Source organism: Pleurodeles waltl, chromosome 9, assembly GCF_031143425.1.
Source record: "Pleurodeles waltl isolate 20211129_DDA chromosome 9, aPleWal1.hap1.20221129, whole genome shotgun sequence".
Lineage (NCBI taxonomy): Eukaryota > Metazoa > Chordata > Amphibia > Caudata > Salamandridae > Pleurodeles > Pleurodeles waltl.
In genome coordinates, this window is record NC_090448.1 from 1,107,235,348 (window position 1) to 1,107,379,526 (window position 144,179).

Below are 144,179 nucleotides of genomic sequence, written 5' to 3' on the forward strand. Positions count from 1 at the left end.
TCCGACACTTTACCACTGGGGGAATCCCCGCCCCGCCTCCGGCCGCTCCTCCGTCTCTAACCGGTGGCCGCCGCGCCCCCAAGGGGCGAGGCCGCCCCTTCGGCGCCGCCTTAATCCGCCCTCTCGAAGCAAGGGCCAGCCTCCCGCTCCGCCCCCTATACACCCTACCCACCTGCGTGCGCTCGCGCGGAGGCGAGCACGCCACCACCGCGGCCGCCACGCCGCTCGCTGCTTTCCGGACCGGCCGCTCCCTGGGCGCAACGGGGGCCGCCAGGAGATCGAGGCGCCCCGCCTCCTTAAGCAATGCAAGGGCTTGTCTCACCCGTCGATCCATGACGACTTCGGAACTCCACCTCCCGATAATGTGAGTAACCCTCCTTCCAACCTACTCTAAAAGCTTGAGCCGCGCAAAATTAAATATGCAATATCCTCTCGAATCCTTAGACTCCTGACACCTCCCACTTCTAACTACGCTACCACCACGCTCCCTGCCACAAAACCGCACAGCAGCGAAAAAGTTCGACCACTGGCCGAGCCCTGTCACTACAAAATGGTGGCGACCTAAAATGTCGCCCCCCTTTTATAATGTAGCCCTGTGCTGTCCCTACAAGACTAAGTATAGCCCAAACAGCGCCCAAAATTGGCGCGCGTGGGCTATACTACTCTCGCAAATTTCCCGGGGGGGGGGAGATAGGCGATTCCGGCTCTCCCCCCCAAAACCCCCTTATCTACCACAATGAACAAGTAAAAAAAGCCTTTTATTTTATGCCATAAAGTCACTACGAGCCCATTTTATTGCACAATATAGACCATCAACTGCATAACTTGCCAGTTTTAGTAACTTATTGAATAGAACCTGGATAGAAAAGACATAGGTGCCGCCAAAACTACTAAATTCTCTCAAACCCCAGGAACTATTTTGAGGACATAAGCAAAACACAGAATGTGAAGGAGACACGCTTGGATTTCGAGGTGTATTTACCTCACCGAATTTGCTACTATAAAATATATTTTTTCAAAATGACCGACAGAGACCGTTTGAAAGAACGAACTCTTCATATATGTGGGTCGAGAACTGTACTACGGCACAGACGGAGGAAAACACTGTTTATTTGTGTACATTTCGAGCAATAGCGGTGCGACGGCAAAGGTATACACGCTGGCAGAGGCAAAAGCAGAAACTGTCAGTGTTGTGCTGTCAATGGAAGAGGTCACCAATGACGGTAGTACATTGTGCCGCCAGGGGGCGATGTGGTGCCTCTTCCCATTATGGAGTGTGGAAAAGAAATGTTGTTGTCTCGCTGCACTGTGACTGAAAGGGTAAGGAACGGAGCACGTGTTTGTAGTTCCTCGTGGAGGTGGTTGTGCCCGGCTTTGCAAAGAGCTTTAGTTCATCATACACTTTTGCCGAGCTATATCAGGGGCAGTATAAAGAAACTCTTCTTAGTATGGCACCCAGCCAAATTGTATATATGTTTTACTGAGTTTAATGGGGGCATTAAAACTGTCTTACAGAAGTGTTGTGCTCTAAAGTGCATCTAACACTCAGGCTAGGAAGTGTGCCCACTACTGCACAGGTTAGCACCAATCAGGCAAGGGCATTGAAGTGGCTCTCTGGGAATGTGTGTGTGTGTGTGTGGGGGGGGGGGGGGCTGTATGGTGCACAGGTGGGGATTTCTGGGCTTAAAGAGCCTGCTCTCAGAATCACATTCAGTTCTCCTAAACACTAAGGGGGCAGGTGGATGGAATTATTCCATATTCCTGCACACAGAACTGTAGCAAGCCATATTTGGTCTGTTCAGACCCAGCTACCACAGCAATGTGATTCTCCCCCTATTGATTGCTAAATTACTAATGACTAAAATAGTAACTGGCTTAAGCTCTGTTGATGTCATTTTCATTTATTTATTCTTTTATGTTTACTTTCTAAGGACTCATAAGAATCTGCTGTTCTTCATGTGATGGAAAAGTTTTTAACTGTTTAATAATCTTATTTGATTGGATGTCTCTTCCTCCACACCATCAAAGTAGATTGCCAGGACTCATGTCAATATGTCCTCTGATGCCAGTCTCACCTTTGGGTGCCGCACTAAAAATGAGAGGAAAGCTCACTCTGTGCTGGAAAAATGTTGGACATTTATCACACTACCTGACTAACATGATCTGATAAAAGACAAGCCTTTTTCTTCTGAAAAACTACCAATGTGCAACGTCACCAGCCGCTCACTTACCCCGACTCCTCTTCTCCTGGTCTGGACATTTACTGATTTAGCCTCCTCCACATGGCATACTCCATTGCCCGTGCTGCCCCTACTGCTGCCTCCTTACTGTACAGCCATCGCCCTTCTGCCTCTAGCCCTGACCAGCCAACCAATTTTCTCCCTGCGGCATGCCTTTAGTTTACATGCTACTCATACTCCCCTATTCACCACTGCGCCTCTCGTGCACTCACTTGGCCCTCACGTCAGACCCTCACCCGATGTATCACATCTCTCATTGCAAAGCTCGTATACTCTCCACCCCTGTACAGCACTTTGTTGTTCCCCAGCTGGGATCACCCTTACAAATCCATACACATATATGCAAGGACTGTTCCTGTGACAAATTAAGCCCCTTTTCCCTCCAATAAATTGGGACTTCCCCATAAAAGACAAATATTTCTGTATTCATATTGTATACTGTGAAATCATCTTTCATTCACTATCAATTGCAACCACCCTTTTCTCCACCAGAAATTCCTCAAAGGAAGCACTGGAAGTCTAGCCACATCCAGCCAACCAATGATGCAACTGTTCACTAGAAACCCAAAATGTTGATGTGAGCGGATAAATAATCCATGCTACAATATTTTCGGTTGGCTCTCTTAACATTACATTAGCAAGGGCGAACAACACAGCTGTGGCCTCCATTGTTGCTCCTAAGAGGCTGACCGGAATCGTGACTTGCACAGTGCTGGAGGCGGGCAAACCACTGAAGGCTTGAACCATATGTCTGGCTCATCTCGGGGTCCTTTTAGATCCTCAGGTCAATAATGAGATGAGCCTTCATGTGGCTTCTGTCGCCTGTCCTCTTATATCAATTACAACCACCGTTTTCCCCCAAACTCAATTAACCCCACCACTCGTCCAACAAGGTGTGTTGCCAGCCCTGTTCTATTTGTTTGCAGGTGGGCTGATAATGTTAATCCTACAAAGATGATTCTTTGAGCACCCTCATGAAATGCCACCTCTAACCCAGTGGGTACTGGCAAATGCAAAAGCCTTCATGATGTGGAGGTGGGCTCTTGGTGAAGGTTTTCTGGAAGCTCAGCTCTATAACTCACATGTGTCATGTGAACCCAGTGGGCTCTTCCAGAGCTTTACTTTCTGTTAATGCATGCATTTCTCTTCACTGAAGGTATTAGAACTCTCCTGAAACCTCACGAAATCGGTCTCTTTGTTAAGTCAGAGGAAATGGGTGATATCTACATGAAAACAGATTGTGCTGCCATCCCTTAACACAACTTGTATTTTTTTCTTGTATCAGGCACTGGTACTATCAATGTATGATGTAGCTTCTCAAACAATGAAAGAAAAATATGAACATTTGAAGTAAAATGAGCGAGAGAAAGAGATACCCATCTACTGGCTGAATTGTGCAAAGTGAAACTGAGATGATTCCTGGCTCCCATTGTTCACTAAAGTGCGAGGTTCCACACATTCACTTATTTCACTGTTTTTACTTGTATCGTCACTTTCGAGAGCACTTTTGTATATATCAGTTCATGATGTGGTCTACACAAACATCTCTCTTGTAGACATTTTAATAGATTAGATAGTGCTGCGCCAATAACCCATGTAGGGTACACATGCCAGGTGACTTGACTCTGGTTCATCCACGACATCGCCATTAGGATGGTGGGGGAAGGGCAAGAATCTTTAATGTTTAGAAACTATCACTCCTAATAAATGGCTCTTAGTGCAGTGATGCAAAGTAATGTACTAAAATGAAATGCTTACCGGTGTTAAAAAAAATACACTTTTTTTTCTTCACGTTTTGAATATTTGTTATATGGTTACATGATGATTGTTTGACGATTTAGTTGTTGATAGTTCGGCTCGAGTTATGTCTCTGAAAGGCACACCAGACCCTTGGCTGAGCTCTGGCTGAGCTCTCCCTATTAATTTGCTTGCTCGCCCATCTCCCTCCACAGGGTGCACTATACAAATAAGCTTTGAATATTACATTACCTCGCCCTATTAAGAGAGGTTCAGCCTTTATCGGCGGCTAGGATGACAGTCTAAGGCAACACTTCCAGGATTTGAAACGGTAAGGCTGGCATCCCCACAACTCATCTGCCAGGTGCTGTGAGCCGGCCAGGCTGGGACCAAGTGTCCTAACAGCTGAGTTGAGCAGCAGCTGGGGAGGTCGGGACATGTTTTCCATCACGCCTTTTAATGTGGACATAGGGCGGGCGCGCAGAACACGTTGAATGACAGCTGCTATGTCTGTCAAACGAGGGTCGCGCCATGTTTGTCCTCAGCCGAATGAAACCCAAGCCTGGGTGATGGTCAACTCGTTGATGTACCATCAGCAGCCACTGGGTCAGCTGAAACCGGGACCGAGTTGCAAGAAGGGGAGAAAAGTAACAGCCTGGGGTGTGCAGACTGTGAAAACCAAAACCATGGACATGCCACAAGTATCAGGGTAGGTCAATAAATGTGCTCTGGTTGAGGGGCACATGGTGGCCCAATAGACAATGCTCACAAACGTAGAAACATAGGCAATAAGGGTAATTGAATGGAAGTTTTACCCACTTTATTTGTGGTAATTAAATGGCTTGCTGATAAAGTCTGCTAACCTTGCATTAAAACCAATGAAAACTTGCCCCCCTCTGTTTTCTGCCACCCTTCTCTGAAAACCGGTTCGTGTGCTAAACATATTGATATCTTCCAGGACAGATGGTGTAATACTGACTGTCCCGCAAAATCTGTGACTCCAGTTCAACCTAAAAGTAAGCCTTATAAGTAGCCCCGCTCCTTAAATAAGCGTTATTTTAAAAACTACAACTTGTTTACTAACTCGCTCTTTCTCGTAACAACACGTGTTAGTCTGAGATGGGACGGGATCAAACAAAAAGACAAATCGCATCGCGCGTTACTTCGAGGCATTGAGTTACCGCAACCGTGAAAACAAACCTCTGGTTTGCACAGGGGGCATGGAATGCCCATTAAAGCCCGAGCCATTCATCCCAGCCGCTCACCGGGGACATGTGGTTTCCCTCTCAGACACCAGTGTTATTTTGCGTGTGCAGGCGGGAGATCTGGGAGCACATGCCCATTCCACACTGACGTGTGTTGTGCCATCTGCGGCCGGGCTGACACGGGTCCGGGATAACTAATTAAATATTTAGGGTGTCAAGGCAACTTCATTGGCGATTATTTAGGGTTCAGCGAGTAGGATAATTATAAACAATATAATTTATAGCCGACCCCACTGTCTACATTGCCTCCGGCGCTCTTACTAACAGGTGTTGTTATTGCCCAACTGAGTCACTTTACATACCTAGAAGGATGAAAGTCTGAGCAACCCTGGTCCTGCTATCTTTGGAACCTGTGACCTGCAGATCTCAAGCTAACTAAATCCAGTTAACCCCCTTACCGCGTAGACACATCGGCACATGATAAACAAGGCTCCCAGTTTGCTGTTTTAGCTATTTTTTACTGATAAATACAGACAGAACTATTTGGCGCAGACCTTTTATCTCAAACACCTCCAAAGGTAAATCATTTAGGAATGTAGAGTGGCTTTGATCAATCCCCCTAGTCACCTTGGCCGTACCATGTACACTGTTTAGATGTTTTGTTTTGTGTAATGTCAAGCATGTAGCCTTGCTACAGGTTTAATAACCTTTCTATTAGTTTAAATGTCTAATTTGATACTGTTCAGCGTCTGTTTGATGCAGGTGGGCAGCAGATGCCTTTATCCATGGGCTCACAAATACTGATTGGGGGAGTAAGGGACCTATGTCAGTTGTGATGTCAGGTACTGCAGAGAGCAACCTGAACCCTTGTGCCACAGCCTTTCAGCTTCCTTTGCTAAAGAGACACCTTTGCCTTTATATTAAATCCCAGTTTTGAGTATCTTGTCACTCTGTGCTCGAAGTTTGCTAGGGAGTGTGAGAGAGCATGATCCTGACCCCAGGGGTGACAACAGGCAGGAGAGCAGCTCACCCACAGCTGAGTGACTGGCATGGAATGATGCTGCTGTACTATTTATACTCGGAGGGTACGCATGATGAATGATGGTAATATTAAGAAATAAGACTGCCATTCATATTGGGTCAGTAAACATATGGCAGAGCCAATCAAACACTATTACCCAAATATTTGGGTCAGTCTGACTTCCCTTCTATTAATCACATCTACAGCACTAGCTCATACAGGGGAATCTTGCCCAGGTGGATCTATGTGGCCCAGGGTTTATTTATGCCCAATGTGATGTATTTCTATGTCAGAGGTCTCTGCACACTCTTATGAAGTCGAATTATTACATGTCTGTAGCTGGACACAGGATGAGGACATGATAAATGCTTTATCAGTGACCTGCCACTGGCCAAGATATTTGTTGACATGTTGCCTTTCACTGTCCACACTCCCATTCAAAACCAGAGAGGGCAAATCCAAAGAAGCACCCTGTTCCACTGTTTGAATTCAGACACACAGCAGCTGGCTTACATTGGGTGGGGGAGAGGAGTGAGCACCACAGGTGGACACACAGGGGAGGCAGCTAGCTCTATGGCAACGCAAACTGCGTCTGAGACCTATGGAGGTATAAAAGGTGCATTGAATGGATTAAGGGTAGCACATAACACTGATATGCCTCGTCTTGTGGGACATTAGTGGATTTGGAATGGAAGAGGCTTGTTGCCCACAGCCCACAGTATCCTGTGAGTCAGCTGATGGGAGTGGCCATGTCACCTTTGCTTGGGACATGCATTAGACCTTAAATCAATTGAAGGTGGGAGATGGCTTAAAATACGTTCAATGCGAATTGTCCAGCACTGCAGGGTAAAAGTAGCTAGCTACTTCACCTGTGTCTGCACCTTCCCATTAGCTTTCAGCTACAAAAGAGAACTGCCCTCTCAGACCAGCTGACGTATGAAAGCCCTGACTTTGTTCACAGAGTGCCTCAAGGATTTGGAACAATGCACTGTTTCCACAAGAATGGGGGATTAAACCAAGCCTGCCCCAGGACATCCAGACATGAAAATCTTTGTATTCCTTACTGCTTACTAAACAACTTGTTGGGCAAACAGGACTTAATCCGCACTAAAAGCTAAACAGCACTTTTACTTGAAAGCATGCCTCTCTTACTGGATGCCCGGAGCAGGGTCTGGGGAGATATTTTTTCACCTGAACACAGCTGAAATAAAATTCATTTTCTGAGGATGCTCACACCTCGTCTTGAAGTCTTCATTGCATGGGATGCACACGGTTCATCACCCAATCTTTTACACACATCCTGTAGATGTTTTGGTCATTGATTGACTCTGCCCTACAGTTTACTTTGTTATTGGAGTCACAGTGGGCTTCGTTCTCACCTTCAAGAGTTTCTTTTAGAGCTAATGACTAGTTTGGTTCTGCCAAAGCAAAATGTAACCATGGTAAATAAACAGCAAGTGTGAAGAACAGCGCCATAGCAGAACATCAGAGGAATGTAAGATCACAGTCTATCTACTAAGACGTCCAGAACCTCACAGGGGGCTCATTGACTCTTCCTTGAATTTAAATGTTAAACCTGAAGATGCTGTCCAGAGTTTAAGCAGTAACAGCAATTTTATATAGAATTGATTGTGCCAAGTGTTTGTCTAGGCAACTTTAAATATCTGGTTTCTTACCTGTTGCATTTAAAAACCGTTTTGTGACAACTGAACTGCATCAACCATTTCTCATGCGCCCTAAGGCCATTACACTGGTTCCCAGTATATGAAAGGCATCATTTTAAATCTCTATATTTTCTGCAAATTGGCAGCGCAGGGTCCAATATTTAGCCCACAAAGGTACAATCTCTATTTGTGTACCCAGACACTGAGATCATCAGAAGGTTGAACTTTAGTTGTCTCAAAAATCAGGAACATAATATCTGGTGGTCGAGCCTTCTTGTTCCATGCTACTCAACTCTGGTAGTCGCCGAGGTCATACATTAGAATGACAGATGACCACCTTCAATTTCAATTTGCTTTGAAATGTATCTTTTTCTGAGACTTGTTTTAGTGCCACAGTACTGGTGTTATTTTTTAGGGTCGAGACTGCGAGTGCATGTGAGACACTGTTGTGTTCAGTAAATTGCTTGGAGCATGCCTGTTGCTCACAATCTGTTGGTTTGTGTGGCACTCTTCTTTACAGCCTCGTCATTCGTCAAGGCATGTCTGGCAACATTTCCAATCCTCTGTATGGAGCAGAGATCAAGCACTAATTGATTTCTACTTAATTAGTGCCCGTCCATGGCCCCGACGTGATGGAGGTACTATTTTGTTCTAACTTCCAGTGCCCCTCAAGCAGAAGACTTGTGAGTGTCAAAAACGTTTTATTTTCCAAAGCTAATTTTATTTTATTTTTTTAAGTAATTTATTCTCAGTTTACACTTGTTTTTTTTTTTTTGCTCGTGGGTGCTGTTGTCAAAAGATGATGATTAGCTTTTTTGAAATATATAAGACCCATTGCATTGCAAATGCTTGTTTTTTTAATCTTGTCATCTCATAGTGCCAAGAGGTCAGTTGAGTGGTGTAACGAAACTCGAGGGAGGCCCCCTGCCATATACATGGAAGGGGCCCCCACATTCCAGACCCAGTCAGGAGCTCTCAGGCCTGGGCCCCTTCACCCGTGCTTAGTACCAAAGAGGACACACTACATTTGACTTCTCAGTGCTATTGCATAGAACCATTATAGACTTCCTATCCCCCGTATACCTTATGGCGGGGGGTCTTCAAACTAGTGGGCGGGCCCCCCTAGGAGGGCCTCAAGTGATCCCAGGATGGGCGCCAGAGTCTGGCCAAAAGAAGCCTTATGCTGATAAAAGGCTTTGTATGTAGCAGAAAAAACATTTCTTGCATTTTTAAAAAGGCAACAGAACTTAACTGCAGTGTTTAAATAGGTCTAGGCATATTTAAACAGTGCCAACTTAATAGAACAATTGTGAAAAGGTCTGAGGGGGGCCCGATTATTATTTATTTCCACAGAGGGGGCGCAGCATTGAAATGTTTGAAAAACCACTGCCTTATGGCAATTGTATTGAGGTGAGATTGGTGAGAGAAGCCTTAGAGAACTGAATGGATGGACTTAGAGACTGAAAGAGGAGAACGCCTGCTGTTTTTGGGTGGTTTGAGGTTTAAGCAGCCACGGTAATAAACTTACATTCAGTAAACCATATAACACAGCAGTAATTAAAAAAATAAGCAAGAACAGTATTTTAATCGAACATCCTGATTTTTTCGGTAAGGGGAAAATAAAAAGACTCTGAGCATTTTCTCGTTCATAATGGTAGACACTGCGCGCTACAAAGGTCGGAAATCTATAATGATGCAAGATGATGATGTTGGGATGCACCACTGCCTGCTTGCGCTGTACTTAGTATGATTATTGTAAAAAACAAGAATGGTCTTCTGAGCGGAGAAAACACCTCACCTTAAGGGGTACTTTGTATTCACTGACATTGGTCTGGCAGCAATTGTTTCTCTCTCTCTATAGCTCTTCTATTATGGCCCTTGGCATTCATGGGACTCCATTAGGAAACTACACCAGGAGCATGTTCAGTGCCCATCAAACCCATTGTTCAATTCATCTCTCAAAACACACCTCATTAGATCTAAAGGTTTTCAGCTCTTTCTTGCTTACCAATGAAACCAATATGCTCCTGGTGAAGTTGTTCTTTCTGTATAATGCCACAGCACAAGGCGACTTGTTGCTTGCATAACCATTTAATTGTTACCAGCACCTCTTCTTCTATCCTTCTACTTGGAAGAACCTTTATTTACTTGGACATTTCTACTTTTATTGGTCTGACCTGATGTCCACCATTTTGCAGGTCATTCTGTTTTAGTTAACCTAAACACCTGGAGCCTCTGGCATAAATGTCTCCTTTTTGGATTGTAGACAATCGTATCCTGCTTCCAATGTGGCTTCTAGGACATAACTCCTCTTTCTCCACTCATCTTCTTCCTCCAACAATAGTGGTCTGTTTTGTGATTTAAAATAAGTCTACTTTTCCTTTTTGATTAAGTTAGATCATTGTGTTGTTGATTGCTTTACAGTATGATGTGGGATCACTTTTCATCACAGTCATATGCTCTCTGATAAAGTCTTGAATTTATTTACTCGTACTACTACTATAATATTCAGTTTTCACCCTGTTTTCACCTCAGAGTATTTCACAACCACTCATCCTGAAGAAGAACAAAAATACCATAGGACATTTATATAGTAATTTCCTATAGGCCACTAGTCTAAGTGGATGGTCACTTGGGACATTTCTAGTGTTGGTAATTCTAGTGTTTGTCGCTTGGAATGATAGGCCTGACACAGATGGTACGCCTGATCCTTGGGTGTGATACAGGGTATGATTTTGTTTGTTGCTTGGACCGCTGGGCATGACCCAGATGGTATGCTTGTCCCATGGGTGTGATACAGGGATTGAGGCCCCCTCTTGACCCTCTTGGACCGCTGGGCTTGGACCGCTGGGGGTGAATCAGATGGTATACATGGGCTCTGCATGTGCACCTCAATCTTTTTTTTTAGTCTAAAAGGGTTTTCTCAATGCTACCGGTTTTTTAGCACTGTTGGTATCTGAAAGAAGTGAGAGGTGTTTGCTTGGACCACTGGGCATGACACAGATGGTACGCATGAGGGTGCGATTCGGACGTTAGGGAAAAATATTTGGATATGGGAGATTAGGTGTTGCTTGTGTTTGGCCAAAAAGGGCCTGTGGTTGTCGATTTTTTCCTTTCTCTCCCCATAAACTATTATTATCTTTGTCCCTGAGTGGATATCGACAGACTATCAGGCTCACTTAGTCCCATGTACCATGCAGAGCTTCCCCTGATCACAGGATAGCATGCGCTAGGAGTAGGCTAAGGTATTTTTTATTTTGATAAATACATTTTTATTGATTTTGCAAAGAAATAAAACAATGATACATACATTTAACTAGACGCCAACGGGCACCTAACGGTGGTCAAGCCCATTGTCCCAGACAACACATTGGAAGTGCAAGTTATATGTCGCCTTGTTGGAGTACCTTGTGAATGTCTCACTCCCGTTAGGGGGGCAGGGGGGGTTCACGCCGGCCCTCCCTGATGTAGTGCCGATCGATAATGTAGGGAGGGTACATGATGCGGCCTCCCACTTCCCCCATACCTTGTTATATTTTTTCGGGCATCCTCTAGCCTCATAAACAAGTTTTTCACGTTGTGCACACCAATCCACCCCTCGTCTCCATTTAGTCAGTGCCGGTGCACCTTTGGCTTTCCAGTCAGCCATTATATCCCTTTTGGCCACTAGGCATGCCCCCCTGAGGAAGGTTCGATCCGCTGTTCTCATTCCGATATCTCCCATGATCCCCAGCAGGAGAGGCAGTGGCACCATCCCTATATCTTCCTGTAAGACACCGGAGATCTCCTGCGTGACCGCCCTTCAGTAGGTTGCTATAGCCGGGCATGCCCATACCATGTGGAAGAAATCAGTTTCCGGATTCATACATCGGGGGCAATCGGCTGTGGATCGAAGACCCGCTCTATGTAATTTGGTGGGTGTAAGGTAAGCTGTGTGGAGGTAGTAGGTCTGTATTAATCGGAGGCGAGTCGCCATCGTTAAGGTTCGCGGGGCCATCAGAGCCTCGTTCCAGTCCACCTCTTCCATAGGGCCCACCCATCCCTCCCACCTCTGGCGAAGCCCCTCCAGGGAACAGGCAGTGTTGGCAACCAAGGTGTGGTATATCTGTGAAACACCTCCCTTGCCCAGGTTCCCCATCAGTGCCTTCGCCTCCATAGGGCTATATTCAGGTACGTTATCCCCTGCCTGGACGTGTATTAGTAGGGCGTGGCGAAGCTGGAGATATTTATGGAATTGTGTCTTGTTTAGTGAGAAGAGTTTCTGGAGGTCTTCAAAGGATCGTATGTGTGACCCGTCCCAAACGTCGCCCAGTGTGGAAGTCCCTATGTTGTCCCATTTCTGAAATCCCTCCAGGCCCACCACCTCCATTAAGTGTTTCACGTGCCATAGCGGGGTCTCCTGGGTGAGGCGCCCCCACCACCTCGACACCTTCTGGGCCGCCCGCCATCCCAGCAGTATCACCTTAGTCACATCTGGGACATCCCGGGAGATCGGGCCTCAGTACAGGGCATCAAAGATCCGTGGGTAGCTCAGTGTCTGGAGTTCCAGTCGGAACGCCGGTTCTGTCCACCCCCCCCCTATCTAGTCATTAATCACGAGCAGGTGCATCGCAAGGTGATAGTAATTGATGTTGGACATTCCCAGCCCCCCATTGTAGACATCTCTCTGGCAGGTTTTGTGCGCCAGTTGGGGACGGGTGACATTCCATATGAATTGGCGCATTAACGAGTCCATCTCTCTGTACCATCTCATGGGGATAGGATGCGGGAAATTCTGTAATAGGTAGAGGAGTCTGGGGAGGATCATCATCTTATAGCGTGCAATTCTTCCAAGCAGGTCAAGGGGGAGGGTCCTCCAACGCTGGAGGTCATTTTTGATTCTTCTAGTTAATGGCGTGATGTTGAGTTCCCACGTTAATTCAGGGAGCAGTGAAACATGTATTCCCAAGTATTTAAAACTGTTTCTCCGCACTGGGATGTTTTGTTGCCAGTCCACACAATCCCTGGAGTGGTGGATGAGGACCAATAAAGACTTACTGGGATTTAGAGTCAGTCCGAGGCCTCCGAGAAGAGGCCCAGAATTTGAAGAATGCGAGGGCCACTCTTGGCCGGATTAGAAATGTACAATAGGACATCATCCGCATATAGTGCCACACAGTCCTCTGGGCAAGCAGGCCAAGACCAACCCTCAATCAGAGGGTCCTCTCGCAGCAGCTTCGCCACGGGCTCTATTGTTAGTGCAAAGAGCAGAGGGGATATTGGGCACCCTTGTCGGGTGCCACGGCCAATGGGGAATGGGTTGGGGGCCACCCCGTTCACTTGGACCTGGGCCGTCAGATTAGAGTAGAGTAGCCTCACCAGGCCCTGGAATTTGGGTACGAGGCCGTTTCTTTGTAGAACGGGATCAAGGTAGGACCAATCCACCGTATCGAAGGCTTTCTCAAAATCGAGCAGAAGCAAAGCCAAGGGGGTGTGAGACAGGATCTTGTAGTGCGCCAAGGCTAGATGTAACCGCCTAATGCAGTGCCTAGTGCTACGGGTAGGCATGAAGCCGCACTGGTCGGGGTGTACCAATATGGGCATTACTTCCCTTAGTCTGAAGGTGAGGATTGAGGACAGCACTTTGATCTCAGTATTCAGAAGTGAGATGGGCCGATATGCCGAGCAATGTTGCGACGGGGGTTGGGTCTTGGGGATCACTACAATTGTAGCTTGGTCGATCCCAGGGGGGAAGCGGCCCTTACGCTCAGCCTCCTCGTACATACTAAGCAGGTGAGGACCCAGAATATCATTGCATTTACTGTATAGTTCTGCCGGGAATCCATCGGCCCTGGGGTCTTGCCCGATGCCAGGCTGGCAATCGCGTTGGCAATTTCCACGAGGCTAATGGCCTCGTCCAACCTATTCCTAGCCGCTTGGGAAACTCTGGGAAGGGTTATATCATTTAGAAGGGGGGATTCCCTTTCAATAGTGGGTCGGGGGTGCTCTGCGTATAGGTGTGCGTAGTAGGAGGCAAAGCTTTGTGCAATTTCGATGGGTGTTTTAGAAAGAGAACCAGAGTCCTTCATGATTTCAGGTATGATTCTATTAGCTAGAGGGCGGGTGGCCAGCCAATGTAGAAGCTTCCCGTTCTTGTCCTCCCAACCATACACTCGGGCGGCTGAGGCACTCCATATATGTTTCGTTGATTCCAGCACTAAGTGCTTAATTTCGTCTCTAACAATAGTGAGCTGCCTCAGATTCGAAGCCGAGGCTGAGGTCGTTTGCTGGTGTTCCAGGTTTAATGCCCTGGCCTCCAACTCAGACACTCGTGAGTTTTGAGCACGTTTACGCGAGCGAAGGAGATATTTGGCATGTCCTCTTAGAGTGACTTTACAAGCGGCCCATATTGTACCCGGAGATTGGACAGATCCCAGGTTCAGTTCGAAATACTGAGCAAGATGGTCCCTAATCTCTATAGTGTAGTCGTTGTCTTGTAGGTACCATGCGTTCAGGCGCCACACCGGGCGCCCGGCGGGGTCTGCCCCACCCAGCCGGACTCGCACCGGTGCGTGATCCGAGACCCCCCGAGGCAATATCTCTGCCCCCGTGACACTGGTGATATCTAGAGCGGGCATAAATACAAGGTCGATTCTAGAGTGTGTCAGATGGGCGGCCGATGTGTGCGTGTATTGACGTTTCCTAGGATGCCAAGTTCTCCATACCTCACATAGGCCAAGGCTCTCAGCCCAGCCACTAAGACTCGAAGCCCGGTTGGACCTACTAACAAGTAACATCGCCGGATACATCCAGTCTGGGGTCGAGAACGGCGTTGAAGTCCTCTCCCATTAGGGTGGTTCCCTGGGGGAGTCCCACTACTACCTGGCGGAGTGAGAGTAAGAAGGTATCAAGTCCCACTAGGGGGGCATATGCACATACAAGGTTTAGCGGTGATCCATGGAGTAACCCCGTGACTACTACAAATCTGCCCTGTGGGTCGGACTGCGTGGCTGTAATCACCATAGGTAGTGAGCGATGGAGTAGAATGGCCACCCCTCTAGAGAAGCCTGCATGATAAACCCTGTCATATCCTCCTCGCGCGAGCATAGGGCATTTAGATCCAAGGAGGTGGGTTTCTTGTAGTAGGGCCACTGAGGGGGAATATCTGCAGAGAGTATTGAATACTGCGGGTCTCTTGATCTTGTCTAACAGGCCATTTACATTCCAGGAGATGATTTGTGTCAGTGAGGACCAGGCGTGGGTTGCGTGGGTATTGTAAATTGTCGAGTGTCTGCCAGCGGACATAGGGACAACCGTTTGGAACGTAGCAATGAATTATTAAAGCAACAAAGAAAACTTGTCAACACGTTGCTATCTAACCCCAACTCAAACTTTTCACTCTCCAACCACCCCCCTCCCCATACTCCCACCCAGGAAGCATCTGTCGCCCAAATACCCAACCAGAACAGAACAGCCAGAAGGACTGTCGTTGGAGTGGAGTGGTGGACCCCTCCCTTCAGTCGGATCATTTGCAATCAACGGTAAGAAGTCAGGCCATACATGGCAAACATTAAAGAGGCACTGAGCCACCGGTGGGGCCCCCCCAAGGGCCCGCAGGAGCGAATCGGGCAACCCCGGCCACCCCTCGCACACCCCGAAGGGAGCCCTGTGTCTCATGTCAGCCGAGCACAGGGGACTGATTCAGGCAGCCGCCGTCCGTGGCTCGCGGCGGGTCCCGCACCTCCGGGGACTCGACGGGGCCCCCTCCACCTGGGAACCAGGGTCTCCAGCCGTCTCTCCGTCCGTAAGAATGTCTGGGTCTTTTCGCCTCCCCTTTCGAGATCTGGTACGCCTCCGGCTCCTCCGTTGACCCCCCAAAGGGAGGGGCCCATCACGGGAGGGCTCTCCCGCCTGTCTCAGGGGTGCCCTTCGGGCTCCGACACCCCCTTCGGTCAGCCAGTCCCACGCCTCTTCCGGGAATTCAAAGAAATGTGCCTTTCCGGCCATAAGGACTTTGAGCCGTGCAGGAAAGAGGAGCATGTATGAGAGTTGCATTGCTCTAAGTTTTTGTTTGACATGCTCATATGACCGGCGACGGGTCTGGACTTCACGGGTGTAGTCTGGGAATATTAAGATCTTATGATTCTCCCATTGAAGATCTTCAGAGCGTCTAGCTTCCTTAAGGATATTGTCTCGATCTTTGAAATTGAGAAAGCGTGCGATCATCGGGCGCTTTGGACCGCCCGGCGGGGGGCGCGGAGCAAGGGCCCTGTGGGCACGTTCAATTGCGAACCAGGGTGAAAGAGTCTGGTCTGGCATCCAGGCCCTGATCCAACACTCCAAAAATTCAGAAGCTTTGTCTTCCTCCGGTAATCCGATAAAGCGCAGTTTGTTGCCTCTTGATCGATTTTCTGCATCTTCTGCACGGCGGTGTAACTCGCTGGTTCGAGTCTGCAGCTGGGCCACTTTGGTTCTAAGATCGGCTAATTCGTCCTCAGTCTGGAAGACCCGGCCTTCCACCTCGGTGATTCGGCTCACTGCGTTTCTGAGGTCTTGCCTAATAAGGCCCATGTCCTCTCGCACTTTCCCAATTCTGGTCTCCACGGCTCACTGCGATGATTGGATTGCTTGGAGGATGGCACTCACTCCATCTAGCGCTGGGCCCCCACTAGCCGCGTCTCCGTCCCCTCTTTGGCCCGCTGGCGTCGTGAACTGATCGATCTTTTGCTGGGAGGTCGGAGGTTGTTTGTTTGCTCTGTCCTTCCCCATCTCGTCCCAGGGAGTTGGGATCGGCTTATAGTGTCTCTTGTGGTAAATCTGTCTAAGTTCCAGTACCTGAAGTGCTCTAGCTCTACCGGGGACCCAAGGGGGGCATCCCAGAGGAGGATCCACAGTGGGGTTCCAACAGTATAGGTGGGTTTACACTGTCTCAATTCCTTATTTGGAGCCCGACAGCCGCGAGTCCGCTCCTCCCCGGCCGCGCCGCGCCGCCAAGCGGAGAGAGGAGGCCCCAGAAGATAACCCGGCTCTGCGTAGGGCTCAGTCTGGCACCACTATTTCAGGATCGCCAGGAGGCCCCAACGTCTCTTTCCCCCGGGATCCGGCGCACCTCCGACAGGTCCACACTCACCCCATCAGGCCACCGATCTCTTCAGCTGAAGTTGGCTGGTGTGCACTGTCCGCGCCGCAGCTTCATGATGTGATGGGAGCCTGGGGAAGTCCCTCTCTGCCAGTCTGGTTTATAGTTGGTCCCTTGCCTGGAGCCCAGTCGCGGCGGCAATCAGTGGTTGGTCTCTCCGGCCACGGAACCCGGGGGCGGCCCGGGCCACCAGGCCCTCTTTTTCACTTTTGTCCTTTTGGTTTCTTTTAATTTGGTTTTCCTTTAGTTCCTCCTTTTCTCTCCTCTCCCCACTTCTCTGGGGGGGGCCCTTCTTTCCCTTTAGGTGTGCTGCTCCGCTCCTCACTTACTGCGCCGCGGCCCACGCTGGAGACACAGCGCAGATCACGGCAGTCTGGGTTGCCCTCTCGGGGGCTCCCACGCCTCCAGTGCCCGGCGTGTTTCTGGCGGGCCGCCCGCCCCGATCAGAGCGCCGGGATCCAGCGGCTGCAGGCGCTCGTGCTCTGCACGGCCGCCTCGCTGCTCGAGTCAATCTGAGGAGTTCTCTCCTCAGCGCGGCCCGCCTCTCCCTCTCGGCTCGGTCGCCACGACCCTCCGCATCTGGTGCCGCCGAGCAGGAGCGCGGAGGCGGCCCGGGCCGCCAGGAGTCCCTCCTCACCGGTCGATGTTGCGCCGCCTCCCCAGTCCACGGGGGTCCGCGCTCCGGGGCGCAGCGCCGGCTCCTCCCGAGCCGCTCACGGTGTCCCCGCTCCAAGGCAGCCGCACCAAAGGGCCAGCGGCTCAGTTCCAGCCCCGTCGGGGTGCTCTAATCTCGGCCGCCATGTTGGTTTTTGGGCTGATCGGGTCGCGACGAGCGCCCGAGGCTTAATCCTCGCCACCACTCATTTCAACAGGATCCTCAGCGATCCGGGAGCCTGTGGGGGCAGTTAGGGCGACGCCACCAAGTTAGATGACAGCAGTTTCTTTGGGTGGATGACAGAGGGGTCCAGAGCACTCTCAGAGTGCGACCGCCATCTTGACGCCCGAAGCCAGGCTAAGGTATTTTTAGACAAAGTCATCATTTTTACTCTGTCAGTTTTTTCTTTGTCATAGTTGAAAATTGATGTATTTTGTTATTGAGGTGCTGGTAAATTAATGTAACTCCATTTTGCCTTCAGTATTGAATTTTGTCGATGTCTCAATGTGCTATATGAAGATGTTGCTATTTCTCACGATTGCTATCTAATGCCAAAGTGAAGTTTGCAGTTTGATGCCAAATTTCATGACATTTGAATTAACAATTGCACTTTCTTCTAGCTTGTGACCCCTCATATGCATTGCTATTTGTGTTTGTGAAATGTTTGTATTGATGCATCTGCAAATAACTCTGAACTTACAGTAAAGTAGTTAGAACTAGCAATCCCAGTGTATATATTTTCCCAAGGCCAGAATAGAACTTAACATACCATAAAACCAGAAAAGCTAGAGGTATATCTGTCCTCTAAAACTGCCCAACGTATTATGGAGTTGCCACTAAAACATATGCAAACCAAGTTCCCCCCACAAGCCCAAAAACTCAACAACACACACACTAAGGCACATGCATTTTCCTGGCCGAAGGAGGCAACCTTTGACACTAACATAATTGAACACATGAGGGTGCAGATACCGATCAAATACGTAGGGCAAAAGAAGGACATGAGAGAAGCACTATTAGAATTATGGCCATCTTCAAGGAGGCCCAGACCGATAATCCTAACCCACAGTCAGCACCTCCTCTACCACTTGCAGAAATGGAGGCGCTCTCCCTGATGCCTGCTATTCTTGCATTAGGTTATACCAATCCACTGATCGAGGGAGCCGGAGGGTCCCCCTACCGAACAATGAACAGGCATGACAGACTAACAGGCCAGCAGGGCCAGGCAATCCAAGCGCCACCCACGTCCAGCAATGGAGCTCACTGAAGTTCAACCCCCCCCATCCTTTTGCATTCAGCCCATCGAGCTCCTGCAGCACAGAGAACATGCACCCCCACTGGTTTCCGGTGAACACACTCGAGTGACAGGGAAGTTCATTGCAGCTCTGGACAAGGATACAACTAGTGGGAGTGGGGGAACGGGTCTCAGTCCTCCGAGACCCAATGACGAGTGTGGGCATTCTAGGCTCAAACGAATAACAAATAGTAGGCTGATCCCGAGGGAGATAGAAGCAAGAGACAAAGGAGAAATCTTTGCACACATATTCTACGATTTTCTAGCAGACTGGACAAAGGCTGGGAACCAATTTGACTGGTCCTGGCCTGGGGGAGGGTCATTTGAGCCTGAGGACATGGCTATGGCAAAGTATTGCATCAGATACAGGAAGGGAAATTCCGACTGGAATTTTCCCTACATGCAGCAGTGCCTCGAAAGGTAGGAAAGAAGGTAAGTCAAGGAAATAAGGAAAGAGAAGGAGAACAAGAGGTGGTTGGGACAGAACCAGCATGTTACTGCGAAATCCCTGAGCTGGGTGCAGATGGTCTTGGTCAGAACAGCTGTGGCTACAATGGCGGAGAAGTCGGCGGCACCAATGAGGTTACCGCCACAGAGGTTCGTAAAGGATAGAGCACGTAGTAGCAGGATTCGAGGAAATAGTATAGGGGACTCCCAATGCCAGGTCCGGATCACAATACTCTCTCTGCAACCCAGAACCAGATAGGTCGCTTTGGCTGAGAGCGTGCAAATGGCACCAGTTCTGAAGGGAGCTCCAGCACGAAACCCCAGAGGGTTTCAACCTAGCTACAACTAGGGAATACAGGGAGGTTGGTAGCAGCCAGACCTTAGAGAGTGTTACTATTGCCATAGAATGGGCCACACTGCCGAAGGATGCCAGCTAAAGGCATATCACAAACAGAGGTCGATAAGCCAGGGCCAGTCGATGCAAAATCTCCATCCACAAAACCAAGCCCAGAGAAACACAAATGCACTTTATAGGGAAGTCAGCCCACCGTCACACCATCCCAACAGGAGTCAGGTAGATGGACAAATGTGGCAAAAGCAACCACAGACAGGGAACCCAGCCAAACAAGACCGGGACCACAATCACGGCACGGAGGGGTAACAGTTTAGGGAAGTAATGACTTCACACAAACGTAGAACCCAAATGTGCAGTAAGTTAAAACCCCTAAAGCGAGGCATCCATTTCACGCACACCTCAAACTTCACTGTACCAAAACTCATAAGAAGGACCAACGAGACAACATGAAGGATTCAAGCCTTTACTTGCATTCGGGAAACTCAGGGCTGCTGCACGTGTTTTGTCGATCTGGTGTCCTCTCTGGAGTCCGCCATTCAGGGCGCCTGCGTGAGCCTAGGCCCAAACTGCTGCTGATCCCCCAGGGCGGAGTTAGCTGGCCACATCCCAGGGGGAGGGCAGTCTGACAAGGGGTGGCAGTGAGGCTCCCCGACCAGTGCTTAAAAGCAGGCACCCAGGTTCCTGCACACACAAGTTAATTGGGAAGGGTTCCAATCATTAAGTCAAAAGGTCCCCATTCTCAGACTCTCAGCCCAGGACCACAATTCCTTTATGGCTTGTGGTCCCTGTAGTGCCCCCAGAAAGTTGGTGGCCTCCAGCCAAATCGTGACCCCCTTTTATTTCCAACACAAAACTGTCCCCCAAAGTTGGGAGCCAGGTTTCCCGTATGATTGGGATAGTGAAAACCCCATAACATCCACAGCACACTCACGAAATCTGACAGATTGTAAAGCACTGCATGGCGCTGAGCCAGTAGAGGGAGTGTTCACCTGAACAACCAGCAGTTCCAGTCCATTACCATCAACTGGGAATATTTCAACGAGTTCTTGGCCGTGCACTGCACTCTCCATGCAGCAATATTTTGCCACCTCCTTTCTGAGAGAAGTGGGAGGGGTTGCCAGGTAAAAGGGAATCTGAAAAGATCCATCACAGCTCAGAACAAGAACAGAGCTCAGAAATATGCTCACCCCGTATCAGGCCTAGCAATCAGCCAACACACAAGACCTTACATACACCGTCTGGAGGGGGCGATAATCCCAATCTTGGACACTGCAATGTTAGAGGCACATAGGCATCGCTGAGCAACTCTCCGACCCCCTCCGGTTCATGACAATTGAGATAACAGATCATGTGAAGATCTAGGGAAGCGCCCAAAGACCAATAAAAGGAAGCCCAAGGCTATCCCAAAAGAAGTCTTAGTGAAGACACCTGGCCCACTAGGGAGGGTCACGTTGCATGCCACATGCTAGGACTAGAGGGGTACACATGTGACCCCAGGGCATGTTACAAACCCCAAACAACGTTCAGTTGTGACACGCCTTATACATTGCCCCGCACATGCTTAAGCCGCCCACGCCGATGACACCCCCAGGCACACGCTAGGAGGGATAGGAATGGAGGGCTGCCAATGCCCACAGAGCACTAGTTAATAACTGAAATCACCCACATGCTCATGACATCACCCCCTAAAAAATGCTTCTGATGGATACAACTACCTGTGGATTCCTCACCTTATGAATTCTCCCAATGCGTCAGCATTCAACAGAAATTTTCTTCCTAGCTCTCCACATCGATGAGGACATCACAATTGCATGGCTCTGCACGCGACTCCGTCTGACGTCATTGTGGCAATAAGAAGTCTTCACCAGCGTGCTGACATCAGTTACCTTTTTTCCATGCCTTCGACGCGAACGTTTTTTCCTGGCTCTCGAACAGTTACTGCTTCAAAGGAGTTGTTGTCGAGTTACAATGTCTCCGCCCAAAAATTGGGCTTTAAGCCTTGTCATGAGTGCGGGTCTCATGTTCGTTACAGATCCTCATGAAGACTGCTTTTGTGGTGCCTAAGCTTGGACCACGACGTGGAGGGGTCCTGCCAGTGGATGAACCCAAAGGCCATGAAGGAGAGAGAGACTAAGGTCTTCTTTTCAAAAGCTAAGAAGGAGCATAAGGGTCATTGAAGATCTAAGGCGAGGGACTCTTCTTCACATAAGTCCTCCAGGTCGCATAAGAAGCGGCGGCGCACGACGTGGGAGGTCAGTCTAACTGTCACTTCTCAGCCTCAGAGTCCACAGGCTTCTTTGACATTGATAGAGGTCTTTGAGTCCCCGGCGAGTCCTCCGGTTCACTTTTCTCCTGTATCATCTCATGATCAGGAGTCGGGGTACAAACTTTGGATTCGGTTCAAGCGCCTCAGGACAAGCAGAGGTTTCCTGCCTTCCCGACTCCGGGAGCGGATCCAGCAGCGTTCATTAATGCTATATTTAGCATTTTCAACAGAGCTATGGCCCCTGTTGGTGCACCGGCTTGTCCCACGGGTCCATTAGCTTTCACGCTGGGTTCGCCAGCGCCGTACAAACAGGCCCCGTTTGTACCCTTATATCCAGGTGAAGGTGCTGGTTCGCCACCGATGACATTGTCACCCCAGATGATGTTGCCGACGGCAGCGTTGGAGTTGATGCCGGAGCCAGATGGGTCACGATCAGGACGCAGTGCCTCTCCACCCTCTCCTCTGCAAGAGAGTCCATCTGCTTTGAAACCAGCGTCATCGACGTCAGCTAATTCTCTGTCGACGCCGCGGTTGGAGGCCAGACTGAGGTCAAGAAGGAGGGCCTTGAGGCTCTTGTAGGTGCAGGAGTATCAACAACAGCTGTTGGAGGAAGGGGAGATTCTTGAGCCAATGGTTGAATTTCAGGGCCTGGACTCTGCAAGTGGCCTAGAAACATCTCCAGAGTGGGATATTTCATCCCCTGGCAAGCTCACAGAGGAAGCAGCATCTTACCACAACATGATAAGAAAGGCTGCTGAGTTCTTTGACCTTCTTTTACCAGCATCGGAGGTGAAGACGAACATTCTGACTGAGGTGTTGCATCCTTCCTCTATGTCTTCGGACCCCCTACTCCCTTTTAATGATGCCCTTACTGAGCCCATTCTAGACATTTGGAGGGAGCCTGTCATGACCCAGCGGTTTCCAGGACTGTGGCTAGGAGGTACAGAGTTGCTCCAGGGGATCCACAGTTTTGGTCTCAGCATCCAACACCTGAGAGCTTGGTAGTGCAAGCTTCTTGTTCTGCCCAGTCTGCACCTGGTTCGTTCTCTGCTACTCCATCAGATAGAGAGTATAAGCAAATGGAGTAAACAGCAAAGAAGGATTTCTCCTCGTGTAGTATGGCCTTGAAGTCTGTCAATGCTACCTGTGTGCTGGGGAGGTATATTCATCCCCTGATGGACACGGCAAGAGCTGTTGTGCAAGCTTGCCTCAGGATGTGCAGAGGCAGATTGATAAACTCCTGTTGGACACTCAAACGGCAGCCAAACAGGTTATTCAGTCTGGTTTGGATACAGCAGATTCAGTTGCCAGGGCAATGGGCACTTCAGTGGTGAACAGGAGGCATGCGTGGCTTAGGTCTTCTGGCTTTTACACGGATGTTCAGAGAACTTTGTTGGACCTTCCGTTTGATGGCGAGAAGTTGTTTGGATCCAAGGCCGACTCAGCTTTGGAGCGTTTTAAAGACAGCAGAGCTACTGGGACTTCAGGCTTCAGTGTCCACGCCCTTTAGATCTTTTTGGAGGTTCAGGGGTTTTGGCCGCGGGTCCTCTTTTCGTGGGAGGCCACAGTCCAGCATGTAGCAGCCTGCCAACCCTCTCTATAGGTCTTATAGAGGGTGGGGGAGGGTTAGAATGCGAGGAGCCACTCAGCAGCCTCCCGTCTCTTCTTCTTCCTCTGGGGGAACCCATCAAGGAAAGCAGCCCTAGTTTTCTCTCATTTTGCATCATACTTCTCCCGTAGGGGGAAGGCTATTTCATTTTCTCCACGAGTGGGAGTTAATCACATCAGACTCGTGGGTACTGTGTATTGTGGTGAAAGGTTATGCCCTTCCTTTTCGAGAGTTTCCCTTCCCATCCCTCCCTGTCATTCATTTTAGACGGAAGATTATCTCCTGTTGCTTCAGCAGGAGGTGAAAGTCCTTTTGTTAAAGGGTGCAGTAGAGTTGGTTCCAGAGCAGGATAAGGGTTGGGGATACTATTCGAGGTATTTCCTGATTCCCAAGAAGGATGGTCGATTGAGGCCAATCCTGGACCTGAGGATTTTGAATTGGTTCCTCAAACAGGAGAAATTCAAAACGCTGACCCTAGCACAGGTGCTTATGGCATTGAACAAGGAAGACTGGATGGTGTCTGTCAATGCTTATTTTCATATCCCCATTCTGAAGTCACACAGGAAGTATCTCTGGTTTGTGGTAGGGTCGAAACACTACCAGTTTGCGGTCCTTTCTTTTGGTTTTACTTCCGCACCTCAAGTCTTCACGAAGGTGATGGCGGTGGTTGCAGTGGACCTCAGAAGAAAGGGAGTATCTGTATTCCCTTACCTGGATTATTGTCTGATCAAAGCCGGGTCCCCAGAGCTTGTGCTGCATCACTTGCAAATGACAACACAGTTGTTGTTCAACCTGGGCTTTACGGTAAATGTGCCCAAGTCTCACCTGGATCCCTCTCAGCGCCTTCTGTTCATAGGGGCAGTACTGAATACAACATTGAATCGGGCCTACCCTCCACCTCAGAGGATTAAGGACATTTAGTTGTTGATTCCAATGTTTCAAAAGGAAGCAACTGTTCCTGTCCTCAAGGTCCTACGTCTGCTCGGCCTGTTTGCTTCTTGCATTCTGTTGGTAACTCATGCACTTTGGCACATGAGGGCTCTCCAGTGGTGCCTCCGCAAGCAGTGGTTTCAACACAAACGGGATCTGGAGGAGTCGATAACAATCTCCAGAGATGCTGCAGTGGATCTACGATGGTGGGCTGTGGATGGCAACCTTTCCCAAGGAAGGCTGGTTTGTCTCCCACCTCCGGTGACCACGGACATAACAGATGCTTCAACTCGAGGGTGGGGAGTTCATCTGGGGGACTTGGAGATCAAGGGTCATTGGTCTCCAGCGGAACAGATCTTTCACATCAATCTGTTAGAATTACAGGCAATACGTCTGGCTCTCAAAGCCTTCCTCCTGTCCCTTCGCAGTCATTCAGTTCAAGTCTTGATGGACAACACTACCGCGATGTGGTACGTCAACAAGCAGGGAGGTATAGGGTTGTACCTTCTCTGCAGAGAGGCTCTGCGGCTCTGGTCCTGGGGACAGGACCATCAGATTTGCATAGTAGCAAACCATCTGGGTGGAGTTCTCAACGTACGTGCGGACAGTCTCAGTTGGCATTTCCATGCCGATCACGAGTGGCATCTCCGTCCAGACCTGGTTCTTCACATCTTGTGGGTGTGGGGATTTCCACAGATAGACCTGTTTGCCACTCAGGAGAACGCACACTGCCCGTCGTTCTGCAGCCTTCAGTATCCGGTGCAGGGGGTGTTGGGGGACGCGTTTCAGATGTCTTGGTGTGACCAGTTGCTTTACCCGTTTCCCCCATACCCTTGATTCCTCTGGTTCTGAGGAAGATTCGCCAAGATCGGGCTCAAGTCATTTTAATAGCCCCAGATTGGCCAAGAAGGGTGTGGTACACAGACCTTCTTAAACCCTCACTGTGCCCTCCGCTCCGTCTCCCTCACAGGGCAGACCTCCTCTCACAGTCGCAGGGGCAGGTGCTACACCCCCACCTCCAGAGCCTGCACCTGCATGCCTGGAGATTGACTGGGGCAAACTGAGTTTGTTTTCTCTCCCTCCAGAAGTGGTGGATGTTATCTTATCGGCCAGGCAACACTCCACCAAGACTGTGTATGCTAATGGATGGGCAGAATATGTTGCTTGGTATGAAGAGAGGCCCCTTAAAGGCCCATTTGTCTGATGTTTTACTTTTTGTCCCTGGCACAGAAGGGATGTGCAGTTGTGACTGTGAAGGGTTATTTATCAGCACTGTCGGCCTTTCTGTGCCTTCCTGATCAGCCTTCCTTATTTAAGTTCCCTATAGTTATTCGTTTCCTGAAAGGTTTGACTAACAAGATTCCTCCGTTTGTCATGCCTCAGTCGGATTTGAATTTGGTTCTGACTTTCTTAATGGGTTCACCGTTTGAGCCTATGCATTCTTGCCCATTGAGGTTTTTATTTTTTTTAATAGTTTTCTTAACTGCTAGCACGTCGGCTAGGCATGTGAGTGAGCTTCAGGCTCTTCGTGTGAAACCTCCTTTTACAAGATTTTATGCTGACAAGGTGGGGCTGAGAACCAGGGCGGCTTTCCTTCCTAAAGTAGTCACTCCCTTTCATATGGGCCAGTCTATAACACTCTCATCTTTTACCCTCCTCCTCATTCATCAAAGGAGGAGGAAAGACTTCATCGCTTGGATCCAAAAAGGGCTCTGAGTTTCTACATTGAGAGGACAAGAGACTTTCGAGTTGATGATCACTTCTTCGTTGGATATGTGGGCAAGATGAGGGGCAAGGCTGTCCACAAGCGAACCCTTTCCAGGTGGGTCATTCTTTGCATAAAGATTTGTTATTCACTGGCAAAGAAGATTCCGCCTGAGGGCATTAGGGCCCATTCCACCAGGGCTAAGTCTGCCACTTTGGCTTTGGCTAGAGGTGTCCCAGTTGCTGAAATTTGTAAGGCCACAACTTGGCTTCCCTCCACACTTTCACAAAGCATTATTGATTAGACTCGGAAGTTAGGAGGGATGGTCATTTTGCGCGTTCTGTTTTGTAGGATTACTTGGTTTGACTGGTCAGACACCCACCTCCGAGTGTGGGACTGCTCTGGGATTCTATTCATAAGGTGAGGAATCCACAGGTAGTTGTTTCCATCAGAAGTTACTTAACTTTGGTAATGCTTTTTCCTGTGGATACAGTAGCTACCTGTGGATTCCTCACAGTCCCACCTGCCTCCCCGTTGACTGTCTGGTCATACCAAGACTTCTTTTATTTTTATAAATGTATATATGTTTTTGGTATTTTTATATGAACAAATATTGTTGTTTATATTTGTATTTAGATTGGTATATACTGTTCTTGTGAGGTCGGTATTCACCTGTTCGCCTCGAAGGCACGTAAAAAATGGTGAAACTGACGTCAGCACGCCGTCGAGGACTTCTTATTGCCACAATGACGTCAGACGGGGTCGCGTGCGGAGCCGTGCAATTGTGACGTCCTCGTCGACGTGGAGAGCCAGGACGCTCTTGGGCACACAGCACTTCTCTCTGAGGAGGAACACGTTTTTGGAGGCCGTGCCTGGGGTGTGGAGCCGACAGCGAGCCACAAGGATTAGGAGACCCGGACGTGCTGGTTTGGTATTGCTGCACGTAACTGGAATCCCCGGAATTGAATTACGTACCGAGGTGAGTGGGCGCACGGAGGCTGGGCTCCGTTTTTGGGAGTTAGCTTAATTTCTGTGCGCGCTCTTACCTGTGAGGCCATACCTTTGTTTAGTTGCTTGCTGGCTGGGGCGCGCATGCCGTGAAGTGCTTGTTGGCCAGATATTGGTTCCTGGGGGGTTCCACCAACTGTTGATGTTTTTCTTTATTAAAAGAGCAGCGAAGGGCTGCAAATTTTTTAAAGTGTGCAGATCTGCATAGAATGGGAAAAATATAATATCAAGGAGCGGTAGTGCAGTGGCAAGGTCTAGTACCTTTGGTGCAGCAGCCTACCCCTGTACTGGGGTTTGAATCCAGCCAATGCCCTTAACCCCTTAGCTGCTGGGCCTTTTCCCCCCCAGTGCTGAGCCCTTTTTTGGCTATTTGGGGTAGTTCGCGCTTAGGGCTTCATAACTTTTTGTCCACATAAGCTAACCACGCCAAATTTGCGTCCTTTTTTTCCAACATCCTAGGGATTCTAATGGTACCCAGAGTTTGTGGTTTCCCCTGGAGGAGACCAAGAAAATAGCCAAAATACAGTGAAAATTTTGTTTTTTCCAAAAAAATGGGAAAAAAAGGCTGCCGAAAAAGGCTTGTGGTTTTTTCCCTGAAAATGCCATCAACAAAGGGTTTCTGGTGCTGAAATCACTATCTTCCCACCTTTCAGGAACGGGCAGACTTGAATCAGAAAACCACATTTTTCAACACAAATTTGGCATTTTACTGGGACATACCCCATTTTTACTATGTTTGGTGCTTTCAGCCTCCTTCCAGTTAGTGACAGGAATGGGTGTGAAACCAATGCTGGATCCCGGAATGCTAAACATTTCTGAAAACTAGACAAAATTCTGAATTCAGCAAGGGGTCATTTGTGTAGATCCTACAAGGTTTTCCTACAGAAAATAACAGCTGAAATAAATAAATATTGAAATTGAGCTGAAAACAACAGCCATTTTTCTTTATGTTTTACTCTGTAACTTTTTCCTGCGATGTCAGATTTCTGAAAGCAATATACCGTTTTGTCTGCTGGACTCTTCTGGTTGCGGGGCTATAAAGGGCTTGTAGGTTCATCAAGAACCCTAGGTACCCAGAGCCAATAAATGAGCTGCACCCTGCAGTTGGTTTTCATTCTATCCTGGGTATACAGCAATTCATTTGCTGAAATATGAAGAGTGAAAAAGAGGTATCAAGAAAACCTTTGCATTTCCAAAATGGGATCAAGATAAGGGGCCAGATGTAGCAACCCTTTTGCGAGTCGCAAACGGCGAAAATCGCCGTTTGCGACTCGCAAACGTGGGTTTGCAATGCACAAATGCATATTGCGAGTCGTTACCGACTCGCAATATGCATTTGCGACTCGCAAATAGGAAGGGGTGTTCCCTTCCTATTTGCGAGTCGGAGTGGTATGCAACTCCATTTGCGACCGCATATGCGGTCGCAAATGGAGTCGCAGTTACCATCCACTTGAAGTGGATGGTAACCCACTCGCAAACGGGAAGGGGTCCCCATGGGACCCCTTCCCTTTTGTGACTGGACCTCATATTAATTTTTCAGGGCAGGGAGTGGTCCAATGGACCACTCCCTGCCCTGAAAAATCCGAAACTAAAGGTTTCGGATTGTTTTGAAATGCAGCTCGTTTTCCTGTGAGGAAAACGGGCTGCACTTCAAAAAAAAAAAAATGCTTTATTTAAAAGGCAGGTCGCTAACATGGAGGCCTGCTGACGTCAGCAGGCCTCCATGTTAGCGAGTGCCTATACTCGCAATGGGGCCGCAATTTGCGACCCACCTCATGAATATTCATGAGGTGGGTCATTGCGACCCCATTGCGAGTTGCAGTCGGTGTCTCAGCCACCGTACTGCATAGCAATTTGCGATTTGCAAATTGCGAGTCGCAGGGACTCACAATTTGCAAGTCGCAAATTGCTTTTTTTGTACATCTGGCCCAAGGTTTTGAGGAGCAGTGGTTATTTGCACATCGCTGAATTCCGAGGTGCCCATACTAGCATGTGAATTGCAGGACATTTCTCAAATAGATGTCTTTTTTACACACTCTCTTATATTTGAAAGATAAGGGGCAATAACACTTGTTTTGCTATTCTATGTTCCCCCAAGTCTCCCGATAAAAATGATACCTCACTTGTGTGGGTAGGCCTAGTGCCCGCGACAGGAAATGCCCCAAAACACAACATGGACACATCCAAATTTTTGGAAGAAAACAGAGGTGTTTTTTGCGAAGTGCCTACCTGTAGATTTTGGCCTCTAGCTCAGCCGGCACCTAGGGAAACCTACCAAACCTGTGCATTTCTGAAAACTAGAGACCTAGGGGAATCCAAGGAGGGGTGACTTGCGGGGCTCGGACCAGGTTCTGTTACCCAGAATCCTTTGCAAACCTCAAAAAGTGGCTAAAAAAACAAGGTTTCCTCACATTTCGGTGACAGAAAGTTCTGGAATCTGAGAGGAGCCACAAATTTCCTTCCACCCAGCGTTCCCCCAAGTCTCCCGATAAAAATGATACCTCACTTGTGTGGGTAGGCCTAGTGCCTGCGACAGGAAACGCCCCAAAGCGCAACGTGGACACATCCAAATTTTTGGAAGAAAACAGAGGTGTTTTTTGCGAAGTGCCTACCTGTAGATTTTGGCCTCTAGCTCAGCCGGCACCTAGGGAAACCTACCAAACCTGTGCCTTTCTGAAAACTAGAGACCTAGGGGAATCCAAGGAGGGGTGACTTGCGGGGCTCGGACCAGGTTCTGTTACCCAGAATCCTTTGCAAACCTCAAAAAGTGGCTAAAAAAACAGGTTTTCCTCATATTTCGGTGACAGAAAGTGCTGGAATCTGAGAGGAGCCACAAATTTCCTTCCACCCAGCGTTCCCCCAAGTCTCCCGATAAAAATGATACCTCACTTGTGTGGGTAGGCCTAGCGCCTGCGACAGGAAACGCCCCAAAGCGCAACGTGGACACATCCAAATTTTTGGAAGAAAACAGAGGTGTTTTTTGCGAAGTGCCTACCTGTAGATTTTGGCCTCTAGCTCACCCGGCACCTAGGGAAACCTACCAAACCTGTGCATTTCTGAAAACTAGAGACCTAGGGGAATCCAAGGAGGGGTGACTTGCGGGGCTCGGGCCAGGTTCTGTTACCCAGAATCCTTTGCAAACCTCAAAAAGTGGCTAAAAAAACAAGTTTTCCTCACATTTCGGTGACAGAAAGTTCTGGAATCTGAGAGGAGCCACAAATTTCCTTCCACCCAGCGTTCCCCCAAGTCTCCCGATCAAAATGATACCTCACTTGTGTGGGTAGGCCTAGCGCCTGAGACAGGAAACGCCCCAAAGCGCAACGTGGACACATCCAAATTTTTGGAAGAAAACAGAGGTGTTTTTTGCGAAGTGCCTACCTGTAGATTTTGGCCTCTAGCTCAGCCGGCACCTAGGGAAACCTACCAAACCTGTGCATTTCTGAAAACTAGAGACCTAGGGGAATCCAAGGAGGGGTGACTTGCGGGGCTCGGACCAGGTTCTGTTACCCAGAATCCTTTGCAAACCTCAAAAAGTGGCTAAAAAAACACATGTTCCTCACATTTCTGTGGCAGAAAGTTCTGGAATCTGAGAGGAGCCACAAATTTCCTTCCACCCAGCGTTCCCCCACGTCTCCTGATAAAAATGATACCTCACTTGTGTGGGTAGGCCTAGCGCCCGCGACAGGAAATGCCCCAAAACACAACGTGGACACATCACATTTTTTCATAGAAAACAGTGCCTACCTGTGGATTTTGGCCTCTAGCTCAGCCGGCACCTGGGGAAACCTAGCAAACCAGCACATTTTTGAAAACTAGAAACCCAGGGGAATCCATGATGAGGTGACTTGTGGGGCTAGGACCAGGTTCTGTTACCCAGAATCCTTTGCAAACCTCAAAATGTGGCTAAAATAACACGTTTTCCTTTCATTTCGGTGACAGAAAGTTCTGGAATCTGAGAGGAGCCACAAATTTCCTTCCACCCAGCGTTCCCCCAAGTCTCCCGATAAATATGATACCTCACTTGTGTGGTTAGGCCTGGTGCCTGCGACAGGAATAGATCACACAACGGTCAATGTTGGTCCTTACGTGAGGCAGCTGTTGACCCTGGGGTGATCCATTCCTGACACAGGCACTAGGTGTACGCACTCAAGTGGGGTAGTGTTTTTATCAGGACAGGTGAGGAGTCACTGGGTGGTAGGAATGTTGTGGATCCCAGCATATTCCTGTAGTTTGTGTGACAGAAATGCGAGAAAAATTGAGTTTTTTTCAACATTTCAGCTTTGCAGGGTATTCTGGGTAAGAAAACTTTGGGGAATCCACACAAGTCACACCTCTGTGGACTCCCCCGAATGTCTAGTTTCCAGAAATGTTTGGGTTTAGTGTGTTTCTCTATATGGCTGCCGAATCCAGGACCAAAAACACAGGTGCCTGCCTTACAAAACCAGTTTGTTTTGCCATAGACAATTTTGATGTCTCCACAATATGATTTGGGTGGTGGAATTTGGGGCTGAACTAAATTGGGGAGCTCCCAAGAGAGCACTCTCTCTCTGCTTGCCGCCGCATTCACCTGCTCTCTGGGTTGGCCTAACCCACTATTACCCAGTTGCACAAACAGCTTGCGAAGGGACAGCAGGACTGTCCTCATCACCTCCCTCATAATGTACTGGTAGAGGAGTTATCGAATGGGACTCCTCTGACTGAAAAATCACTCCCAGAGTCTGCGCCATTGTCCTATCCCTCAGATGCTGTCTCAGTATCTGATGTCTCAGTCTGATCCTATGTCAGAGCGGTCCTCTATAACCCGAGTGCAGGCAGCAGTCATCCATCAAGATGCCATCTCTGCTATTGGCTAAACTGTTGCTCTAAAACACTAGCCTACGTAGACAGTCACAAAATCGATGGTGTGTGTGAGATACGTGCAACAGTAGAGGCCACCTTACCTGCGCTTCTTCCCTCAATCAGCACGTACTTTCAAGACACTCAAAAAACACCTTGTCACATACCATTCATCACAGTCTTTAGCACCTCCTGCGCCCAGTCCAACAATCATTATTGGTGCTCCCACTCCCTCCTCCTCGGATTCCCTCATTACCACCCAGCAAAAGTGCCCTTCATCTCTCCATAGACTTTACTAATGTACTCAGCTATTTACATAAAATACAGATTTGCTCTTTGCAGTAGGCATATAAACCATCTGCGCTTCTTTATGGCACTAAAACTGCCACTAGACAAGTCGGAGCCTTTTCCCCCCAGGGAAACCACACACATATTGACAAAAGTGATATATATATGACAGCCAACCACCTGAAACTCAACTCAAGCAAAACCGAAATAATCCTCTTTGGCCCACACAAAAACACCTGGGACCCCTCATGGTGGCCCACCACGCTAGGCCCTGCACCCACCCCCGCCAACCATGCACGCAACCTCAGCATCATCCTAGACTCCTCCCTCTCGATGACCCAACAAATCAACGCTCTTACCTCCTCATGCTTCAACACACTCCGTATACTGAAAAACATTCAAATGGATCCCCACAGAGACCAGAAAAACTGTCACTCACGCACTCATCAGCAGCAGGCTTGATTACGGAAACGCCCTCTACGCCGGCACCACTCTAAAACTCAAGCGCAAACTACACGCATCCAGAACTCAGCAGCACGACTCATCCTCAACCTCCGCCGACACGAACCCATCTCTCCACACCTCAAATCCCTCCACTGGCTCCCCATTGACAAAAGGATCACCTTTAAGATCCTCATCCTCGCACACAAATCACTCCACAACACAGGCCCTGCCTACCTCAACGAGAGTCACCTTCCACACCCCCACACGAAACGTCCGCTCAGCTGACCTCTCTCTCTCCTCTGTCCCCTGCATCAAACACACCACCACCGGGGGCAGATCCTTCTCCTACCTTGCACCCAAAACCTGGAATGCCCTCACAACCCACCTTCGCAAGACCCAAAACCTACTTCTTTTCAGGAAGGGCCTCAAAACCTGGCTTTTTGAACAGTGAACCTCCCAGCCCCTTTCCCTCCCCCCGTCACCCCCCCCAGCGCCTTGAGACCCTCACGGGTGAGTAGCGCGCTTTATAAATCTCTTTGATTGATATAGATCTACCTCTATATATATATATCTATCTACATAGATATATCTATAGATATATCCATGTACCTAGATATATCTATCTACATAGATATATATAGATCTACATCTATTTTTTTGTAGTTGTTGTATGGTTTCCTTGGGGGCCAAAATGGCCCCCAGGGAAACCCTTCAACATCTAAAAAAAAAAATTGCCCACGGGCGACCCCCTGTCATTTTATTTTATTTGTATTTTTTTTTTTATTTTTTTTTTTTTAAATCCCCTGGGGGGGGCGCGATCGCGCCCCCCCCCCCCCCCCCCAGGGGGCACCTACCTTTTTTTTTTTTAGAAAAATTATGCCGGGGGGGGCGGCCCGTTTTCCGGGGGGGCCGCCCCCCCAAAGTGAAATCCCTGGTGTCTAGTGGTGTTTCCTGGCCCCCAATCGCAGCTGTGCTGCGATCCGGGGCCAGGAAACACTTTCAGAAGGCCTCGTAAGAAAGGGGAGACTCTCCCCTTTCTTACAAGGCCTTTTCAAAGTGTTTCCTGGCCCCCCGATCGCAGCACAGCTGCGATCGGGGGCCAGGAAACACTTTCAGGAAGGCCTTGTAAGAAAGGGGAGACTCTCCCCTTTCTTACGAGGCCTTCCCGAACGTGGGAAAGGCCGTTTTCCCCATCAAAGCAGGAAGCGGCCGCAAGGCTGCTTCCTGCTTTGATGGGGAAAACCCCTTTGAAACGTCAGCGCGCCTCGCGGCGCACTGACGTCACAATGGGGCGGGTGGGGGGCGGGGGGAGAGACGGAAGCTTCCGTGTCTCCCGGGGGGAGATGTCGGCCACTGGTTGTGACCCGCACCAGGGAGGGTGTGTGGGCGTCGGCCAGTGGCCGACGCCCGCACCTAAGAGGTTAAAAAGCATTCGTACCTTATTTGAACAGTGTATTTATTTTCATTAACCCCTTTTTTCTCTTGCACATCTTGTGACTGGCTTACACTATTCTTCTGCTATGGTGTTGTTTTAACACAAATTTATTTTCAGGTTACTGTCCTTGTTTAACAGTGTGTTTAGTTACATCTTGTGAATATTGTTATTGTTTTAGTACCTTGGCCTTTCACTTTTGATATGGTGTTGTTTTAACACAAATTTATTTTCAGGTGAATTTCCTTGTTTAACGGTGTGTTAGTTCCATCTTGTGACTAGTTAAAAATGGCACGAGGCCTTTGTTATTATTTGAGTGTGGGTGTGAAATTACTTGTGTTTGCGGTTTATCACCAGCCTCCTGCATTATCACTTCTAATAGGGTTAGGCTGGGCAAGAGGAAGGGAAGTGATCCAGAGTTGGTGCAACTTTTGAAATTGGTCTTCGCAAAATTGGGTGATGGTGACTCAGATGGGGGGGATGCCCCTTCAGAGGGAGAGGACAGTGGGGAGGGCCCTTCCTGACTTCGGCAAACACACGTGGCCCCGTGCGAAGCATTTCCTCCAGTCAAGTGGAGGAATAAGAAGCAGGTCACGGCAGTCCAGCAACCCATGCCGTCTCATCTGGTGGGTACAGTTACAAACCCCCCTATAGTGGGTCCAGTCCCAGTTGGGGGCCCTGTTCCTGCTACTACTTTACCCTCCGAGAACATTCCTGCGCCTCGCTCAGGGGTGGTGTCGGCTACACCAGAACCTGCGTTAGGGGTAGAATCTATGCTGGCCGACATAGGGTGATCTCTAGCAGTCCTGGCAGCACCCCCGAAGGGGATAACTGTCCAATCATCCCCCAAGCCTCAGCTGTTGGCACCAGCGGCGGGCACTGCCACAGAGCAGGGGCAGGTCGCTCTAGCCCCCCCAGGAGCATCACAGGACCCAACTACCCAAGTTTTGTTGGCCATCTCGCAGATGTTAAACAATATTAATGCAACAACCATCCCCCCTCCCCCTACGACTCCTTTGGGCTAACGATTCATTGCAGAATTCGGTTCAAGAGCTTAAGCGCCAGGTAGAGGCACTGGCGTTGGCGCGTAATGTTCCTTCTTTACAGATGACGACCGCAAGCCCATGTGTCACCTCGGCACCGGGCTCTCTGTCTCAGACTACTCCGGTGGAAAAAGAGCAGATAAGGTTACCGAACAGGGCACCATTGCCGCGAAAACACTTACATCTGCCTAGGGGACGGGAATGGACACATTGCTAACTAGACCGGGGAAGTTAGCTGCACATGTGGCTCCTGACATTAGAGAAAAAATACGGAAAGGTGAATTTGTGGATATTTTCAGCCTGATCAGTGCTAAGAGAAGAGATGTAGAAACAAAAGATAAAGATGCAAAAGCTTCATCATCTAGTGATAAAAAGCCAAAGATTGAAGAAAGCATTACGAATTGGTTGTTTGGTTTTAATGTGTTTATGTCGGTCATGCTAGAGAAGAAACCCGAAACAGGTAATGCTATGATCTGCTATGCAAACAAAATACTAAAAGCACACCATATGTATGGAGGGAACGCTTGGCTGGAGTACGACAGGGATTTCAGGTGGGCAAAGGTGGAGGACCCAGCAATTGGTTGGGACCAGACCGAAGTAAATGTTTGGTTAGAATGTGTGAATAACAAGTTACCTAGTAAACAGCCCTTTCGAGCTCAGTATACAAGAAACAAAAAAGGCTCATGTTGGGCGTTCAACAGAAGGATATGTTCCCGCCCCCCAGGGACGTGCAAATTCAGGCACACCTGTTCATTTTGTGGGCATCCCTCCCACCCCGAATTCAAATGCCTTAAGAAGTCAAGGGATAAAGTTAAAGAAGGGAGTAAGCCCAATGTCTAGTTTTTCCTTGCCTTCTCCCATAAAGTTAGATGCACTATTTCCTTGGTTAAAGGTTTACCCAGTCAAAGTTTCAGCTGAACTGCTGATTAAAGGTATTTCTCAGGGCTTCAGAATTCCCGCCACCTGCGTCCCCCCTTTGGATCATTGCAAGAATCTTATGTCTGCCGTAAGGAACCCTGTTGTAGTGGCAAAAAAGATTGGAAAGGAATGCGCGCTAGGCAGATTGGCAGGTCCTTTCCCTTTCCCCCTTCAAAAGATTTTGTTTGTTCCCCCTTAGGGGTAGTACCCAAGAAAGATCCAGGTCAGTTCAGGTTTGATTCCTAACTTGTCGGCTCCTTGGGGTTCTTCAGTGAATGAGGCCATTGACCCGGTTCTATGTTCAGTCTGCTATGCTACTGTTGACCAGGCTCTGGAGAAGCTAAGGGTTTGGGGGCGCGGTGTGCTGTTAGCAAAAACTGATATTGAAGCAGCTTTCAGGCTACTGCCAGTCCACCCAGAGGATTATCACCTCCTGCGATTCCAATTTAATGGAGATTACTTCTATGATAAGTGTATGCCTATGGGCTGCAGTGTGTCCTGCAGTTATTTTGAACAGTTTAACTCAGCGTTACAGTGGATCTTCACTAGGCGCACCGGCCATTTAAATGTGATCCATTACTTGGATGATTTTCTAGTTTTGGGCCCCCCCCCCCGTCTGAAAAATGCCTCTGGGCTCTGCAGGCCCTAACAGCCATGTTCAAGAACTTCGGGGTCCCAATAGCACCAGAAAAAACTGAAGGCCCTGCCACTTGCATTACTTTTTTTGGGCATTGAGATTGACTCTGTGGCTGGGGAGTGTCGCCTTCCACTAGATAAACTTCAGGCATTTAAGGGGTCCATCAGAACTGTCCTGTCCCTTGATTAAGTCACACTTCACCAACTTCAGGTCCTGGTGGGACAATTGAATTTCACCCTGAGGATCATCCCTATGGCCCGCCCTTTATCCAGATCCATAGCTAGGGCCATGGCAGGTTTGACCGAGAAACACCACCACACCAGGCTGTCTGCAGAAGTTAGGGAAGATTTGAAGGTCTATGATACATTCTTACAGGACTTTAAGGGGGCTGTGATTTGGCCCCATCCCCCGGTAGCTAGCTCCTCCCTAGGCCTATTCACTGACGCAGCAGGCAGCGTGGGGTTCAGCGCCATTCTTGGTTCCTCTTGGTGCAGGGCGGATTGGCCAATCGAATGGGTTAACTTGGGAATCACCAAAAATATTGTCTTTTTAGAACTGTTTCCCATCATTGTCACGGTTTCTGTCTGGGATGGCATATTAAAGGACAGGTCTGTGGTCTTTTGGTCCGACAACATGGCTGTTGTAGAGTCAATCAATAGACAGAAAGCTAGTTGTAGATGGTTACTTAGACTTCTTAAGCATTTGGTGTTACAGTGCTTGAAACTCAACATTACCTTTCGGGCAAAACATGTTCGGGGCGGTGAATAACAATGCAGCTGATGCCTTGTCTCGATCATTGATGCAGGATTTTCAGAGGTTCCACCCACAGGCGTCGGAGAAGATGACAGAGTTTCCAACATCACTGTGGAAGATTGGTGTCCCGCACTCTCAGCCCTAGTAGTGACATCGTTAGCTACACGCACAAGGGTGGCATACGAAAGGGCCTTCTTGAATTACAAACTGTTCTTGAAATCCCTGAATACATTAGATTGGTTTTCTGCTGAAGCAATCTGTGCCTTTTTACAACATTTAAAGAGTAATGGTAAACCAGTGTCTTGCGCCAAAGCTAACCTGTCAGCCATTCGTTTTTTCGCCAAACTCAGGAAGCAAGACTCTCAGCCAAACTCATTTGTCATTAAGCAGGCGCTAGTAGGTTGGTCTAGAACGGACGGTCCCAGGTCAGACACCAGGCGGCCCATAACCCCCCACTTACTAGAAAAATTACTGGGCGCAGTCACCGCAGTTACATCTTCACCTTTTGAGGCTACCTTATTTACAGCGGCCTTTTCTGTGGCCTTTTATGGGGCTTTCCGCATTGGGGAACTGATAGGTGCCAGTGGGCTGATGTTATAATCGATAAAAAATTCTACAACTATACAGCTGCGTAGGTCCAAAACGGATCAGTTAGGTAAGGGTGCGCATATTTGGCTTCGGGCAGCGCATGGGTCACTTATATGTCCTATGGGCAATCTAGCTGCTTACTTGACAGTACGCCCTCTGCACAAATCCACTGCGCTATTCATACATGCAAATGGGGACTGCCTATTGCGCTACCATTTCGCCGAGGTATTGAAGGTTACACTACTGGCAGCAGGGGTCGAACCTGTGGGTTACTCCCCTCATTCATTTAGGATTGGTGCAGCTACTTTGGCTGCAGGGGCAGGTTTGCCCATGTCAGAGGTAAAAGCCATTGGAAGATGGGCGTCCAACTGTTACAAACGTTACATTAGACCAGAATTGGCATAATCAGTGGTTATCTTCGTTATGTCTGAAAATTCAATATCGTTTCGAACACAATTTTATGACAAGACCGGAGGCTCCTATTATGCAGTAGTCTTTTCTTTATTTTAATAGCAGCTCCAGTCAAGATTCACTACAACTCCCATAAGGCAAACCACAAGTAGCCAATGGGAGAACAACAGTAGTCCATAACAGTGCACCAATCACCGCCGTATCCCTGGAATAATACCCATCTTGACTGAAAACAGCCCTCTTTTCTTGCTGCTCCTCAGTCAAGATAAGTATTATTTCGTTTTTCTCCTCAATTAAAAAATTGGCGCGTCGTTTGTATGTGTTTGGCATTAAAGTTATTTGGCTTTCGTTTGTAAGGGGATTGTTAGTTCGGCTTGTCAGCCGCAGGTGTTATCTATTCATTTTTCGGCTTGCGCGCGGCCGGTAACGGTCTCTGTGACCGTTTGAGATTCTTCAACACGCGTTGGCATATTTCAGCCAACGCGCGTTGAAGAAACAGATCGCTTACCTCGGCGCTGCTCCTGTGGCTCTGTAGACGCTTGTCGGAGCAGGCTCATCGGCTTTTGGGTCAATTTCACTTCCCGGCTCGGTCTCTCTTCAGATAACTCCGCCCGTGGGCGGGGCCGGATACCTCCTTTCCTCTCTGTGGGAGAGGTTTAACCTTTGCCTGGCTTGGTTAAAAGAGGATTGTGTTTCACTTATTACCATGGATGGTTCTCAGCCGCAGTTAACTCATGAGGAGGAGGAAGATGTTTTAAAGGAACACTTAAATGATTTTATTCAGTCTTCTGTGGATCAGGCTATGACTACCTCTTGGCAAAAACTTTCAAAAAATTTGGAAAATTCGGTGGTTAATATTGTGTCCAAGACCATGCTGGCCCATTCTGCGGGGGAAAGCAGAAAGCGTCCAATCTCCTCAAAAAATAAAAAAGAGACGCTAACTGGAAGTGACAGTGTTTCACACATGGCGGAGGACGTGGTTCCTCATGGGCCTCCTAATAAGGAGGGGTTAATAGCTAAGTCTATGAGAAAATGCATGGTTAAAACCAAACACATATCATCTCCTATTAGAATAACAAAGATTTTGGACACAGATGATGAAGTAAACGCTCCGGAGTCGGGTGAGGGTAGTTCGGATGAGGATGTTGGAGAGTTGCTCTTCCCTCCTCCTCTCAAAAAGCCCAAATATGTTTCGGAGTCCTCAGCCATTCTGGATTCTGAAGGGGTACCTATGTTTGATACGGGGGATATTCAACATCCGAATTCCACAGAGTGGCTCCCCTCAGAACATGTGGCGAATTATGTCACTGCCAGACTTCGTACTCCCTTGGATAAACAGGTCCGGGCGAAGTTAAAATCGGAGTGTCCCCGCCCGGCTCTGTCTTCTAAGATAACGGCGACTCCAGCGATTGATTCTTCGCTCCTGACTTTCTTTACCAGATACAGCAAAGATCCCCGTAAAGGGGTGGATAAAGCCTGGTCCACATGTCAGGATAAGCTTTTGGACATTGTGGGTCCCTTGACACGCATATTTGATATAGCGGAATCAGCTCGGCTGGAACAAGTCGCCATTGACCCTGAAGAACTCTCCTTATGGGCGCAGCGGGGTGTTTGTTTGTTAGGAAAGGCTAATTCCTCCATTACCCACGAACGGAGGAAAGGACTCTTGCTCAAGTTGGACCCAAAGTTGGTTAACTTAGCCGGTTCGGATCCGGGGGTGAAAGCAGAAGGATTGCTGTTTGGTGATTCCTTCATTAAAGAGTTAAGCAAGTATGTGACCACTTTTTCCTCGTTGGATAAGGCGCAGCAATCTTTGAAAAAGATGTTCGCTTCTCGGGTTTTCACCAGGGCCGGCAGAGGTAGGAACCGCTTTGCCGGCCGAACTTACGCCAACCAAGGTTCCTGCGGTTCCTACCAGAACACCTATCAAGATTACAGGCCTCAATTCTATCCCCAAAGAAGCAGGGGCTTCAGGGCAAAAGGAGGCCGTAACTCCAGAGGTGCGATTCAACTCGGTAAGTCAGACTTCCTTTACTCCTGTGGTGGGGGGCCGCATTGCGCAATGTCTGTCAAAATGGGAGGATCTTACAAAGGATCCTTGGGTTTTAAACACAGTGCGAGGTTATGTTATAGAACTCTTGTCAGAACCTTTTCAAGAGGTTTTTCCTCCCCCTCCTCAGTTTTCAGATCAAATGACAGATTTAATCTCGTTGGAGATTCAATCTCTGCTGCAAAAACAAGCTATTGTTCCTTGTTCTCTAGATCCTTCAGGTTTCCTCAGTTCCGTTTTTCTAGTTCAGAAAAAGAACAAGAAAATGCATCCAGTCATCAATCTGAAACAGTTCAACCAGTTTGTTCTTTATCGGCATTTCAAGATGGAGACTATTCTTCATCTCAGAGATACTCTTCTTCGGGGCGATTGGTTGGTAAGATTGGATCTTCGGGATGCTTATCTGTCAGTTCCCATTCATCCCGTCTCGCAGAAGTTTCTCCAATTCCACTGGGCAGGTCAGTACTTTCATTTCACCTCTCTTCCTTTCGGCCTTTCCTCCGCCCCGTGGTGCTTCACAAAATTAATGAGGCCAGTGGCGGCTTTTCTCAGAGTTCGAGGCTTTCGCCTGGTGATTTACTTGGACGACATTTTGATCATGAGTCAGACTCGCGCCTTGCTTTTGTCACAAGTGCGTCTAGCTTGCGTTCTGTTGGAAGATCTAGGTTTTATCGTAAATTACGAGAAATCTTCTTTAGATCCAGTTCAACAAATCGAGTTCCTAGGCTTTTTGGTAGATTCCGTATCAGCTACTCTCCTTCTACCGTCATCAAAGATCAAATCCATAAAGTCCGAAATTCTCCTAATTCTTCGCAGTTCTTATATATCCCTCAGATCTTTAGCAAGAATCGTGGGTCGGCTTTCGTCCTCAATTCAAGCAATTTTTCCGGGTCCTCTGCATTATCGGGCATTACAAAGACTAAAGATTCGGCATATCCAAAAAGGCCTAGCTTATTCAGATGTTATAGCTCTAGATCAGGAGTCTCGGGCAGAACTCCAGTGGTGGATAGACCATTTAGATGCCTGGAACGGCAGAACTATCTTTGCATCAGCCCCAGATCTTGTATTAGAGTCAGATGCAAGTCTGACGGGTTGGGGAGCCCGGTGTTGTGCAATCTCGACTGGAGGTTCATGGTCTCTAGAGGAGTCAAAATTGCACATAAACTGTTTAGAGATGCTTGCAGGCTCCTTTGCAATCAGGAGCCTCGCAAGAGACAGGATTTCTTGTTCAGTTCTGTTCAGAATGGACAACATTTCGGCGGTGCGTTACATCAATCGGTTAGGAGGCACAAAATCCAGGCCTTTAGTGGAATTAGCGAAAGGGTTTTGGGAGTTCTGTCTTCAAAACAAAATCTCGGTTCAAGCCGAATATTTCCCGGGCAATCTCAATTTGGTAGTGGACTGGTACTCCCGTTTCTTTCGGGACTCCAGCGACTGGATGCTCAACTTACAGGTGTTCAACGCCCTACTACACAAGTGGGGACCCTTCCAGATAGATCTCTTTGCTTCACGGTTAAACACTCAACTTCCACGATTTTTCAGTTGGCTTCCAGATCCTCTAGCTCTAGCCTTCGATGCGTTTACTCAGGATTGGTCGTCTTCCCTCAATTACGCCTTTCCTCCTTTTATCTTGATTCCCAGAATTCTGGCACAAGTCAGACGTCAACAAGCTTCTCTAGTCCTCATAGTTCCTTATTGGCACTCCCAGGTGTGGTTCCCTTCCCTCCTGGAACTGTCAATCGAATCCCCGATTCTGATACCCTCCTTTCCAGATCTCCTGACCAATCATCAAGGTCTCCGTCACAGTTTAATTCTTCAAGAGTCCCTGATCTTATCGGCATGGAAAATTTTGGGGAATCCCGATCTAGCGTTTCAATTTCGGCAGAAGCTGCAGCCTTCATTGACAGGGCTACAGCTCCTGGAACAAAGAAGGCTTATAGATCAGCTTGGTCTCTCTGGTGTTGCTGGTGTTTGGGAAGACAAGTTGATCCCATTACAGCGGATGTGTCTTTTTCTGGCGTCGGAAGCCAGTAAAGGTAAGTCCTTTCGTACTATTAATTTATATAGATCTGCGATTTCTTCGACTCATGATTACTTCCAAGGGAAGCCTATTGGCGAACACCCGCTGGTTTGTCGTCTATTAAAGGGAGTAAAATTTTCTAATCCGCCAAAACCTAAGTACAGTTGTTTATGGGATGTCAATACAGTTTTAACATTGTTTGACTCTTGGCCCGACAATCCTTTGTTATCTTTGAAGCAGTTATCGGCTAAGTTAGCTATGCTTTTATGTTTGGTATCTTTTAAACGGTTATCCGATGTTAGAGCTCTCGATGTTACTGCTCGCTATTTTACTCCCTCCGGAGTTCTGTTTAATGTAGTGAGACGTACCAAAACTAACCTTTCTTCAGTTTTTTATCCCTTTTTTCCTGATCATCCCAAGCTCTGTGTGGGTCAATGTTTAAAAGTGTATGAACAACGGACAGCCGATTTGAGAAAGTCCTCTTCTACTCAGTTATTGATCTCTTTTAGGAAACCTTACAATCCTGTATCCTCTCCTACTTTGGCCCGTTGGGTCCGCTGGATTATGACTTTAGCTGGTATTGATACCTCTGCTTTTGGTGCGCATTCAGCTAGAGGAGCCATGGCATCTAAAGCTTTTTGGGCTGGTTCTCGTTTAGAGGATATTCTCAGATCGGCTGACTGGTCTAATGATAATGTATTCAAAGTGTTTTATTGCAAACCGATTCAGCATGCTTCATTTAATGTGATTGATTCGCTTTAAAATTGCATAATAGGAGCCTCCGGTCTTGTCATAAAGTGTAGATTTTCCTAGTAATTTATGAAGGAAAGTCTTAATTTTATTAAAGACACGGAGGCGAGTATTATCCCACCGCTTCAAATTCTAACTATGTGTTTTTATTACCCTCCCTTTTAGCTTCTACTTCAACACAGCAAACCTCTGCATAGAGATCGTTTAGGTGCGGTGGCTTCCCTGAGGTTTCCTTTCAAGGATTGTCAAGCGACGAGTCGACAAGACCTGCCGGTTTTCCTTCAGAGACTTATATTTTATCTACAAGAAGTTTTCTCGCTCTGTTTGGCGTTTTGTGTTTGTTGGGTTATTATACCATTGTTTACTTCTTATTGAGTTTCGCACAAGAAAAGAGGGCTGTTTTCAGTCAAGATGGGTATTATTCCAGGGATACGGCGGTGATTGGTGCACTGTTATGGACTACTGTTGTTCTCCCATTGGCTACTTGTGGTTTGCCTTATGGGAGTTGTAGTGAATCTTGAATGGAGCTGCTATTAAAATAAAGAAAAGACTACTGCATAATACTCGCCTCCGTGTCTTTAATAAAATTAAGACTTTCCTTCATAAATTACTAGGAAAATCTACATTTTCCTTTATTACAGTAGATGGCTCCTAGTGTGGTTTGGGTCTTGGGGCATTCATTAGTTCGTTGGGCGGCCTACCGGTTGCAACAGCTCCGTAAACCGAATCCGGCGGTAAGCTTAGACGTGGCCTTCCGGTGGTGCGGGGTTGGCGGCAAAGGAATCAAACAGCTGCAACAACTTGTAGCTCTGGCCCGAGGATGTGCGGGGCTCCAGTCCCCAGATCTCATCATCATTCATCTTGGTGGCAACGATCTTGTGCACATGGGGCGGAAGCCACTCAGGGAGACCATTTTTCTAGAAATTACGAAGCTAGCTAAACAATTCCCAAATGCAGCAATTGCTTGGTCTCACATGGTGCCACGCCGAAACTGGGGCCCAGGAATAAAGCCACGAACAATCAATGTGTCAGTTAGGAGACTCAACGCGGAGATGGCGAAGCTCTGCCCTGGTCCAGGCCGACTGTGGAATATCACTCATAAACTGCTAAAAGGTCCTGAAATGTTTCACAGGGACATGGTTCACTTGTCTGATGCTAGTACTGACCAATTTATGGCTGATATGTGGTTCTTGTCTCGGAGTTTGTTTTCTGGTGGGGAGGGCGAAGGACCTTTGGGGCTCTGGTCGCCCTCGTGGAGGGAGACGAGGTACTAAAGTATCCTGAAGCAACAGAGGGGTCCCCAAGGGTGGGGCCCTGGCACAACAAAAGAGATAGGATCCTGAAGTCCTGGACCAACCCGTGGATGTACACACCAGATTGGGGGTAGGGAGCCCAGATCACTGGGGTGGTCACAGGGCTCATGCCCTGGGCCGCCCCGTTACACCCCTTGGCTGATTGGTGTTTGGAGAGGAGGCGGAACCCTGAGCATGTGGGCAAGGAACAGAGGAAGCAGGGGTACCGCCCCCCCCTAGGGATACAGGTGACATCCAGTCCCTGTGTGGTCCAAATGAGGTTCAGGACAGGAACGGATCCTGTCAAAATGGTTTATGGTTACAGATGTAAATAGTACGAATAAGCAGAGGTCACAATTTTCCACCAGATCGGCTTGTGGCACACATTGACATTGTACAATGTCGGACTCAGTGGTGACCCTTGAGGAACTCTTGAAGAGAGAGCATGCCGCACAGAAAAGACATTGATAGAGTTTACCTGTAGTGAGCAGTATTTTAAGAAAGATGTCATCCAGGAATACGCTGTCCATTGAAGACCAAGATTGGCCAGTCTTTTAAATAGAGTGACTTGATAAAAAGTGTTGAAAGTTGCACTGAGATCTAGTAAAATCAGAGAAGCCATTTCGTCCTCGTCTAGGAGACGTCTACGAAGTTCCGTGACCCGTAGGAGGGCGGATTTGGTACGGTGCCCCTTCCTGATGCCGGATTAAGAAGACTGAAACAACTCTAGTGACTCAATAAAACTGGAGAGTTGCTTATTAACATGTTTCTCTAAACTTTTTGCCACAATGGGAAGCATAGAGTAGGTCTGTAATTCGACCAGCTGGCAGAATCTGAATTAGGTTTCTTTAGGAGTGGCAGAACCATGGCATGTTTCCATGCCTGTGGGTCCTAGCCATCCCTAAAATGTGGTAAAGTACGAATGTTTTGCAGCCTCATTTCAGTCGCAAAACATTCATACATACTACTGCGATTCGGTATTAGGAAGGGATGCCCTAAACACACCCCTTCTTATTACCGAATCCCCAACCCAAATTGCGATTCGTTCACAGGTTACCGAATCGCAATTTGGGCTTGATACATACAAAAATTCCTTTCTGAGTTGGCAAAAGGCCTGAGTCTGTGAATCGGGCCGTTTGTGAAACGAAAAATACTTCGTACATGTGGCCCAAAGTCACTAGAACTTTGCATTCTGCATCTTGTAGGCCCGTACCTGTAAAGAAAGTGGAAACGTACCAGTATTTGCCCTGAGAGTGCCTAGGCATGTAGCCCCATACTTTTGAAAAACACAGGACTACAAATCCCAGCGGTGGTGTCATTTATCTTGTCCTGCCCAGAAGGCCTGGAACGAATAAAGAGGTAGATCTCCGGGAACCTCTTCTGGAATCCTCCAGGGCACTAAATGATGTGTGAGTTAAAGACTGTCTGGTCTCAGTTTATGGGTGAACCACAGGCATTAAATAGTGCCAGGCGAACATGAGGATTGATTGAGCCAAGAAGTAAATATTGACCAGGAAACGCTGGGCCCGTTCCAGTGTGCCCTGACGCTCTCTTTGCAGTTTTTCAACAAAAAAAACGAGGAAATGCCAAAATACCTTGGTAGGGAGTCATTACCTCCAGACTGCTGCTAATTAGCCCCGTGAGTTGACAGTTTATGGGCCTGCCGGGCGCAATCAGAGCCATGAAAACAAAGAACGCCCCCTCGCTAATTTGTTTAACACAGAGGAGCCTGAGCTAATCAGCTCCGAAGGATGCCCACGGGGCAAAGCAAATGGCCTCTCCCGCGAAGACAGGCCGTTCCCTCCCAGCTAACTCTTCTCCTCGACTGGGAGGGTTGCACGAGTTTCGCTTCGTTTTATTTACTTTTCATCAATGTCTGCAGATTTCATAAATAGAGCGACTGCTCTCAAGGGCATCCAGGCGCTAGGGAAACGGATAAAGACAAAGGAATATGATTAACAAAAGATTACTAAGAGAGTGGTGATGTTTTGATACTTTCCCTGAATGGTAGGTAAGTAAGCGAATTACAGACGACAAAGAATTCCAGGTTCTGGTTACCACATAGCAAAAGGGGTTTGTTGATCTCGGAAGAAGCAGGCAGATCGAAAGGAACAGGAAGGCCTATATGAAGTAAATGTGCACTTGATAAATTCAGGACTCTCACTGGTGGCAAATGCATGGACCTCTAAAAAAAAATGCGTCGGCAAAGCCCATAGGTCTCCCCTTTATCATGTGAATGCCGGGCTTTGCCATTGTCTGTACAAAGAAAATAGAAGAAAAAAAAAACATTTCAATATTCAGGCCAGGAGGGAAAGCAAACACATATATTATGGTATCTCGAAACTGAAACCGTGCGTTGAATTCAGTGTATTCAATCTTTATAAATTGCATGGTTTACTCTTCAAATGGTTTTCATTCAGAAAGCTCTGAACAGAATTAAAAAAGTATAAGTGTCATAATGTAAATAGAAACACTAGCCTAATGCCTAATATTATTACCTACAGGATTTAGCATTTTGGTCCCCAGTAGTAGCCCAGGGAGACGATTTTGGAGAAATGTCATGCTAAGAACACCTTCTACCTTAGATCCCCAGATGAGTGAGTGCAGCAGATAGCCCTTCCTCAAACGCCTTATAAGCCTTTGTGTGCCAGAGCTTGTGTTTTCATGGAGTACAGGAGCCAGAAGATAACCTTTAATTTTGCACTTCAGCCATACCCCAGCAAAAATATCCATGTTGTTGCTCTTTTACAGTCAGGCTTAAAGAGATGGTGAGCAAAAGAGTGGAGGTATTTAAAGGGGGAGCAACGCACAACATAGAGTGTTAGAAAACATGTACTTTCATGGAGTTCCGAATGAAAAAAAAAAAACTTCACTAAATGTCAGCAGTGAAAGGCTATGTCAGCACATTAACTATAAGCTTCATTACGAGGGTTGCAGTGGTGGTCGGACCGCTGCCAATGTGGCGGTCCCGCATCCACATTACTCCTGTGGATGAAAACTGGTGGCGCAACGCCACAGTCGGGCCACCAGCACCGCTAGTTTTCCTCCACAGGAGGGACTGGCGGTGCTGGTGGACCTAATCCATCAGGGCAGCGCTGCCATGGGGATTAGGAGTCCCTACTACGCTGACGATTACATGGCGGTAGCCCTGTCATGTAAAGGCTGCATAAAAACAATCTTTGCCGCAACGCAGGCACCCTTGCACTGTGGTGCAAGGGGGCCTGCATTGGCGCATGGCACCCCATTGTGCACCAGCGCAGGGGAAAAGGACAGGAATGTGCCATATCTTGCAGATGCAGGGCATTCCAGCCCCTTTGGTTTGACGCAGGGCAGCGCAGCAAGAAGGCTTATGCCGCTGCTCTGCGCGAAAACATAGTAAATAAGCCTCTAGGAGCCTTGGTGTGTCTTCAGGGAAGGAAAGACAGAGACAGAAGTTTTAATGTCTTCAGGAAATGGGAAAGACTGACAAGGGGGTCTTAATGTGCCTCCACGGAAAGAGCGAGGGTGTTATGAGAGTGTTAGGAATTTGCTCTATTGTTTTCCTGCATTTATTTGTTTGGAGTTCCTCTTAATTGCCAATTTAACTTGTGAAGGGTGCGTCTTCCATTCGGTATCTTGTCTGTACAGCTACTCCATGGCAGGAGTGGGTGTTAATGTCACCACTTCACATTTTGAATGGGTGGAGGTAAGCAACAGGAAAATGGAAATAAAGAAAGGACTTAAGGAATTCAACATTAGTGTCCTGCAGTCTGGATTACAAGATCATTTGTTATCAAAAACATTGTGTTACAACTTATCACATCATATTATTTCACAATATGTTGCATCACAGTCATCATAGTCTGAGCATTTAATACATCAGTCTTGAATTGCGAAGGTTTGTGTTATCCACAGCCATTGCACTTGTGCAGCAGAAGAGGAGATAATGGTAGGTGGATGTTTAGTTTCACTGTGATGTCCATAAGGGTGTGTGCACTATACGATGGACCCAGGACTACTCTTTGCATGGCACTGGCCAGGTACCAAGAACTCTTTTATATTTGGCTCTGGGAATCACCAGGAGGTTGGCTTGTTCAGAGCATAGTGAGTGTTCTGCTTGGTAGCATTTGTTTTCTTGGTTTTTGTGCTGGCGCACCGCCTTCCCCGCTGTTGTAAGTGAGGCATTGTGTTCTGAAGGCACTCCTGGTCAGTACAAGGCACCACTGAAGGCACCTGATTTTAAATGCTGCTGATGTGTTTTTTTGAAGCGTAAAAGGGAGATATGCTGGTTCATTTTTAACTGTTTTGTGTCTTTTTGTATGGTGTACAGGTAGGCCAGTGTGTGGGGTGTTGCCATAGTCCAGGCATAGTTTCACTGTTGCTCCTGTTGGATGTTTCTTTACTGGAATAAAGCATGAGATTTTTTTAGGTGTTCCATTATGCAGTATATAGATTTGAATACCCTCTATTTGAGTGTAGAGACTATGTTGAGTATCCCACAGTTGGCCTAAGTATCAGACTTTGGTTTTGATGGGGACAGTCACTCCCCCTCAAAGAATCTTGTGGTGGGCAAACTGAACTGAGAGAAGGTGTGTGGGTCCAAAGCCCACTATCTGGGTTTTGATGCTTTTGATGCTGCTCAGACAGTTGTGGCTCAATATTTCAGTAGCTTTGAGCCCTTCTGTCACTATGCTGAATAGGTAATTTTGTCTCTCTAACAACAGATATAATTGTATGTCTGGTTATATGTTGCTATATCGATGTTGACAATATCAACCAGCAAAATATTGTACCCACTACATCACCTACCACTAAATTATCCTTGTAGGTATACATGTTTTATTCAGAACTCACCCCCTGCTTAACATGCGATGTGGAGGTTGTCGTGTAGTAGATGCAATATTCTTTCATTTAATATATTGCATGTGATTGTTAGGTCCTAGAATGTCCCTGATTGGTTTGACATATATGTTAATGGGGGGAAGAAGAGTGGGGGAGGGGGGAGATGGACCTTGAGAGATTCCACTTATGACCAGGTTAGAATCTTTAACTTCTGAACCATTTCAAGGCAAGGTCAAAACTTTGCAATTGGTTGCATAAGTTAATATTTATGTGGTGATCCTCAATGTCAAATGGAACAGAAAGGTATATCTTTGAGTGTGAACATGCTGAGAGAACCGTGTCACCCCAGGCGAATGCCAGCACAATCTACCTCCCGTGTTTTGAGTGGAAACTATAAAGATTAGTTTTACAGATTTTTATTGATTTTGTGTTGGTTTGTAGATTGCTGTCTTTACTTCGTATCGCAAATTGTAATTACACGGTAGTCCTGCAATGGGGCGGTAGTTTTCTATCATTGCTTTTTTTCATGATAATGGATGATCAGTGAACCGCTCCAGTTTGTATTAGGCTGTTGATGAAGACCGATGCCACACATATTGTGGCTTGTATGACTGCAAAAGAAAGGGGTGCCTTAGCCAATTGTCTTAGAGAAGATAAAACCATTGAAGGGTCCCGTTCCTTAGGACGCTGGTTTTGTTGAGGCCAAAGTGGTGTTATTTTCTGTATTTGTGCATTGTTGGATGCCCTAGGTATTGCACAGTATTTGTATTTAAGGCATGTTTTAAAGTTGCAGTATGACTCTTTAAACTTCTTTGAGAAGTTTGCTCGGGCTATTTCATGCTTGTAGAACTTTTCAACAGAAGTATTATTTTTTAAGTGAGGTGGATTGTCTTGATGTGTGGTTCATGAGTGCTGCTAAGCAAGATCTGTTTGAGATTTGCAAAAAGCTGATTTGGGGGTCCAACATTCTCCTTCCAGTTTGTAAAGGATTTCTGTATACCTGTATATGTTTCTGCATCCCTGTATATGTTTCTGCATACCTGTATATGCTCTGTTGTTGGAGGGTCAGACTTTGTCCTTCTGGAAGGGGGACCATCAATCTACGGCATTGGTGACGGCTGCTGCCTCCATTAGGAGAGCAGGTGGAGTGCTGAGTTCAATTATAACTTAAGTTTTTAAACCACCTAAGGTCGATTTCTTACTGGATCAGATGTGGGTGGGTTTGTTTTTCGTTGTTTTCTGTTAACTGAGTTTGGGATGGCATGACCTTAGTATCATCTTAATCGAGCTGTTAGACCAGTAAGTCAATGTTCGTATTAGGTTACTCAGCTGTAAACCACATTGTGGGCCATTGTGAAGAGAGTGGCATTTATTGTGAGTTTGGATTTTGGAGAAGGCTTTCAGCTTGAGGCTGTCACATATATCCATACATTTTAGAGCATGGTCTTGAATAAGTTTCTAACCAGAAATTGAGGTTACTTGAAAGAAGGAAGTGGTAGGTAGAAGTTATCTAACAGAAGTTGGTGATCGTTTGAAGGAGGCTTTTTTCTCAGCGAGGAGGACATTAGCAAGTTAGAAGTTTGTCTGTGCTATTGGATGGCACCTACATGAGGACACCGATGATTCAGTATATGATGTTGTCTTGAATTGACAACCGAGATATGCTGAAGATGTTTTTGTGTATTTTGGCTACTCCTTAACCTACCCTATTAAGAACTGTAAAACTTAAGGGTTACTGCCAGGCTCCTGATCCCCTAAAGACAGATTACCTTTTATTGACCTAGTTACATCTTCTCCTAGAAATGTCACGTGGTAAGGAGGAGGAAAGTCTTTCTGGTGATTGAGTTTTGTAAGTGTGGTGGCTGCATTTGTTTCAGCCAGAAATCTACCAATCAATTATAGAGTGCTGCCAATTTTTCTGACATGCGCACCAGTAAGAACAAATGTCTTGCATCACATTTGTAAGGTTTAAGTCAGAGTACCTAAACAAAGGACTATGTCAGGTATAAGAGGTGAAGGGAGAAAAGGGGCAGGTAGTGGAAGGCAAGCATCCCAATTTCCATATAGATACTTGGGTCTCCAAATAGTGGCATCTAGTGCTATGGGGAGCTTTAAGGTTCAGCGTGGTCACCCTGATATGGGTAAACAACCCGTGTGAAAGCCACTGCAGACCATGCCAGATGGAGATTGCATGGTCAAATAAGTAAATGCCTCTCAGCTTTTGACCATCTGCGTTCTGCACTAATTAAAGGATGCATGGATAAATATGCTTATACTGTGTGGGTGCACAATCTGAGTCACATAATCATTTCTTTTCAAAGAACCCAGCAATCTCTCTAATCACTCTATTTTTGCTTTTGACCTAATACAGCAGTCCAGTGTCTTTTGGCTGGTTTGAGCTAGACAAATACCACAGACATACATTTAGAAAGAGTATGGCACAGAAAATATGCATGCTAGCAGATGCAAAACAGTCTACAAAATAGGGATCTCGGGATACGTTGCAATGGAACTTGTAATTCGGCTAACGGGATATCCGTCACTTTTGTGATGGAGTGTCCCATCCGCCAAGATCGTAATTAGGCCCATAGTGTCTTGGAGGTAAAGTTTCTCAATATAAAGAACAAGAGGTGTCAAAGTGAAATGAGGCTTGCCAGACAAGCTTTCCTATCACACCTTTGAGTTTGAGAAAATGAGTACCATTGAGAGGGTTGTTATGAAATGTATGTGAAATTGAAGAGAGTTCAGTTTGTAATGTATTTTACAAAAATGATTTACACTGAATCAGACCTGCATTTCACTATGCGCAATATCCTAGTTTCCCCAGCCATCCTTAAAGACACCACATACGCCAAGCCTCCAACCACAACTGAAAAGGAAGGTGCTGTATCTTTAAAAGTCAACGTCAAACAGAGGAAACTGGTGAACCTTCCTGCTTCCGCTACTTCCTCTTCAGTGTAATGAACTGTAAAGTGCATGGAGATGATAAACAGTCCGGCAGAAAATAGCGGAAACTGTCCCAAGTCCATGAACAATAGGCTATTTTGGGTGGGCCTTCTGATATGGGATTTCTTTGTCTTCGAATGCAGGAAAACTTTTCATAGGTAGTTCTGTAGAGAATTTCTAATTCATAGACTCAGACACAAAGAAAGATGGCCTCAAATGTCCTTAGAGGCCCAATTATCAAGGGTTTTGTGTCGCTTTTGTGCCACCTTGCATGTCCTTGCTTGGCTTGGTAAATCTGGAGTAATGCAAGGTAGCGCAAGTCGCTGCCATGCATTACTGTGCCCCAGGGAGGCATTCCATGGGTGGAGTTTTGGCGCTCCCACGCATCCACCAATGATTTCTAAAGCGTTCCCCGATTTGCCAATACTGATAGACCTGGGAATGCATCAGAATGCTACGCTGTCCCAAGGGAGGCATAAAATAAACATCTTTATTTGCCCCTATTTTTATTTCTATGTAGAAACAATAAAAAGCAATAGAGGATTGTTTTGTGCAGCAATATGTCCCTTCCTGCACAAAAACAATCCTGCCTGTAACACAGGCACCCTTGCCTGCATTGGCGCTAGACACCAGTTTGTGCTCCAATGCTGGCAGTGAGCAGGAATGTGCATTATCCTGATAGATATGGTGCATTCCTGTCCTCTCCCTTTCATGCAGCCCAGCGCAGCAGGGTGCCTTGCTGTGTTGCATTCCATGAAATAATTATAAATATAGAAGTTAATGTCTTACGGCGAGCTATGTTTTTATCACCTGTACGTTTTTTGTGCCTCCTATGTGAGTCTTTGTGCATGCATGTGGACCTTTGATAGAATTAGTGTACATTGTGAACCACCTCCAAGTTCAGGTCTTTCCAACTTCTAGACTTTCTGTGAGGGTGATTTACAAACATTTTGTTCTGAGTTAACGTCACAAAATTGATGCTAACAAACACAAAATGTTTTTTCCTAATTTACATTATAGTACAAAATTTGTACCCTAAAAGTAATGCAAAGCAGCACGAAGCACTGGTTTACGTTACTTAGGACCAAGGAGGCGGTATGTGGGAGTTTCCAGGCAACCACCCATGACTTTTGATGCAAAACTCTATCTACAAACAATAGTGGACATGGTTTTCCACCAAACTTTTACACCATTTGAAAGCAGGTGTTAAAAGGCAAGATTGTTTCATTTTTCCAACTTTGCATGCGTGCTGCACTGTGCAGCACACATACAATGTGGGAAAAGTTTTAAAGTGTGTCTAACCATAGTATTTTGAACTGGAAGGGTACTCTTCCAGTACATAACCTATGCTGGACTCACCCACACACCCTTGTACTATGGCGCAAAGATGTGTGTGTGGCACACAGCAGCTAAAATCAGTGCTGGCGCTCCGGAGAGGGGAGGAGAGAGCCATATCTGTGTGGATATGGTGCTCCCCTGCTCCCTCTCTGTCATGCAACGCAGCGCAGCATTTTTGGCTGCTGTGCTGCGTTCTATGCGTTTTCTGTAAATCTGGGCCTCGGAATATGAATCCTAAGCCATCAGGCATTTTGGCACTGAAAAGACACTGTTTGAAACTTGTGATTACTCCACACCTCGCTGTAAATGTGGAGAATCCATGTGCTGAGCCCCTCATCTTGATGTAAATGTTAATTCCATGCCTCCAGGATCCTCACGCTACTAGTATGTAAGAGCTGTAGGTAAATGTTTTATCACTGCCAATCTTAACCTCAGAACTGTAAGACAGTTGTTTTCAGATAGGTTCTGTAAGAAAGCAGCATGACCTTCTAGTGCTGTAAAAACCCATGAATGGATGATCTGTCATTTGGAAATGTATTTAATTGGATAGATCTTATAAGATTTTCTTGGCCGTTAGGCAATCAGCAGGATCAGTTTATATGCATATCTGTGGCAGAAAGAAATGCAAGAAAGCTAGGGACATATAATATGATTAGACAGATTTACATGATTCGTGGTATTTGTTCCTCTCTACATTTTGTTAATTGCAAGCATAGTCGTTTTTTCCCCGGATAGATCATCACTGTGACTCATTCCAACTTGGTTCAGTATCCACATGTGAAATCACTCCTCAAGCTGGTATATTATGGTGCTCCTATGTTTGTCTGTCATTGGAAAGGTATTTGCTATGTGAAAGGTGTGTGTATTTTTATGTATGTCTGTGGTCTGCTGAATACAGAGATATGTTGTTGCCTTGCCTGCATGATGTTGTGCTGCCTGAATGATTCCGCCCCTACGTATGTATGGTCTCGGAGACGCATTGTCGCTGTGTCAGCTGTTCACCGCACTCTGGGGAGCTTATCCTGCTAACAATTCATAGAACAAGTTGGTAGTCCCTGTGAGGCCATGGGGTCTCATTGTTGGGTCCTTTTCTATTGCATAGACACCTTCTCCAGCTAAAAAATAATTTTCCTGCTTCTTTCCTAAAAGCTTTAAAGTGCTTGCTTATATATTAATTTTTCAATTCCCTTGATGCGTCCTCTCAGGATGTTCTTCTTTTTTCTTTTCTCCTCATGTGTAGATATGGTTTCATCTATGGAGGTGCACATTACAAATGGAAACAAGATGGAAACAAGGAAATGACTTTCAACCCTATTTCGGCACCTCCCTGTCCTAATGTTCGCCCCTTCTGACCCTACTTTATCCTCCCAGCTTTCCTCTCCCACAGGCTGGGCTTTCCGGATCCACTGTTCGTGTCTTTCTAGCTCTACCCCCACGTCTGTACCTTCCAGTCCGTGTCTTCCCCCATGTGTGCCATCCCCTCACTGGGCCTGAGTCTGTCTGCCTCGATGACTGTGTCCTACTATCAGTATCTATCTTTGTGGATAATCGTTTTTCATATCCCACTTGTCTCCATAGTCTCAACATCAGAATTCCCAAGAGTCAGAGCTCATGTATTCCTGCCACTGTATTTTTGTTACTTTGTCCAAGTGTTTTCATTATTTTTATTTTTTTATTTTACTAAGGGTACACATATAATATACATAGTTATAGGGACTTTTAGACAGCTTTTTCCAATCATTGGTCCGTTGTTGAGTCATTCACATTTTAATTTCAGACACAGCAGCACACAGCGTGCGGCAGCAGGTCAGCCCACTTCAGCCATTGGCTAGCTTCCCTGTGAGTGTTAGCATGCATCTTTTTCTCAAAGTGCACATCCACACAAAGTAGTTCCCTCCAGTGGCAAGGATTTCTACGTCAAAGTGTACTTTGTGAGACAAAAAAATCTTCTTGCTTTTAGCCAATGTTTATTTTTAGGTCTCGGCTCTAGACAGCGCACATGCGCCGTCTCGAACCGAGACATGCTGTTTCTACTTCGCAGGCTTCAGCCTGCCCATCGGCTTCCCCTTTGCTGGCTCTCTCGTCACGCCATTATGCGTTCTCCCCATTTGTCCATGAATTGCATACATCATGGGTCTTCTAGGGCTTAGCCCTCTCCGAGAGCACTGACAAACTACTCCTAAACCTGCACAGCAGCCATTTTTTGGCATTGTTCCGGGACTATCTTTTCATTTCCTGAAGAGCGTTTTCACGAGTGCTCCTGTTTTTGCCCACACCGTTATCAGTGGCAAACAATATACCCCTTTAAGAGTGGTTTTCACGGGCGCTCCTGTTTTTACTCGTGCTATTCTGAGTATATATCTGATTATGGAGGGCGTTCACTTGCTGTGGCTAAACATATAGAGGGCGCTGAAGAATGTCTTGCCTGCGCCGGCCAACACTGAGGGTGCAGGCTACTCGCATTCCTGCAGACAGGCATGTTCATTTTTGTAGATAGAGCGAGATTCATTTACTTGCCCAGAAACACTGGTTGTTGAGCCTACACCAAGACTCAAACCTGGGTCCCCAGTATCATAATCAAAGTTGGCAGCTATGGTCGTTGTGCCACAAGGCTCGCTCGTCTTTATGAGCTTAAGCTTCCAACAGGACCTAGAGCCCTTTGTTGCAATTTGGGGTCAACTAGTCGAGGTGCCCTCAAGGTACTACTTTTATTGTCTTTATGGAAGCACTACCCTGATCTGCTTCCCTCAATCAAAGTTTCCCATAGGTTTCTTAGTCAGAAAACTCTACCTCTCAGCGTTAGAGCCTTCTGCATTTAGAAAAAGAATGACTGCTAAATCCCTCTCAGTCTGTAGTACATAGTGATAGGGTCCTCAGTGGTTGTAGGCAAGTTTGCTTTGGATGAGCAGTGGCCCGGTGACGGAGAGCACTTACTCCCGCAGTGCAACTATCTTTGGTGCTCAAATACAGTTGTGGTTTAGTTGCCGAGCCACTCTGCCCCAACTATCCTCCGCCCTCAGCACTGGATCAGCAAAGGATATGGGCCATCGGTTTCTCACACTCCCCCCTGCCCTCCTGTTCACCACCATCACCCGATTGGCAAAGGTAATAGGTCGCCCACTGCCGAGACCTATTAGCTTTGCTAATGTTTGTTTATATTTGCAAGGGCCTGTTAGCTCCACTGAAATAAGTTTTACAAAAGTCATGACAACAAAAACAAGTATTGACAAAGTCAGAATACTGGCAGCTAATGCCAGACATACCAGTTGTGATCATTCTTTGATGAATTTCTTTAGGTTAAAATATACCTCCTAATTTCACATCTTGAAGTATTGCAGTCAAATTTGCAGTCATGTTATGAGACTTAAATTGACAAATACACAATATGCCCCTTTACCCTATCAAATCTAAAACTAGCTCTAAAAATATGCCTGCGTTTATATGTGATCCAGGATCCATTCACAATACTCTAACACGAACTGTGGAGGGATTCTATGTTTCTGGAGCTCTGGTGTGCTTTAAACCAATGTCTTACCTACCTTTTCTGAAATAAGGTGTTGCAGTAGAGAAGGTATCATGCCAAAGCAATTCATGGTCAATGGGATGCGGTGGGCTTCCAATGCGGGTTGCGTTAATCAATGTGCGGCAGCTTCCATTTGCCCTCAGTGCTCACAGTCAACATGGATCACAAGGCCCTGTGACAGCGAATGCTCCAAACCCCGGAAAGCACCAAGGTTGTAGCTATCAGTGGGACTACATATGCAGTGGCATAGGGCCCAGAGGTTTGAGTGGCCCACTACACATGAATCAGGGCAAACTGTACTACCCACCCATGGGTGTGGTGCTCTGTACTGGAGAGTTAAGGTTGTGTGTGAGAAGACTGCAAGATGTTCTGTGTGTATATCTTGAGTTTTCTGAAAAATAGCTGTGTTGTGGCAGTCTGTTGTTGTGTGTCAGATGGCAATTGTGAGTGGACTACCTGCATGATGGTCAGTGGGGAATGATCTTAGTGTGGTGCAGGGACGATGACAAAATGTGATGCTGGAGAGTGCAGTAATAGTGTGTGGGAGGCAGGGAAACAAGGCAGAATGAGAGGGGTAATTTGGGATTGAGAAATAAGTGTGGTGGAACGCTTATGGTGTGTGACTTTGACAAATGGAGTTTGTATTTTGGAATGGATGTGTAGGTGTGGGGCAGTTATGTTCTATGTCTGTTGGTGGGCAATGTGGCATTCCAATTATGAGATGATAGAAAGATGGGAAAGAGGTGTCCATTGTGCTGAGAGTGGGATATGGAGACTACTGGTAGTGGTGGCCTTAGTGTTCTGTGACCTTGGATTCAATTTGAAAAGCATCACTTTTTTACTGTGGTTTAAAATATTTTTTAAGAGTTCTTTGTGTCTTGATTTATAAATAAATTGCCTGCCCAGTTTGGGCTGCACAATTCCTGCAGCTCTTCCCGGAACTAAGTAGAATTTTCCCTGATGCTTAGGAATTGTTTCTTACCGCTCATTATGTAACGGGGGGTCCAAAGAACGGGGACCATAGCTCTAGTCTCAGCCACCAGCTAGTCCCTCAAAGGAAGAATGAGGGAGAAGAATGGAGGGATCCTCATCTTCTGCACCACTCAGTTGGAGAGAAGGCAAAGGTATACTATATAGATGGTCTGCGGTCCAACTTAAGCTTTCTCAAGTAGTAGTGAGGCTGTATTTTCATGGATCTCTGTGCTTTGTGGAAAAAGATCACACCCTTGGTCAGGACTGATTCACAGTAGTGAAATCAAAATCTTGTCTAGGCACTCGGACCCCTTTACTGGGCGCTTTACTGTCAGTCAGGCCCATCGAGGCACTCGCTTGCTTGTTACCGCCTTTTGCTCCACTCACTGACAGTCTTCCAGGCAGTGCTCTGTTTCCAAGTCCCTCTGCAGCTGTACTCCTGGCCTCTTCTACCAGCATGGGGAATATGTCCAACAAGTCCATCTCCCCTCTATACCCTTTTCTTGTGGTTGTGTGAACTGTGGGAAAAGATGTAGAGGGGGAGAAGCAATTGGAGTACAAGCCCTAACTCTGTTCCTAACGTGACTAATTTGATGCTCTACTATTTCCTGGCTACTTTTTGTAGCCCAGACTTGGGATTCATGCTCATATTTGTATGCCTCCTCATGCCATTGTATGAAGATTGGCCATTGTTCAGCATCTGTCTTATTTTGGGGATTCTTCTGTTTCTTCTATAAGTTAGCTTGTCTTTCGATATCAAAAGCGCAATGTTCATGAAAGGACTTTTTCCATCCTTGTTAGTGACTCCCGCCCACCCTTTTAATTCATAGTATGGACATGAGTCCCTTTCAGTGGGGGTTTGCGCCATTTAGATTTTTCAGCCCCTATCTGTGTTACCTGCTGTTCACACACACGGGCAGCAAGGAAAGGGGTTTTCTGGTCTTGTGCCACAGCTCCTCCTACGAGGGGGATTGGTAAGGAAAGGAAATGGGAAACAAGGTATGGGTTCCCACAGGTTTGTTTTTTCTAACTGATTTTGTGGAGGAGGGAATGGAAGATATACACCGAAGATGCCTTTGCATTGTGCGTTGTTGCCATTGATCAGCACTCAGTGAGGCTTGTGAATGTGCCAAGAAGCTGAATAAGAGAGCTTTATTTTTCTTGCACATTCATCCTTCAACAGTCTGTGGTTCGGGGCAAAGTATCCGCTCAAAAATCCAGTTGCAACATATGCTAAATTCTATTTAAACTACATGTTTTTATACACTTTGTTCCCAATACAAGTCAACTGGAACATGAACACATGTGTACATGTACTTATTAACAAACCTCCAGCCCACACATTCCCACAGAAATTCCAAATGAAAACAATCCAATTGGTCTACCTTCTAGACCTTCTTCACAAGCTAGTCCACTACATCCATCTTGACATCAATCATGAATTAGACATAGATGATAATGAGAATACTATGGAACATCAACACAAGGGTCCCACATCCAAGGTGCCTTTCCAGATGCTACTCCTCAAACACCCAGTCCCAAATCTTGACAACGTTGCACACTACTGCTCTGTAATACACCTATCACTTCTGGGAAAATCAAACAGACGGCCACTGGACTCCAGGTCAATAACAGGATGAAGGGCACCACCAATCATCCAACCCTGACTGACACTCTAACACTCTGCATTGACTTTGCCAGGATTGTCCTGTGGTAGTTTGAGTTTTATTCGAAGAACACAACCATTTAGTTCTGATACAGGTTTCCAGATGGAAGGCCAAACCCACAACATGTGGCATCGAGCCTCTTACCAGTGATTTTCAACATGAACTTCGAGCCACTAGGATTCCGACTAGCCAGCAAAAACAAAAGCATCACTGGTATGCACATAACGGCCGAATGTGGCTATGACATCACGTGGCAGAAAAACTGTCTAGCATTAAAGCCTGGATGTCCAAAGCATATCTTAAATTCAACAAATCTCAGCATACAACATCGACTCCAGGAGTGGTTCCATTGGATGAGTCTCTGAATTGGAACAACAAATAGTCAACAGTGCTAAATCCCACTGCATCTTAATTGATGCCAGTCTCTGCTTTATTTTTATATGGAGTGCTTTTACATAGTGAGTACAAAGGAAAAGTGCATAACAGCACTATACAGCACACAATGTATATAGCATATAAAAATAGGCCATAATGTGAGCAGTAGAGACAATTTGCCATGCTAGTTCAAAACTAACCAAGAACTCAAAGGATGTAGGATCCATCAAAGCAAAGAACAGATTGTGTCTAAAATATCTGCATTATACTAGGCAAACAGAGGTTTTCAGACCAAAGGAAACTCCAGTGATCTGCTATTAAGGGCCAGATGTATCAAAGGATTTTATCCATTCCATGTCTATGGGAAAATGTGTTTGTACATATGGCCCTAAATGTCAAGCTGCGGGATTAAAATAAGAGAGCATCTAATTAGATGGAATAGAGAAGAAAGGGATCATTTAGAAGAAATTGATTTTATAATGCATATAAAAAGCAATAATGCAGATGGAAGACAGAACAAATTTACCTGCTTTAGTTTCATAGCCAGAGAAAGACCTTTAAAGTTCCTTTATCTATTGAAGGCAGAGGTTTCAAATAAAAGAGTGTCCAAACTGCACAGTTGATGGGAACATCCAGAACTCATTACCTTCTTGGCCAGGTAATGGGAGTGTTAAAGTTGGGGCTACGCATGCTTGTTTAGAGGTAGGCCTGCCACCAACACCGAGCTATCACAAAGAGTGCAGTACAAGAGTAATGTGATCCCTGCTGTTTAATCCAGAGATTCCAGAGGATGTTGCACTTTCTTTGAAAGTGGTTGGTGAATTGAATTTTGGAAAAGCAGAGGAGGTACATGGGCAACCATCCATGGTTTTTTATGAAAACCCCTATCTACAAAAAATGATAGACCGGGCTATGCACCAACATAACACCTTCTTGAGGCGTTAAAAAAGATAAATGTTTTTATTTCCCATAACTTTTCAAACATTGCATGTATGCTGAACTGTTCAGCACCCATCCAATGTGGGAAAAGTTTTAAAGTTAGCCCAAGATTTGTATTTTCTCCTGAAAGGATACCCTTACAGAACAAAACCTATACTCGACATAACATACACACACACACACTTTCATTTTGGTAGAAGTGTGTGTACATGGCACAAGGCAGTCTCAAAGAGCGTTAGCATGGTGGCTTAGAGAAACAGCACCATATCAATTTGGATATGGTGCTGCCCTGCTCTCGACCTTTCAAGCAAAGCAGAGCTGGTTGATGTGCTACATGAAGAGGCATATTTGTAAATGTGCCCCTAAATGTTAGGCTTTCTGAAGTGTAAAGTCGCAGTTACACAGCACAGCGAAGGAGGGCATCCCCTGATGCCGCACTCTCTCACAACTCTTTGAGCGGTGTCCTTGATCTTGGCCTACCGCTCACATCCTTCCTGAAACCACCTTTTCTATTTGTGAGCCATCCAGAACGCATAGAGCTTCCTGCTCACAAGAGCTCTTTAGTCCACCACAGTTCAACCCTTCTCTCTCCTGACGCATCATAGATGCATGGGTGTGCAGTGTTTGGTGGCTTCATAGCTCTTTTTTTGCTATAAATGTTCACATACCCTGAAGTTAAACCAGAGTAGCGAATGGTGGCTTCAAGTTAGTGCTGTATAGCATGCATGGAATTATTTATTTAGGTGGCTTACAGAACACTGAGCGTCACATTCTGGCCATTTCAGCGCGCTGTGCGTCTGTTTTGTGGGGGGGGGGGAAGAATAAAATACAAATGAAGAAAATGCTACTGCCTTCCATAAAAGAGTTTGGGTGTTCCTGGTTACAGGGTCCTTTACTGACAAAAAACCCTTAAAATCTAAAAGACATATTTAAGAGCCCCTAGCACCATTCTAACGCGTCATATTTACAAAGTGGCGCAATGCGTGTAATCCTTTGCGCTGCATTATGTCTGCGCTAGACATAATGTATGCAAAGGGGGTGTTCCCCCCTTTTGGGAGCAAAAAATGGCGCAAGGAAATCTAACAGATATCCTTGCATCATTTTTTTCGGCACCTTTAACACCTGCTCAGAGCAGGCATCACAAAGGGATATGCCATTGAAAACAGTGGGCCCCTATGTACTTTACAGGAGTAGCGCCAAAATGTTGGCACTACTCCTGCAAAGTACATCAATAGCGTAAAAAAATGACACTATTTACCCCTACCCTGCGCCATATTTTAAGTACGGCGCACACATGGTGGCGGTAGGGGGGACGCTAAGGGGCGCAAGGAAAGTGGCGCTGTACTGTGTGCAGCGCTACTTTTCTTAAATATGCCCCTAAGTGTTCTATTTGGCTGTCCTTTCATGTTGTAGAAGACGCACATGCGCAGTGGCCCGAGGAGTGCACTTACAGATGTCCATTCATTATAAGTGTGCGCCAGATGATCTCTGTAGACAAGGAAGCCCTTTGCTGCTCAGTGGGGGCCTCCCTCCGCCCCCCACTATAGTCAGCAGCAGCCGCGCTTCCTCTGCCTCTTGTCACTGTGTGCCCATTGTTGATGGAGTGCGCCCTTCGGGGCTCACCAGTGAAGGGCGGACACACACAGAACAAGTTCTAGCTGCTTCTAATAAAGTTTTTTTTTTCTGCTTCCTCCAACAACATGCTGATACCATCAAGTGCAGCGCTGCTGGCCTCTGGGAGCTGGGCTCGTGTGATTGAAGTGTCCGAAGGCGGGATGGCGTGGCACCCTTTCTACACGTGGCTAAAAGCTACCCAGTGGTACCACTCTTAGGCCCGGCCCGGGGTCGGAGCAATTAACCCGCATTTAGGCACCTGATCGATTATTGATAAGGCTCTGTTTATTTGGCTAGCATTCGGCCATTTTGTTTTTCTAAGATCATCGTCAGATAGCCCCGGCCCTGTTGTTTTCAAAACACTCCAGTGAAGGAAAACACAGGCAGTTCTCCTCAATGTAGCCGCGGTAATGTGATGCAATCTGTTGCTGACACCGGGGCCCAGCCAGACAAGAAGGACGTGTTCGGGTGAAGTAAGCGATGATGGATGGCCAGATAACTACGGACCTGCGAAGAAGGGGGCGTCCAAAGGGTTAACAGGCTCCTCGGCCGACTACACACTGGCAGATGGCATCTGTAACTGCGTGGTCTGGGCTGTAGGAGGTGCCACACATCCGAGGCTCGGCCACTAATCCAAAGCGGGTGGACAAGTAACTCGGCTGTCTCAAGCAAGAAATAAAGGCAAATTAATTATATATCATTGGGCAGATTCTTTCGACATTGCAGCATATCCAGTCAGGCTAGGGTGACCACCTCTCCATATGTACCTAGGTATACTGTTCCGGTATGGGCCAGAGTTAGCCTAATGCATTATGGGCAAGGTAGTCTTGGCTTGCCTCCATTGAATTAACAAGATTACCACATTGATGCTAATGACCTGTATGTGAAATGTTCAGCACTGCAAACTCCGGCCGTGATGACATGAAGTGAGGTGGTCACCCTAACCATGTATGCCATTATACCTTATTCAGGCGGGAGACCCCCAATTTTAGAAGCCAAAAGTGGCTTTATTTTGGCTGGCCATCCCCTGAAATTGCCTCTGCTTCAATAGAAGTCAATGGGGGGAAATAAGATCTCCTTAATATATATATTTTTTAAATCTCTGTCTTTCCTCTTCTAAAATGTTGACATGTATGCTTAAGGCACTCTGTCGGTCCCATTAATGCAGAGCTATCAGTGCCTTGAGATACTTACGAGTGAGTAAGGTTGCGCTCTATGAATCCTGATTTGCTTTGATTTGATATTCTGGATGCCTGACCTTCGCCCCCTGCAGTCATAATCATTTTTTTAAATGCCACTTCATGGGCGTTTATGTTGATTCGAAGCACTGTAAACAAGATAGACTACAATTATCATATTTAATGGTACTATGTTTGTCGGCCGCAACAGGGTAAAAAGGTGAGTCATCCAGGCCACGGTTCCAACTGGTGACCTTCAGAGCGCTGCAAATGTCAGCACCGAGCGCTATCTCACTACTGCCTGCCCAAAGTGACAAGCTGTTGCACTGAGCTGGCATGTCCAGGTCTGAACTGTAAATGGAAACCTGTTCGCAAGTCATGCTTGTGCCCACGTTATTGGCATTAACCTACCAACCCCTATCACAGCGGCTTGTCTATTAAGATACGTTTATATATCGACCTACAAAAATATCGACCCCAACTCCCACTGTTTTGTGAAGGTAAGGGCATATACCTAAATATAGTTTTGCTATTCTTAACTCTGCATCTACATACTTTGAAGATTTCATGGTACAGGGTCCGACTGAGACAGGAACTAGGCCCAGGGAGCACATTAAAAGTGCCCCCCTCCCTTACAGCATTAGAAAGCTAAAAATAAAATGTGTCTTGTTTGATCATTGGCAGCACAAAAAGATGAACGGAATGCTGAACATTGTCAAACACTCACCCCCAGTGCAGATCTGGGCTTAATCCATTGTTTATTTGCTCACCATGCCACCCCAGTTTTGACCCCGCCATATGCAAATCAGTCTTGACTATGCTCCCCATGAGAAACAGTCCAGCTCGAACCGCCAGGCCAAATCCTCCCTGGACTGGAAACAGGCATCCTGGGACCGGTTTTAGGATATTACGCTTCATCAGCCAGGCTAGCTTGAATCTAGTGGCACAGTGAGCACAGGACCCACGTCTGGGCAGAGGTGGGACCCACTGCAATATTCAAGCAACAGGAAAGTACCACAAGTGGGGGATATTTTTAATTTCTACCCGTCCCAATGTAATGGCAAATAAGGTACATTCGATGAAAACCACCCTTTTATGCTGGTGGTAACATACCACTCATTTTGTACTACGTTCATTAAACTTTAAAGGTCTATATAAACTACATGCTGGCAACACTCCACTACAAAGACAATAGTCAATGACACTAACATCTTGAAGGCCATTCCTACACAATGATTAGGCCACAACCTTTGACAACACCCTCTGATTATCAAGTAGCTGATGAACCTTGGTTTACTAGTGACCAGAATTTCTCTTTCTGCAGTTCTCATTGATTCATGGTAGTTTGCATTAAAAGATCACAGTGCTCCACTTATTTTACACTACGGGTTGCTTTTTAAGACATCATCATTCACTCACCCCAGGACTATACACGAGAGCGTATGTCCAACCTTTCCATTGCATTCTCGTGCTGCTATAGGACCATAGAAGGCAGAGCTACGATTTCTCACCCCCTCTGTTCATATCTGGATGTCCTCCCACTTATCACACCTTTATTCTTCCACTTAGTTTAACAAAATATTAATACGGTGTTAGCAAAGAATATTGAGAAGGGGCCATACTCTATGATCAGTTTGCAGTTAGATGGACCCATAAGCATTCTAAAGTAACTGTGAGGCGTCATGGAGCGCTACATAAAGCTCTTGGTCCAGCTAATTTAAGGACCGTAAAAATTTGCAAATCTGCATTGATTAATTGAGAAGTAGACAGCTTATACCATGATACTCAAGAATGTTGTGTCTTAAGTACACGCTGGTGGCCTAAGACCACTTATGTTTGTGAGTACTTATAAAGATTAGTGGGAAGAATGATGGTCTCTGTAAAACTGGATGATGTGGAACCCCATTCTACATCAGGTGAGGGCGGTGCTGAGAATGCCCATCATCAGATTTGATTGAAAAGATGGCAAAGCCTTGAAGACAGAACAGAGTTCTGAAATCCAAGGGGGAAGAAGGCATGGAGGTTTTAGACATCTAAGGTTTTTACCACATTTGTAACACAGCTATAGTATATTGTTGTCTCACCTGTTAAACACTGGATCGTCATTTGTAGTTGTGATTGTGGGAATGTGTCAAGGTGCAAAGATTCTTTGTGTTTTTGGCAAAGGTTGTGTAGGTATATAGAAAACCGTGTGAATTTGTGACTTTTTTAGCTTTGCCACTTACGCTTGAAAATTGTGACTTTTGTGACAATTTATGTTGCACTTATCCCTATTTATCACTAGCAGGGGCATAAAAGAGGCCCTGGCCCCCTCACGTTTTGTTACGCCACTGACCATTAGATACACTTAACAAAAGCAGTTATTGTCATATTATTCTCACTCTCATTTACTTAGAAAACTCTGCAAAAGGTAAGCTGCAAGGTCAACATTTGCAAACATTGACCAAGGTGAACAGAAAAACTTTGTACATAGTGCTCTTTGCAAACGTGCATGAACAATCTGCACACCTAATCCAGCTTCACTGGGTTCAATTAGAGAGAAAATGATGAAAATGATCTCCTAATGGGGAAAATCCTTTCCCAGATGAAAGTAGATGGGCAAACTTTGCAACCAACAAAAATATGAGCAAATTAGAAATAAACGATTGCTGGCAAAATCTTTGCACTCCCAGCGGAAATCAAGGCGTCTAAAAGAAACTCCATTCTATAGTTTGAAAACTAGCAGAGAGAGAAAAAGAGGAGGAAAGGGCGAGAGAGAGAGAGGGGACGAGTCAGGAGGAGAGAAAACGAGAAGAGGAAGACAGACAATGACAAAGAGTAAGAGAGACCGAAGGAAAAGATAGAGTAGAGAGAGAAATAGAAATAAAGAGGAAGCATGAGGGAGAAACAGAGAAAGAAGAGGAAAAGAAAAGAGGGAGGCATAAGATAAATAGGATAGAAGGAGAGGCAGGGCCAGGGCTTAACTTGTAAAAGAATAAGTGCGGAGGTCCAAAGTTTTGCTCACAACCCTGCGGCGTGCGCTGTTGAGCGAGGGGGAGTCAAAAACCAAAGCTCTGTAGTCTTGAGTCCACTCTATGCCTCTTTAATCGACCACCAAGCACTCCCTGCCTCTTCATCTCTCTCTTGCAGGTTCTTTTTTTTTTAATCCCTGCTCTCCTCTTTTGTCGCTGTCTTGCTGTCACTATTTTCCTCTGCCTTTCCTTATTTTGTGTTTTTCTCTCTCTCAGTCTGGATCAAAGACAGTTGAGGAAAGATAAGTGCTGGTCCTGAAAAATCAGTGGCAGTGGGCCCCACCTGCAAACACCAGCTCAAATTAAGCACTGGCCTGGATAAAAAATAGCGAGAAAGAGGCAGAAGTAAAGAGGGTGGGTAACAAGAGATAGGTGATAGATGGAAGTGAAGGCAAGGAACATAGAGGGAGGGGCAGAGAGGGAGAGGTGCATATTCATTCATGACTTCAGTGACCCTTGTCCTTCCCATGCACCTCCAAAGCCAGGGTGGAGATGAGGTCACCAGAGCACTAACTCCCTCCCTCACAGGCCACCTCTTCCCATAGCACCCTCAGTCCTTGTCTGTGCCTGTTCTGAAGATTGTACTTTGCTGGAGAGAGAAAGGTCAAGCAGAGAGCCCTGAGCTAGCAAGCTGCACCTTCACCTCCACCCCTAGTACATGGAAAGATAAACAAGGCCCTTCTTCTGTTTATTGTTTCAGCTTCTTCCACAACAAAACAGTTGTTCCTGCAGGCAGCAGGCTGAGGCCCTTTTGTCTGCGTGACTAGGATGAAAGACCCTGGCCTGCGACGCAAGAAGGTGGGATGGGCAGTGGGCCAATGCAGTCACATTTTTAAGCCTGCTCTAAAGTAAACTGGCAGGGGAAGGGTTCTTTTCATGGGCACAGAACGCTCCTCTCCGGAGCTCTGCCTTTAGTCTGCCCGAGCTCCCGTACCTGCTGCAGCGTGCAGCCCTGACACGTTTTATAAAACACTTCCCTGTACCAATACACGGAGACCAGCACAATAGCCGCATAGTTAGTTCATTTCTTGGCCCAGACTCGTTTCAGTACGTCCTCTATTTGTTTAGTGTGTTTTTTTTAAACTTTAGTATTCGAGAAGTATGAGTTGATTCTTATCAGGGGCAGGGCCGGGCCTTTCATTTTTCTGCCTGTTTGTCTTTTGCAGCCCGGAGTCACAACATTGATATTTAATTATTTGTATGTGTGGGGTGTATGTTTGAGTGCTTTTTCAGTGGCACCCGGGTCCGAGTGCAGAACGATGTTCCAGAACCATTTATTTATTTTGTAATGTATTTATTTATTTCGTACAAAGCTCGTTTGTCACCAAAAGCTTATTGTGGTGCCAGTATATTGACAAAAATGCCAGTCCATTCTGTAGTTCTCATCCTGGAGAGTGGACAGCTCAGATTCGCCCCCCCAAGAGAGAACCCCATGTTTTATCAGAGGGCGCGTCACATATCTTTCAACCTTTTGTGTCTCCTTGATAAGATGTACAAGTGAGTTGTTCAGGGGTGGGGGAGCTGTGACCCCATTTAAATCAGTGGAGTAAGGTTTGAGGGCTCATGATCTCATTGACATATAGGGGAAATGTCTGTTTTTGAAGGATGAAGATCAGCATGAGGAGAGCAACCCCCCCCCAAATGAGTTTAGATTGGGCTCGGCTTCGTTGATTGGTGGGCAGATTTGCAGTTGCAAGTCCCTGCACTGCAGATGTAATCAGAAATAAATGAGTGGGGAAGTTTTCCTGTGGTACATTTTAGCAACGTAAGACTGGCCCACCCTCTCCCACCGCTTTGCCCGATTTTCCTGTCCCCTTTGTAAAATGTGTGCCTACAGGAGCAAAAATACAAGATATAAGGCGGAGGTGGCATAATTGTAAAGGTTACTTGTATGCGCTTGTGCATGAAGAAGGCTTCATGGCGCTAATGTAGAGGAATTCAGGGGCATATTTATACTCTGTTTGTGCCGAATGTGTGTCAAAAATTTTGACGCACATTCAGTGCAAACCGTGCACCATATTTAAACTTTGACGCCCGAGCTCGCAGACGTCAAAATTCCTTTGTGTGCGTAATTTTTTGGATGCGGGAAACTGCCTTGCGTTAATGACATGCAAGGAAGGCGGTCCCGCCCAAAAAACAACTTTAAGGCCTGTGCGCCTTATTTATACGCCAGCGTAATTTTGACACAATGGAGGGGGCAGGCCTTAAAAAACGGCGCACAGCCTGTTTTTTAACCCCTGGGTGAGGGCAGGCGTTAAGGGACCAGTGGGCTCACTTCCATGGTCTCTGACCATGGAAGGAGTCCAGAGGTGCCCTTCCCTGCCCTCAGGAACACCCCCTGCCACCCTCGCCCACCCCTGCAGGACACCCATGGATGGGGGGACCCATCCCATGTAAGTACAGGTAAGTTGAGGTAAGTATTTTTAATTTTTTTTAAAGTGGCATTGGGGGACCTAATTTGGGGCCCCCTACATGCCACTGTGCCCAATGACCATGCCCAGGGGACAGAAGTCCCCTGGGCATGGATATTGGGCAAGGGGCATGACTCCTGTCTTTGCTAAGACAGGAGTCATTTCAATGGGGGTTGTGCATCAAAAAATGGCCAAGTCCAGTTTGAGGCATGATTTTTGCCTCAAATCTGACTTGCACCATTTTTTGACACACAACTCCCATTTTCCCCTACGCCGGCGCTGCCTAGTTTGAGTCATTATTTTTACTCTGACCATTCCACAGAGCCGGCTAACGTCATTCCTTAAATAAGGCGCCTGCATGGTGCGTAGGAATGGCGTTAGCCGGCGGTAACATTTTAGACGCAAACCAGCGCCGGCGGTGTCAAAAAGTATAAATATGGGCCTCAGAGCTTAATTACAGCACCCTCCCCACCTCCCCCAGCGCCTCAAGACCCTCCCGGGCGAATAGCCGCACAAATCCCTGATTGATTAATTTGATTGATTGACAGTAGTCTCGATTTGAAGGAACGCCAGGATTTTTACATCACTACATAAGACGAAGAAAGAAGGAGTGGAGTGAAGAGTGAATCAGTGCTTAATTTGTGCTTGTTGTTTCCGGTGCTGAGCACTGGCACTTATTATTGGGGGCCGTGGCTTATTCTTCTGCCTCAAGCATTTGCTGCGAGCAAAAGACACATCTGGGAAAGACAGAGGAAGAGAAAAACGAAAAAGCATCACAATGGTGGAAAGTAGAAAGCTGCTAGAGTGAGCTGGAGGGGCATGGAGTGGCTTTAAATGGATTAAAGAGGCCCGAGATGGCTTCAGGATTACGCTGCCTCAGTATTCCGTGTACCCACATTTAATTGCAGCAGCCGTGAGTTTAAGAGGCGGGCTTCGGGCACCGGCACTTTTCTATTTACAAATTAAGCACTGGAGTGAATGCTTAATTTTCCACCATGCTTCTGCTGAGTACTTTGCAAATAGTGTGTCTCTGTATTTCATTTTCAGCATGTCTGTTTATGAAAATCTTAATTGTACTACAAAAGACAAGAAGTGATGGAACGGCATGGTTTCGAAGTGTATTATGGGTGGTTGTGTCCCCTTTTACTTCACAAACCCCTCCTTGTGCCCTTCTTTGATTTTCCAGATTGAGGACGGTTTTGTCCCAATTCCGCCAGGGGGGCTTCTGTCTTCTGGATCTGCTCGACTATGAGACAAGTGTGTGGCTGGAGTGTTAGCAGCTGTCCCTTGGCCACAGGAATGACTCTCTGCCACCAGGGTCGATGCAGTGGCAAAGCCACTCTAGTGGGAACTATTTGGGGCTCTATAATTAAGAACATTTTCTGTAATTTCATTAAAGTGCTTTCAGGTGCATTTATTTCACTATGTTATTTGTTGCACAGTCACTTTCCTGCCCATCCACTTGCGTAAGTGACTTGAACCTCCAGACGGCTAATAAGGTAAGTGAATTTAGACAGAAACAGGGATCTCTTGCTCGAGTCTTATGTGTTCTTGGCCTCAATTTGATTTTAAAGCTACCAGGTGCAGAATACACACAGACGCAGATCTCCATCATGGCTTGGCATCTGTTTGTTAAACGTCTTGGGCGCTTACATGTAAGGATGGGGGTCATCTGTTGGCTAAGGCAGCTGTTTAGAGGGAAAGTCTGAAACTAAAGTGCTACTAACTCACATAAGAACCCCAAAGAAGTCACAGAAGAGTGCAGACTCTCAGCCAACTCCGTGGAAATACAAACAGTGCACGGGCCCACTTACACCTACAATTATTGTCACGGATGAACTCTGTCTGCTCAGAGTAAAGCAGAGATGTATGACTAGGGACGTAAGCCCAATACAGCATCAGCCTACCTGCTAAAGGTGACACTGGCACAAGGTTTGACAACACCATCAAAACTGAAGCAGGTGAGTGTGTTATGAGTACAAGATAACAACACATTTTACAAATCCCTTTGCACCTCTAACTCAGTGTTGGGGACAAGAGTAGGATGGCGGGACTGGTAGAGGTGGAAACATCCACTTATGGGGCTTTGGCATAGGGCAGTGCAGAAAGTAACTTTGCGGCGCTGCCCTACGTCAGATTGAAAGGTCAGGAATGCACCGTATTTATCCAATACGGTACATTCCTGTCTTTCCCCGTGCGCCGGCACAGTTTCGGTAGCCTAGCACCATCGCAGGCACCCTTGCCCTGTGTTGTTGGCAGGATTGTATAAGTGCAGGAAGGTGTTTACCTCCTTCTATGTATGCTGCAGGATGCAGCACACATTTAAAGAGGAAACAACGAGGAGAAATAGAGATATTTATACTAGTTATGCCTGCCTTGGGGAGGCGTAAGACTTTCATGCATTCGCAGGTTTACAAGTCCTTGTAAATCTGGAAATGTGTCAAAATCCATGGGAGTTGCGCGGGAATACCCAACGTAATGTCAATGGAACGCCTCCCTTGCGCAAAGTACAGTGACGCAGCGATTTGCACTGCTTTGCCTTACTCAAGATTTATGAGGCCATTCGAAGCCATGCAATGTGACTTTGCGTGGCTTCATAAATGTGACTCAGAGCCTTCCGTCATGCATGTACCACTATGCGTGGTGCAAATGTGAGACAAGGCTCTCACAAATATGCCCTCAGGTGTAAGGCTGGGAACCCCTCAGTCTTTCTAGAGATAGGATCATAGTAAATGAGGAGATGGTGTGTATTTGTGTGCCTGTCTGTGTCTGTGTTCGTGTGAAGCGTTTTGAAATGGAGTGTAACTCTGACCTGCAACTAACAGTGAGTTCTCAGGAAAATGGTGACATGTTCCCATAATGTGCTCCCAGCCGAGCGTTTGGGCCTCCCTGTAGCCTGGATAGCTGGCCATGCCCATCAGTTACCTCGCAACCCTTGAACTCTCTAGACACTGCTAGTACAAGTGGTGCTGCCAGCTAGAATTTCAACAGAGCCACATTTCACAGAAACCACATTCTTATAGGAGTTCAGCATTTACACTTTATGAGTCAATTTACCAGGTTGTGTTAAAAGCGTGCATTAAATGCATTTAGAGTGTTCCGACAAAGACGCCAATTTAAATCCTGAGGTTAGGCATTCATTAAAATAGTGGCAGATTAACGCCTGAGTTAGCACTTCTGGCTAACCATCCCATTCTATTAGGACCAGCGACCCCTCAAATATCTGTAATTCAGAAGTCTGTTTACGAACATAGGATGGGCATGTAATGTTCTTTTCATGTAATGTCCTGTTTCTCAAAATCAATATTCTTGCATTTGGGCTCCCGCTGGTTGTAACATGTGCAATATATCCAGTCATTGTGTTACTTTAAGAAATCACATTGATCGGTTGTAATAGGTACTTTTGTACCATCGTGGACCTATCAGTTTATAACAGGGACTTATTGATAGCCAAAGGGGCAAGCAAGTTGTACTCTAACAAAAGAAATGAAAGCAGCAGAGCAGCAGTGTACGTGACTGTGAATGTCTGTTACAGAAGGGTAACAAGGGATCTGACCTATAGTTTATGAACCCAGCCCATACAATGCAGTGTGGTATACCTACAACAACAGACCAGGGGCCATATTTATGTCCAAGTGACAAAGCACAGCAAGTCACCTTGCTGAACTGCGATGCTGGGAAAGGGCCGTAATGCACCATCTTTACCCCTATGCAGCGCATTCCTGTCCTTTCCCCAGTGCTGGCGCACAGCGGGCTGCCTAGCGCCAAAGCAGGCACCCTTGAACCATGGTGCATGGTGGATTGTTTTTGTGCAGGAAGGGGCACTTTCCTGCACCAAAACAATCCCATCAGGCTTTTTCCTCTTTGTATGTGTGCTGCTATATGCAGCACACATACAAAGAGGAAAAAACTAGGAGAAATAAGGATATTTCTCTTTGTTACGCCTCACCTGGGTAGGCGTAGGTTTTTGGCTCATTCCCAGGTCTACCACTTGTGGTAAATCTGGGACTGCATCAGCATCCATAGATGGTGCGTGGGAACACCCATGCAACACCCATGGAAATGCCTCGCTGGCTAGAAGCTATGTGGCACAGCAATTTGCACTGTATTGCATTACTCAAGACTTATGAAGCCACTCGGGGCCACGTAAGGTGGCCTTGCATGGCTTCAAAAATCTCATTTTTCAGTTATGTAGCTCTCAGCTACACAAAGGGGCTCATAAATATACCCATAGGTATTTGATCCCTGAGCCTTTCACCTAAAGCAAAGAGTCAAAAGTGGTACATACGTGATAGGGTATAGCCAAGTCAAGGCTCCCTGCTCACAAGGAGTCTTGGAAGCATCCCTTGCCCTTAATATGGAGTGACTGCATTATTATTACATTCATTGTCATGTCCAGAAAGCAGCATGTCTACCCAAACTCCTGGAGATCTTTAAGGAAGGAAGTGCTTCATGTTCGCCTACTACACAACCTCCCTCAGAAATAGACGCTTCACCTCAATGCCTCCTGACACTATAAAATGTACTGTTTATCATCTTTCACTCACCCTTCCTCTCAAACACACACCTGCTGCTTCTCACAAACCCTAGTGTCACTATCTGATTAACTATCTCATACAATGACCTCCCCTGCACTGAGGAAAACCCATCAGAAGCACTCAGAAAATAACTTAAGAACATGCTTAATATCCACTATGAGACATGCCTTAACTAAAAACAAAACCCAGCAATCAAATCGGAGTGGAAATGTTAACTTAACAGATAAACTAAACTGTATGTGACAGATGGCAATTGCTCCATCGTGAGGAAAACCAAAATAAATATTTCTGTAGTGGGACCATGAATGCCCCAATGCCAACAAGCAAACTTTTCAAATCGAGACCGTTGCAGTAGCTTAATCCGCTAATCCTCACCCAAGATATACAAAATCAACAAAAACACAGAGGTGATGCTAGGCAAACCACCGATCCAACAGTGAAAACACTCCTTGTCCCTACTTCAGTTATAAACCAAGCTGCACTAGAACAGTACCAGAGGATCTCAACTCGATGTTTACATGACCTAATTAAAAAATATGAACTTGGATGCTCTTGATGAGCTATGCCAACCTCAGATTTTGAAAGAATGGCCAACCAAGTGGCCTTCTCATAACTAACTTATTGCCTCACTGATTAAAAATTATTTTCCCATAAGTTGAAATTTCATATGTCAAACCACTGCTCTAGAACAGGCAACACCCAGCAGCTGAACCAAGTAACAACAGACCGGTCTCAAGCATTTGTGCTAGCCTAACTTCTGAAATGCACAGCTTGCAAGTAGTTAGAAAATGTAATGAAGCCCAGTGACCAACTTGATGAAGCTTAGGTTGACTTTAGCCACAGAGAAGCGCAGAATGTTTCTGTGTGAGGTGACCCCATAATACATGGAAAGAAAAGGGAGCTCTATTATCAGCCAACCAGACTTCTCAGCATAATTATAAATAATAAGCTTCATCCTATCAAGATTAAATAACTTCCCTTAAAATAGTTCCCATCTTTTCTATGCAGTAGAATACAAATCATGGCACTTGAGTAGTTCCAATGAATCCTCCCATGGTAGTCATATCACTGATCATGGAAACAGAGGAAGGAGAAAGGTTTCTAAAAGCAAGTTAAGAGTGTTCTGCATTTGGGAATGCTGTCCTGTTTCCATAAAACAGTGTGATATGCAGACCTGCAGCCACATCACTGATCATTATGAGAGAGGAAGAGGAAAGGTTTCTGTAAGGAAGCGGTGCTTAGTTTGGCACCCAAAGTTGTTCTCAGACGCCCATGGCCTGCATTGCGAAATGTTGGGGTTGTCAAATACCAAAGCTGTCTAATCTGAATTCCATCTCACTTGGACTCAAGGGACAGACAGACATGGCGAGACACAGAATGGGGAGACAAAGACATGCACAATATGTAGAACACCCCGTAGGACATTGGAGCAGCATAGGAAAACAATAAATTTACCTGGGAAAAACACAGGAAAGACAATATTCGAGAAGAGGGACAGCAAGTAACAGAGCAGACAGAGATAGGCATTGATGAGTCACTGGAAGGATCTGGACATTGGGAAGAATTAGACACTGGGAAGACTTGAATGCTTAGCTAACACAGACAGACATTGACAAGAATACTGAGTTCTAAGGACACGAGTGGAAGACAGATATTGTTGAGGCATGGACTTAGGAAGACAGTGGGGAGCATGGAAACCTTTGGAGAACTACAGACACTAGAAACCACGGATAACGGAATACACAGTTATAGACAGACATAGGAAGACACTGAAGTAGTAAGATACCAAACTAGTGAGATATGAACGTGTGGAGACACCAACCACACAGAGGCACTAGGCAGGCACAAACACACTCGCCAGACACAGAAACCCTGCAGATCAGACACTGGGTAGAGATAAACTCAAGAGAGGAGCAGGCGCTAGATAGACACTGGAGAGAGATTGGAAAAACAATGAAGAGACATTGAGGAAACACAAGGTATGATGTCAGGCAACTGTGATGACAGATGGTAGATAAAAATGCCACAGATAAAGCACTTGATGACACAATCGGCTTCTTACCATTATGATTTCATGACTGATAGATTGCTCTACACGTTACGGTTCAATATTACTTGACAATCAGTTATTTTGACAAAATAAGATACTTGTACTTCGGATGATTTGGATTCGGTAGCTATACGATTCTTTAGTAAAGCCCTGATGAAGTCTTTGAGATTAATGTCTCATAGGACGAAACACATGTTGGCTGTTGTTGCTCCATGGATATTGGTTCCAAGGACGGCTATTGTTGCTGTGATGAACTTTCTATCTCAAGAATAAATTGAGTTCTGTTTCTTTCACGAATCCCGGTCCGACGGCTAATCTGTTGATACCTGCACCAAACAATAATATTGGACTAAAAACATGTATTAAGGATTGAGCTTTGATTCATGAGTGCCCTGACATCTGTTTATCACTATTTGGTTTCCATTGGAAACATTAGAGGAGAGAGGAAGATCCTCTTGCCGGGAGCACCGTGCCAAAGATTATGATTCATTCTGGCTGTGTTGATTTACTGTGAGCGCTCAATTCCTATGACTATCTTCCTATTTGCTATTGCTTTGTCGAGATTTTGGATTACACAGGCAAGAAGTGTGGAAAACATTGACTTTATGGAACTAGAGACACTGTGAGACACGGAGAGGAACCCCTAGAAAATGTGGGAAGACACCTGACAAGACGTAGGAAGAGAAAGTCTGTGGTTAAACATAGATTTTGGGTGGACACGGATACTGATAAACACAGATGTAGAAGAAGACACAGGAACACATTGGGGTGATACCAGTCAGGACACTATCACGATGAAACTTGAACCCTGGTGTAGAGGGACACAAATAGGCATGTACGCTAAGATACATGTGAAGACACGAGCACCAAATGTACAGGGAACCCTGACCAGTGAGGAGAGATATACCTGGTCAGATTATAGTCAGATTATGACAGGAACAACATCAGACCTTGGGGTACATAGACAGATGGAAGAAATAGATGCTTATTCAGATGTTTAGTAGTACTACGTGCTATTCACAAACCTAAGAGTGGAAAAATCACCATGCCTATCTTTTCTATGGGAGACTCTCACACATGTAAATTTACTGTTTAGTAGTAAATGTAGGGGGACCGGGAAGAGATTAAAAACTGGAGTGTATTTCCATTAAACTCGGTGGGGTTCAAAGAGGAGCAAGGAGGGGTCAACGGAGGGTTAAGGAGAGCTTTAGTAATGGACAGCCACCGACTCATAAAAGAGTAAGCCGCTTGCTACTCCCATACTGCACATCTACATCTGCTACAGCTAAAAAGGTCCCAAAGGAGAAGTATATGTACTCCAGCTCCGAACTGGAGTATGTCCAACACCACACATGGCCACACACAGACACTGAAACACCCTCCCATAACAAATAAAAGAGGCAGGGACTTAAAATGAAACCCTGTAAGGAATAATGGTAGATACATTTTTAAAACAAATATGTATACATCCGTATATATATATATATACACACACACACACACACACACACTTAAAACACAAAAGGTTACAGGGACGTTATATATAGTTTGGCTCACATTTTAAACGTACCAAACCATAGAAATTCACCAGTTAGAGTTATCTCAAGTAGTTATAACTTGCACCACAAAATTACGGCACTCATGACATCTTTCATAACATCCTTGATAATATCAATGTAATATTTTCTGTAACATTTTTGAGGAACAAAATGTGTATGGCGGGCTCGAGTTATAGTTACCTTGGGGCTCTGATCTTGACCCCTGGGACCCCATCGCCTGGGGCCCGACATCATTATTTTTGTTTTTTATTTTGGGGGGAGGGACACGTGGCTCCCTCCCAGGGCCAAGCTCGACCCCGGGGACCCCTCCCCCCAGGGCCCAGCCATGTGACTTCGGTGCCATCCCAGGGCACCCAGTCACAATGTTGGGGACTGTGGGGGGGATCCTGAAAGCCTCCGTGGTCCCTGCTGGTCTCTCACCTCCGGCGGGAACCAGCATTGCTGTCACAGAGAGGGAGCTGCTAAAGCAACTGTGAGAGCAATTGTTTCCTCTTTCTCCCTGCATCTTTGCAGGCAGGGAGACAAAGGAAACCTCTGCTTGCAACGAGGGATAGCTGTTTCATAATTCTCCCTCACTGCAAGCAGAGTGTTGGCGGTGGCTTGACTGCAGCTGTCAAAGCTGCAGCCAAGCCACAGCAAACAGCTATGTCCTGTGGGTAGGCACCCTGGGACATGGCAGGAGCCAGCCCCAGGGGGGTGGGGTGGCGGATCCCAGGGCCATCATTGGCTCCATGAGGGGTGCAGCCATCTAACATGCATAGCCCTGGGGAGGTGATGGATCCCAGGGGTGTGAGGGTCCAGAACAGACCCCCTTCATTCTTTTTTTATAGTCCCAGGGAGGTGGTGGTGGTCCCCGGGCCGGGGGGGGGGGTGGGGTGCTCTGCCCTTCATAAAATCAGTAGTCGGCTTCAGGCAGGTGATAGTCCCCAGGGCTGCAAGTAGGCTGCACGGCCCCCACATATTAGTTGCAAGCCCTGGGGAGGTGGCAGTCTCCAGGGCAGCAGGAAGGGCCGGGAAGCTCCCCAAATTCAAATATAAATGCCCCTGGGAGTTGGCCCACCCAGGGGCTTCTCAATAACGAAGCGCAGGAGCCCAACTCTTTGGTTTTTTTTTGTTTTTTTTTCTATCGGATCCACAGCTCTGCTGCAAATCACCTCAAAAAAGTTTAAAAAAAAGCTTTTTAGCCCAGGAGGGGGTGGGCAGGGGTGGAGGGCCCTTTGCACTAGAGCTAAAGAGTCAGGGTGTCCGTACCCTGGCCCCTTTCTTTTCTTTCTTTTTAAATTATTTTTTGCTGTGGGATTCAGCTGAAGCCAAGTCCCAACATAGCTGCCAACACTTCATTGCTGAAGTGTTGGCAGCCAATCAGATCCCAGCACGAGACTGGGAGGTGCTGTGAAGCCTTCACATCCCTATGTATACAAATTTGGATTTCCTTTCATTTCTCTAAAACTACTGAACAGATTTACACCAAATAATAAAAAGGTTGCTTTCTGGACCGAGAGCTATGTTTCTGCCAAATTTGGTGTAATTCTGTCTAGTGGTTTCAGTGCCATCACTGTTCAAAATCCCTGTGGGAAAATGAATGGGGAATACATGTTTTGGGACCCCTCCTTCTTCTCAGCTCCCCCTTGATGGATCACCCTGAAGCTCATAAGCATTGAACGTTTCACTGGTCTTTCAACAATCAATGCATTGCATTTTGCGTATAATTATTGCCATTTTGTTTGAACATATGTGTTCAAGTCAACTTCAAATCCTTTCTCACTGTTTATGCACTTTTCCATTTTTAAAAAGAACAGCAAGTGACCAATCGATATACCATGTTGTCAAGACCCTGACTGGGTCGAAATGCGACCGACTGTCTGTCTGTCTTCACCGACAGACTGGACAAAAACAGCCACAACTGCAGAGAACTCTTCAGCATCGTCAAGGAGTTCTCCAACCCCAGCGCCAATGCCAACGCCGTCACGCCCTCACAGGATCTATGCGAATCCCTCGCCACTTTCTTCCATCGCAAGATCAGCGACCTCCACGACAGCTTCGGACACCAGACCCAACCTAACACCACCGAACCCACATCCCCGACCATCACCCTCAACAACTGGACCCACATCAGCACGGAAGAAACCAAATCCATCATGAACTCTATCCACTCCGGCGCCCCTTCGGACCCCTGCCCGCACTTCATCTTTAACAAAGCCGACAACATCATCGCCCCGCACCTCCAGACCGTCATCAACTCTTCTTTTTCTTCTGCTACCTTCCCCGAATGCTGGAAACACGCCGAAGTCAACGCCCTACTAAAGAAACCTACGGCTGACCCGAGCGACCTGAAAAACTTCCGCCCCATCTCCCTTCTGCCTTTCCCAGCCAAAGTAATAGAGAAGACCGTCAACAAACAGCTGACCACCTTCCTGGAAGACAACAACCTGCTCGACCCCTCACAGACCGGATTCCGAACCAACCACAGCACTGAAACCGCCCTCATCTCAGTCACAGACGACATCAGAACCCTGATGGACAACGGTGAAACAGTCGCCCTCATTCTTCTCGACCTCTCGGCTGCCTTTGACACCGTCTGTCACCGCACCCTAATCACCCGCCTCCGCTCCACTGGGATCCAAGACCAGGCCCTGGACTGGATCGCCTCCTTCCTCGTAAACCGCTCCCAAAGAGTCTACCTCCCTCCGTTTCGCTCAGAACCCACTGAGATCATCTGCGGCGTACCTCAAGGCTCATCACTCAGCCCGACACTCTTCAATGTCTACATGAGCCCCCTCGCTAACATCGTACGCAAGCACGACATCATCATCACCTCCTACGCCGACGACACCCAACTTATACTCTCCCTCACCAAGGACCCCGCCAGCGCCAAGACCAACCTACAAGAGGGTATGAAGGACGTCACAGATTGGATGAGGCTCAGCCGCCTAAAGCTGAACTCTGAAAAAACTGAAGTCCTCATCCTCGGCAACACCCCGTCCGCCTGGGACGACTCCTGGTGGCCCACGGCCCTCGGCACCGCACCGACCCCCGCAGACCACGCCCGCAACCTCGGCTTCATCTTGGACCCCCTTCTCACCATGACCAAGCAAGTCAACGCCGTGTCCTCCGCCTGCTTCCTCACCCTCCGCATGCTCCGCAAGATCTTCCGCTGGATCCCCGCCGACACCAGAAAAACCGTGACCCACGCCCTCGTCACGAGCTGCCTGGACTACGGCAACACCCTCTACGCTGGGACCACCGCCAAACTCCAAAATCGCCTGCAACGCATTCAAAACACACACCTGAGACACCTGCATTGGCTCCCAGTCAGCAAAAGGATCACCTTCCGACTTCTCACCCACGCACACAAAGCCCTCCACGACAAGGGACCGGAATACCTCAACAGACGGCTCAACTTCTACGTCCCCACCCGCCCCCTCCGCTCCTCTGGCCTCGCACTCGCCGCCGTCCCTCGTATCCGACGCTCCACGGCGGGTGGGAGATCTTTCTCCTTCCTGGCGGCCAAGACCTGGAACTCCCTCCCCACCAGCCTCAGGACCACCCAGGACCACTCCGCTTTCCGGAGACTCCTAAAGACCTGGCTGTTCGAGCAGCGATAACCACCCCCTTTGTCCCTAGCGCCTTGAGACCCGCACGGGTGAGTAGCGCGCTTTATAAATGCTAATGATTTGATTTGATTTGATTTGATTTGACTGGGTCGAAATGCGTCATGATGAAGAACTTGATGAAATAAAAAAATGTTTTGTGTAAAATTATAGGATGGTGTGGCTCGTTTACACTCTCTCAAATGCTTAGAGGATCTCGTCCTTTGGCGATATTAATGCGATTACGCCTCTGCACACGGGCCCCGACCGACGAGGAAGGCCTCATGGCGAGTGAAGCAATATATATGCATATATATGCATATATAAAGGACCCGCACCTAGGAAGCAGACCTTAGGAATGGTGCTAAGCCCAATTGGCGTCATTATTTAACGCCCAGTAAGACCAGGCGTTAAAGTGCTTGTAGGCCCATTTCCATGGAGAAACACCATGGAATGGGCACATAGATGCCCACCCCAACCCCCAACATCACCACCACCCACACCACAGGGACACTAATGGAGGAGGGAGCCCATCCCAAGTAAGTGTATGAGTATGTGTGTGGTGTGCCACTGGGGGCACCTTACCTGGGCCCCTCTGGCTGGCACTGGGTATGTTGGGCTTGTCCTGGGGACACTTGTCCCCTGTGGTGGGCATTGGGATTATGGAAATGACTCCTGTCTATGTGTAGACAGGAGTCATTTTTTGGCTGCTTGTGTGTCAGAAAATGACGCTAGGCTGACTAGCGGCAGATATTTTGCCGCTAATCAGCCTACCGTCATTTTTGACACACTAGTGTCATTTCCCCTAACGCCACCTGTGACCGACTAGCATCTTTTTGAGATGCTAGCCATTCTTTAGCACCATTGTTCATCTTTTCCTAAATATGGCGCATGTATGGCATTAGGGAATGGCGTTAGCTTGCGTTAAAAAAAATGACGCCCAGCTGCGCTAGCGCAGTTGTGCGTCATTTTTCATAAATATGACCCTAGGGTCCACTAAGGAAACGCTGGACAGGCATTAAGAAGGCACTACGTAGAAGAAAATGGGAAGTCACTTGTGAGACAAGGAAAGACATTAAGGGAAACTCTGTTAGACACTGAGATGCTAACTCAGAAAGACACTTGAGAGACATGAGCACTGGAAGTCACAGACAGTGGAAGATGTGCGCAGTTGGAGACACACATCAGGGGACAAACACACAGGTAGACGTGACATTGGTCCACATGAAGACAGGGAGATATGAACACAACGAGAGGTAGAACTAGAGATACATGTACAGACACTTGTATGGAGAAGCATGAACACAAGTCGACCTCACTGACTTAGGGCCTGATTTAGAGTTTGGCAGAGAGGGTTACTCCATCACAAACATGGCGGATATCCCGTCTGCCATATTACGATCCATTATTGCCCTTGGAGATTGTAATGTGGCGGATGGGATACCCATCATGTTTGTCACAGAGTAACCTGGCTGCCAAACTCCAAATCAGCTCCTAGTCTGTATGCGGTCTCAACATACAACTAGAAATACACATCCTCAGTAAGATCAAAGTGCAACGAGCCACAGCAGTGTCAGACGAGCACTGTAAACCTATCAGTTTATTTTCATTTTCGGTCCCAGTCTTCACTTTTTAATCTGGATGCCCGTTTGAGAACCACCCACCAGCTCTTTCCAAATTCTTGGGAAACGTAGTCATTCTGCAATGGCAGCCACTTTCATTGTCCATTCATGGAGTCAAACACGGGGGCACCTTTGCCAAAATGAGACCTCCATCCTACAGTTACATAGAATACTAACTAAGAATGTGCAAAGGTTTGACGTTTTAAGCATCACAACTTTGCACACCGAAAACAGGACAAAAGAAATAGGGGCAAAAATGTTGTCTCCTCCATGCTGTTGATAGAATTTTTTTTTTAGTGGGCCGCAAAATTGCTAGCTCTTAACTGGAATAGGGGCACACCATATATCTCAACTGGATGCTGCCAGAAGTCCAACAATGGGACTTCCACCAATGGCTAATGACGATGTCTCCGCTGCTGAGCAGCAGCTTTTGTGTTTCTCCGCTGCCACTCTTGTGAGAGTGACAGCGGGGAACACAGCACATTGCAGCAGGAAACTGACCGCCCACTGCAGGGACACCCAAACTCTAACCAGGCCTCAGGCAAAGTCAAGGAGCTTTGCACAGTTCCCTGACTTCACAGGTGCAGCATTTCCTGTGCCCCAGCCCTAGTGTTTTGGGTACACACTACATTAGGTTGAGTCCAGTGGCCTAGATTGTGTCGAGAGGTGTGGATATTGTATCCAGCTGACAAATACATAATTATGACTTAGTTACTGATTGGTTGAAACGGGGTGGACTGTAGCCTTGGCCCTCAGCACTCTTGCAACTGTGTGGCCGCAGCCCCATTGAGAAGCATGGGTTTGTTGTAAATATGTCTTACTCCTCTGCTGCAGCTCAGCCATTCTTTGCAGGCCGGACAAGAGGCCTGCTGCTGGCTGCAAGCAGTGTATCAAAGTGCACCGAGGACAAGAAGATAGCGCTCGGACTCCAGATAAACGTGTACAAGTGAATCCAGCCAGAGTGAATCATGTCTCAGTGCTGAGCAAAGCAAGACCTTATCAGCACAAACATTCCTCTGCCGAGGCTGCCAAGGGCAGCCAAGAATCTGCACACTGAGTGTTCAGACACACTGGACTCGCCTGAGTCATGGTGGGGAAGTTAATTGTCCACTGCACAATCAAAGCTGTTAGCTTAAAATCACCGTGAGCCAGATCCACAGCAGTATATGCTCCTTCCCCTGGAGATACAGTAGTAAGTCACACAAAAGTTACTACAAGGCTACTCTCGGAGAATCAGCCCTGGGTAACTTTTCACATAGGGTTGTATGTAGTTCGAAGTATCTGTAGTATTGACATCCGTGTCCTCGCTTCTAAAAGTGTCCACTCTCACTGTACTGCACAGAAAGAAAGAAAGTATTGATAAACCACATTGTTTAGGGCATCCTCTCAAGCACACTGACATAGCTCACTCATGCATGCGCAGGGACAGGACACTGCGTATTGAGACATCATCTACACACAGAGCTACGCATGTGCAGACTGTGAAACACAGACCACTGAACACGCAAGTACCATGCAGACTCCGTTTCACCTGACCAGCAAGCAGCCAGACATGTAGAACTACTGGTACCCATGCATACAGGCCACAAGACATGCAGATGATGATGGAGATAGACTGACAGACATTCATCATACATGCCAACATTTGGAAACAGGTAAGAGTGAGATTTAGAAAAGCAAATCTGTGGTGGATGTTGACCTCAGGCCCATCCACTCTGTTGGACATGGTGACCTTTCTGTTGGGGGTGCACTTCAGGTGGAGGCAAGGGACAGCACCTTCTGAACCAGGCACTGAATGGGTCACAAACATGGACTGAATATACTAATGATTGATGCAATGTTTTTATCCATTGCCTTGGTATATTTTTAAGTTGGTGGGTGTTTGCATAACATATGTTAAATATTAAATGTATAGTTTATGTATGGTAGATATGATTTGCATAACGTGTAACAATTCTCTACAGTATTAAATATACTCATGTAGTAAGTATATAAAAGGGTGTTCTCGTTGTAATTACAGGTAATGGAAAGTGTTTATTTGTGACACTGCTTGACAATAAAGGGTTCTTAACAAGCACTGGGCTTCCTTTGCACTGTTGAAAGTGTCTGTGTCACCTCTTAAGTGCTTCTTGGAAGATTGTGTAAGCTACATTTCTTAGGAGCAGAATAACTGCATGCAAAAATTTGCCACCTTCTAAATTCCTTAATATCTTGCATGAAAACCTTCTGTCAGACTATGATTTCCTCGGGCAGTCCCTCTCTCCTATAGAACCTCAGCAGGTTTGTCTTTTGCAAAAGTGAAAATGTGAATAGAAAATAGATCGATGGAGATCTGGACCGACATAAGGATGCTTGAGTAGTAAAGGGAAAATCCAGACTTCATGTTCACTTAATATTTACTCCTCTGTGAAGTAAAGGACATCTAAGAAGGAGAAAGTAGTTGAGAGTGTATGCCCATCCAATCCCTGGCTCCTCTTTAAAGAAATCACATCTATTCCGCAATGGAATACTTCCGGTTTAAAACCATATAATATTTGCTTTTTTTTACATGCCCATTCCATTCTGTGCACCATTAATATAATTCTGCACATGTAGCACTGCATTATAAGTTCAGGGATGTCTCTATCTAAAACATATGCCACATTTAGGGGTGTCAGGTCACCCTATCTAGTCTTGTGCACTCATATACCAACTCACCGCTATAAGCAGTGAATTAGTTCAATTAATTAAATAAAGAAAACCTAAAACTCCTAAAATAGACTAATTTGTTAGTTGAAGGCACAGGCTGAAAACACTAAAATTATATGTGGTGTTTAAAATTTGTTTTAAAAAAGATAAGCATGGGTGTAATGTTTTAAAATTAGAAGGTTTGAAACCACTATTTGGTAGGCTGAGCATAGCAGCGCACTAGTGCTGCTTTTCCAACGTGTTGGTACGTATCTGGGCTTTTAACCACGCCCACCGCCCACCCATCACTATCACTCGTTCATGGGATTGCCCTTCAAAAATCCTTTGTTTTTGTTGGTAACTGCTTTACGTTTGTCCCTCATTAGGGCGGTTTTGTTACCGCCTTGGCCATCGACCCTGTTACATGGATAGTTGCACTTTTGCCAATAACTTTGACTGCAAGCGAACTTCTTTTTCCTTTTGTCTCTCTCCTCGTACTCGCGGCTGCGCTTTGAATCGGCTCGCTTATGTCAACTGTTTTACTTTTTATTTTCAATTTATATGGCAAGAAAAGTCCAGTTAGGAATTTACAAGGCTAATAGCTCTACCTTGAGCACACGTGAGACCCATTGCATTGCAAATGCTTGTTTTATATGTACTTAACCAACTTTAAGAGTTTGTTAAGTTTACCAACCCTTAAAATTAGTTTTGAAATGGATATCCAATTCCATTTTGAAGAGAAGCCTTATGTGTGCCCCTTCCTAATTGCAAATTGGTAACCTATCTATTAATTGGTCCTAAACCGTTGATAAGTTACGAACTCCCATGTTTGGGAGGTAACACATTTGTGAAATGGGGTGAGAGTTTCAGGGACTATAGGCAGTGGTCTGTGGGACCACTACCAACTCTCAAATACATTTTTCGATACTGATAAGGAAATCAGGCTGATGTAAAAAAAATGCTACCCCTTTTTGCGACTCCACTTCTAGTACATACGGCCCTAGAAGACTTGTCCAACATTCGTCGAACATGGCCGGGTCCACGCCAGATGTTCAGGATAACTACAGATCATGCAAAAATGTAATAATTAGATTCCGTCTGTGTAAATCATGGTCTATTTAAAACGCAGTCCTTTCTAATTATAATCAAATTAAACTGAGGGCTGCAATTGTCCAACAGCAGTTTAACACATAGAAAACAATTAGGGTAACTGCAGATCACATCATATATGATGTGGACCTATCCAGAGAGTAATATGTTCCATAATGCACAAATAACAGTGTACATTAATCGTCTACACGGAGTGTGCTATGCATACGTTTCACATGTCGTAAGACAGTGTTGCACGCAAGGATGTATCTTGTTTTTAGTAAACAGAATCTCTTTTTGGCCGTGTTGCCTAAAATTGACAATGCAAAGGAAAGGAAATCAGAAAGAGTGAGACACTTTCCAGAGCAATAAAAAGAGTCTTGAAAAAGCTCTGGATGAGGCTAGTAATAGACAATATAAAGTAAACAGATTGTTTTAAATATAAGGAGATTAAATTACATTATAAAACTAAGAAAGTGAAAAGTGATGCCTACGGATAATAGCAGCAGCCTTTCAATATACACGAGCCAGCACCCCTAGCACCACAGACATACATTACAGTTGAATCGTTTCTGCAGTAGACAGGACTTGCAATTAGAAAGAAGGCAGCTGGAATGGAGTACATATATCACACGTGGCTTCTCCAAGGGAGTGACCAAAAAGCCTGAAACCAAGATTTATACAGACCTTGGGAAAGTTCTATTTGTTCCAAAAACAACAGACAATGACAGATTGAAGTGTGATGACATCCAGTCCCCCAGCAGCGGCCAAATAATAACAATGATCACATAGAATCAACACCTTGCCCGCCCTGTGGGCAAAGTACACCCTGCTACACTATTTATTATAATAGAAAAAACATGAAACACAATGCGGGAAGAGCAACCCAAGAGCCTTCAGTGCCTGACAGCAATCCATTGGTGCAAATATAGGGTCTCGTGATCAGATGCATGCCATTTCCTCACATGCTGCTTGTTTGTCTATCATTTTCTCACACTTTGTGTTTACTATTTCCTCCTCTATGGGTAAACCAGTTTCGCTGTATCTTCATCACCATTTACCTTGTGACTTTGACCTTCCCTTTTTTTCAGGTTATTGTTAAATTCATTATTAATTTGTTAATGGTGCTACCGTTACCAAACCCCTTAGCACCATTGTTGTACACATAACAAAGTTTTATGTGACTTTTGAACAGTGACAGCTCATCATTTTAAAATTTGTAGAAGACTGCCTGAGAGGAAAGGTTTAGCAGTTTTTTTTGTATAACTAGGCCTTTGGCAAACACAAGCAACTCAGGACCAGTTTTGCCTAGTTATGGGCTCATCAGCCAGGTACAGCTAAGGCAAAACCTGTCCTGGGTTGCTTGTTTTCCAGTTCAGGGTGAACCTGGCTTGGCAGTTCCCTCTGGACTGTTCAAAACTGAGTTGCACATAGCTGGGTCCAAACTGAGGTGACATGGTGTGCAAAATAACAATGGATTAGGATGCGGCCCAAGTAATTACCAGCGGCTGAGATTAATTCAAGCATTCCATCAATCACTTTTTGTATGCTTTAATGTGTCGTCCTAAGTAGGACGGGTATTCCCTGATGTGGGTCCAGTGCATACTGTTACACTGGAACCAACCTATACCCGGCTGATCAGCCCATGACTAAGGAGAAAACGATCCTGGCTGGCTTGTGTTCTGGTTCAGGACGGACCTGGCTTGATAGTTCGGGCTGGACTGTGCCAATTGGAGCAGGGACAAGACTGATTTCCACATAACTTGGTCCAATCTGAGGTGGCACAGAATGCGAAATATCAATGGATTGGGATGTGGCCCAGAGTGATTACCAATATATGAGATTAATTCAAGCATTCCATCCATCAAGGCTTCTACTAATTCTTTGGTGTTGCAACCAAATATCATCTGATGGTGATCTTTTTGTAACAAGTTTCACCCTCCCTACACATTCCTCATTCAGAACAAGTCAATGGACTTATTTAACTATACCCCCTACTTATCAAAATATAGCGTCTGACATGCCGCATTCAATGTAACTTAACAAGCTACTTTGGGACTGATGTAGAAAATTATTTAGTTCTCAAAAGGTTCTCTTTGGGTTTGGTTATTTGGTTTTCCCAAGATAGGAATGTTTGCAACCAAAATATTGTTTTTTATCTGTGCACTAATCACATTTTAGGAGATTAATGTTTACTAACTTTTACATTCGTATTGTGCATGGATACCTATTCGCAATCTAGAATGGATAAATTCTAGGCGTCCCTTCCATATTGTAAATTGGCTTGTGGTGTACAATGCACTCACAAAATAGTGAAAATTACTGAATCCAAAGTTGGGGTGGTAATGCATTTGCACTATGAATTAAAAAAAGTTTGTTGTTTGTAGACCGCTTTCAACCCTCAAACAAACATTGTTTTTCAAACATATTTTTTGAAATGCATCCCATCTCCTTTAAGGAAAATGTTTTGGGTTAAAAAACGTTTACTTTATTTAAATGCCATCACAGTCATTTTGGGTCTGCTGATCACAGCAGGCCACCATCCGTGTGATGGCATCCAATCTGAATAAGTCCCAATTTGCAACCTACTTCAATAATATTCATAAGTTAGGTCAGACACTGGGCTATTAGATGCAAAGGGTGTGAATCCCTCACAAGTAATACGTTACCTAGGGCCTGGTTAAGACCTTAGGACATAATGGAACTTGGAATATGGCGGGCGCGATATCCATCACGTTTGTGATGGATTATTCCATCCGCCAAGGTCGTAATCAGGCCCTTATTGTCTTTTTAATGGGAACCAAGTATCCCATTGAAGGACTAGATTCTCTCAGGGTACTGAAGGGAGGTGGTGTGGACCAGTAACCTTGGTACGCAACAACAACCCTCAATAAATCATTGTCCAGGTAGTACTTTCTCTTTCAGAAAGAAAAAGCACTCACACTATTACATACTAACCATTAAATTACAAATATGTATATGAAGTAAATGTAAACACCTTTGGTGATACCCTCATATCACATTACACCCCTGAAATCTCTAGTCACATTAACCCCCCCACCTGTACCAGATGCAAAATTGCAATAGAGGGTGTCAATTTAAACAAAGCAGGTCTACTGGCTTTGTTAGGGTATCACCACAATAGTAAAAAGCAACCATGTGTCATGATTCAACATTGCACCACCATTTAAGTATGTCATTATAATGGTAAATGTTGCATTACGAACATCAGAGTTGTTTGCATTTGAAATTAAAATGTGCAAGAATTTTCTTTTTAGTACAGTTAGACTTCTGTTGCAGTCATACAACCAACCACAAGAAGTTCCTGCACTCCAGAGCCTAAAATAAAATACTCCAGATTTGGGAGTGCTTCAAACTTAGGTTAGTTTTTAAAAACCTCCTGTAGGGCCTGCTCCCTTCCTGAATCCCCCAAATACTGCCAAACCACATTGGTGGTGCCTCTGCCCCCTCTCTGCACTACCAAGAAGCAATATGGAGCTTTTTGAGTGCCACAAAGGATTCAACGGTGCTCCTTCCTTGAATCCATGCATATGTAATTAGCGGCTTCCCTGTTGTTTCCTTTTTTGCATTGCAGCCTTGCACCACCTCTCTTTTTGATTTTTGTTGCTTTTGGGGCCTCTCAGTCTCACCTGGGATACTCACAGACTCCTTTCACTTTGGCCAGTTCACAAACATCCAGTCAAACCACAGCGACCGTAGTGGGAGCCAATCACTCTTCTTTCTAATGTCCGTATAGAGCGCGGATGGGGTGTTGGCTGTGGTTTGCCTTCTGCACCCCAGACATGGGCAAGGGGGACTGGGAGAAGCACTGTATTGCTCAGAGGACTTTGGCCACCACGGGAAGAGTGGAGTTCAAGGTGGCACGTTTCATCTGTGGCCCAGAGGATGAAGTACCCAAGACACTAATCCTTGCACTGACCTTAAGGGGTGTCTGGGTCAACGGAGCCTCTAGGGAGAGGGCCATACACATTCCCTCTCCCCATTTCAAAATAATCAGTGGGTTTGTGTCGACCTCTGAGGGCTTGGCCCGCCCTGGGAGAATTTCTTTTAAACATAGGAAATCTCTATGTGTGTGCAAGATTCTCTGGCCCCATTTGGCTATTTTGGACAAACTTCAGCTCGTTCTTCTCATGGTGGCCTTCATTTGCCTCTAAAAGCACTTTTTTAAGGGATCGTGGTGTTTAAGAGCTCCCTGAGCCGGTCCTGTTCTCCCCTTAGCTACTGCTGCTTTCCTTCTCATAGTTGGGTGTTGTTCACAGCCCCTCCATAACCTGCAAGCAAATTATCTTTCCTTACTCCCTCCCCCAGAGTCTCCTGGCTTCTTGAAGTGTGCCAGTGGGTAGGCGGAGTCCTGGACCAGTCAACAGTAAGTCTTAAGGGAACCATCCACGGTCCCCCTGCAAGTCTATTCCACCATCTGTGCCACAGGGGGCTTAAGGGGGCTAGCGCCACCTGCCCTAGAGAGACTCATTCTAGCCCTGAAGGGTCAGGTGGAGTAACAGTCCTTCATTCCATCTTTGTAGGGCATCAGGTGACTTCTCCTTCCAGCTTGGCATCCTTTCACTGTTGTCACTGCCAGATCCAGGGCCTTCTCATCTCGCTCTTTCCCATGTGCAAGCTTTTGAAGAAAGGGTGAAAAATTTTAGATGCAAGGAACACCTAGCCAATCCTAGGATGCCACTTTATCCCTCCATCCCTGCCCCAGTGTACATGGACAGCATTGCGGGATAAACCAATATAGAGATTTCAAATTGACTGTGGAAAGAGCTTCCATGAGAGCATCAGCTGCCTGAGCCCTTCCCACCAAAAGCTCAAAGACAAGCCTCTCCAGTGTTGGCCAGCAGTCTGGCCCTGCTCCTTTATTCCAGTGTGACTAAATAATTATCAGATGCAGATTTCCTCCCCCCCACTGGCTTTCCCATAAACTGTGACAAGCACTATTAATTGTCAGATTTTGTGCAGAGGACTGTGATCCCTTTACAGGGAAGCAAAGTAATTAGCTTGGCCCAGTAGGGGGAACAAAGGCATGGACTCTGATTCTGAGATGAGCCTGAAAAATCTTTAAGTGCCATAAAGTATATAAGTATATATTTATTGTCGGGTTACATGTTTTACTTAAGATTGATAGTTCGATGGAAATTGTAAGTCTAAATGGAGCAAACGTAGACTTTAGGGCAGATTTTACCTTTAATGTGTACACAGTGTAAGCACTACAGATCCATACTATGTATCCCCACTCACATCATAAGGCCTACCTCAGGCAGGACCGATTCCTTCTGCGACAGGCTACCCGTGCATAGAAACTGGGCTGTACAAGACAGTAATTTCACATGTACAGCCCACCCATGTGCACACAAACATGGCACACATGTTGACATCCCTGAGCATTTTGCCCTAGCAGTGCAGCAGTTGCCTTATCTTAAAAGGCAGACACCAGTGGTTAACACTCTCAATCAAGGTACCAAGAATTTGCCCTAATCGAGACTCAGGTGTATTGTTGCTCTCATTAAAGGGGCAAAAAATGGGCAGTCAAATCTGGGAATCTAGGGTTACTGAATGAGTGGAAACCATTTGTCACAATGTCCCACTCCAGATGAGAATCTATCAAACCACCCTTTAGTATCCAAGTTTGTTTGCACAATCGAACAATGGTTGCAAAAATATTAATTGCAGTTTATTTGTCAGTAGTGTACATATTTGTATGGATCTGCTTCATCAACATTATGGCCCTCATTACAACTGTGATAGTCGGTGTTAAAGCGGCGGTAACAGGGGAGGTGGGGAGGAAAAAGAGAATGACATACACACGCAACACCCCCACCCCACCCCCACCCACAGCACCATACACACAAACACATGCAACAACATTACATTTACACCCTATAACCCCCTGGAAGAACGCAAGGACAAAAGGAATTGAGTTAAATCAGTGATATATTAGAAATAGGCAGAGATACGTAAGATTTTTAAAAACAGTATTTACAAAAATATACAATATGTACATAAGGCCGTACATTGTCCCTTCCAAATGTCCATGGGCCACTGGACCTAAAATCATGGGCCAAGCCCACACTTGACTCCTGCCTCAATACGGAGAGAACACTGCAGGGGAATCAGGTCAAAAACACACAAGCACCTCAGGAGGACGGGGACGGGGGGAACCTCAGCCGGAAGATGGAATAATGCCACTGCTCCTCGAGGGGGCTCCATGCCCACAGCGATGTCCTGGGGAGTGCAAGACCACAGTCTCTTAAGTGGGTGGTTTGCCCACTGCTTGGTCCTGGGGAGTGCAAGGCCACAGTCTCTCAAGTGGGTGGTTTGCCCACTGCTTGGTCCGTGGGAGTGCAAAGCTACAGTCTCTCCAGTGGGTGGTTTGCCCACTGCTTGGTCCTGGGAAGTGCAAGGCCACAGTCTCTCAAGTGGGTGGTTTGCCCACTGCTTGGTCCTGGGGAGGGCAAAACCACAGTCTCTCAAGTGGGTGGTTTTCCCACTGCTTGGTCTTGGAGAGTGAAAAGCCACAGCCTCTCAAGTGGATGGCTTCCTCCACTGGTCCAGGAGGGGGCCTTGTGCCCAGTGTGCTTCATCCTGCTAAGGAGGGGGTGAATGGATGCATATCTCCACTGGTTCTGGAGGGGGCCTTGTGCCTAGTGTGCTTCATCCTGCCAAGGAGGGGGTGAGTGGATGCATATCTCCACTGGTTCTGGAGGGGGCCTTGTGCCCAGTGTGCTTCATCCTGCCAAGGAGGGGCTGAGTGGGTGCATATCTCCACTGGTTCTGGAGGGGGCCTTGTGCCCAGTGTGCTTCATCCTGCCAAGGAGGAGCTGAGTGGATGAATATCTCCACTGGTTCTGGATGGGGCCATGGGCCCAGTGTGCTTCATCCTGCCAAGAAGGGGCTGAGTGGGTGCATATCTCCACTGGTTCTGTAGGGGGCCTCGTGCCCAGTGTGCTTCATCCTGCCAAGGAGGAGCTGAGTGGATGAATATCTCCACTGGTTCTGGAGGGGGCCATGTGCCTAGTGTGCTTCATCCTGCCAAGAAGGGGCTGAGTGGATGCATATCTCCACTGGTTCTGGAGGGAGCCTTGTGCCAGGTGATGCAGCACTTGGGGTGTGGCAGTTCACATTCCCTCACCTGGGTGTCTGAGGCACGAGATTTGCAGGGACCAGGTTGCATGATAGTCCATGGAGGCAGGGCTAGACTCCATCCTGCGGCGGCTAAGGCTACAAACTGGTGGTAGTGCTGGTGCAGGTGGCGGTGCTTGCGGCGGTGCTTGCAGCGGGGCTGCTGGCGGTGCTGCACGCGGTGCAGGTTTGCGGGGCTGGCAGTTGTGCTGGTGGGCACAAGGCCTTCACCTGCAGCCTCTGACGGATGAAGTGCCTTGTCTGGTGTTTTCTGCCCCTTCCTCACCTTGGCGGATGCTGTTGTGACCTTGGCTCTGGCAGCTGGAGTTTTGGAGGAGGCCTTGCTGTGTGGTTCGTGCTCCTTGCCCTTGCTGCATGCAGTCCCCTTCTTCACCTTGGCAGGTGGCCGAATGGTTTCGTCCTTTGCAGGGGTTGGTGGCACACTGGCTGGGCTGACGGTTGCCCCCTTTGAGCCTCTGTGAGTTGCAGGTACCACAGCAGACGCTGACTTGGTGGCTGAGGTGATGGCCTGGGTTCTTGACACCCTGGCCCGAGGGCAAGGACGGGGGGGAGGGGTAGGGAAGAGGTCGATGTTTGCCAGGAAATTTATTTTAGACACACTGGGGCGGGAAGAGGGAGAGGGTTTGGAAGTGGAGGAAGAGGGAGTGGTTGTAAGACGTATCTGTCTGCTGAGTTTGGGTGAAGGTGCATGGGCTCAATGCTGTTGTGAGGTGGATGGCTGCTGGGTGGGTGGGTGCTTGCGTTTGTGTACTTTGAGAGGAGGGGGTCACAGACACACTCGGAGAGGACACAGGGGACGTGTGCATGGATGTGGGGGTGCTGACTGCCAGTGAGGGGTGAGTAGTAATGGGTGTGCTGGTGATAGAGGTAGTGGATGAGGATGTAGTGCATGCAGGGTGAGTGGAGACGCTACTGGGAGGGAGGTGGACTAGGAGGAGGAGGGGGACACAGTGGAGGCAGTGGATGAAGGTGTGTCTGCATGGGGATAGTGTTTGTGTGAGTGCCTGTGGGATGATGTGTGGTGCTTGTGTTTGCCTGAGCCACTTCTGTGTGTTGCTTTGGGTGAATGCTGGTCGGAAGGTGTGCTTGGGATAGGCTGGGGTAGAGGGGTTTGGGAAGTTGGAGGGGGGAGGATAGAGACAGTGTTGAGGCCAGAGCCTGAAATGCTCTCTGTTGAGCCGCCACACCAGAGTGAATGCTCTCCAGGTATGCATTTGCTTGTTGCAAATGCCTCTCGACACCCTGGATGGTATTCAGAATGGTTGACTGCCCAACAGTGAGGGATCTCAGGAGGTCAATAGCCTCCTCACTGAGGGCAGCAAGGCTGACTGGGTCAGGGCCTGAGGTGCCTGGGGTGAAGGAGATGCCCACCCTCCTGGGTGAGCGGGCACGGAAAACACACTGAGGGGCTGCTGGGAGGGTGGTGCTGGTGGGGGGGGTGGAGGCTGTACCTGTTGTTGGGGTGGGCACAGAGGTGTCCGCCACCGCCAGGGAGCTTCCATCGGAGGAGGTCTTGCTGTCTCTGGTGTTCCCTTCTGTCCCCGTTGTGGTGCTCCCCTCACCCTCCTTCCCACTGGTGCCTTCACCCTCGGTGGATTCGGCCTCCAGGCCCATGTGGGATGCAGCTCCCTCCGTCGCCAGTGCATCTGCTCCACCGCCAGATGATGCTAATACACACAAGGACAGGGTAACAAAACAAAAACGGGGGGGGGCGGGGAGAGACAGAGGATACACTTGGTCAGTGCCAGCAACAACACTACCGTTGGCGTACACAACACACAGGGAACAGCCCTATGCACTAGGCCATGCACTACCAGTTACTAAGATAGTCATCAGTCCATGGGGTACAATGCCTAACGCCATTAGCTGCACACCTGAAACCCACAGGACCCTGCCCAGTAGTAGATGCCCACTAACTCTATAGGGGTTGGAGTGCTTCAGAGCCTGCCCAACAAGGGACCTACCCTGCCATCTTCGCCCTGGCCTGGGGACACCCATAGCCCACATCACCCTTCCGGGTACCTCTTAACGCAAGCAAAGTCATGATTCAGAATCTGTACTCACCCCTTTGTGGCTGCTGTGATGCCTTCAAACGCCCATCCAACTCCGGATAGGCCACCGCCAACATCAGGGGGGTCATGGTGCGATGGGCACCCCTTCCTCGTTGGGAGGCCAGCCCCAGCTGGGCCTCCACCGTCTGCTTTGCTCAACGGCACAGGTCCTCCCACCTTTTGCAGCAGTGGGTTCTCCGCCTATCAAAGACCCCCAGGGTCCGCACCTCCTTGGCGATGGCACGCCAAATACCCTTTTTCTGGTGGGCGCTGACCTGCATGGAAAAGACAGCAGAAAAGGGAATTAGTCAACTGTCGGGACCGTCACACTCATGGCCCACCATATCCCTCCCATCCCCTGACGCACATACATTGACCACCTTACATGCAGCACTCTGACAAGGACGCCTGTGCCCCCCCTACATGTGGCTTACACACACATCAATCCATACATCCATGGCCCATGCATCATGCTCACAGTGTACTCACCTGTTTGTCTGGAGGACAGTAGAGTAACGTGTACTGGGGTAGGACCCCATCCACCAGTTTCTCAAACTCCTCCGAAGTGAAGGCAGGGGCCCTTTCCCCAGACACATGAGCCATTGTCACTTTCGGACACAGGTGACAGCAGCACTTGCATTGTAGGTCCTCTCCTGTTGAAGGTCAGGTAGCAAGTGAGTGACAGATAGAAAATGGCGGTGATGTCCTCAGGGGTGCATACCGTCACTGCCGGCGTACATCACCATTGGCTCCTGGAACCCATAGGGCCCAATGACAACCAATGTGAAGTTGCGCGGCAGTCTTCGACCGCCTACCGCGACGGCACACAACGCCAGGGGAATTACCTCATTTCCACTTGTCCCTCCTCACAGGTCAGGTAGCCGCCATTTCAGGGGGGCACAGGGCATGGCACCTAACTGCGTCACAGCAGACATTGGCATAGCAACTGATTGTCGGATTCACATCTTGTTTCTGTAAAGTTAACAAATCATCATTAGTGCAAGAGATGTGTGAATATGACCCTCTGCTCACCCCTTTCTTCCATACTTCCATAGGCTTCAACCGCTGAGGCTGAATATGAGATGGCGGCATCCTCCGGTGTACAGACCCCTGGTGGACCTTTGCGACAATGGAGGACAGACACATTATCATAACCTATAGAGTTGATCATGCCACAATCCTAGATCTGTGTGCCCAATGGGAGGCAGACCTGAGGTCAGCTATCCGCCCTCCCACAGGTATCCGCCCTCTAGTGCAGGTCCTGTCAGTGCTCCATTTCCTGGCAAGTGGTTCCTTCCAAACAACAGTGGCCATTGCTTCACGGATGTCCCAGCCAATGTTCTCCAACGTGTTGACCTGAGTGTTGTCAGCCCTGCTGAAACACATGCGTAGCTACATCGTGTTCCTCCAGGTGGACGATTTGGCCACAGTGAAAGTTGACTTTTATGCCCTGGGACATATCCCCAACATCATTGGTGCCATTGATGGTACACATGTGGCATTTGTCCCCCCCGGAGAAATGAACAAGTTTTCAGGAATAGAAAAAGCTATCACTCTATGAATGAGCAGATGGTGTGTTTGGCGGACCAGTACATCTCCCATGTGAATGCCAAATATCCTAGCTCTGTGCATGACGCCTTTATCTGGAGGAATAGCAGCATCCCATATGTGATGGGCCAACTCCAGAGGCACCGGGTGTGGCTAATAGGTGAGCCCAAGGTCCCCACACAGTATAAGTAAGTGTCTGGGTATGGGGTTGTCCCTAAGGGTGAGTGTGTGTCTAACAGTTGTCCCTCGATATTCGCAGGTGACTCTGGTTACCCCAACCTCACATGGCACTGACCCCAGTGAGGAATGCCAGGACAAGGGCAGAGAAACGTTACAATGAGGCACATGGGCATACCAGGAGAATTATTGAAAGGACCTTCAGCCTCCTGAAGGCCAGGTTCCTGTGCCTCCATCTGACAGGTGGCTCCCTGTACTACTCACCCAAGAAGGTGTGCCAGATCATCGTTGCATATTGCACAACCCGGCTTTGAGACGCCAGGTGCCTTTTCTGCAGGAGGATGTGCCTGGAGATGGTCTTGTGGCAGCGGTAGAGCCTGTGGACAGTGAGGAAGAGAAGGCAGAGGAAGAAGATGTTGACAACAGAAGCAATATAATTTAGCAGTACTTAAAGTGGCACACAGGTAAGAGCCTGTAAGTTCACTTAACTTTTCAGTTTTCTGTTGGACATTGTACATGGCAGCCTGTTTCCTATGTCTATGGCCACTGACTGTACCCTTTGGCATCTCTATTTTCAGATCTCTGTGCCCCACTCTGGTTCTTGCTATGTGTACTGCTGCCCACCAAAGGCCATTCCATAGTATATTTCAATGTACATTTGACTTGCAATGCTTTGATAATGCTGAACTATTACATAAGTGAATCATTTGACATACTACAGATTAGTATTATTTCCAAGTGTGTTTTTTTAAGTGCTCATAACTAGAGGGGGATGTGCAATGGGCTGGGCTGATGGTGGAGGAAAGTCCACGGTAGAGTAGTCTCTTGGTATCACAGGTGCATTTTCCAATGGGGCATAGGAAGGGGAGTAATGGCAGTTCAAGGTGGGCAGGGTGACGGAGTGGGACAGAAGGGTGACAATCAGGAGAGTCTTATTTCCTGGCGGGGGTCTTGGCAATGTTCTCTGGCTTCTGCCTGGATCTCAGGGACCGTTTGCGGGGTAGTTCTCCTTCTGCGGGGGTGGGGTGCTGGTGGCCTGTTGTTCCTGTGGCGGTGCCTCCTGTCCACTAGGGCCGGCGGAGGTGGAATGCTGTTCCTCGGTTTGGCTAGTGTCAGGGGCCCGTTGTTGTGCCACTGCCTCCCTCATGGTCTTGCCCATGTCAGCCAGCACCCCTGCAATGGTGACCAGGATGGTGTAGATGTCTTTTAGGTCATCCCTGATCCCCAGGTGCTGTCCCTCCTGCAGCCGCTGGGTCTCCTGCAACTTGGCCAGTATCTGGCCCATTGTCTCCTGGGAATGGTGGTATGCTCCCAGGATGTTGGAGAGTGCCTCGTGGAGAGTGGGTTCCTTGGGCCTGTCCTCCCCCTGTCACCCAGCAGTCCTCCCAGCTTCCCTGTTGTCCTGTGCCTCTGTCCCCTGAACCGTGTGCCCACTGCCACTGACCCCAGGTCCCTGATCGTCCTGTGTTTGTGGGGTTGCCTGGGGTCCCTGTAGTGGTGGACACACTGCTGATTGACGTGTCCTGGGGACAGTGACATGGGCCCGCTGGATGGGTGCTGTGCTGGTGTTTCCTGAGGTGGGAGGGTCTGTGGTGGGTTGGGACTGTGGCAGGGGAACCGACTGTCCAGAGGTCCCGGATGGGCCAGGGCAGTCATCTTGATCCAGGTGTGCAGAGCTGCTGTCGTCACTTCAGGGGGGGGACTGGATGTAGCTGCCACCTCCACTCCGGTGACGTTGAGTATGGGTCCTGTGGGGATGAAAATGCAGTGTTAGTGTATCTGCGTGTGCCATCTTGTGCATGGGTCTGTTTCCCTGTATGATTGTGATTTCCCTGTCAGCTTGGCCTTGTGTGAGTGGTGATTTTGTGGGCTGGGTGAGTCTCTCTACTGGGCATGCTGTGGTGATGGGTGTCCATGCAGGTCTGTGTTGGGGGGTCCATGCATTGGTGTTACATGCAGGGCTTGGTATTGGGATGGGTGGGTTGGGATGGTGGGGTATGTGTGAGGTGGTGGAGTGATGGGGGTGAGGTTAGGAGTTTGTAATGGCATGCAGGTAGGGTGGGGGATATAGTAGTAAAGATTTGGCGTACCAGAGTCCAGTCCTCCTGCTGCTCCTGCGAGGCCCTCAGGATGCATTATTGCCAAGACTTGCTCCTCCCATGTTGTTAGTTGTGGGGGAGGAGGTGGGGGTCCACCGCCAGTCCCCTGTACGGCTACCTGGTGTCTTGCAACCACAGAATGCACTTTCCCCCATAGGTCGTTCCACCTCTTCCTGATGTCATCCCTTGTTCTGGGGTGCTGTCCCACGGCGTTGACCCTGTTCACGATCCTCCTCCATAGCCCTATCTTCCTTGCAGTGGACGTCTGCTGCATCTGTGATCCGAATAGCTGTGTCTCTAACTGGATGATTTCCTCCACCATGACCCTTAGCTCCTCCTCTGAAAACCTGGGGTGTCCTTGGGGTGCCATGGATGTGGTGTGAGTGATATGTGTGAGGATGTTTGGGGTGATGTGTGGGGTGATGTGTTGGGGTGTATGCTGTGATGTGCGTGGATGGTGTATGTGTGATGGTGTTCTGAGGCTCAGTTTGAGTGGGTGCTCCTGGCTTGTGTCTCACGGTGTTTGCAATCTTGTTTTTCGTTGAAAGGGTTGTGGGTAATGTGGGTCTGTGTGTTATAGTGGTGTGAGTGTGTGGGTGTGGTGTGTGTATCTGTGTCAGATGTCTGTAGTTTGAATTGTCCAATGTGGTGGTGTTTTGTAAATGTGTGTGTATTTTGAGCGCAGCGGTGTGTACTGCCAATGGTTTACCGTGTTTGAAAGACCGCCACAGTGATTTGTGGGTCGTGATACTGTGGGCGTATTCCTGTTGGCGTAACAGTGTGGGTTTTGCTATCGCCAGTTTATCACTGACCTTTGGTCTGGCGGACTTGTGTGGGTGTCTGTATCGTTGCGGTTTTCTCATTGTGGGTCATAATACCCGTTGGGGAATACCATCGCGGTCATTTTATGTTGGCGGCCGTCAGCACAGCGGTAGGCGGCATTTACCGCCAGGGTTGTAATGAGGGCCTATGTCCCTAGTAATGCAATAATAACACTGGGCAAAATACACCTCATACTGACTTTTCCATTGGGGCTTTGATGTTATTATTTATTCAAGTAAATAATACTCATTTGATTGTCCTCAAAGGAATAAAAGATTGTGTTGAACCATGCAAGGGAGGAACCTGTAATGTGCCATCTGTGGACATTGTGCACGCTAGGCTCTTCTGCATATCCATGTCCCAAACACTGAATAACACTTCTTGTCCCAGCACGGACAGGAAGTGGAAGATATAGCAGGTCATTCCTGGTGACGTCAGGGCAGGCTTGGCGAGGCGACAACTCCTGTAAAAATCAGAGAACATAGGGGGTTATTCTAACTTTGGAGGAGTGTTAATCCGTCCCAAAAGTGACGGTAAAGTGACGGATATACCACCAGCCGTATTACGAGTTCCATAGGATATAATGGACTCGTAATACGGCTGGTGGTAAATCCGTCACTTTTCCGTCACTTTTGGGACGGATTAACACCTCCTCCAAAGTTAGAATAACCCCCATAATGTAGAAATGCAAAGAGCTGGCTAGGGTGTCATCCTTTCCTTAGCAGAAATTAAATGCAACAACATGGAGGTTAGACACACATCTCTGCAGCAGAGATCCACCCCATGGACCTTCCTTAAATGTACATGAGGAAACAGCAGCAACATACAAGATTAGTTTTCATAGGGATTCATCTATTGGCCTCGTGGCCAAGTAGTTTAAGCAAAACTTTTATTTTATTTTTGCGATGCTTGTACCCCACGCACCATACATGTTGAGTTATGTATTCAGATAGTATTAACCATCTGGAACTGGTACTAATTTTATGACGCTGAGAATGATGAAAGGCTGAGTCAAATTTGCAAATGGTAGAAAACTGTAATTCTTAGGAGTGGCATAGATTTTGCCGTTACTATCATTACTAAATCAGTTAAGTTGTTTGTTTCAAAGGTAGAGTGATCATACTGTTCTATTTCACAGGCAAATACATTTTCCAGCCCTTTTCCCCTCTTTTACATACCACCATAAATGTGTACTTTAGTTCATTATAAGAACACGATGACCACAACTCGTTTTTCTACATGAAAGCACTGTAGCGTGTTGGCATGGTGTTGTAGGGTCACCTAAGTGTTGTGTTAGTGAGAAGTGTCAATTATAATAGTTGTTTACACTCGCAAGGATTTTTGTCCACTGCTATCTGGGCTAAATGCTGCTATCTACTTTCTGACAGAACAGACGGTTGTGACCCATGTCAGAGCTGAAATTATGACCTAGAATAGATAGGTTTACTATGGGGTGCTAGGCTATTCATCTAACCATTCTCAAGAATGTGCCTCTCCTAAAAGGATCCAATGTTAAGTCCAGCCTTTAGAGACTTTTTCCTTAAGTGTTGATTGCACTTAAATTGTAATCTGAGGTTGGGTTTCCAGGAGCTCTGCCCGGAAGATACTTGAAAAGCACAAAAGAGCTGGATAGAAATGCTTGGATTGCTAGAAATGCTAGAAATGCTAGAAATGCTTGGATTGATCTCGAACACCGGGAGATCCTTTAGGTAGCATTCCATGCCATTGCTCTAAGTTTGTAACAAAAGTGGATCATCCATATGCAAATCACCCTTTGTGAGGCCCAAAAGTGAGTAGCCCCACACGAACTTCAAGGTCACGTCCCATTTGAACAGCATTACAAGCAACAGCAAACTTGTTCATTTATAGGCCTTTTTCGGACACGTCAATGAAAAGCTGCTTGAATCACTACACTACAGTACAGCAAACTCATGCCCACGTCAGGGCCCACTGTAGAGACTTCGGGGGTGATTTAAATGTTGGGGTAGAGGGTATTCCTTTGCAACTGCAGCAGAGAGCCCCATTCCCCAAACTGAAGGTCCACCTGCCTGATTTACAGACCGGCAAACCTTAAGTATACCAACGATGGGGACTACTCTGTCTCCATCTCCATCGCTGGCATACTCTGCTGACCACCCAATGGAGTAAAGGTCATTGGAGATTTGGCTATTCAGCTGCCTTCCTGATTTAGAGTTTGTGGTTGAATGGCCAGTTTTAACTCTCCCTTACCGCCGTGAAACACGTATGAGTAAGGGAAAAATGTTTAGATGACCCCCACACCATGGGAGGAAACTCCCATTGTGCGGACATCATTAGTTTTTTTCCCCAAACACAAAATCCTGCTTTGAGATTTTGTTTTTGAAAAAACATGTTGTACTTTTGACAGCATTGCCCGGCAAAATGTTAATAGATTGAAAGAATGGCTGTGACAGAGGTTCATTCCTGCCAGTGTTACAAGATGGCCGCTGGGGAAGCAAACATTTCTAAATTCAGATTACGGCTACTCCAAAAGGGCGATGGAGTAAATAGCGTACTTCAAACTTTAAATCAGGCCCTCAGGCCCTTCCGCAGATGAAAATCATTGCTTAATTTAGGTTTTTGACCATGGTCGAGTATTGAGCTATCCGAAGTACAGAGGTCTCTTAGAACCTTTTTCCAACTCAAAGCAACAACAAGCACTTGGGTGTTAGGTAAAAGGTACCAGAGACACATTCTAGAAGGTCAGCTTTATGCATTTTCTAAAAGCTGTGAAGAACTTTGGAATCAGGGAAGCAATATATCAAATAAGATGAAAACCAAACTGGATGCTTACCTTGTACAATGTTGTTTTCATAAGAACAGACCGCTGGGAAATAAAATATGAGATACTTAGAGTATAGAACATAAAACATATGATGCTCAATAATGCAGTAAATATTAATGGATTGGGGTCTGAATATTGGTATATTTGACATTCTTCTATTTTATTATCACTTTATAGTTTTTTTTTTTTTATTTAAGTTTTTGTAAAGCACTTCTTAGCAACTTTTTGGAGCCTCAGAAAACTTGAGGTGATGAGTTAAAAGACAGGAGGCACTCAAATGTTTTAGAAAAATCTTTATACCAGTATCAGAATCAGTCAATAGTCAAATAGTAGAAATTGCCCGTCACATCTCTCTTCCTTATGTCCACTGAGACTTAGTACTAGTTGTGAATGTAATTAGGACATAATTTCTTTGCGTGGTCATACAAAGTTTCCCCATTTTAATAATCAATACGAGGCGTATATAAGACTACTGACCGCCCTCCCCAAGATCCTTTTATGCTCCAGAATTTCCAATGGGGAAGGACATCTTGGACCATGTGGAATGGAAACTGCACCCTCCAGTGACTATCCCATAGAGATGCAGCAGGGGGCACGTCGGATAATAATTGGGAAAAAAGAAGAGTGAACGACTAGAAAAAGAAGTGTTTGGCTGGGTTTATGCCATAAGAAAAGGAGAAGGAAAATAAGGCAAAATAGCAACCACAACAAAAAAAAAAAACTAAACAACCAAGGCGGAAGAGGGAACATGATGAAAATAGATTAGAAAGGAAGAATAGGTCATGCCTATGCAAGAGCTATGGACTTTGCCCATGTGTTTTAGCCATGCTGTGCAGTAGCGTGGCTGCTGTTCAGCATGCTATACGTTTGTAACACAGGAGAGAGTGGTGTGGAGAAGCATAGAGTGGCATAGGGTGAAATAGAGTGTTGTAGAGTAGAGTGCCTGTGAGTGGAGTGTACAGCCTCGTAGTGGCATAGATAGAGTTATGCAGAGTAGAATAGAGTGCAGTGGCATAGAGTGCAGTGACATAGAGTGCAGAGGCGTAGAGTACAGTGGCGTAGAGTGCAGTGGTCCAGAATACAGTGCAGTAGCATAGAGTGACATAAAGTGGAGAGGGAAGGAGTAGAGTGGTGCAGAGTAGAGTGAAGTGGTGTAAAGTGAAGTACAGCAGAGTGCAGTGGTGTAGAGTAGAGTGGCATAGAGTGCAGTGACATAGTGTACAGTGGTGCAGATTAGAATAGCACAGTGACAGAGAGCAATGGTGTACAGCAGAGTGTTGTAAAGTGGAGTGGCATAGAGGAGCGTGTTGCAGACTAGAGTATAGTGGCATAGGATGCAATTGTGCAGAGAAAAGTGCCGTAGGGTGCAGTGGTGCAGAATAGAGTGCAGTGATGTAGATTGGTGCAGAGTATACTGGAGTGTCGTACAGTGAAGTGGTGTGGAGTGCAGTGACATAGAGTAGAGTGGGGCAGAGCATAGTCGTGCAGAGTAGATTGCAGTGGTGTAGAGAGGAGTGCTGTGGAGTGAAGTGGCGTTGAGTGCAGTGCCATAGAGTGGAGCAGAGTGGTGTAGAGTGTAGTGGTGCAGAGTGCATTGGCTTAGAGTTGCAGAGCTTACAGTGGTGCAGAGTAGAGTGCAGTGGCATAAAGTGCAGTGGCACAGAGTGCAGTGGTGCAAAGTAAAGTGTCATAAAACGCAATGATGTAGAGGAGAGTGGCGTAGAGTGCAGTGGCTAGTTCAGATTGGTGCAGATCAGACAGGCATTTGGTGCAGTGGTGCAGAATAGAATAGAGTGACGTAGAGTCAGGGGTGTGGTGAACCTCCTGCTTTAGCAGCTACAATGGGGTGGGGTTCTTTGTGGGCCTCTTCTGTCTGCAGCTCGGCAGACAAAAACTCATGGAATGATGGATGGATGTGTGAGTGGATGAATGAGTGACTGGATGAAAGGGGAGTAGATGAATGAGTGGGTGAAAAGATGGGTGAATGGTTAGAGGGTGGACAGGTGAAAGTAAAGTGGTGGATGCATGGATGGACGGAAGGATGGATGGGTGGATCAGTGAATAGATAGTGGGTGGCCTGGTGAAAGTATGGCAGAGTTAATGGATGGATGGCTGGATGGATGAACAAGTGCGTGGACAAGTGAAATGGTAGCAAAGTAAAAGGATGGATAGGTGGATGGACAGGTGAAAGGTTGGCAAAGTTGATGGATGGATGGATGAAAGGATGGATGATGCATGGATCGATGGATTTACAGATGAAAGGTGGAAGATTAAAGGGATGGTGGGTGGATGGATGGCCAGATGAAAGGATGGCAGAGTAAAGGGATGCAAGAAGAGGTGGATGGGAAGGTGAAAGAATGGCAGAGAAAAGGGATGGATAGGGTGACAGACTTTAGAAAGAATGGCAAAGTAATGGAAGGGATGGATGGATGAGTGGGTAAAATGATTTATGAATGAAAGGCAGAGTGGATGGATGAGTGAATGGGTAGCAAGATGGGTGGACGGATGAATGACAGGTAGAGTGGATGGATGGACAGCAGAGGATATCAGATGGATGAATGGCAGATTGGAGGGATGGATGGAAGGTGAAGATGGATGTATGGCTGAGTAGATGGGTGGATGAAATGAGGAAAGATTGAATGACAGATAAAAGATCAATTAATGACAGGCTGTAAGGGTGAAATAGAGGATGGGGTGGATGGACTGGTGAAAGAATGAATGGAGGGATGGAGAGGCACTTGCCTCGTTTGCTTGGTGCCATCAGAGATTTTATTTCATAGTGGGGGCAGAGTATAGTGGCATAGAGTGAAATGGTGCAGAGCAGATTGGTGTAGAGTTTAGTGGCATAGAGTGCATTGGTTTTGGGTAGAGTGGTGTTGAGTGAATTGGCTTAGAGTGCAGTGGTTTAGAGTACAGTAGAGTAGAGTGAAATGTATTGAGTAGAGTGGTGCAGAGTAGAGGTGCATAGAGTGTAGTGTGTAGTTTGGAGTAGAGTAGAGTGGAGTGGCGCAGACCGGAGAAGAGTGGTGTAGAGTGCAGTGACATTGAATAGTCTATTTCAGACTAGAGTGAAGTGGGATAGAGTGGAGTGATCACCACTGTCTGATAAGCTTCAACCTTGAGAACTAAAAAAAAAGTAAAATAATTGAGGAGTAAACAAATTTAAATAATGAGCAGATGGGAGAAGATCCATGCTGATATCTGGTTGAAGCACTATACATTACACCTCTTGAAGTACAGGTTGGGGGCAGGTGTTAGGGCCTATGGGAAGAGGATAGACCAATAGTTTGTAAACAGCAACATTAGCCTCAACAACTGACAAAAACAAGAAGAAATAAAGTGAAGAAACCCTTACCGGGAAGGGCGGAATGTTTCTCTCACATGTGATGTAACTACGTAGCTGTACTCATTTATCAGCTGCAGATGGTTACATGTCTTGAAAAATCAAAGTGACATGCCTGCCCATCAAGTGCTGATAAAGTAGACTGCCTAGTTTAGATGCTGAGCAGGCAGCAAGCTGCATCCATATCAGCCTGTCATATTAAAGCGAGGGGCGTAACAAAGGATCCAACTCCCTAGGGAGTGCAACAGTCCTCCCTCACCAAGTGAGGCCCAGTGGCATAATGGAACTTGAGCGGGGGACTGCACAGTACATGGAGGAGCCCCTCTTCTGGACTCACACAGGAGCTCTCAGGTCAGAGTCAGTAGCAGCTCACGTGGAGTTTAATGGGGGGGGGCGGCACGCAGGGGGGCTTTGAAATAAACATTACTTCATTGGATAAAAAAAAAAACACTTACCTTTCACCGCCGACGTGCCTCTCCTCTCTGTTGCCGGATGCTGTAGGCAAAGCCTCCAAGCCTGCCTTGCGCCAATCAAGACGCTGCTCAGGACAGCATCAGGATTGGCTGGGAGCGCCCAGCCAGGGCGCTCCCAGGCAGACTGGGAGCCTGTGCAGGCTCTCTCAAGCCCGGCAACCGAGACGGTCGGCCAAACATACATGCGCAGTGATGGGGAGTGTGGAGCACCCCCCCTCGCTGCTCTTCACCCCTGTAGCCCCGCCCCTTTACCAGAAAACGATCATAAACAAAGTTTAAGATCGTTTTCTGGAAAAGGCTTTGCAGCTGCTGCTGGAGGCGGGGGGGCTGACGCTCCCCCATTTGGGCCGCCACTGGTCAGAGTACTGTGCTGAGGGAGCCCCATGGAGAGCTTGATCCCCTCGCTGCCCCTGCACTGCAGGGGCTGCGGAGGCCTTTGTTACGCCACTGTCTAGGCCTAAGGGTTTGAAAATCGATGCGGCAACCAGCTAGCTACACGTTGCACTGAGAGGCCTCATTACTTGGCTTGCTGAAACTGAGCGCGTGATTAAGTCAACATGGCAATAACCTGTGTACCATTGCGTCTCCACCATTCAAAGCGAATATTGTAAGCGAGCCCTGCCTGCATAAAAAGAGCTGCAGACACAATCTAAACTTTGCATCACAAACACCTTCATTAAGGTTTAAAGAATCATCTTTCTAAAATGCATCAATCAGTGCCTGTCTTATAGTACACTCAGTTACAGTGGTGGTTTTATCTGGCACAAAGTATGTTGCTTTAAGTAAAAGCCTTATTGTGTGGGATATTTCAGCACTTGCACTGGTATAAATTAATAAGTACCTTGCTGGGTGCTCAGAGTTGGTAGATAAAGATTAACCAGGGGTTAGCTCTGTAGAAAAATGTGTCCAAAGTCCAATGTCTAGCTGGAATCATATTGGACGAAAATAAGCCCTTCTTAAATGTGTTTGCAATGATTGTATGCTTAGTTGACCCTACAAACACAAAATTACAAACGCTCAATTAAAATTGCCAAACTTATGGAGCACTCATTTCCACTTCTCTGCATTGGTTCCAGTATTTTTAAACTGTGTTAACTGCACACGAGGTCAAACATATAAACATTCTAAATAAACCAGGATAAAGCATTTATACAAAATACAGAAAATATATTATTTTATTTTTCAGAAGAGGAAACTAGTGTTAGCATGATAATAAAAGATTCAGACAGGAAATAAAATAAAAATAAGAGAGAAGGAAGAAATATTTTTCTATATTGTATAATTACATAGCATTGGTTATTTATTTTCTTTATAGGTTTTTGCAGGTGTGCAGCTAGCACAGGGGCATATTCATCAAATTTTCACACCACCTTGCTGTGCTGCACTGCGCGAAAGTGAAAGGACAGGAATGCGCCGTATTTGAGGGAAGGGTGTCTGCGGTGTAGGCAGGATTGTTTTTTTGAAGGAGGTGACCTTCCTGCACAAAAACAATCCTCAGAGGCATTGTTCACTTTCTATGTGTCCCGCAGAATGAGGTATACAGCACACTTAAAACAAGGAAATAACAGAAGAAATAAAGATGTTTCTCCTCCTTGCACCTCCCCTAGGTTGGCGTAGCATTTTCACGCATTTGCAGGTTTACTTGTGCTGGTAAATCTGGAAATACCCTAAAATCCATGGGTGGGTGCGTAGGAAGACCCACACTCCACCCATAGAACACTGCATTGCGTTACTCCAGATTTATCAAGCCAATCAGTGTCACGGAAGGTGGGCTTATTTTAGTGCTGCGTTGCCCTTGCCCCCCCCTTGTGTGGCGCAAGGACGACGTAACACAGCTACACAGTCTTTAAATTGTATTTAGATCATTCATTTCCCCATCCTTTGACTCCTGGTGGCAACAGAGTCTGTTTAGCATTGTATCCAGTTACCATAACTAAGGCCAAATGTACAAACAACTTGTGAATTACAAATCAGTCACAAACTAGTTGGTGCCCACAGCAATGTGTGCATGCAATGCATGAAAGGCCAAAAATATAGTGATCGCAAAAAATGTGTCTATATAATGAATTGCAATTTTCTGCAGTTCACATTTTCAACTCCCATAGTCAGATTACCAAAATGTGATTGCAAATGCAATGTACCAAATGTTTATATTTTGAGAATGGTTGTTTAAAAAGTGAATTTTGGACTCACAATTTCCCATCAAGCAGTAGTAGGTAGTAACGAGGTGAAAGCTAGAAAAGGAAGCCCAGAGAATGTTTGCCCAAAAAGGCTACGCTCCACGCCATGGAATGGGGAAAGTACCTAACATCATAGCTGCCATATGTGGCCTGTACACTAAGATGATACAACTCCGAGAGACACAAAATTAACTGCGGATTTGTAACAACTGAGCCTTCAGTTTTTCTTCCTCTCTTTGCCACCAGTGATCCTGTTGGTGGTAGACCCTGCACCTTTCCCTTCTGCCTCTCTACCATGATTGCTAGTGTGCAGTGCCATATGTGTGTCTGGCACTAACAGACTACTCAGGCTTGATACCTCTTCACGCTCCTGTGCTTAGTGTGAAGCACTTTCAGGGCAGACATTACCTGCACCAGGCCCTTTGCCACATTCCAGCCGCAGAGTGTCATCTCGCCTATTGATAGTCTTCTGTGGGGGAATCCAAGTGACTGTTGCCAATTTATCAAATGTCCCTCCATATCCTTGAAAAAGGCCAGTGGTGCCATTTTTGTGTGTAATGCATTCAAAATGACAATAGATTGTATCCTGGGTGTGCTATTGGACACTCGCAGTATTGGTGCACCATAAAATGCTGCAATGGATCCACAGGGGTAGGGTGTATTATGTGTGATCTGTGTACGCGTACTTGATAACCATTGTGGAATACTGTACTGCAAATACCAGAATGCATTTGTTTCACTACGTTACATAGTAGCTAGTATGGACGTATTGTGTGCAGTCTCCCTGGTTGCTTTGTTTTGTGACTGTGCAGTGCGGCGTCAACCCTAGTGCATGCATGGTATTGAAATGTGTTTTGTATTTTGAAATGGGGTTTGGAATGTAGACAGTGGCTGGGAAGTGGCTGTGGGTTTGATGGCATGTCATTTCAACTGACTGGATTGACAGCCTCATGCAGCAGGGTTCTCTCAATAGCCTCCTCTTTCGGGAAGGCCCAGTACCGGCTCCTCCCCTACTCCTACTTGTCAGTTTTTCATTGGTGCTGGACTGCAGGTTGTCCCACCTTCATCAAATCTCTCCAATGCTCCTGGTGGTATGTCATCTATCATCTTCTTTATCCTTTCTATATCCTCCTCTTCGTGACTGCAGGAAGTCAGGATGCTTTTCTTTCTTTAAAAAAAGGTGGCGACTATTTACCACACTCTCTTCCACCAATATCTGCTGAGCACTAAAATTGTTTAAATTTTTGTCCTCACTCTTCTCATTCTATCTCCTGGCTACTTTTCTCTGAACTCACCACAGACTCATCTCTTCTGTGACCTCCTCTGGCCTGCAGTATGGACGCAAAGGTGTGTGGGTAATTGCATCTACTGGTTCCCAGCTTCAATTTACTTTTATTTTTTCCAGGAAATTCTCAGGGTATCTAGATGTGATTTTGTACCAGAATGAAATGTCTGATGAAGGTTTGTAATTGTTTTATCGTATCATTGCCAGGAGCACTATTTCTACAGACATGGGCTTTCCTTTTAAAATCAATGTCTTCTTGTAAATTAGCCCAATTGGTTCAAGTGGACTAAACAGAGACTACAAACCGCACAATGCTCCTATTATTTGGGCATTGCACGGCCACAGGTCTGAAAAGCAAAACTACCATTACAAGCAAGCCTTCTTCTTGCTTCAGGTGTTCATGTACCTTCTTTTTCACGTTCATTAGATTAGATTATAGTAAGAATATTTGTAATGGTCAGAAATGCAGTGAACTGTCTGCAAGCACAGGTCAGCAATGGAGGACATTGTCTGTGATTTACCTAAAGTAGACACTGTTTCACTCTGCCTTCGGTTAGGGGGTCGGAGAGGTGGGATTAGTAAAGAAGTTTCAAAGGCGTAATCCCAATAATCCCAAAACTAGTCTCCTATGGTCCGGAGTTTGACAGTGATAGCAGAGAAGGGGTTAAGACTGCTGATCGAAACATCCCTGACAGTGAATATGGATGAAGGTATTGGGGCAAACCATCGAGTCAACATTTGTAATGTATCCTTTCTTTTATACATTCAGTCTGCTGATTCAGTCTGCCTGATATGATGTCACAAGGCTCTGATGGGCCCCAGGATTCCAAGACCACTGGCGCATTGTGAGTCTGCGTTTATAAGCCTGTTACAGTAGTCTAGCAAAGAGCCAATCACAGCTCAATCCAGAATGGTCAGAAGCCAATGAGGGCCCAGATCTCTAACCTTCAGAAGACATGACCACTGGAACATAAGGGCGTCAGCTAATTGAGTCACTTGCCAGTAATTTGCAGCCAGCTGAGGGCCTGAATTAGAGTTCAGCGGACAGGTCACTACATCACAAACGTGATGGATATCCTGGCCGCCATATTATGATTCCCCTAGGATATAATGGAGTTGTAATATGGTGGGGGATATCCGCCATGTTTGTGACAGAGTACCCCGTCCGCCAAACGAAATCAGGCCCTGAGTGCCATCCATTCTTCGAGGTCTTTCAGACCATGGGAAATACTGTTAAAATTCAGCTCCCCCCCCAAGGACCTTAATAAGGAGCTGAGTATCATTGAAGTGTGCAAATGGTGTTTCATTGTAATGAGAGTCATCAGGGGGTTCCATATAGATATTCTGGATCCACTTAGAGGCAGCTCCTGAGCAACCCTGCTCATAACAAGTGTACAGGTCAGAATTACAAATCCATCTTGACTTGTTGTTTTGTCTGAAACAAGAAAAAGATAAAGGAATGGGGAAGTGTATCCAAAAGTCTGGCAATTATAGAGGGCTAATCCGTAAATTATTTCCCACGGTTTCAGGAGGTCCCTCATGCATTTTTACCCAAAGACTATTACTCTGGCCACAAAAGAGTGCATACTATCTGTTTGGAGATGCATATATTAAAGAGAACCACAAAAGTGTTGGAAACTTTGCAGATCAGAGAGACACAGGGAAAACCTTGGTTGTATTTCTGGAAGGTTAGGGAAGGAAGGAGGATATGTCCCATTCAATGTTCAGATACCTCAGTGTGTGACTTCTCATTTAGGTGTTGCTTTGTACCACAGTATACATAACCTTCCTTCCTTCCCCAGTGAAGATAGGCAGAAGGTATATATACTGTGACGGTCAGAGATTGAGAATAAGATACCTAATGTACCCACCGGAATACCATATCTGACATCTTGACAAGAGTTAGAACTTTATGTCTGTTCTCTGGGTCTTTTCTTAAAATGTTTTTTTCTCTATACTTTGTAAGTGGAAAACGGCGCTTTTTCGTAAAAAGTCCAGGATAAATTGTATGCCATCTTTTAGCAATGAATACGTCCCTTTGCTGAATTCATTTGCAGCTGTGATAGAGCCAGTTCCAGTTCATGGCCAAATGATAAATAGAATTCAGATGGAGATTTGTTCTCTGACTTGCATGGGTAAATGATAAGAATTTGCCAGCAATTAGAGGTTCCTGGACTGACTGCCTGAGAAGTTAGAGAAGGTATTCCTGAGGGTCGAGGGCCTGAACTGTTGGTTTTGTTGCTCATGATGCCGTGATAGCCGCAGGTGGAGCTATTGACTTCAAGGAACTGTATTTTTGATTAAATCTTGCAGAATTCACATTTGTATTACTGTATGTTGGATTTGTATTGTATTGGGTCTTGTTTTAAATAGATAAATATTGGCTATTTTTCTAAAACTGATGTCCTTTGTAGTGTTTTCACTGTGTTACTGTGTGTTATGTGCAAATGCTTTACACATTGCTTCTGAGATAAGCCTGGCTGCTCGTGCCAAGCTACCAAGGGGGTGAGCAGGGGTTATCTGAGCGGGTATGTCCCTTATCCTGACTAGAGTGAGGGTCCCTACTTGGGCAGGGTGCAAACCGACTGCCAACTAGAAACCCCATTTCTAACAGTAAGTATGGTTCTTTTATAAGGCAGAAGAAAGTTAGAAAGTTATTTAATATGGTTATATGTACATACAAATGTCCCTGAGTGAATATAATTGAAATGAAGCTGAATATGGGACGGTCCAGTCTTGTCCTAGTTGAGGATGGCAAATGCAATGTTGTTGTTTTTTTTCTCTCAACTTCCTTTTCAGTTTTTTTTAAAAAAATGCCTCATCCCCTAAATCCTGGCAATTCAATCTAAAAGAAAGATAGGGTCATATTTATAAGCCCTAGCGACACTTTGCACCACATGAGTGTAATTTTGTTTTAGGCTAATGTGGCCCAACGAGGCCAAAATCCTCGCGCCACATTTACAAACTGGCACAATGCATGCATTGTGCCACTTTGTAACCGTTTGTGCTACATTATGCCTGCGCCAGGCATAATGTATGCAAGGGGGGTGTTCCCCCGTTGGTGGGGGCTGAAAAAATGGCACAAGGAAATCTAACAGATCAGAGCAGGCATTAAAAGGGGGCTTCCATTATTTATAATGGTGTCTTGTTTACTCTGCAGGAGTAGCACCAATACATTGGTGCTACTCCTGCAGAGTACATCATTAGCGTCATGATAAATGATGCTACTGCCCCCTACCCTGCGCCATGGTGTGCTGTATTTTAAATACGGTGCACACTTGGTGGCGGTAGGAGAGCGGTAAAAGGTGCAAGGAAAGTGGCGCCGCATACAGTGCAGCACCACTTTTCTTAAATATTTCCCATAGTTTTTCAAAATTGGGCATTTCTCCCCAGTTGTGTATCTATTTGGTATAGCAGGTTCCCCTTCAAAACCCTCTTGAGTGCTGGAATATGCCAGTTAATGCATTGATTGCAGTGACGTCTCACATTCTTCGTCCATGGTGACCTGATAGCACAATTTTTAATAGTGCTCATATGTTTCTAATAAATATTTTAGTGCCCCTCTATAATTTGTATCTCAAAATGTTTTCATTATGCTAACTAAATGAATGCATGATAGTTCGTGGCTTTGGCTGCTCGTGCAATGTGGCGACTTTGGTACCTTTCCTTTGGGTCACCTAGCACTTACTACACACATTTTCTAAGCACCATTTAGAACTACAGCTCTTCATACTGATTTTGACTCAATGACTCTTGAAGGATGAAAAGTCAAAGACAATAGTGGAGCTATCATTTGGCTGAGGAGTCAGAGAGGCTCTATCTATCGTCGGTGAGCATATCCTGAGAATGACGTCTTTGGGGTTGTTGACTCAAAATCGACGCCCCATGGATCAAAACGTTTTCCATTGCTGAACTGGGACAAGCTGTCAATTATTAAAGTGGATAACTACTGAAACATCGAACATCACGCAGATCTCATTGCATCAGAAGAGCGGCAGAAGGGCACTGGGCCAGGCGAGTCTTTATTACCAAGTTTCTAAGTTAGGAGTACAATAATTATAGAATAATGAGTGGGCGTTGCATTCTTTGGAGTGAATAATCTAGCATTAATTGCCCAGGGCCTCAGCTTGCTAAAAGCGCATGTAAAACAGATGACCTACCTAAAGCAGTAGTTGGCAAGTGGAAACCGGCAGATTAAACAGGGCAAGTCGTGTTGATTTCAATTGCATTAATTTGTGAGTCATTGTTAAAATAATATAATGTGAAAATAATTCTAGTCAAGTGAACCCATAAAAAGCAGTCCCCTTTGCAAGAGCTAATTTCTCATAGATGCAGAATTTGTAATTTACATACATAAATAAATTTGTATTGACTGTGAGAAAGGGTCATTGGACTGAAAATGCCTCCTACTGGAATAGATGAAGGAGGTTTATGATTCAACTCTGGGTGTTCCTACAGAAAACAGGAAATTAAAAAAAAGTTGAGTTGATGTGGAAAGCATGACCCAACCAGTTAGGAAGATACTTATCCATATGCTCCAGAATCGGCATTACGTAAAGCTATATGGGATCAAATATGGCTAACCGTGTGATATGGTACAATATTGCTATTGAAGGATTCTGGTGAAATCATAACATATGAGGCTGAAGGCAGAGGGCTTAGTAAATAGCAAGGCCTAAAACTGATTACCAGAATATTGTGTAGGTAACCATATATAGGTAACTAAAGATTTTCTATTCTTACCTCCAACCTACATGCCTTGGTGATACAGCTATTCCTGCGTATAGCTCTATCATCAGGGTACATAGATGTGGTATTCACAACCTGAAAACCTTCCATCAAAGGGTCACAGGGCGTTATCTGCCTTCTCTCTGAAACTAAACCCAAACAAAATTGAATTCATTCTTCTGCACTCCAAAAACCACTGCACTTTAGTGCAAGAGTGGCTGGAATTGCATACCCCTTTGGAATCTCCCCTAAACTAGCACCCACAGGACTCTCCCCTAAAGTAGCACCCACAACTAAATCACTAGGGCCCATATTTATGGGCAGTTGGAGTATGGCAGTGCCACAGGTCGTCTTACTGCGCGGCCCTACGCCAATTTGAAAGGGCAGGAATGCACAAAAAGTGACGCTCCGGGGGGTGCAAGCCTCTCATAAATAAGCCCCTAGGTTTATCAGTTGACTGCTCCTTAAACTACAAAGACCTTATCCACAATCTTCCAAAAACAGCAACATGCCAACTGCACCACTGAAGAAAATCAAACTCCCCAGAAAACCTCTGGAGATTGGTGCTAGCGCTGGGGCTATTGTGACGCCATCTTAGCCTGCCTCCCTACACTGACAATCTCTCCTATAATGGCTATTCCGCATGAAGCAGACAGATTGGTCATGAATGCTAGAAAAGCAGGGCTCATCACACCAATACTACTGGCTCCCCGTAGGACGAATAACGTACAAAATCACGTTTTACACATGAACCCATTCAATAAAGCCAGCCAGGTTGGCTAAAACAAAAAGTATTTACATCTTTAGGCCCAAACAGTTACACGAGGTAAAGAAAGGCTAGGCTTAGCAATCACTTCTGCAAGGAAAATTAGATCCATCAAGCCAGATGTTTTTTCACTCAAACTCTGGAACCAAATCCCCGAAGAAATATGAACATTTCCTAACTCCTTGACGCTCTGCATAAAGCTCAAAACCCACAAACTCAGCTCCCATGTGAATTCACCTAGGGAATAAATTAAACTGAATTAACTATATGTATGTCAGTAATCTAACGTTACCTAACCTGATATTTGGAAAACGCCTGAATGTACTTGTGACTAATGTCGGGCTCTATAAATGACCAATACGTAAAATCACATGTTATTCTGTGGAAGAATCTACTTTCCCATCTTTAGTCACTTGGCCTTTCCTGGTATTGGCATATGTTTGAACTAATTATTTGGTGCTTTCCTTCTAAAGTATGCCAAGGGAGTTTGGCATCTTTCCTTGCTTGGCTTCCCAGTGCACATGCTCTGAATTTTAGTAATTGCATTACACGCTTAGTTTTGCCTTGCTTAGTTTTGGAAGGTTGTATTCGCAGATGCTGCCTCTATCTGCATTTTCTCACATAAGCTTGATAATAGTCAGGGAAATCGACTTTGAAATTACTTTGTTTAAAGGTGTTCTGAATTTGTAGTAAGGGAATGGAAAGGAAAAGTAATTTTACTACACTTGTATCGATTTGTAGGAGCTGATATTGTTTTTGTAGTTCGTGAGGGATGTTTGGAGTAAACAGGATTGCCTACAGTATTGTTTCAACTGAATATAAAATTGTTAAAAGGTATACAGCAGGTAAATTATTTGATGTTCAAAACATACATAGGACTGTTTTACAGCTTTGTGGACTGTACACACCACTGTATTGTTTGCAGTCACATTAGCGCTAAACCTCCCTTTCCTTCCAGCAAGTGCCCATCAGAATTGGACGAAAATATGTAGAGCGACACCTGGAGCCCGAAAATAATTTGATTTTTGCAACCTCCAGTCTTAAGGTTTATCATGATGATTCAGCTCCAGTAACACCTAGTTGACAGTGCCAAATATTTACTGGGAGAAGATAGTGATTTTAGCCTGGTAATTACTATTGCCAAATCTTTAACAGTAAAAGATGCTTGTTGCAGCCTGTTCGTTCCTATTTAAAAATCCTTGCCAGGAGAAGATGCTAATTGCAACCTGGCCTTTAACAGTGCAAATCTTTACCTAGTGTAGATGCTGATTGCAGTTTGGTTGTTACTACTGTCAAATCTTTACCTGGTGCAAACAACTATCTAAGACCCTGGTCCATATTTATGATTTCCGACGCAAAGCTCTGTTGTGGCAGCGTTGCAGCAGAAACATCTGTGCTGTGTTGCAACATTGCCTTGTCCATAGATGCGCCGTATTTAAGGGATTTTGCCCCATAATGCAAAGACCAAACATGCACCACATATTCCAATGCAACGATGTTGTGTATGGTGCAAGGTGCTACAACACAAGTACTCCCTATATCACACAAAGCTGATTTGTGCGCATAAAGCACCTTTACGTGCCGCAAATCAGTATTGCATCACACAGGAGTGATTTGAGTCACAGGAGCATTAAAAAAAATTACACAATCTACACTGCAATACTCCAAAACTACTGAGAAGTATGAAAGAAGCCTCAGGGAGCCAGGAGAGTAACAACCCCAACAAAGAAGACTTGCCACCATCCCAGGCGAAGAGGAAGTCCAACTTCAATGAGAAGGAGAACCAGATTTTAATAAGTGAGGTGACAAAAAATGAACAACTGCTTTGTCCCCTCAAAATTGCCATTGTGGAGGAAGGATGCCATTTGGCAATCCATACTGAACAAATTCAACTACATAGCACAAAAAAAGTGGACCATTCTGAAGTGCAAGAAGAGGTGGCACAATTACAAATGCAGGACAATAGTACAGGCTTACAGCAGAAACATTTAAAATGTGCCCCATTCTTGCACTCACTCTTTCAGGCAGCTGCCAAGCTCCACTTGGTTGTCTGAAATTGCCACAAATAGGCACCCTAGTGATTACTGAGAGTGTGTCAACAACGTACATAAATTTCACTGTGAAAAGCAGCAATTGTTCATCATAGCCATAAACACTTGGAGAAACATTTGTTCCATATATCCCTGCGTACTTAAAAGTGAAAAACAATCATGTCTGAATGTTACAGAAAATCCTTATGTCATAATGAATCATGGAATCCTCTTAACATATTTATATTTCTTTCCAGAGGGACAAACAGCAGCTCAGATCAGTCTGTCCATGATACCCAACCTGTTGAGGACACCATCCTGCCCCTCATGGAAGAAGACACCTTTCAACAGGTCTTGGACACTTTTGGTAATTCTACTGCAAAACTGACAAGGGAAGACAATGTGGTTAGGTCTCCAGGTGAACCGACACACACAGGACATGGACTATTAACCAATGACATCACAGTGAAGGACTCTGAGGACCCCCAAGTTGCTTTTCAACAGCCAGTGGTAGGAGTCAAGCAGTGGAAGGCTCATGAGGTCCGGTTTGGGATAGAGACCATGGTGGGCACTCGTGAAGGAGTCCGTAGGTGTCTGAGCCCTAATGAGAGGTTGTCAAAGGCTAGCGCAGACACTAACTCTTGGGTCCATGGGATTGATGAGTTCCTAGCTGGCATCGCGGGTGTCATGCTGCAGAAGGAACAACAATAGCATCCCTAGGAGGGACTACCATGCTACTTTACTGGTACTCACAAATGTTGGGAACATGAGAGTTACACCTTCTACCTCTAATGTGTGTGTGCCTGAGACTAGTAATAATTCTCACCTGCCTCCCTTTCAAATACCACAACTTCAATGGGAGGTAGAATACGCATCAGAGGAAGAAGATAACCACTTCTCCTGTTTCCAAAGAGGAACATCCCAATAAACATTTGCAAATCAAATGTTTCCTGGCCACTTTTCTTATCTGTTCTGTATAGGACATCACACCACTATTTGGAAGCCACGACAGTACTCTTTGTTTGTGCTGTGCTTTATTTTGTTCACTTGTGCCCCTAGATCCTATGCAACACCTGCTAATGGCAATGTTTTCCTCCTCATTGATCTCACTACACACATGTAAATGTGTTATAACATGTGTAAACTAATGTATTTTTACACACAATACTTATTTGATTTGACATATGTGCTTGTAAAACTTTCTAAGAATAAATCTTCTCACAAGTTGTAATGCGAGGATAGGAACCTCTGGAAGAAAATAAATATGAATTTTTGAAAGCATATTAAGATTCGTGTGGTTGTTCCCCTAAGGTCTATAAACATATTGTAACTATAACCCCCAATGTCACTTTTGTTAACCTGAAGAAGAGAGAGCTCAACTTAATTGCACATGCTGCCTTTGTATGTGCACATACACCAAGTACACCCATGGCAATGTTATGATGAGCAATGTGTATTCATCATTATCTTGTCAGGGTGTATCAACAAGGTGCTTTGTTTGAAAGGCACACTGTGCTAAGGTTCTGATAAAGTACACACAAAATTTCAACCTGTAAGTGGGATATGTGAGGCATATGAGGTCAAAGTACGGTAACAAATGTGAACATCAATGTTGCTACGTAAAGATCACAACATCTGTTCCAAATGTGGAAGCATCGCTGCTCACAAAAACATAATACCAAACTCTGGATGGTTGTACCAATATTAGCCATACACCCATGCTCACCAGGCAGGTCGCTCCCCCCATCTGCCACGCAGCCCCCTGTGGGTTGAACCTCCGTTGCCACTTTTGCCGCCTTACTACTCGCTCCCTTTTTTCTATTCCCCTGAGCTTGTGCTTCTGTGCCACTTGTTTTTTCCATTCTGTGCCCCTGTGTTTTGCTTTCTGTACCCCTGTGCTCTGTTGTCCCTCTCCCGCCGTCTTTTCCCGCCGTTTTTTACCCGGGTTTTCCCCTGGGTTTTTCCCCGGGTTTTTCCCTTGCTGCTGAGCCCCTGCTGCCCCGCCCCCTTCACTCCCATTGGCCGCCCTGCTCCCACCTCCCAGCTGCTCCTCCCTCCCTCTGCCCTCATATGGAGGCCGCGAAGCGGGCGCGCCTAAGGCAAGCCCGTCTGCGCCCGTCCACGGCCGTCCGAGCCTGGACCGCACCCAGCACCAGAACCCCTGGAACCCGCACCCCCCGCAACGCCAGACTGCACTACGACGCAAGCACCCTCCACGCACTCAACACCAGACGAGACCACCCTTGCTACCGGGCCACCCTGAAACGCACCCAGGGGCCTTTCACCTGCCGGAACTGCAGATTCACCAGCATCCAACCCTCCACACCACCAGCCAGAGAACCCAACCACCTCCGCTGCATCCTCCTCAACACCCGCTCCGCTCGCAAGCACGCCATCGAACTTTGGGACCTCCTAGACTCCACTGCCCCTGACGTTGCCTTCCTGACGGAGACCTGGCTGAACGCCACCTCAGCACCAGACATTGCCATAGCCATCCCACAAGGCTACAAGATCTCCCGCAGAGACCGCACCAACGGAGTGGGAGGAGGAATCGCCATCATCCACAAAGACTCCATCAAAATCTCAATGAACACCGATGACACCCTCACCACCGCCGAGCACATGCACTTCCAGATCCACACCGACCCCACACCACCCTCAGAGGAACTCTCATCTACAGACCTCCCGGACCCCGCCCACAGTTCAGTGACACCATCGCTGACCTCATCAGCACCCACGCCCTCGCTTCCACGGACTACATCCTCCTTGGGGACCTGAACTTCTACCTCGAGAACAACAACGACGCCAACTCCACCGCCCTGATCGCCAACCTCGCCAACCTCGGACTCAAACAGCTAGTAACGACACTCACTCACGCCGCTGGACACACGCTTGACCCCATCTTCTCCGCAAGCCCCCACGTCTCCTTCAACCACACCACCGAACCACACTGGACCGACCACAGATGCGTCCACTTCACCTTCAGAAAACCCACCACACACCACCGCACCCAAAAGCTACCACGCCACTGCTGGGGCAAGGTCACCGGGGACCAACTGACTACCGCCCTCGCTCTGAGACCACCCACCGACCCCACCGACCCAGACACTGCAGCGACCAACCTCACACAGTGGATCAACGACTGCGCCAACACCCTCGCCCCTCTCAAGACCTTTACAACCAAACACACCAACAAGAAAGCCGCCTGGTTCACCGAGGACCTCCGGATCTCCAAGCACACCTGTCGGAAGCTGGAGAAGAAATGGCTCCACGACCGAACACCAGACAACCACACAGCCCTCAAGAGTGCCACCCGCAGACATCACCAACTCATCAGGACCGCAAAGAAGACCGCCTTCAAGGACCGCCTAGACAACAACGCACACAAGACCAAAGAGCTCTTCAGCATCGTGAAAGAACTCTCCAACCCCAGCTCCATCACCAACGACATCCTGCCATCTCAAGACCTGTGCGACTCCCTGGCCACCTTCTTCCACTGCAAGATCACCGACAACCATGACAGCTTCAACCCCGACCCCCCCTCACCCACCACCGAGTCCACCACCCCTGCGACTACCACTCGCACCAGTCGCCTGACCGTCTGGTCCAGCGTCAGCGACGAAGACACCATCAAAACCATGAACTCCATCCACTCCGGATCCCCATCGGACCCCTGCCCTCACCTCGTCTTCAACGAAGCCAGCGCAGCCATCGCGCCCCACCTCCGGAAAACAATCAACTGTTCCTTCGAAACAGCAACCTTCCCAGAAAGCTGGAAGCACGCCAAGATCAACGCCCTTCTGAAGAAGCCCAAGGCGGACCCCAAGGACCTCAAGAACTTCCGTCCCATCTCCCTGCTCCCTTTCCCGGCAAAAGTGACCAAGAAGATTGTCAACAAACAGCTGACCCGCAACCTCGAAGTCAACAACATCCTGGACCCGTCCCAATCTGGTTTTCGCAGTAACCACAGCACCGAGACCGCCCTCATCGCCGCCACTGACGGCATCCGGACCCCGATGGACAAAGGAGAAACAGCTGCCCTCATCCTCCTGGACCTAAAACCACTGAGATCATCTGCGGCGTCCCACAGGGATCCTCCCTTAGTCCGACACTGTTCAATATCTACATGGCCCCCCTCGCCCACGTCGCACGACAACACAACCTCAACATCATCTCCTACGCCGACGACACCCAGCTGATCATATCCCTCACCAAAGATCCCGACACCGCCAAAGCTAACCTCCACCGAGGAATGAAGGCCATAGCCGACTGGATGAAGGACAGCAGACTGAAGCTGAACTCAGACAAGACGGAGGTCCTCATTCTCGGACCCACCCCATCAGCCTGGGACGACTCTTGGTGGCCCACGTCACTAGGCACAGCCCCGGAACCCACGGACCACGCACGCAACCTGGGGGTCATCCTCGACTCCACTCTCTCCATGACCAGGCAAGTCAACGCCGTCTCCGCGTCCTGCTTCAACACCCTCCGTATGCTCCGCAGGATCTTCAAATGGATCCCCCTCGACACGAGAAAAAACGTTACCCAGGCCCTCATCACCAACAGACTCGACTACGGGAACGCCCTCTACTCAGGAACTACAAACAAGCTCCTGAGACGACTCCAACGCATCCAGAACGCCTCGGCCCGACTCATCCTCGATGTCCACCGCCGCAGCCACATCACACTCCACCTGAGAGGCCTGCACTGGCTCCCCATCAACAAAAGGATCACCTTCAAGCTCCTGATCCACGCACACAAAGCACTGCACAACACCGGACCCACCTACCTCAACAACCGACTCAGCTTCCACACCCCCACCCGAAGCCTCTGCTCAGCCAACCTTGCCCTCGCCACAGTCCCCTGCATCCGAAAAACCACTGCCGGCGGCAGATCCTTCTCCTACCTCGCCGCCAAGACCTGGAACACTCTCCCCACCATCCTACGACAGATCCAGGACCTGCTGGCCTTCAGAAGACTCCTCAAGACCTGGCTCTTCGGCCAGTAGCACCCCCCCCTCCCCAGCGCCTTGAGACCCTTGCGGGTATGTAGCGCGCTTTACAAATGCAGTGAATGATTGATTGATTGATTGATAGTCTTAAGTGTTGGGTAATTAAACACAGGCCAAAACAGACGATTTATGTTACTCTGCCACAGACAGGCCTTATGTGTGTTGAGTGGGAGTGCATCCACATATCACATCATTTGCACATACAAGTTTAGCATAGGTAGAAGACCAGTGAATTGTATTAATGCTACACCTCCCCAGGGGAGGGGAAAATGGGAGACATATGTGAAAAGATTTTGAGCTGCATGATTTGGCAATCTAAGCAAGAATACATTTAAATAATCATGGGCCTTGTCCAGGCAGTTGTCACTTCCTGCACAATTAAAATCCACACAACAATGCTGACCCCCTTTCATAATGGTGCAAGGGTGTTCGTGATAGTGCTATGCAGCAGTTTAGGTCACAATGCAGGCAAGGAGCAGCATTCTGTAATAAAAAGTCTAATCAAACAGTTAACTACCCACTCACTTTCATACAGGGTGCTACAGTAGGAGACTATGGGCCTCATTACAACAGGCTGGCGGTACAAACTCACGGATTATGACCGCGGCGGAAGAGCCGCGGTCGCACCGCCGGGACCGGCGGTTTACCGCCATGGTTGTCCCGGCGGTTTACCGCCATGGTTGTCCCGGCGGTTTACCGCCATGGTTGTCCCGGCGGTTTTAATCCGTCAGGGCAGCGCTGCTTGCAGCGCTGCCCAGGGGATTACGAGTCCCCTTCCCGCCAGCCTGTCCAAGGCGGTAGGAACCGCCATGGAATGGCTGGCGGCAAGGGGAGTCGCGGGGACCCTGGGGGCCCCTGCACTGCCCATGGCTTTGGCATGGGCAGTGCAGGGGCCCCCTGGCACAGCCCCACACTGCTTTTCACTGTCTGCACAGCAGTTACAACTTGGCGGGCGGCGGATGCCCGCCAATGTTGTAATGAGGCCCTATGTGTGTTGTGCTGTGCGTAATCTCACTTTATGAGCCCCACCTTCAGTGTCTAAAGTATGGAAATGGCTCCATACAGACCTCAAAACTGAGGAAGACTTACAGTTGTCCAGTGGCCTCTGACAAAGCAACGAACTCAGGACATGTCCATCATGTACTCTGCTCACCTACCACAATAGTACCAACTCTTGACAAAGAAATAACATCCAACTAGAGAACAATGATAAATGTATTGATGTTAAAAAATTACTATCTACTAAAACTATCTAACTATACCCAGCCTACACTTACTATCCTTAACATTACCCTATATTAACTTATCTAACTCGTAACCTATCTTACCCACTATTCACACATAGCAAGTTAAACGTCAGTCCCCACCCCCCTTACTACACATCGCTCAGTACAATACAAATATCACCTACAGCCTAAATATATATTAAGTACATATAGAAGCCTAACATATATATATATATATATATATATATATATATAGTGGTATGTTTTTTTTTGTTTTTTTAAATTTTTTCCTATCCTTCACACAACACATTAACCCCCCACTCACCTACAAGCCTACCATAAAAGTTTCTTAACCTTCTCTAAAACCTATCTAAACTAAACCTACACCTAAACCTAGACTAAACACTTCAGTGCATTTTTAAGAGCCCCTAGCGCCATTCAAATGCCACATTAGTGTAATTTTTTTACACTAATGTGGTGTTAGAAGGCCAAAAACTGTGTGCCATATTTACAAAGTGGCGCAATGCATGCATTGGGCCACTTTGTAACCCTTTGCGCTACATTATGCCTGTATCAGGCATAATGTGTGCAAAGGGGGCGTTCCCACAATTAGGGGGCCAAAGAAATGGCACAAGGAAATCTAAAAGATTTCCTTGTGCCATTTTTTTGGCACTTTTAACACGTCTCAAAGCAGGCGTTAAAAGGAGGCTTTCATTGTGTACAATGGGCCTCTGTGTGCTTTGCAGGATTAGCATCAGAATTGTTTACACTAATCCTGCAAAGCGCTAGACTAGCGTAAAAAATACTGACACTAGTCCCCTAACTACCGCCATGGTGCGCCATATTTCAAATACAGCGCACACAGGTTGGCATTTGAGGGGCACTATGGGGTGCAAGGAAAGTGGCGCTGTACTGGATGCAGCACCACATTTCTTAAATATGCCCATAAATATCACTATGCCTGATAAAAATATAAAATAATCAACAATAAAAAGAACTGGGAATCTCTGCAGGAGAGAGTTAGATATGTTTTGCAGTCTGCTCCAGTGCCTCCTGGCATGTCAATAATATTTCTCGATTGTACACCTGCTCTTTCTCAAGGTGAGCCATCCTCCTGTACGTTCGCTGCATCATTTTTACCATGGCAAAGTAGACAGTGGAGGGTGCAGCACTTCTGGCCCCCTTTTTTCCCATGTGCCTGTCTGAGATGACTCCCTTGAAGGTCCCTTAGTCGTCTGTGTGCTGCGCTGCTGCTGCTTGCCATCCTTCAAATTCTTTTGTCGCAGTGCTCTTTTCTGGGTGGGACCTGCTTCCTGATCCCCCTTACTCCACTGGCCTTTACCTTCTTGTATATGCAACCCATTTTGTGATAGCCATGGGCAGTCCTACAGACATTGGCATGGCGTGGCCATCGACGCTCAAAGCTCTTGGCCATGTCTACTCTCATGTTATCTAGAGAGTAAATGTAAACACATATTAGCTCAAGTTTCAAATCTACACAACCTTTGCCACATTTCTTCTGACATTGACATGCAATCATATGGGCCAGTCCATGCCTACACCAAATCTTGAGATGCATTTATGTACAATATACCTTCTGTACAATTATATCCCCTAATACAATATGTCAAACTGACCCATGTGAGGTCAGTGTAGGTGTACAACATACCTATTTAATCACAGCATAATAACATGCATATCATTCATAGCAGTGATTTTCACTCACTCTGATGTGCATATGGCATGTTCTAGACATGACCCAGATATGTTCACTTTTGGTGTTGGTCTTGCATCATGGAAAGGGGGACAAGGTTTTGGCAAAACCGATGTGAGAGATGTTAAAGTAAGCTAGTCCAGCTTGTCTGACTGCATTTCATAAGTAATCTGGAGTTACGCAGGGCAGCACACATCGCTGTCTTGCCTTTCTCTCTGTCAGGAAGCCAGTCCATAGATGGAGGGTGGCTGTCTCACAGCCACAAGACTTTAATCGTGAACACTTCACCAATTTATCATAATTTGTAAACCTGAAAATCTATACCAGTGTACCAACACCAGGAGGAACTTTAGATTTGGACTTTTCTGTACAGTAATTCTCCCTGTGGTACGTTCATCAGCGCCAACGCCCCCACCCACGCATGCAACCTCGGCTTCATACTGGACTCATCGCTCTCTATGACCCAGCAAGTCAACACCATCTCATCCTAATGTTTTAACACCCTTCGCATGCTTCACAAGACCTTCAGATGGATCCCCGTTGAAACCAGAAGAACGGTCACCCACGCCCTTGTTAGCAGCAGACTGGGCTACGGCAATGTTCCCTACGTGGGAACAACAGCCAAGCTCCAGAGAAAACTTCAGCGCATCCAGAACGCCTCAGCACGACTCATCCTCAACCTTCCTCACCACGAACACATCTCAGCCCACCTCAGAGACCTCCACTGGCTCCCCGTCAACAAAAAGATCATCTTCAAACTCCTATTCCACGCTCACAGGGCTCTCCACGATGTCAGACCTGCCTACTTCAATGAGCGTCTCAACTTCCAAATCCCGACACGCCAGCTCCGCTCCGCCAACCTCGCCCTCGCAACCATCCCCCGCATCCACCGGACCTCAACCGGCGACAGATCCTTCTCCCACCTTGCCGCCAAAACCTGGAGCTCCCTCCCCATCAACCTATGGCTGACCCAGGACCTCCTGACCTTTAGAAAGCGACTCAAGATCTGGCTCTTCGAGCAGTAGCACCCCCCCTCCCCCAGCGCTTTGAGACCCTACCGGGTGAGTAGCACGCTTAACAAATTACTGATTGATTTATTGATTGATCTGGCCAAGAACTATGTTGCCTGCAATGCAAAGCCCGTTGCACCATGATGCAAAGGTGACTGTGTTGGTGAGAGCCAGGCAAAAGTACACCACCAGTAGGAAAGCTGTATCCTGGTGTATCACAGTGCATTCCTACATTTTAACTTTTACACAGTGCAGCAACTTGGCTTCACAACTAGATTTGTATGAATGGTTTACATAAATTAATGCCACATAGGAGATATACTGGCCATGAGGCTGTCATTGATATGGCAATGCATGTAAACATTTGTTTTTTAAATTAGTAGAGTATGTGCCAGATGATGGATTGTGTTGCAAATGCGTCAATTATATAAATATGCAAAGATCGCCACAGGCTACACAATTTTGAATAATTCCAGTGACCCTGTATATAGTACATGACAACATTAACATTAACATGAGTCCTCATCAATTCCAAATGATTCTGTGCACATGTGCACACGGGCTGTTGTGTTGGCACACTCAATGTAATTTCTTGCCATACACGTGTATCCCCGTACACATCACACTGTTACTACTATCATGGATCACACACAGACCTACCAACATGTACTTATTACACTTACTTGTTGCATCAAGTTCCCAGAAGCCGTTCACTTCTCCCCGAGTGAAAGTCACATACCCATCTGCAAAACATTGATTTACAAATTGCATTGTAAATGGTGCAACTTCACACAGTTCAAATTCAAAACTAAGCACTATGATATCCCAGTGTAATAGCACATTTCAATACCCTTACACATCTATGCATACATTGTCAAAACATGGAATGCAGCTAGTCACCTTGCAGGCTGACCTGGATGGAGGTAAAGGGCCAGATATATCTCACATCACATGTCAGAATCATTCTTCAGGCATGTGATGTTTTAGGTACTACTGGCCAGCATCATCACAGGCCCCCTTGCACCATGACACGAGGGTGCTTCCATTGGCACTAGACACACAAAAGTGTTACAGCGATGGGAAAGGACAGGAATGTACTGTAAAGGTTAAAGATCATGCATTGCTCCATTCTCAGTCTGGTGCAGCACAGCAAGGTGACTTGCTGTGTGCAATAATATTAAATGTGAAACTTGTTACATAGATACTTGCCTTGCCACAGACAGATACCTTTTACCGTATGCAGTGTGGATGGCAATACGTATTGTGAATGTAGTCAAATAGACAGTTTGTCATACATACTGTGCAGTGCCATCATGAGCTGACTGAGCTAAAACAGCAGCACATCATGTATACCATTACGTTGATAGGCCTATACATTCAGCAGAGTAGGTCATTGGTCAATAGTGACCCTCAAAAGGGAGAAGGGCTGCTTGCCATTACTTGGCCCCATGAATGCTTGCTCAATATAATGCAAGACAGATTTTATGCCAGATGTGCTGCTTAGTGTGACCCTTTGATACGTCTGCCACTCTGTGTCACTATTTCTTGCCATGTGTTACAAGGCATCCACATATTGCAGCTACATTTTGCTCTTTAATTTTAGCAGGACTAATATAAAAAACATTACTACAGGCTAATGGCATATAAATATATACTTACGGGATCTCCCACCTCCGAACCTAGCAGGTCCACCACACAGCCTTGTAGGCAATCACATCCACTCAACAGAGCTTGAGCTGCAAAACAGTCTGATCATCTCCAAAATCCTGGGCCATGTGCAATCCCTCACTCTCCCATCTGTCCTTTTGATCCTTCAGTGGTAGCCTTGGCTCAACCTACTCTTGAAAGCCACCATATGTTGCAGGTGGTGCATCACAAGCCATGTCAAGCCACCATCCTCTCCGTCAGAATAGTTTTTGCCTCTACCCTCCCAGATATAGTCCTATCCCTCCTTATCACTCTAAACAAACAACACCCCTGAAACAACAAACTATGCCTAAATTACAAAAACCCCGAAAAGGATAAACGCCCGACAGTACAACAACAAATACATTTACAACTTACAACACAAAGACACAAAAAGTACACAATAGTACCCATCTCCCTTTAGAAATCTGTCTCTGTATTGGCCGACTTGTTACTGTGAAGGGCTCCATGGTCTGATCTTGTGGCAATTGATTGTGGACTGCCCTTTTAGTTATGTTATTAGCTTATCAGATGAGAGTTTCTCTGACATGCATAAATGGATTTGGCTCTCCTCAAGGTGGCTAAAATGATCATACAGGAATTTTTCTCAAGCCTGTTTGGTCAAACGTGAGCTAATACTGCAGTGGGTGGGACGCTGTAGAGTATTAACTGTGCTTCAAAGCCCAGCGTGGTCATGGGCTTTTTTGTCAAAAAGGAGCTTAGCTTAGAGCGAGTCTTCACTTTCCCTTTTTATTTTCCAGGCAAGCTTTTTTAAAGCTTCTTTATTCCGTCTCAACACTCATTGCAGATTGTCGTCACACGGTCTACAGCAAAGTTTTCTGAGACTTGAATTGCACCATGGTGCAAGGGTGCCTGCATTGATGCTAAGCTGCCAAAAGGGCACCAGTACAGGGGGAAACAACAGGAATGTACTGTATTGGATAAATATGGTGCATTGCTGCCCTTTTTCTGTGACGCAGAGCAGCACAGCAAGGTGGCTTGCTGCACAACCCTGCACCACAGAGCCCATAAATATGGGCCCCAGTGTACAGTCACAGCACATTCAGCGACCAGTACTGTAATCCACGTGTCATGCTACCACCAGCATACTGACATGCAGCACACATATTCAGGGCCTCATTATGACTTTGGTGGTCTTTTTGGAAGACGGCTGCGGTGGTGGGCTCCAAAAGACCACCATATTGGCGGTAATCTCAACGCCGTATTAAGAGTCAAATCATGAAGACCTTCAAAACACAGCCACAGATCCGACACCGCCAGGACACAGGGGGCGGGAATTAGGTGGTTCCAGCACCGCCATGCCAACAACCTTCCAGCCACCAGATTATGACCTGCAAATCACCACAGCGCTTCTTCCATGGCGGAAAACCATTGGCAGTCTGAACCGCTACGCACAGAACCCACTCTGTCAGAACAGAGCACCACATTGGACAGTTCGAATACCCCACACCAGACACACATCCACACACCAGGCACACCTACTCACTGCACTATATAACACACACCACACAACCCACAATCCATTGCGATGAAAACGACAACCTCATACACCAAGAAGCCACAATCTCATTACTCAGCAGTCAAAGACCATAGGCACATTTACACTTCACAATCTCCACACAACACACAACTGCTTGAACAACACTATACACACAACACAACTACACACAAATACCACAAACTACCACCACTCACATCCACCCCCCACACCAAGCACCTTACACTGCACCCTACACACACAACACCATGCAAAATACTGGCGGTGGGAGGAGAAGGTCGTGGACATCCTGCATCCAGAGGGCCTGACTGGAATACCCAGAGGATTGGCTCTGGTGAGTAGCTACCACTCCCCGGGCACTACTTCCACCTGTACAGCATGCATCCACACCACCCAAACACGCCCCACTACACCCCATCTCCCACTACACCTCCCACCTAATTACCTAATGCCCTTCTCCTGCATGCCACACCACCACCCTGCCCAAATTCCCATACACACCCTGCCAAGTGCACGGATAGCACAGCCAATTAGTATCACTCCCACTCCCACAGTGCACTAGCCCATCTACATTAAAACCTGCAATGTGCACTTCACATCACTTCTCTTGCATGTATGATTATTGCACTAGCTACACCAAATTGATGCTTTGTTGAGGACCACTACATTGCAATGACACTTATGCTAAGGCACAACACAATGCCAAACAAGTCCTATGGAGCATGATACACAGGTCATAATCCACTATCCACAAACTGTGTCAGCACAGCTGCACCTGTCATTGCAATTGCTGGGAATCAAGTCAAGCGACTGTATGCATCAGACAAAGAGGCAACCAATGATTAAGTGAGATGCAGCACATGTAGGCAGCATGTATGTAATCATCTATTACATTAATGAATCATGTCAATGTGTCTTATTATGAATGTGTACTATTCATCTTTGAATGTTTCATTGGCTGTGTATACCTGCCATTTGCTCTGTTAGTGTGATTTATGCACTTGTTACACATATTTGTTATATTATTTGATTCAACACTTTCAGTGCATGACAGTCATTGATATCTGATAGTCCTTTCACCTTTGTGGTTTAAGAAATTAATTCCCCAACAGATATACTACCATGTGTGAAACAGATACTTTAGATCTGAAGATTTTTTGCCTGCAACATTTTGAAATCAAGAGAATTAACATATATTACCAATCTGATACACCATTGCACACACACACACACACACACACACACTTTTAAGGTTGTTCCTTCTAGTGTTGGCTTCAAAACAATTGTGGGCACATGGTTTGTCATTTGTTGTCAATGCAATTACACTACTTAGCGTTTCTGCCAGCTCACACAGTATTACGGGTCAAAACACGTAGCACTATGTATTTTTTCATCTTTCTATTTCTGAATCTCTGAGGTAATCCCACATTGATACATCATTGGTACATGTTTAATTGACATACTACCACTGGTGCATATCACACACGATACAAACACAAACTAAGAGATAGGTATCCAGTCATTCATTTCAAAATAAGCAAAGTATTGGTAATTCTGCTTTCCTTACCAATGAGTAGGACATTACCGTAAAGGCCATTCTCGAGCCGCTCATTAATGAGACTGTAGCAGAAAATGTTGGCAACATGGGCACATCCATGGTATTTAGCCAGAATGTTTATGAAGAGTTCCTGAAGGGCCACTATTTCCTGGACATTTATCGAATAATTATGTTTCTGGTTTCTGTAGAGGTGTTTAGTGGCTGCAGGGGGCAGTATTGCACGTGTGCAATCCATGGCACCAAGCCCATGGAGGAATCCTGCAATACTGTAAAAACCTTTGTTGATATTCAATTACTGTTGATTAGTTTTAGGTAAGAGTAGGTACTGTGGGGTGAGTTTAATTATGGCATCGAACACAGAAGAAAGTCAGATAATGCTCCCTGCGATATGCCTACCAATCTTGCTGCTGTAGTTTGGAATAATCCAGAAGCCAAGATGTGTAGCACAGACATTGATTTGACGTGTGCTGTAATGATATTGTTCCTTGTAGTTGCTGTCTGGAGATTTGGCCCTACCTTCTACAGTAGTTCCATTTTAGACTCCCTCTTCAACCTGTAAAACTGTATGACCTCCTTCTACCTGACGTCAGTGAAGGATACGCGTTGGCGGAAAATATCTTCCTTCCTCCTTCGATGCCTACGTGTCGGTGGTCTCCTAGGTACTCCTAGTTTGACGACCTTCATGGCAGTTGAACTTGCCAAAATGTTCTGTGATGTTGAGCTTTTTATACTACAGCCACTGCGTCACTTTATAGTCTGGTTTGCCAGTGCACAGCAATTCTGGTGCATTTCTAGCTTTGCATTGCATTTGCATTGCTCTACTCCACGATGCATGATGCAGTGCTAAACTCATAAATACCACTGCATTATGGTTGCAGGAGAACCCCTACACTGCATACATTAATTCCTGTGTGATGCAGCTGGATTCAGCGCAGATTTTCCCCAAAAAACACCATTAAAAAAAATTTACGCATTTTTGCAGATGTCTCGTTTTTTACATATGACTTACTGGATGCGGCGGTCTTTTGTCACAATACGTGACAGGACTGGCACAAGTCACTCATCAATATGCTCCCTGTTTATAAAAAGTAGCATTCCAGGGTAGGTCTCACTACAAGGCACTCATGGATAAGAAAAAAGATAAGGTAAGCACCCTACACAGCTCTTTTTTTTAGGAGACCGCTTGTCATCACTAGAGTCATCCAGTGTGGCACGAGCTCCTGGATCTGGAAATTGCAGAAGCTCACATTTCTTATCCAGTCACAGTTGCTATCACGATAAGAAGAATAAAGCAGGGGTTCTTAAATTAGGGCATACTCATGGTATCTGCGATGTTTAGAAAATTCAAGCTTTATCAGACTAATAACATATTTCAATAAAGAAGCAAAACATAAAATGTTAAAATGTTCTGTACCTGTGAAGGAATTAAAAACTGGAGGGTAAAGATTAAGGGCCATATTTATCAGGGGGTTGCTCACCCTTGCACCACGCAAGGGGGCACAAGGATGATGCAAAACCTAAGTGAGATTTATCAAGCCACGCAAGGCCATCTTGCATTGCCCTGAATGGCTTGACAAATCTACAGTAATGAAAGGCAGTGCAAATCGCTGCCTTCCATTATTCTGTGGAAAGAAGGTGTTCCATGGGTGGAACATGGGTGTTCTCATGCATCCACCCCTGGATTCTGACACATTCCCAGATTAACCAACATTGGTAGACATAGTTCCTCTGTCAGAATTGTACGCATCCCCACCAGAGACACAACAAGGAGAAATATATTTATTTGTCCCTTTGTTTCCTCTCTCTAAGTGTGCTGCACTTTGCAGCACACTTAGGAAGAGAAACATGCAGCTGAGGATTGTTTTGTCCAGGAAGATAGTCCTTCCTGCACAAAAACAATCCTGCCTGAAACGCAGGACCCTTGTGACATGACGCAAGGGTGCTGCATTGGCGATAGACAGCCCAAAGTGTGCCAGTGCTTGGAATGGTAAATACAGTGCATTTCTGCCCTTTCATGCAGCGCAGCAAGGTGGCTTGCTGTCTTGCATTGCATGCATTATTTTTATACATTTGTACCTAAGTTGGTATCATAGTTTGATTTGTGAGGCCAGCATAAAGTACAGAAAACAGAATGTAGTATTGGCAATAGGTGGCCTCAACTGTACTGCCAACCTAAAGAAAGCAAAAAAATAACACCTTTTACAATATGATTTTTGTATATGCATTTGTAAATTAAATAAAATATTTCACCATTTGTGAACTTGATCAATGGGTGCTTGTTTCTGTATTTTTGCGGATTGTTTTGTTGTACAAACCAAAGAAACTGCTTAGGAGATGGTCACCAGCTTCCAGTGATGCCTTCGTGAGGACTCCCAAGTTCCAGTTGTGATTCAGGGGGGATCTCCCGATGCCAGTAAGAATTTAGTGGAGGTTCACAGTTGTCAAAAGGTGAAAAACCGCTGGAATAAAACATGTATAGCCCTTCTACCCGGATCTCTTTCTCTGTTATGCACACTGATGCAGAGAGGGAAATGTGTTTTTCAACTGCTTCAATGTAGAACTGGGATCATATTAGAGAAAGTGCTCCTTCATATTTGTTTTAAAAGGGGCTTGTTTTAGTACAGAGCTCTTCAATATATGGTTTTAAAACTTTTAATGTGTTTCTTAAATTGACAAAATAAATTTTTATCTTGGGGGCAATTTTGGGAGTAATCACCAGGTCCAGGTGAAAGTCATGTTTTTCCCTTGCTTTCTGGCATACTCAGGACCTGTTATTTTGGTCTGGTGCAATATAGTGTTTTTGCACAGGCAATTTTTTTTCATTCCCACCCTATTTAAACCAAACGCTGGCACAGATGCGCACAGCGGGTGTACATCTGTGCCCCAAATGCAATCCCGTCTTTGCCGCTCCAGCCTGTGTCTGGCCCGCATCCAGCTCCAGCCATGTTAGTGGTTTGTCTGGTGATTCTCAGGGTAAGCTGCCATTTAACACCAACAAACTGAAAGCTTTAAGTCAGCAAGGGTTGTGTGTTACCATCCTGGTTAGTTCTGTGTCCTGTCTTCAGTAACGTAAGTTGATCAACATTATATCCAAATGGGCCTCATCTGAGGTGGTGGGAAAGTCGGCTGGTATAGCCTCTAAAAGAGTGGATTCTGCGACTGATTTTTCATCGCACAATTTCAAGACATATTTGATTAATATAAAATGTCTCTTGAGACACTCGCTAGATCTTTACAATTTTTTTTGTTCTGATTAATGGGGTATAGTTTTCCTTACAGACACCTGGATCTCTGATGCTTCTCTTCCTGACATGGTTGTTGCAGTCCCTTCTAACTTTTCCATCTCTCATAAAGATCGCCTGAATTGCAAATTGAATGGAGTTGTGATGATATATCGCTCTGAGAGCCTCATTTAAATTAAACTGACGCATCGGCATTGATGCATCAGAATACTTGCACCTGTCGCACATGCCCTTACGATGCCATTGATGCGCTGTAGTTACAATACAGCGCTCCGTGGCGCACGTTTCCATGGATGCATCAGAAATTCTGGGAATCTGTTGGCACTAAAGTGATGCATTGCTGGAGTTGAGTCATAAAACTGACACAACTCCAGCAATGGGTCAGGAAACAGAGGAGAGTCCCATTGTTAAAAGCTCTGCAACAGTTTTATGCTTGGTCTGAGAAGAAGTGATAATATTGAAGCAGTGAAGTTGTAGCGTGATGCAGTGAAAAGTAAATTTCACTGCGTCAATTCTACTTGGCTTTGTACGTGGGAATACCTACCCTCCATACATTATACCAGGTGCAGGTAAAATGTGCCACAGGGCTTTACAAACTGAAGCACTGGGCCCAATGCATCAGTTTGTAAATATGGAGCAGTGTAGAGTACTGATTGTGCCACCGCTGCATAAACAAATTCTGAATATATTGATAAACTTCTTAATAATTTTCTGGAGGAAGTAGCTATCTGTAGTCTTCAGTTTGCTAACTTTATAATTTTGGCGGAAAGGAATATACATGTAGTATGAGGATTCTCCAATGAAAATGCAGAGAGAATCTTGATTTCATTAAAGACAATGGAGGCTATCATTATGCAATAACATTTTATTGCTGCCTCAACATGCAGCCCTTCAAAGAACATAAATGTATCACAAAGTAAAACATTCTATTCCAGAACAACAGTACAAATATATGTCCATGAGAACAGCTCTCTTCCTCTTTGAGGCTGTGAAATGAAAAAAAAAGTAACCTGATCTTGAAGCAAATCTGAACATCTAAAGAACGTATTCAAGAATTCCAACAATCCATAGTCACCTGGTCCAATCATAAATGATTTCCTATGAAAAAAAACAATAGGAATTAGTAATATTCCCTTTGAAATAAAAATTTCCTATGAAAAAAGTTTACAAGACACATTAACCATCATACATATTTGTTCTCTTATTTAATTGCGTTGAATATTGTTTTCTCTGTTATATATATTTGTTATTACCAGACTTGTACAGAGTGAGGTGGGTGGGCTAATGATAGCCTCCGTTGTCTTAAATTAAATCAAGATTCTCTCTGCATGTTCATTGGAGAATTGTCATTTCATTACAAGACCAGAGGCTTTCATTATGCATGTTTAAAGCCTTCCATAGCAATTCTACTTACATGCTTCACTGGTTTCAAATAAAAACTAGAGAAGGTGCTGGCATTTGACCAATCTGCTGCTTTTAAAATCTCAGGAAGAGTGCCTCCAGCCCAGAATACCCTATTGGCCATTGCACCTCTGGTAGGATGTGCACCACATTTTGACAGATCTATGCCTGCCTCACTCATTATTGCTCTAACCCATCTAGCTACTGTGGCTGTAGAAACTGCTTTATGTGGTTTGACATAGGATATTAAAAGTTGAGAATTTCTATCATGTCTAAATTTAAGCATTATTTGTTTATAGACCTCAATACGACTTACCACACACCGTTTCTGGCAATCCTGAAACAAAGGATAGAAAACTTGATCAGACATATTTTTTGTTCTTTTCCAGATATCAAAATGGACGCCATCTGATTTTTTTATAAAAATTTTTTTTTTGCTTTTGTTTTTTTTTCCTTAAGTGAAATAACATTTTAAGTAGTTAATACAGAGAAACGTGTGGGCCAGGAACACAAGGCAAATTTACGACAATACAATAATGCATGCCTTCGCGGTAATGGCAGGTGTAGTTGAACATTGATATGATTAATTTCACATCTGATACTGTTAGGTTGCAAGTCCAGATGCAGTACATGCTCGGCTTACATGCCCTACAAAATCACATTAGTATGACTACCAGACAATTAGGTGCGACCATACGTACAGCCATGGTTACGAAATTAAGGTGAATAGCAAGATGGCCTAAGTAGGGACCATCAATGTTAAGCTAAAAGGTCTTAGTTAATATGTCAAACCAAACTACACACCCAGCATTTAGGACGATGTGTAAGTACAGTATTCAGTACAATATCTGATACCCCCATGCTGTGCCCACCCGGATTGTATCACACATAATTAGTGCACTGTCATTGTACATTGGAAATCATGTGACTTGGGTCACTATACCCTTTGTGCTATCTGCCGCTGGCTGGGGGATCTGTGACTGGGAGTTGTCAGGAACACCTGTGTGCAATTCTGCTAAAATGACATCGCAATTACCAGCAGTAGGATATTTGCGCAGTCCCACCGCATCCTCCCTGCATAAGGCCACCCCCTCTGCCTGCACCCAATTCATGAATGACCATATCTATCCCGTAAAGTGTGGGGGGAGGGTGACTTTCACCTGCACAGAATTAGGCGCTTATGGCCAGATGTAGCAAATTTGGAAATTGCGACTTGCAATTTGCGAGTCGGAGTGACTCGCAAATTGCAAGTCGCAATTTCCAATGCAGAACGGTGTCTCAGACACAGTCTGCGACTCGCTATGGTGTCGCAATGACCCACCTCATTATATATTCAATATACCTGCCCTGAAAAAATATTTGTGGGTCCATTCACAAAGTGGAAGGGGTCCCGTGGGGACCCCTTCCAATTTGCGAGTGGGTTACCATCCACTTGAAGTGGATGGTATCTGCGACACCATTTGAGACCGCATATGCAGTCGCAAATGGTATTGCATACCACTCCGAATTGCAAATAGGAAGGGAACACCCCTTCCTATTTGCGATTCTGAAATGCATATTCCGAGTCAGTATCGACTCGCAATATGCATTTCTGAATAGGAAACTGGAATTTGCGAGTCGCAAACGGCAATTTTTGCCGTTTGGAACTCGCAATCAGTTTCCTGCATCTGGCCCGGTGTCTCAGACACCGTCTGCGACTCGCTATGGGGTCGCAATGACCCACCTCAAATTGCGGAGTCTAGGCACTCGCAAACATGGAGGCCTTCTGTAGTCACAGACCTCCATGTTCGTGACTGCTTTTAAATAAAGCAGTTTTTTTTTTTTTTTAAAGTGTAGCCCGTTTTCCTTAAAGGAAAACGAGCTGCACTTAAAAAAAAAAAAACGAAACCTTTCGTTTTGGGGTTTTTTCAGGGCAGGTAGTGGTCCCTTGGACCACTACCTGCCCTGAAAAAATATTTGTGGGTCCATTCACAAAGTGGAAGGGTTCCCATGGGGACCCCTTCCAATTTGCGAGTGGGTTACCATCCACTTGAAGTGGATGGTAACTGCGACACCATTTGCGACCGCATATGCGGTCGCAAATGGTATTGCATACCACTCCGAATCGCAAATAGGAAGGGAACACCCCTTCCTGTTTGCGATTCTGAAATGCATATTGCGAGTCGGTCCCGACTCGCAATATGCATTTCTGAATAGGGAACTGGAATTTGCGAGTCGCAAACGGCAATTTTTGCCGTTTGCAACTCGCAATCAGTTTCCTGCATCTGGCCCCTAGACACAAAAAGACCTAGGTCGATAAATCGAGAAGTGGCTTTGTGTTTCGTACTCCTGTGGTAAAGGCCCAGAAGGCATACCTCCTATTTGTTCGTGATCACTCTATCTGTACAGTGTGTGAGGTGCTGAGTTATAGCAGTCCTGTATGCAGTTAGGTATGGGCACGCCCATGGCATATGTAGAAGGTCTGCATCTGTTATTGCACAATGAGGACAGGCAGTAGTGGTACAATGGAAATATCTGTTTATATTGTGTGTGTAAAGACAGGCCTCATGTAGAATGTACAAATGAATCAAGTGGAACCGGGTATTTCACGGTATATGTACAGGACTCTCCAACAGTGTGGGCTTCTCTTTAGCTCTCTTTAGCTGAGCAAGAACGCTGTAGATGTGCTTCTCAGCATCCATGTAATGATGTCAGTGCCGGCAACATATGAGTTCTCAGCAATGCGGCCAGCCATTGTGTCAGGTGGCAACCTTGACCCAAGATGTGGATGGTGAAGTGTGTGGTTGGTTCAGTTGTGATGTCGCCCATTTGCATCGTAGTATGCCCAGGAGGGAGGCGTGGAGAAGAAATTGTTCATCAGGTAGCCCGGCCTCCCGTGCCAGTGCTTCGTAGGACATAAGTGTGCCGTCCTCATATAGATCACCCGGCGAGTGAGTTCCTGCTGCTTCCCACCGTGTGAGTTCTGCTGTCGTAGTATAGTGGCTACCTCCCGGCAAAGCCAGTAACGCCAGAGCCAGGGCATAGCGCGTTGTCAACTTTATTAGATTAAGGCTGCGTTTGAAACAGTTGTACGCCACATTTAGAAGGGGTGGTTGGGGGGGTGGAAGGTGAGTACAAGCGTGAAACAGCCTGAGTACCCTATATTGACTCCAGGAAGAGTGTGGCTGTGTCGGCAAGATGTGACGCGCTAACCATTGTGATACCTACTGCAATTGAGACACCAAGTAATAGTCTTCAAAGTTAGGCAGTGTCAACTCCTCTTTGTCCGTAGGTTGGTATAGCTTGTGTAATGCAACACGATTCCTAGAGTTGTTCCAGATGAAGGCCCTGATGGCCTTTTTCAGGGAGCGGAAGAAGGGGGTCCATACATAAAGGGGTAGGGTGTTGAAATAGTACAGGAGGCGGGGGAGTGCCACCATTTTATGGCAGCACCACTCTACCAGTCACTGATAATGGTAGAGCCTGCCAGAAAGAAAACGTAAGGAGGTCACGGCACAAGTCAGATTACCATCAAACAAGTCTGTAGATAAATGGTAAATTTGGATGCCTAAGTATCTAAACGTATTGGATTGCCAATGAAGAAGAGCTACAGACGCGATAACTCCAGGATCCCAAATTTGTCGGGAGAATGGGAAAAGGCAAGACTTGGCCAAATTGACACCAAGGCCCGAGAGGAGGATGAACCGTTGGAGAGTGTTGGAAATTGAGTCAGGGACTGTCAGAGCATATCTTAAGTATATCAGTTGGTCATCAGCGTATAGTGGTTCCCATCTCCTAGGGGGATACCCACTCGTGTCTCAGGGTTCGAAGGCAGACCGCCAGAGGCTCCACGGCTAAGGAAATTAGCTGTGGAAATAAAGGGCAACCCTGATGAGTACCCCATCCCACATGTATAGGGTTGGACACTAGAAAGCCTGTTTTGACTCGCACTGTGGAAGAGTGTATAAGAGAAGAACGAGTCGTATAAAGCGATCACTAAACCCGTACCATGACAGCACCACAAACAAATACATCCATTCCAGGGAATCAAGCTCCCGCTCCACATCAAGGACTAAGCAGCCAGCACTAGGTCATCTATTAGTGGTGCTTGACATTACGCAAAAGTATAGCCACAAATTAAATGAAGTGTCGCGTTTTGGTACAAAGCTGTTTTGGTCAGGTTGTACCAGTTTCAGAATCAGCGGGGCTAGGCGGTCTGCCAATATTTTGTAGTCTGTGTTTAGGAGTGCAGGGACCCCACCTTGGAGCATAGAGTAGCAATAGGACTGTGTGGCCTGTCTTGCTGTATCAACCAGATGAGGAGAGTACCGCATAGTTATGACAACGTAAACGCTCATGCAGATCAAGATGCTCCTCTTGGGCCTTTGCCAACCCATGGTCCGCAGAGGGGGCAGTTGCTGCCACCTTATCCATTACCAGAAGTCGCCTCTCAAAGCGCGCCATGTCTGCATTCAGCTGCCTGCTTATATTCCAGTGGGCTCCTATACAGTAGCCCCACAGTGTGACTTTAAATGCATCCCATTCAATGGAACGCGATGTGGCAGTGGCAGTATTACTTCAAAAGTAGTCAGTGATAGTCGTGCAACAGATTTACAGAAGGGTGGGTATTCCACGGCTGCCGGCTGCAGGTGCCATGTCAGCATAGGGCAAGGACCAGTATACCAGATGAACTGAAGGTGTTGGGGGTTGTGGTCGAAATGAGTGCACCTTCCATAATCTAAGTTGGTGATACAGGAGGCAATGTTAAGTAATCCTGTTAGCCTGTCAATCCTCACATGCAGCGAATGGGGTGCTGAATAAAAGGAATAGACACATGTGGTTACGCTAGAGGTCAAGCAGTCCTCAGTACTGTAACCAAGTGCTTTGTGCCTGTGCAATGGATGAGGCAGCAGTACGGGGCAATGGAGGAAATTATTTATCCAGTGTTGTATCAAGTACACTTTTAAAGTCTGCGATAGTGTTGTAGGAAAGCCCCTTGTTCCACATTAGGAGCATAAATGCTGCCCAACAGGACGTGGAGACCATCCAGTCGACCCTTCATGAGTGCTTATCTGTCCTCGGGTCTGTGACCGCTTCGTCAGGTGCAAAAGGGGTGCCTGGGCTGATCCAAACTAGTGCCTCTCTGGCGTACGAGGAGAAGTCAGTAGCATACACCCGCCCTGCCAGCGTCTTTGTAATCTGATGTCTTCCCGACTAGTGAGATGTGATTCTTGTAAGAAGGCAATGTTAACCTTGTATCTGCAAAGGTAGATGGCGTTTCTATGGCTAGGAGTGTAGATGCTGCTAACATTCCACGTGAGAACCTTGATGGAGGCCATGGCTAGAATTAGGGGTGTGTGAATAGTGCCTTGGGGGGAGCATTGACAGTGCCATGTGCGTGGATGTTAGGATGAGCACAAAATGCTGGGAGTCATTGTATCTAAAAGTGTAGCTGGTGCAGAATAACACAAAATAACATAAATTCCAAAACTGAGAATCCCATAAGAGTAGTGTACCAATGGGGCACCCACCCAACATGTTCGTTAGGAGCTTTGGAGTGTGTTGCAAGGTACTTTGATATGCAACAGGGGAGTCTGGCTGTTACTGTAAGGCTGGTACCCATAAATCATGAAAAGATGGTGTTTCCGGGTGCAGTGGGGGTCGAAGAAACCTCACAAATGTGTGAGAGGGGGAAACTGCGGTAATCTCCCTCTGAGGGGCTATGTGGAGGCTGCACACCATGGCGCATGTTGTATATGGTGAGTTTGTATACAAAAAAGATGTAGTGGGAACTATATGTTCCTACTAAGTGGAAATGCCACTTGTGTTAATCCCCCCCAACAAGGTTGCATGTGGGCGGGGAAGTCACAATGACTAGTGTGGTTTATTGTGGCAAGGCGAAATGGTGTGAAGCCGAGGATGGCTGAAATAATGAGATTGGAAGCCTGTTACATTACAGTGATGCATTGCACATCATTTTCCCTCTTTATGGCCTGCAGACTGGCAGTGGGGAGCTGGCCCCGCATCAGGATCATGAGGTCAGGATTACAGGGGAGTGTCTGCTGTTTGAGGTGTCACTAAAGGAGAGGATTGTTATCCCTCTATGGAATCCTCAGAGGGAGTAGCTTCCTCCTCCTAGGAAAAGATGTGTGGTCTCTTAACATCATCCGTGGCCGCGCTGAACAGGCCCAAATTCGCCACTGCTTGTATGGTCCGCTTCCTGTCCGCAATTATTTCCTCCACGTCAGAGGAGCTGGTTGCGGAGCTATGTGGTGACGGCCTCGTGTTGGTCTTATTTCAGCACTTGCATCGTGGCCCTTTGGGGCCCGGTGTAGAGCCAGTGCGATCCAGCCCCGGCCCCCAAGATGATTGTCCAGTCCCAGGCCTCCTTGGGGTCAGTAAAATAGACTGTGGCACTGCCTTTTATCACCTTTGGTTGGGCAGGAAACAATAAGGTGTATGGATCCCCCGGTTGACGGAGGCGTCTCTTGACCTCCATGAATGAGGAACGTTGGCGCTGCACGGACTTGGAGTAATCTGGAAACAACATTACAATCCTGGCCTCCACTCTTTTAGGGCCCCTTCGCCTGGCCATACGGAGTATGGCATCACAGTCTTTGAAATGTAGCAGCTTTAGTATTAGACGAGGTGGACAGCCCAACGGTGGATGATGAGCTGGTACTCGTGGGCCCTCTCAAGGGAGTAGAAGGGCATGAGGTCTGACATTGGGGGGGCATTTTTAAACAAGTACTCCAAGTAGGTGAGTGAGTCTTCACCTTGCGGCAGCCCCAGTATGCGGATATTGCTTCTCTGGGAGCGTCTCTCCAAATTCTCTGCTCTGCTGTCCAAGTGGGCGACACATTGCTGAAGGTCCCAGAGAGGCAGGTGATTGGCTTTAGCTTGTGGTTGTAGGGCCGCCAGGGTCTTTTCCCCCTCTTTTCCCCTGTCTGCAAGTTTGCAGTGATCATCCCTCAGGAAGCCATTGTCTGCCGTCAGGAAGCCAAGCCTGTCCTCCATGGAAGTGAATGCTTGTTCTATGGCTAAGAGCACCGTGTCTAATTTGGTTGACATAGTGTAAGACAGGGTGATCTTCCTGGCTCTCAACTGTGGAAGGTAAAGGAATTAAAACCATAAGGGCCTCCCATCTCTCCATAGCCTCTCCTTCACATGTAATTAATTTGTTTTATAGCACCTCTCATACCAGTGTAGGGTGTCGGAGCACTTTACCGGGGACTACAAGGTGTGGGATTCACGTCATCCACACTAGTAGGCATTTTTTGAGAGTGCTTGGAGAAGCACAAACTCAGGATTTAGAACACAACACAGTGGTTAGCGTTGACTTTAATAACAAGAATGTATTCATATGGATGCAAACCTTTTTTAGCAGTATAAAGATAATAAAAGGCTAGGGAAAAAACATAACTTTCTAATCTGGCCAGGCAGTGTGCATGCAGACCTTTGATGGCAGTTCATAGCTCACTGTGCTAGATTACAATTGTAATTCATGAACTGCACAGTAACAAAAGAATCTCTGTGACAAAAGCAGTAACCCACCGTGCAATGTGCATAAAATACTGTTCTTTGCATGATACATGTTCTTTGCAGCAGGCATATTAACCATCTGCGCAACCTTAAATGAGTAAAAACTGCCACTAGACAAAATTCCTCTCTCTTTCCAGCAGGTACATCATACACCAGAGTTATCTTGAGGCTTTTATTTTTGCCCGAAAGCTGCTGG

The 144,179-nt window shown here is 46.4% G+C and overlaps 1 long non-coding RNA gene across 1 annotated transcript; it reads left to right on the top strand.

Moving 5' to 3' along the window:
- The first annotated feature begins 4,513 nt into the window (after positions 1-4,513).
- LOC138258787 (uncharacterized) lies at positions 4,514-119,331 on the top strand. The gene is made up of 3 exons (XR_011198569.1): positions 4,514-4,686; positions 8,388-8,550; positions 118,353-119,331. It is a non-coding gene; the product is annotated as an uncharacterized lncRNA (long non-coding RNA).
- The last annotated feature ends 24,848 nt before the right edge of the window (positions 119,332-144,179 follow it).